Genomic DNA, 143,556 nt, shown 5'->3' with positions numbered 1-143,556 from the left:
TCCATGTGGAATCTCAATTTGCACCACAGCTGGGGTCTGCAGGAGCTGCACTGTCACTCTGCTCTTTTGAGTTCTAAGCCTTCTGATGGTTACATTCTTGTAATGCACTTTCTCATGTGCTTTTCTGTAAATACTTATTATTTTGCATTATTTTATGGAAGAAGAGAAATTTGATGGACTGTTGGTTTGTCCAGTGTCATTGGAAAGGTGGCACTGTCATCCTCCAATCCACTGTCACTTTTGGAAATCTGTAAATGTTGGAGTCAGAATTAAACTACCCCCTCTTTTTACCTTAGAAATTCCAGTGTCTGTGTCGTTTTGTTTCATGTCCTAAAGCGACACTGCACTGACAGAGCAGGGCTCTGAACCTCTCCTGCTTTTCCTTCCCTCCTTTTTCCTCCCAGCTCCAGTGGGTGCGCTGCAGTGGGACTGGCAGCACAGCACTGCGAGCTGCCAACGCTCACCCAGGGCTGCAAATCCTGTCCCACAGCTGAGGCTGGCTCCCACTCCGTGCTAACAGCCTTGGAAAGGCTCACACGGGCCCTGCTCTGCCATGGATTGCTGTCGTTTCCACGTTAATACTCTGCGGTTCAGCAGCCAGTAACCTTTGTCCTTGTGAAATGCTCCCGTGGCTTTGGCACTGCAGAGTGCCCTGGGCTGAGCCAAGCAGAGGCACTGCCCAGCACAAATGGCCATCCCTGGCTTTTCCTTTTTAACCTTCTGGCAAAAAACCCCCCTAAGTTTGGCTGCTCTGAGCCTAAACTCTTCACTCTTGGCTGTGTCCCTGCTCCTTGCAGACGTCTCCAGCACCTCCTTCCCAGGGGATGTGTGCACTCCTGCCCTCCCTGCCATGGCTGAAGATTCTCTGGGGATGGAGGCAGGAATGGGCTCATGGAGATGAGAGCAGACACTGTGGATGGTCTGTGTGCACACTGAGGGTGGGGTTTGGGCAACCTGGCCCGGTGGAATGTGTCCCTGCCCATGGTAGGGGGGTTGGAACGAGATGATCTTTAAGGTCCTTTCCAACCCAAGGAAAGTGTGATTCTGGTTCTGTGATTTGTCTCTTCTTGCTTTCAGCAGCTCAAGCACAGCTCTCCTCAGCCCAGCCAGCTGCCTAAACTCCCACTGGAGCTGGGAAAGAGAAACAACCAATTCCACAGCACAATTCATCTGACTTGTTTTAGACATCTGCCTTAGAAAGAGATGAATTGAACTCTGGAAGTGACAGGTTCTGTGCTTTGATCACAAGGGGAGGCTCCCCAGCCTGCAGGGACACAGGCCTGGGAGCTCCACATACCTGCACAGGGCCAGGTGAACCCCAGAGCACATTCCTGGTGCTGGTGCAGCCCAGGGACCCTCCACTCTGGGCTGTGGAGCAGCACCCACCCTTGTCCCCTCCCCTGGACAGCATCTCTGTGCCCTGAGAAGTGCCAGGTCCCAGCTCACAGTGCCTCATTTCTCTTGGCCACGGAGGTTTGCTGTGACAGATATTCTGATCTGTCCCTGTATAAATCTCTTGTGAAAAGCTGTCAGGCCACGTAAGAAAGAAAGATGGAGCTCCTTCTTGCAAAGTGCTGACAGGGTGTTGCCTGTGCAACAACAGAGCTCAGTGCATGAGCCAGCCACTTCTCTTTCCCCACCTCTCGTCCCCTTCCTCATCCTGTCCTGCCCCCAGCTGAAGTGCAAGGTGGCTTTGTGTTTTGATATTTTCTTTCAGTCCATCAATAAAATGCCTTTTTTTCTTCTTCTTCTTCTTCTTGTCATATTTAAATCAGTGCTTGATTCAGTTCTGTTCCTGGCAGGTGTTTGTTTCATTTTCTCAAATCCCTGACTGCAAAGATGTTGCTGCTCATGGACATAGTTCCAAGCGAGGTTTTGTTCAGTGACAGCAGATGTCTTCCCCTGGAAAATCCTGGTGCAGATATTGAGGGCCAACTCTCCTTGGGTTAGGAGGCATTTTAGACCAGTTCTGTCCACCCTGCTCTTCATAACTGTCCCCAGCAAGTTCCACTCCCAGGTTCTGCTGCAGCTCTTCCCAGGACTCTCATCACCCACTGGTCCCAGCTCGCTGACCCCTTTCCCAGAGCTGTCTGGCATCTGACAACACACTCCTAAAGAAGCAAGAGAAGACCAAGAAGAGAGAAAATATTTTAAAAAATATTCTTCCCTGTGAGGGTGGGCAGGCCCTGGCACAGGGTGCCCAGAGCAGCTGTGGCTGCCCCTGGATCCCTGGAAGTGTCCAAAGCCAGGCTGGACAGGGCTGGGAGCACCTGGGTCGCTGGAAGGTGTCCCTGCCATGGCAGGGGGTGGGCCTGGATGGTCCTTAAGGTCCCTCCCAGCCCAAACCATTCTGTGATTCTATGATTTTTGATTAAATATATGAACATCCACCACAAACACAGAGCCTGGAGACACAGAAGAAGGAGGGAGTCACAAAATAATCACAGAATTATAGAATCATGTACTCGCTAGTACACACACCTACACACACATCTACATATAAATGCAGGGACAGGCACTACATGAGCAACCAGACCATAATTATTTACTGCCAAGTGGTCCTGTAGGGATCCACAGCACCCACAGAGCCTCGTCCCCTGCCCACCTGTGCAGGCACAAACTCCTTCCCCTGGAGCTCTGCGCTGTGCAGTCTCCAGGAGTGAATGTGCCTGCTCTGTCTCCCAGATCTATCACATTCCAGAGCTTTCTCCAGGCCACTTCAATGAGGTTTCAGTGCATGTTTCAATCAGTTCAGGCATGTCAGACAAGTAAGCACTGTGGAGGTACCTGCAAATTGCACCATCTGGCTGCTTCAGTGAGCCAGACAAGAGGCAGACTGCAGGCAAAGGGAGAATCCAGACCTTAACAGAATGAGGGGAACATAAACCCAGCCATTTGCAGAGGAGGAACATTTAAAAATCACTCCAAATAATCTTGCAGTAAAGGTTTACCCGTGTTATTAAGCAAATCTGATAAGCGGGAAAGAATTTTCTTTGGCGTGAACTCAGTTCCCTGGAAGATTGTTCCCAGCTTTGGGTAATGCCAGGAAATGTCCTGTGTGCCAGAATCTGCAGATTCCCAGGTCTGGGCCTCTGGGGGTAAGAAATCCATCATAATGGGATGGCAGTGGGCTCAGTTCAACTGATATAAACAGGTAACTCCACAGGGAGATAACAGGCAACTGAGCCTTTTTCCCCCAGACCCATTTAAAGAGTGTATGGGTTAATTTTTATGCATGAGTCTGCATGAAACAATGACATTTCCAGCTAAAGAATGAGCTGGACAGGCTTTTTGTCTTGTGTACAGCAGTTCTAGTTCTTATTAAAAACAAAATCCCTCACCTTTGCAAGGTGGCTTTAAATCAGATCTGAAGGATTATTATGGGGGGAAAGGGTATTTTAAGGGGAAATAAATGATTTTCAAATAAAGTAGTGTCTTTGTAGGTTTTACTTTCAGATAGTTTAAAAAGAGCAGGGAAAATCAGTTTTCTGGTAGAAAAATAAAGAAAACTGGTTTAGCTGGCTCAGACTGGGTTCTCAGACTGGAATGGATGGATAATGCTTTGACTGGGAGCAGGGATCAGGTTAGGACTGAGGGACAGGAAGAGCTGGTGTCACCATGATGCCAATTGTACCTAATCTGGAGGTAAATCAAAGATGCTCCTCTGTTGAGATGCTGATCCACCCATTCCTGATGCCTATTTGGGACTACCTAAAAACAGAGGCCAGACAAAATTAAGGGAATAAAAAGGAGGTATTTTTATTGAAGGGCATTCAGGTACATTTTGGGGAGGCAAAGCCTCCCAGGGCCTACACCCAAAATGGACCCTGGGTCACAGGTTTACATTTTTATAAGTTTGCTCCATTTGCATATTGGGGTTAATCTGCCAAATCCAGCCTTCAGGTAATGAAGTCATTTACCCCAAGTTTGCTCCCCCAACTCACTTTTGTTTCCATCTCTGGGGGCCTGAGGCAGTGAGGGGTCCTTGATTGCCAGGCCTGGAGAGGAATTGTTGTGTCTGCCCCAAATGGGGAAGCAGCAGCTGCTCACACTGTGTGTGGAGTTTAGAGTTATCCACTAAAGAATTGCAGGATTACAAATACATGGAAAATGTAAAAGCTAAAATCTTAAGGCATCATTTCCCTCAGCAGAAAGCTCCTAGTGGGAAGAGCAAGGAGGGGAATAACAGTGTTTGTTTGTTGAAAGAGAAGCATGTTCCTGTTGACTCAGGCTCCATTAAGTGGCTCTCATTATTGCCCAGGGTGAGCTGCTGGTACTGACACCCCACTGCCAGCTGGAAAAGGAAGGGAAGGGAAGGGAAGGGAAGGGAAGGGAAGGGAAGGGAAGGGAAGGGAAGGGAAGGGAAGGGAAGGGAAGGGAAGGGAAGGGAAGGGAAGGGAAGGGAAGGGAAGGGAAGGGAAGGGAAGGGGAGGAAGGAAGGAAGGAAGGAAGGAAGGAAGGAAGGAAGGAAGGAAGGAAGGGAAGGAAGGAAGGAAGGAAGGAAGGAAGGAAGGAAGGAAGGAAGGAAGGAAGGAAGGAAGGAAGGAAGGAAGGAAGGAAGGAAGGAAGGAAGGAAGGAAGGAAGGAAGGAAGGAAGGAAGGAAGGAAGGAAGGAAGGAAGGAAGGAAGGAAGGAAGGAAGGAAGGAAGGAAGGAAGGAAGGAAGGAAGGAAGGAAGGAAGGAAGGAAGGAAGGAAGGAAGGAAGGAAGGAAGGAAGGAAGGAAGGAAGGAAGGAAGGAAGGAAGGAAGGAAGGAAGGAAGGAAGGAAGGAAGGAAGGAAGGAAGGAAGGAAGGAAGGAAGGAAGGAAGGAAGGAAGGAAGGAAGGAAGGAAGGAAGGAAGGAAGGAAGGAAGGAAGGAAGGAAGGAAGGAAGGAAGGAAGGAAGGAAGGAAGGAAGGAAGGAAGGAAGGAAGGAAGGAAGGAAGGAAGGAAGGAAGGAAGGAAGGAAGGAAGGAAGGAAGGAAGGAAGGAAGGAAGGAAGGAAGGAAGGAAGGAAGGAGAGCCTGGGTGTCCATCCTTCTTCACAGAATCACTGGGTGGGAAGAGACTTTCAAGATCATCGAGTCCAACCCCTGCCCCAACACCTCAACAAAACCACGGCATGCAGTGCCATGCTCTTCCCAAACCTCATCCCTGAGCTTGTGTGGATCTGGAGGAGCCGGGAGCCCCGTGGCTGAGCCATAAATCTCACTCAGTCAGAGGGGAAGATTGATGCTCGCAGCCTGGGAACGCCGCCCGCGGTGTTCGCGCACACACCAGTCCAACACGCACACATTCCCTCCCGGCAAAACCCGGCAGCTCTGCCAGAACTGAGGAGAAGGTGCAGTCCCAGGGACAGCTAAATTGCTTTCATGACTTTCCAGCAGCATTTGGAAGACAAATTGGGGGCTTGTGTTTTAAATGTATCCGAAATTTGCATTTTGATTGGCTAACAGGCCATGCAGATTCCACGGTAAAGTACTGATCTGTCAAAGGCATCTGACAGTTTTCAACAATTGCTGAAATAGCTTTAAAACAGACCTGGGAGAGCTGAGGAGAGAAAAAAAAATCAAAAACTTCTGCCTGATGAGTGAGTTCTTTCATCTGCTAAAAGCTCTCCAAGCCCACAAGCCTGAGGCTGACTTTAAATAGAGTCAATGGAGAAATATCTTCTAGACAGGGAGATGATGAAGCTCTTCAACAGTTGTTCTCCCTTTCGTTGCCTCTACCCCTCTCTCTCTTACACTATTTACCTTTGCTCTCCTCCTCCCTCCAGAAAAAGTCCTATCCAGGCTGGTGCTGGGTGCCCTCACTTCTCATGGAAGTCAAAGATGAGTCTCACACTCAGCATCTCACAGGCTGAACTTCAGGATGGTCCTGAAGTTCATGGCATCTTGTCCAGTTGTGAGTGACATTGATACTTTAAGGTAATTTCTATAATAATAAAGGGATTTGTTCACTTATGGTACCTTTAAATGAGCCACAAGGGGTTTTGTCACTGGGCTGCTGTTCAGACACAACCTGTTTCTGGACTCAACCAAGAACAAGATATTTCCTAAGGACATGTCCTAGGGAGGAATGAACGGCCCTGAAATAGCACTTGGCAGTGAGAGATGGAGTCAGTTGCATTTACAAGAATGATGGATATTGAAAACCAGTTTCAAGCTATCAAGACTCCAAACTGTTTCTGACTCCAGAGATTTAAAGATTTCACCCACCCCTTTTTCATGTGAAAGAAGTGAACTCATCTTTGGGTGCCTTTTAATGGATCAGCCCACTGACCTCTGCAGAGCCTTTGGGCCATCCCCATGCTGGGTGACATAATAATGATGGATAAGCATCATTTACCATTTTGGGGGAAAACAGAGAAAAAACATCAGTGTTTCCCAGGCCTGTCCCAAGCTGTGGAGCCTGGCTCTGCACCAACCTGCCCCCTTTCCCAGAGCAGGGAGCAGCTTCTCAACCCTACAGCACATTCCTGTCCCTGCCCCACAGCTCAGCCCTAATCTCCCAGCACTTCTATCATTTTGACCTCCTCAGCATTGCACAATCAGCTCACGAGCCTGTTCCTCCTTCTGCTTCAGCTCAGCAATGCAGCATCAGCCTTAGGCAAAACTCAGCTGTGAAGAAATGATTTCGCCTTGAGGCTGCAAACCTTTGGAGACAGACATGTAGGCTCTACAGCCTCCAAAAACCAGATTAATCTGCTTGGTTTGGTTCTGTTTCTCCAAGGGGAGCTGACCTTGGCTGGACAACAGGTGCCCACTAAGCCTCTCTACCACTGCTCTTCTCAGCAGGGTGGAGAAGGGGGGAAAATATAGAAAAAAACATGTAGGGTAAGGGTGGTTTAACTAAGTAAAATACTGCCCCAAGCAGTAGCAAAGAAAAAATAATAGATTTGTTCTTTTCTTTCCATCAGGAGGAAGTAGGGGTTCAGTACATGTAGAGGATGCTCTGGAAGACAAATATCATAGCAAATGCTCCCCTGCTTCTCCTTTCTCTAAGCTTTTATTGCAGACATCATATAATGTGGACTATCCATTTGGTCAGTTTGGGTCAGTTGTCCTGGATGTAATCCCTCCCAAAATCTTGCCCATCCCCAGCCTACTGCTGAGGGGGGAATGTTGGAGAGGCTGCCTTGGTGCTGAGCAGAACCAACACACCAGTGTGTAACCAGCACCTTCCCAGTTCCCAACACACAGCCCAGCCCTGTGAGTGCTGCTGTGGGGAAAATGAGCTCCATCCCAGCCAGACTCCACACACTCTTACTGGTTTCAGATGGGTGAGCTCCCTCTGCATGGCTCCTGGCACAAATCCTGCTGGGTGCTGCTGTGTGTCATAAAGCGATGTCTGAAGTCATCATCACGTGGTGGCACGTGGAAAGAAGGTGGGCACTGAACTCCTGTGGGCTGGGAGAGATCAGTGCCACCCCTGGATTAACCATAATGAGGTGGTTGGCTGTGGCGCATCCCAGCGTGTGAATGACAGGCTGAGAGGACAGCACATGGAGGCAGCACATCCCCAAGAGCTTCAGGACTTGGGCCCTCTGTGGTCTGTATGTGTGGTGAATGTTCCTTTTACGCTTGTTCCAGGAGAGATATCACAGGACAAGGAGATAAAGGAGCCTGCTGTGGAGGTGCAGAGGAGGAAGAGCTGCAGCCAAGGGGCTCCATCCCAGAGCAGATATCCCCAAAGCAGCAGATTCCAGCCCAGCTCTGCATGATGATGTGGGGCTTTCCCAGCTTGTGTAGGCCTGGCGTGAGCAATGGCTGGTGAATCTCTGCACTGCTTGTGTTTGCATGCTCTGGATGAGGCCTGGGCAGATCACCCCAATCATCCACTCCTCCTACACACAGCTCTGGCCTCTGCATCTCCCTGGGCAGCTCGGCCCCTCTTCTGCTCCATAAACAGCCCTGTGTTCCCTTATTCACTCCTTCCTCTGGGGTTCTTTACCATCTAACCCAGGCATTATTAGGGACTTGTTCAGCTGTTTAATCCCTAGCTAAGGCCATTGCAGTTGTGTCCTTGAGAGAGGAAGGTATTTTTCTCTCTGCTTTTCCCCTTTCCCCAGGCCTCCCTCCAGAAGGATTTTCCTTTGACCTCAGCTAATGAAATGATCCAGATCAGTGACTGGGGGAAGCAGCCTCAGGACAAAGTTCAAGCCTTTTTCTTCTCAACAGGCTCTCTGTGGCAGTTCCTATTCAGCATTTAGCAGGTATTTATTATTAATTTCCCATCTCTATCAGAGTTGGATGTTCTTGGGAGCAAACTGGACATCTCAGTGGGTTAAACACAAAGATGAAGAGGAGGTTGGCAGGAGAGGACAATGTGACTCCCACGTGCAACTCAGCAATTAAAACCAGATTGTTCTTTGCTTGTTCTTTCCCATTTTCCCCTTGTGCCTTGGTGTGGTCATTGGTAGCAATTTGTGTCATGGCATCCTGGGCTCCCAGGTTCTACAAATCCTTCCATTACCCCCCCCAGAAACAAATCCCATCAAATCACTAGCTTATAAACTGCATTTCAGATATGTTACATGAGCACTGATTGCAAATCTGAAGACATTTCCATTTTGCCTGAGGCCAAGTTTTTTAATTTAAAAAAAAAAAAAGAGCGCTGTCAGGGTCTGTGCAAAGGCTCTTTAGATATTCCAACCAGCAGAGTTTATTTAAAAATTCAATAAGGCAATTTTCATGGCAGCAAGGAAATAGAAACAGTGCTGGTGTCTGTACACCCAGTGAAGAGGAAGAGGCAGCCAGGATTTCATCTCCCAGATCCACTCAAGCCAGACTTTGCTGCTGCCTCATTCTAACAGCCAAAAACTGAGGAACTTGACAATTAAATTTTCTCCAACAGCAGAGCAAGGATTAGGGAGTGACAAGCAGGAATGGCCTTTTTAGAACAATCTGCTGCCCAGGAGCCCCATTAGCTGACACAGAACAAGTGTTATCAGACCTGTTTCTTCATGAGGCTGGAGAGGACACACCTTCCTCTCTCAAGGGTCCTGGGTTTCCTCTGAGGCACCCGAGCAGATGGTGGAACTCCTTTGTTTGGTGGGTGAGGGTGTTAACAAGGTCCCAGTGCAATGGCTGCTCTCAAGAGCAGAGCTCAACTCATGGTAGAAGGTGGCAGAAAACAGAGCCATGGTGGTGGTGGTGAATTCTTGACTGTAGCCTGTGATGGTGTTCACAGGGGTCTGAGGATGAGGGAAGAGATGAGGATCTGACTCCATGTTTCAGAAGGCTGATTTATTATTTTATGATGTATATTATATTAAAACTATACTAAAAGCATAGGAGAAATGATTTCATCAGAAGGCTGGCTAAGAATAGAAAAAGAAAGAATGATAACAAAGGCTTGTGGCTTGGGCTCTCTGTCCGAGCCAGCTGGACTGTGATTGGCCATTAATTAGAAACAACCACATGAGGCCAATCCCAGATGCACCTGTTGCATTCCACAGCAGCAGATAACCATTGGTTACATTTTGTTCCTGAGGCCTCTCAGCTTCTCAGGAGGAAAAACCCTAAGGAAAGGATTTTCCATAAAAGATGTCTGTGACAGTGGCCTCCTTCCCCTGCGAATGCTGAGAGAACAGAAGCAGCCAGCAGCTGCCCCAGCCCCTTTCTTCCCAGCCCAGTTCTCGGGTATCTCTGCCCCTCAGAGAGAACCTTCAGCTAAGAGGAGTGCAGCCAAGAGCCCTCCTCTCCTGAGCTTGGCCACTCCTTCTATCTCTCCCAAACACCTGGTTGTTATTGTCTCCCAGCCACACCCAGGGAGAAAACTCCCTGGGAGGAAGAAACAAAAGGAAGAATCCTAAACCCCAACAGAAAGGGAGGGGTTAACTCTGCACAGACATAGCCCTGGGAAGAGGACAGAAGGTAAGTAGGATGCACATCAAAAGCAGTTGTTCTCTGCTTTCTGTGAGCCATAAGGGCTCCTTGGGAAGCAGAGACAAAACTGAATTGCTGCTTATAGACCAGAGGTGAAAAAACATCCCTGGCTGCTCTAGACCAGCAGCAAAGGCACTTCCTGCTGCCTTATGGCCACTGCTATCTTCCAATCTGTCCTCAGCCAGGCACAGAGACCCATGCCATCCACTCTCCTTGGCATGGCATCAGGACACAGCTAAGTCCAGGCTTTGGAGGTTTGGAAGGTTCCCATTTCATGGAGAAAAGAAGAAATTATAGGTGCTTAGAGGAGAACAGAGACTTCTATCACCCATCCATTCCCTGGAAACCTCAGCCCCAAAACTCCCCCCACCCAGGAGCAGAGGCACCTCTGTGACTCCCCCACCTTAAGCATTCAGGTCCCAGCTCCCTGCCAGAGGAGCCAAAGGACTTTGTGAGCCTGCTGCTAAGGAGATCATTAAAGGAAACACATGAACCTTTCCAGTCAGAAGGATGAGGTGGGGTTTTAATTAAGGTAATTATACTCAGCTGGATGGGCTATTTGCAGAGGCATTTAAAATCTCTAGGAGGGTTTAAAGGCAGTAGTACTGATGGAGCACAGGAAAATCTACTGTTTGTGTGGCCCCCCTGGATTGGGGCTGCCAGCAGTGCTGGTGTCCTGCTTGAGAAACCTGAGGCTGCACTCCAGAGTGAGGTGATGCTTTGCCAGTGGCAAAGTCAAGGATGCCCATTCTAGAGAGGACACGGCTCTCTCAGGTCAGGGGAGGGAGTTCTCAGAGCATCAGCATTTTTTCCTCTCAAAAGAGGACAAAAACTCATAACTTCAGAAATGTGAGGGCGGTAATTTGTGGGGAGTGGCTGGTATCTTTGTCAGGTCAGTTGGCATTTGGTGTTTGAAATTGAGTGATTTGGGTTGGGGATTTTTTCCCCTTAAACTCTTTCAGTGCAGTGATTTACAATTTCTATATGAAAAGTCATTACAACTTGAAATTGGGAACTTGGCACTTGCATAGTGTCACAATTCTGACGATTCAAAACTTGAAGGGTCAGAGCTGACCCTGTAAGAAGCTGGGATTTTGACAAACCAATGCTTTCCTGCACAACCTTCCATGTGAATTTTCTAAACAGCCCTGATTGCATCCACTTAATTCTATTTTTCACTCTTTCTGGCTAAAAGTCACACCTATCACCCCTTGCCAGAAGCCTGTGTTGCTCTTCCTTTGTAGCAGCTTTGGGGAGCTCTGGGGGTCCCCAATGCTCATTCTTTTCATTGTTTCCTCCTCCTCAGTGAGACAGAGCAGATCAATGTGACTTCCACTTCACCCCTTCCCATTGGGTGCTGCCTCTCATTTTGTTCTCCTTTTAATACCATCTTTATTGCCAGGCTGTTCTAATGTTGCTGTTTATTTATGGCTATTACTGAGATGATGCTTTAATTGTCGGATCAGCGCCTCCAGTCCATCAGGCAAAGGAGCAGCTCTTTACAAACATCATTTTTTTCTTTAGCTCTGCCACATGCACACACCACACACACACACAATTAGGAACAACAATGGTGCTATTCCAAATGAACCCCTGTGCAGCTCTTTGTGATTTTACCCCGTCTCAGAAAGGACAGCCTTTGAGTCTGTTTACTGTTCTTTCTGCACTGAGCATTTTGCTTTGTAGATCTGGAAAAAGGAAATTCAATTAGAGGAGTATTCAGGATGGTTTTTATATATATTTTCTACCAATTAGCATTTCATTAAGGCAGTTAAATTGCATTTGCCAGAGACAGACACAACCCATTGCAGAGCATTATTTTAAGATCCCATTTCTTTTTTTTTTTTTTCCATCTTGCAGGCTGAAAATGAAATCAGGGAATGATTGATTAATTATTAATTCATTACTGGTGATTGGGTTGAAGCTGGTCAGAAGGGGAAAGTGCTAAGACACAATCTTGGTTTATGTCTTCAGATAACTTTATAGGAGTTGCCTGTGGTGGATAGATGTCCTGGGGCCAAGTGGAGATGCTGGGGTGCCTTGGATGCTTGGTACCATCTGTTTGTGAGGACTGTAAAGATTATCCATATCCAACCCCCCCTGCCATGGGGGGAGAAACCTTTCACCAACAGCCTGGTCTAGTGGGAGGGGGTCAGAGTTAGGTGATCCTTTAGGTCCTTTTCAACCCAGTCCATTCTATGCTTCTCTGATTTCCCCATCCCGACCTCCCTGCACGGTGGAGGAGGTTGATAGGGAATAGTGATCTCTCATCAGTATCACTCCAAAAATCTTTTTGGGCAAGGACCATCCTACTCCTGGGTTAATTCCCCTCCTCGCTGTGATGCAGCTGACTGGGGGTTGAGCAATTGCTGCTGATGACAGAGGGCACAAGCCCAGGTATGGCAGAGGCTGCTGGCTCTTCCCAGCTGTCCAGGCTGCACCTTTGCCTGCCCCAGCAGGTTAAGCTCAGCTTTCCTTGTCATTCCTGCCTGCTCCAAAGGCTCCTCTCCATCACTGCCCCTGTTTGCAGTGTGGCTTTGTCTCTTCATTGCTCTCAAGGTCACCATTGATCAGATTGTGTGCACTTTACATCTGCAGCCTTGGACGGGCAGGGGGAGGAATTGATTGCAGTCAATTCAGCTGCAGATTGAACTGTATTGACTTGTCCCCTATTCATGCAGACGAGGAGCTTTGCTACCTTTTAATTACCACACCAGCCCTGCCCTGCATCAATGGGATGGCTGGGGGTGTGAATGGGAGTGTGGGGAGATTGTATGGCCTTGAGAAAATCTTTGTGGGGTAGGTGTAGGGGTTTTTTTCAGTCAGGACCACAGGAGGACTAGCTGAGGGAATCCCAGGGACAGTGTCATCCTTCCTCTGTCCACAGTGGCTCTTCTGGAGGAGTCTGGCACTGGAGGTGATTTATTTTCCAGAGTGGGAGCCAAGCATTGCCAAGAGAGGGGCACTGCTGAGGGAACAACAGCCACAGGTGAGGTGAGGGTGCTGCTGGTGCTGCTGCTTTGAACAAGGCACACTTGGCCAGGCAGGCAGATGCTCAGCTGGCAGAGGCCACATTGGGAGAAACGTTTTACCTTCCCTGTCCCTGAGTACAAAGAGGTGCTGCTACAAGCTCCCATTAATCTCTGGATGAGCCCCTCTCCTGTTTAGCCAAGTGCTTTGCCCAAATCCTGAGTCCTCTGTGGAGAGGAAGAGCTGTTTTTATGATCCTTGCTCATATCCAGGGATCAGAGCAGGCTGGGGTGTGTTCAGCTGGCCCCTGTGGCAAACAAGCTGGCAGTGATTGATCTCCATGGAGCAGCCCAGGCTGGATTCTGCTCTGTCCGTGGGCTCCAGGCTCTGCCTGCACCAGCTCAGGAACTCCCTGCTATCACACGAAGTGCACTTGGCACTTCTCAAAGGTGTGGGATTGGCATCTTTAGGAGACTGAAATCCTCTGTTCCTCTACTGAATTGATGCCAGTAGTACCAGCACTGGGAGTGAGGGAAGAGAAGCGATTCCAGCAGGGCTGGTGAATAACAGCTTTCTTAGCAATTTGAAAAGTTAAAAAAAAATTAAAAAAGGCAACCAGAACAACAAAATGACTTCTATTTAGGGTCAGGGAAAGTATTGCACTTATTTTTTTACCATTGGAACTATTTTGAGTAAGACAACAACATTAAAGGAAATGTCAAAAGAGAGTAATTTTCAAACAACAGCCAAAATGAACATTTTAAAGACAATTGGGGGAGAAAAGGGATTTTGTTAATTTTTTTTTTTTTTTTACTTCTTGATTCCCTTTTCTACTGTTTCTACAAAGAGATCAGAAATTCTTTGCAGTGTTCTGATGTGACCAAGTAGTTCATTTACCCTCCCCCCTCAGACTGATGTCCAACACACTTTTTCTATCTCCAGGATTAAGGCCTAGACATGGCTTTTGTTGTAAGGATGCTGACCTCAGGCTGGGTTTGTGCAACTCCTACCCAGTCATGGGAAACTGCACTAAGACAAGCAATTAATTTTTACATGAACTATGAAAACACCATCAGCTGGTGACCAACACAGGCCATGGCTTCCCTCTGAACCCAGACTGACAAATCTGTAGGATCCTTTCCTAGCCTTCACCATGAAATGTGGGGTTTTGGGGTTTTTTTTGACTGACTGGATGGGGAATGGTGAACATTTTGACTTTGTAAGCTCAGATGAAATAGGGAAAGGGGCTTCTCCTTTTCAATTACCTGACAAGAATAATAATACTTTATTTTAACCTTGCAGCAGGCAAAGGTGCTTAGATGAGATATTGAATGTGCATGTGTGTGACTGTGGTTTTAGTCCCTGCTTTCCAAATGGTGTTTATATGTTTTGCCTTAACAAAAATCCCAAATCCTCTGGACAGAACATAAATGTGCTCAGCCTTGCAGCTTCCATGCTGCAGGGATGGGTTTGTCATTGTTTGCAGACCAAGGACATCTCTTGACTATTGCAATCCAAATTTCAAGCTAACAGAGACACCAGCTCTCAATCATAAAGCCCTTCCTCCTGCCCTTGCATAGACCCTTCCTCTCTTCTTTGCAGCATCCCAAAGGCAAGAAGTGAATTCCAGCAGTTTACAGCTCCCAGGGAGGGAATGTGCTGTGCTAATCTCCCCCAGTTTCTCGCTGTTAAAATAAATTCTTCCCATGTTAGTAAGACTCCCCCGAGGCCTCGGCAGAACAGGTGCTCACTTGACCCAAGTGTCACCTGCACCTCATATATCACATCAGCCCCAGGGGTGGAAAATGCAGCCAAGGCTCCCTCCCCACGGCCCAGGGGAGGTCTGGCTCAGCACAACCACAGATGGAGCCCTGGGTGTGTGCTGGGAGCTGCAGGGAGCGTTCCTCTCCCAGGAGATGGGATTTGCTCATTGTGCCACTTGGCCAGCCTGGGTGTGCCTGCCTCCAGGGATGGATGGAGCATGGATGATCCTGGGGGTGCCCCAAGGGATTGCACACAGCTCCTGGCTGTCCAGAGGGATGTTTGAGGTGAGGCATCTGTACCAAATGTCCTCCTACCAGCTGGCTGTGCGCTGATTTTTGGAGAGGACCTCTGGATTCTTATGGCATTAGGCTGCATAACTGCTGCTGCTGGTCTTGGCCATGGAGATGAGCAGCTTCCTCTGGCTTTCGTGAATCAGTGTTTTCTTGTGCAGCTCTCTCAGAAGTGGAAGGAAGTTAAAAATTGAACACTTCTGTCCCAAAAAATGTCCCAGGCCAGGTTGGTCAGGGCCTGGAGTCACCTGGGATAGTGGAAGGTCCTCCTGCCCATGGAAGGGGTGGAATGAGATGAGTTTTCAGGTCCCTTCCAACCCAAACCTTTCTGTGATTTTAGGTTTGAAAAATTTTCTTCAGGGAGTGTGTTCCTTCCTGCAAAAAACTCCCTCTGTCTTGTCCCACAGGAGCCACAAGGTGTAAAAGTAGCCTGAATGATGATGCATCTGAAGAAAAGCAACTCAGTGAGGGAAAGGCAGGACCAAGATGTGACTCTGGAGGTGTAAGGGGGAATATTATGATAAAAACTATGGGGAACATCCTCTGTCCATGAGGTCCTGGCTGCCCACCACTGGCTGCTGGAGCTGGGCTTAAAAGCAAATCCTGCCTCTTCCACAGAAATTCTTGGGGACAGAGATGCCATAAAAAGAAGTTAGGGGAGGTTGTCTCAGTATTAATCAACAGGAGAGGGTAGAAGTGAGAGAGATGTAATTTTATCTGAATAGACACACATTGCATTTTTCCTATTTTTCCCTGCAGTGTTCCCAAAGTCTCCAGCCAGGTTATGCAATGATGGCTGAAAGCTTCGTTGACATTCCAAGCTTGCTCACTACAACCCAAACTCCAGGAGCACATGTACTCTCATTTTTGTCAATACCTAATTATGTCTGCTAATTATTTGGCAGGTTATTAATTATTTTGCTAATTATTTAGACTCTGCATGTGACTGGTCATTCCAAATGATGTACAGCATGGGTTGATTTCACACTTCATGCCAGGTTTATCCCAAAGTCAAAAGGGTTTATTTATATTTTTATTCATGATCAGAGCCACAATTGTGCAACACTTGTTCAACACAAGGATCCTGGGAACTTCAGCTGGAATTTCCAAGGAGCCAGCTCTCATTGTGCTCCCTTCCAGGCTGTGTGAGGCTGAATGCTCCTGTTTTGCTGAATGTAATGTTGCATGAAAACTTGCATTCACTTTTAATGAGCCCCTAATTGCAAGTGTTTGTGAGCCATCATCTAATATGGAAACAGGTTCAACAGGACCTTATGGTCTAAGTGACCAATCCTGCCTGGTATTGATCAGCTCGTGAGCATTCCCCAGCATCTGTGAGGATGGGAGTCTGGATTGCCATACTTGGGGATTTGCACAGCAAAGATGCTTCAGAAAATTAAAATCTATTCATGGAATACTCTGGCAGCAGCAAAAAGAGTTTATATATGGCTTATAAATTCTTCACCAAGCTCTGAGAATAACTGAGTGCTTGCAGGAAAAAGGGTTGGGGATGCTCACATAGGAATGTGAGTGAAGAGGAATTGCTGCATTTATTTGGGGTGAAATGGTGAACATAAGAAGCAGATAAGAAATACACAGGTGCTTTTGAAAGGCTTCAGGATGGTTTTTCCTGCATGGCTGTTGGCAATTTACTTCTCTGCCTCACTTCCCATGTCTTGGCTGATGTGGATACTCAATTCAAGGATGGATGTCCAGTGGGATAGGTGGGAAAAAGAGAAGGACAGAAAAGGGAAGTAGCTTTGTATCTACACCTGAGACACAGGAGAAGGGAGGAGAGCCAGCTCCAGAGCGTGGCTTAAAAAGTTATGGAAAAATGATTTTTCATGATCTTTATTTCACTCCTATCACTAAGCCACAGGAAAAACAACCTCCTCTGTTGTGGAGCTAAAAATCTTTGTGTATTTTTTTTTTTTACCTTGGAGCAGCCTTGCAAACTTTTCCTGAGGGCCACCTGTCAGGCAGAGCCTGGCTCTCTGCAGCCACTGGAGGCAGGCTCAGTATTGATATTATTTATTTCTCCCATTGCTGTAACCAATTAAACAAAAGCTTACTCAGTCCATAAAGAGCAACAGCCTGGGGAGAGTGGGAGGGAGAGGCATTCCAAACAGGCATTTTATCTCTGACACACACTCCTGGGCAGGGGATTGAAGGTCAATGCATACACATCATCCTGGGCTGATTGCAGTGCTGACAGCCGCTCACTTGGTTTTATGAAATTATCAATTGATCTGTGATTGCAGAATCTAATCGAGGCTTGGGAAATCCGGGCGGGTGGAGGAGCCAGTTGGGCTGGTTTGTTCTCCTGCCTCTGCTTCTGTGGGAGGGGCTCTCCAGGAACCCTGGGACAGGGTTTTTGCTATCAGCTGCCTTGTTTGCAGGTCACCCTGGCCTTTTGTGGTGGGGTTTTTTGCTCACTCACTGCTGGGGTACCCGTTGCCAAGTCCCTTATTTCTGGGACTCGGGCTGGGCCCTCTCAGGGGGCTCCTCTGTCCAGGGAGACCCTCCTGGAGTGGTTTGGTGTCAGGAAAGAGAGATGCACTGGATTTTTTTGGTCTTCAGGTTCTTGTTTATTGTTATCTTATCTATAGTTTTGCACACTGTCCACGCCAGGCTCAGCGTGCTGGAAAAGCACAGCAAAAATGGCCAACAATCTCTTGTTCCAAGGTCTTTGAAAGCTAAACTGTCCAATTCAGAGCTGACACCTGGATTATTTCCCTTTTTAACCCAATAACTGATCCCACAGAGCCCGCAATGGGGACTTTTCCACCCAATTACAAAATGCCACCCAAACCCCTGAAGAAGAAGGAAGAAGAAGCATGAAGGAGAAACCCAGGATGACACTCTGTGTCCTCCATCTTGCTTCCATCCACAACACACTAAAAATCCTAAAATCTAAATTTCTCACCTGAGTGACACACCTACACTACTCTCTACAATCTACTTCACACTTTAGTAGATTCTGGTCTGTTCTAGAGTTGAGGAAACTTTCTCCAAGGATGAGGGTCAAAGTCAGTGCTCCCACGGGGGTCAGAGCACCCCAGAGCAGACAGGGAAATATTCCCAGTGCCCTGGGTTTCCACAAGTCACTTCTGAAATGACATAAAGTTGTGACCATATTCACATGATGGAGACGCTCACTGGAGTTTGGCTCTGGCTGAAAGGTTTGGATACCACGAAAGAAGTGTCTGGTGACATTCTGAAGTAATTAATAAAGGTCACTGGATATTGGTAATTCCTATCCCCAAGAAAACAGAGTTTTCTGGAGCCTGGCAAAGGAGTCAGAGAGGAGGAGGGAACATCAGCAAGGGAAAATCTTAAGAATTTGTATTAGTTGAAAAAGGATGAAAAGTGCGAGGTTTATCACAAGTCATCCTTACAAAATATGGAAAGAAGGATTTCATCAGTGATGTGCACGGATATAATTTTAAGTGAGTTATTATAAATCTGATAATATCAATTGCTTTCAGAGAAAGACCCATATCCAGGTGCCATATTATAATTTGGGTCATTCATCTTCCAGCTACCTACTTTAGGAATCAAGTTTTTATGGCAGGAGAAAAAATATAAAATATCTTTTGCGACCATTCCAAACAATGATCAGAAAATAGAAGTCAAAATATCCTTTTCTAAGTTAGTTTTGTATTTTACACAAAATACTTTGCTCAGAATCTAGAGAAAAAAAGCTGCAAGTTTTTAGTGTTTTAACTTAGCAGAACTAAACAATATGTGTGCTATAAATTAATGGATTTTTTTTTCCCTGGAGCTTTCCCTTCTCAAGGCTGGACAGACCTGCTCTATCACCATCCTCTTTTTAGCAGGATATAGTATTTTCTAGCCATCCATACTATTTTCTAATCTAAATGCACAGAATTTTCCTTTCACCTCCTTTGCTCTGCCACTGAAAGTGCAGCAGTCAGGAGTTGGAATCAGCATTGACCAGCCATTAACTAAAAGAATAATGGCAAATATGTTATTTCTACACATTCCTGCATGCCTCAGCCCTCCAAAGCTGGGGAGCTTGACAGGACCCAGTACTCCAGGTGGGGAGATATTGATATTTTTTCCTGCTCTGAATAACCTTCAGAAGGCAGAAAGAATATCCATTAAAGCATTCTCCACTTTCATGTAGCAACCAATGGAATTACTCCATTAGGAAAAAAATTACCATTAACTGCAATAGAAGAGAAATTCAGAATTCTTTCAAAGATCAGGGCTCTGTTGTACCAGAAGATGTTCAGACACATAAGTAAAGACATATTTGGTCTGAGGAGCTTCATGTCTGAAAGGCAAGAAGAGCTTCTAGAATCTAGAATGTCCTAAAATGAAGAGTCTGTTCTTAAAAGCAACATAGTAACAATAATGACTGAAGAGTACAAGACTTTTACAGTCAACAACAAAGGAATTTGGAGCAGTGGAGTGTGCTGTGCTAAATAAGATGTAGATTTATTTTTTTTTCCTGCTGGTGTAAGGAGCTATGAATGGACTATTTCTCTCTCTTTTTTTTTTTTTCCTTTATTTTTTTCTCTCCAAATGAAGGAAGCAAGAAAACAGCTGTACTGTTTAAATCCCACCTCTTCATTTCCAGGACCATGGATCTAGTCAGAAGGCAGCAGAGATGGGAGAGGTTATCCCTGATCTAGCTGAGGTGGCTCCAGCAAGCATTTCCTTTCCATGCACCTTTTAAAATGCTTTAGTCTTTGATAAAACAAAGTCAGACTGCAAGGGAACAAAATGATTTTCATAAACATCGCTGTGGGCACAGGGGCCTTTTGGATAATAGAACTTTTATCTCTGTTTTTGAATCTTCAGGCTGCCCTAAATGCACACAATAACAGTAAGTCATTCCCAACATGCACATTCTCCCAGAATTACTGTATTAAACAACTGTGTTAAACAGGTGGGGAGGGAAGGTATATCTCCTTTTATTAGCCCTGCACAGAGGAGCTGGCTGGCAGGAGCTGGCCTTGCTGTCAGGGATGGAGAAGGTCCGAGCCTGTGGAGGTCAGCTCGGACACTCATCATTTACACTCGAAGGAACTGTGCTGTGCTCACATAAAAATGCAGCTGCAGGGATGGCAATAAGTGGAGATTTTTGGGGAGATATGGTCAGGGAAAGGGCTTTTTATTTTAAGGGTAGAGATTTATGCTAACAGGCTGCAAGAAAAACTGGGGAGTCCCGGGGATGAGGTTTCACTCTTGCTTAGAAATGCTAGAAGAAATCTTCCATCAGCAGTCTCTGCACAACCTGTGCTGTTAATAACTAAGGTCAGGCTTTGGCTAAAGCTGAAATGGGTTTTTATCATCCCAGCTGAGTCACAGAACTGGAGAGCACTGGTGAGGATGGGCTGGGACAATCGTCCTCAGAGCCTCTCCTTGTCCGGGCTCAAGCTCCTCCTGTAAGAGGTGCAGGGGAAGGGGCTGGGCTGCAGATCTGGATGTGCTCCAGGGGTAGAACGTGGACATTCCCTGATGGCAGCCCCTGCTGGGGGAGTGTGCAGAGGGCTGGGGCAGAACCACCCTGCAGTGCCACCCCTGCAGCAAAGAGCCCACAGGGTCACACAGGGACCCAGCTGGAGTCCCAGCCTCTGAACTCCTGCGCATCCCAAGGGGCCAGACTGAAAATTTCTGTGTCTTTGTTTTCAGCCTAAGTAGAATCCTGTGATTGAGAAGTGTTATTGAAACAAAAGCCTTTTCCATGTAAAGTTTGGGGGCAAAATATTGATATTTTTAAACAAAATCCCATTCCATTAGGGAGTATACATCCATCTCTGTCCTGTAGAGATGAGTCTGTGTTTAGAAATGCTGCTGAGGAGGAACATCACTTGCTGGAAATATTTCCTGCCACATTGAGAACTCTTTAGTAAAACTTTGGTGGAAAATAATTTTTAATTCTTCCTTTTCCCTTGCAATGTAAAACTTTTGCTAGCAGACCCTAAAAAAAAGAAAAAAAAAAACCCAAACAAAAAAACAACAACAACAAAAAAATCACTGGCAGAGCTGAGGTGAAGCAAATTGAACAAGCAGTTATCTCCAGGGTCTCTTCCAGACTCCCTTTATACAGAAAGCAATGATAGTAAATTCTTCACTTATTTCTGGTGATATGAAGTCAGGGGTTGGAGGTACTATGGACTGAAAGCTTCCATTAGAAGAAGGTTGATCCAAGGGTTAGGAAACAGGGGTGATATTTTGAAAGCAACAGTTAAATTTGCTGTCTGGACACATCTTTTCTATGTTACTTTACAGATAAGTGCCCTCAGTCAGTCAGGTTCTCATCTATAAAAATGATAAGAATATTTTCACCTTATCCTAAATGTGGTAGGAAGTAAATCTAGAAGATTGAGGCTTTCTGTCTGTGTGAGCACATACATCCACCTGCAGTTCCTCCTCCCTTTCACAGAGACATGACTTCATTCCTACAGCAGATTCCCTGATTGCTGGAGGAAAAAGTGCTGGCTTTTCCCTGAACCTCCTTTTTAATTTGCTGTGCAGAATCATCTTCTAAAGATGACAGAAAATTCTGCCACCAGCCATCAAGTTCATGGTGCTCTCTGTGGCTGAGGCTCTCTCTGCCTGGGTGAATCTGACTGGGAATGAGATCAAAAGAGGAGTTTGTCTGTCCTGTGTTGTCTGGATCACGTGGTGCACGGTGCAACAGTGTGTGTCACACATCCTTTGACTTTATTTATTAGTTATGGTTGTATATAATAGTAATATGCTACATTTAATACATAATTTGATTAAAATGTGAGCATTATCTGTGTACTATTAATTATCAATTATAATTATTATTTGAATCTGAACAATAATGTCTTTTGGCCTAAACATAGGTGCTTTCTTCTTTTATTCTGGAACAAGCTGATATTTATTTCTGCATGGAGAACACAAAGCCTGAGATTGCAGAACTGGGCTGGGAAAGCTAAAATCTATTCCAGTGATCCGTGGGGCAATTCTGATTAATGCTCTGACAGGTTTTGCTTGAGTTTCCCTACCTGCTGAAGTAATTCATATACAGAATCTCATAAGAGTGCAGCTAAATTTATGTTTAATTGCCTCCAGAGCAGAGGTGTTTGGAGGTGCACAAAGAAAACTGTGCATCTCTGCACATTCTGAGAGCCTGGAAGAGGCTGCAATAGGATACTTTGCCCAGTCAGAGGATTTGAAACCCTCTCACCTTCAGCATCAGGGTCAGAACAGCCCCACGTCCTACATGGTGCCCTTGGACAAGGCTTGGGAACACCTCACCCTGTCACCCAAGGGACCCTCAGGGTGCTGTGGAGATATCAGCAGGCTCAGGCCATGCTTGGAGTTATCTTTTGCACAATGTACCCCTTATCATTTTGGTGGTGAATGCACCAATCAGGAATTTCGTCTGTGATTAGAAACCCACTTGAAATCAATGGGAGTCTTCCAGTGAGCAGAATTTGAGTGCAGGAGTTTGTGAGACTGCTCAGACCTCTCTGGATGAAAGGCACAGCTCTGAAATGCAATTCAAAAAAAAAAAGTTCATTCTTCCACACATTCCTATTTACAGGAATATACGTGCCTCCACCTCCTTCAGCACACTGAAAGGAATCTGCTGCAAGAATAAAGCTTATCAAAGCCTGAGCACATCACAATCAGCCTTCTGTGTAGATGCAAAACCTTACTGAGCAGCAGCAACATGAATTAAACCCAACAGAGGAAGACAGAGACTCATTAAAAGGCCTTATAAATCAGTTATCAGACATTTAAACTTGTTAGAATAAACCTGTTAAAGAAATCCTCAGCAAAGCTAATTAGGTCAGTGTTGCAGTGGCACAATGGCTCCCTTCTTCCACACAAGACTTAATGGCAGCATAAGCCTGTTAAAGGCATACACTAAATATACAATAAGCCAGCTATTTATAGGATACCTCACTCACTTCATCCTCTAAACCTGACCTACCTACAAATTGCCCCTGGTGAGAGAGCTCTCTTGGGCTCCAAATGCCTATTGAAAACCCAGGACCATGTGCCTTGTTGTTTGTGAAAGAGACATCCATGGATGTGCCCCTTTTTCCCAAAAAAAGGGACTGATGATGGCTGTGGAAGAGTGACATGATTGAGGGGTTTTTGTTTTCCTTTCTCTCTCTGTTGTACTCAAGGCACAGATTAACCAACAGAACCTATTCTCAGAGCTTTAATGACAATATTGATCAAGTATTGGTGAAGCAGCAAGGAAAGAAAGAGAATAAAAATAATTACTTTGCCCCTATAGAGTGGTTTTTGTCAACACGTGTAGAGATGGATGATTTGGAGATTAAAGACATTTAACTGAGGTCTGGGACTGTGTTTTCTCCAAGTTCTGCCTCTGGTTTTGTGTAGAACAGGTTCTTTCTACACCCCTCTCATGACCAACAGGGTCAGTTCTGCTTCCTTTTGTCTTCACCTGTTGCCATACTGAGGTTTGTGAGGCAAACCTTCGAACTTTCCCTCAGGATGATCCACAGAGCCCAGAGAGGCTTTGGCAGAGGGAGTTAAGAATTCCCCTGGAGGTTGAGTCCTGCTGCTGTGGATAACTGCAGGCCATGGTGCTCTCACTTGTAACATTGCCCATAAATACCTCAATATTTGGCTGCATTTGTGCCTTTATGTCATGTAGGCAAAAAACTGGGTGGGCAACTGCAGTTAGCTCAGTCTGGCTTCCAGGTGGAAGTTACACAAACACAAATAATCCTGGCAAGAGTATTAGATCTGTAATTTATCTCTTGTATTACACGGATGCAAGGAGAAGTGAGGAGGAGTAATGTGATTCCCTTGGGAATATGTGTCTATCAGCAGCAGCAGAGCTAAAAATAGATCCCAGGTGTCCAGGTTGGTCCTGAACATTTTATACAACAGATCACTCCCTCCAGAGGTGAGCTGGGTGATTTTCCTCAGGAAACGTTGGAGGAGTTAAATGCTGACTGGCTGGGAGGGAATTGGTCTATAACAAACAGGGAAAGAAATGTTTATTCCTGGAGAAGGTGTCACAAGCATAAGAAGAGCTTGAAAATAAGAATTGAGCACGACAAAAAGAAACACTTGACAGCCACAGCCCTTTCAGCTGCCTTGAGTGTGCAGAATTCATTGCTGGCAGGGACTGAGCTCAGGGTATGGATCTACTGGGACACAGGGCAGGGCAATGCTCTGAGGGGACATCTGGGCTGGTTCAGAGCTGCCACTGGCAAATCCATACCCAGAGGGGAAAACAGAGGGGAAAAGAACCTCTAGGATTCCCCAGACTTGAATTTCTGCCTGATGTTTAACCCACAGAGAATGAAGTGGTTGGTATGGAAATCTGAAACCTGCTGGTACCAGGGCATGTCAGGGAAGGGAAGGGAAGGGAAGGGAAGGGAAGGGAAGGGAAGGGAAGGGAAGGGAAGGGAAGGGAAGGGAAGGGAAGGGAAGGGAAGGGAAGGGAAGGGAAGGGAAGGGAAGGGAAGGGAAGGGAAGGGAAGGGAAGGGAAGGGAAGGGAAGGGAAGGGAAGGGAAGATGAGGAAGGGAAGATTGAGGAAGGGAAGAAGGATTGAGGCAAAGTTCCTTGTGAGGAATATCCCCATTTCCATGGAAAGGCAGCAGCTGGGTTCAGGACTGCTCAGGGAGAGGTGTTCACACACAGAGTATGTGTAGCAGTCTTTGCTTTGGGAAGCATCCAAATAAAATAAACGAACTGGAGTTTTTATCCTCACTCTTTAACATGCTGCTTGGGGAACAGTGCCATAAAAGCTGCATCTAAACAGCTGTGTTGCACACAAAGATCTTGGTCCTAGGCACCTGGATAGGGCACTCACACCACGGCTCCTTCTTGCTTTACCTGACCATGTTTCTGTAAATAGATTCCTGAATATTTTGATTTGTCCTTTCCTGCTCTGGCCACTAACCAGACTAGCCTGAGGGGCTGCGTTTATGCAGAGTTTTTTGTGAAGCACTTTCAACACAGTTCCTGAAAATCGATGGCATCACTTTGTCTTAACCAGATAAAAAGTCCCTATTGTAGGTGAGAAATAATATTGCTCAAGGCATGTGGTTACTGTGAGGTAACAACAGCTCCACTTCTCAGGGTGCTGGAATGCACCAGCCATCAACCTGGTGACTCACTGCATACCTGAGGCAAAATGCACTTATCTCAGAGCAGCAGCATGCTCTCAGACATGGCATTCCTCACTGATTCAGATTTTCTCCCAAATAAATCACAAATAATACTCAATGGTGAAAAAAAAGAAAGTTACTTTTTATTCCACCCCCTATATTCAATGTTTGCTAGGTGTATTGCTCCAAAGATAATAGTGATGGTCCATTCTGACCTGGACTTGTGTTGTTGAAAAGAGTGCATTTAGGTTGCATGAATCTGTTGGAACATGCTGGACTCCCTGTCCTGGAGATTTGGACCTTAGGCTACAGAATTTCCCTGCTGTGTTTTGTGGCAGAGAGCCAGGTGACTTGGCTGTTATTTACAATCCAGGGAGAAAAAGACAAATCCACCCCTTCCAGAGGCTGAAAACAACAATCCAGGGAGAAAAAGACAAAGCCACCCCTTCCAGAGGCTGAAAACAACAATCCAGGGAGAAAAAGACAAAGCCACCCCTTCCAGAGGCTGAAAACAACGTCCCAGAGAGTTACAATGGATCAGACCAATTGGACAGTCATGAGTGGGATGAGGGTTTGTGGCATGACTTGGATTTCTCCTGGGGGTGGTACCATTATTCCATGCTCACATCCAATGCAGGGCCTTCCCTGCTGGATGGGGAAATCCAGAACAGAAGCACTGACCCTCTCACTCTCATCAGAATTATCTGGGACTCTGGATGACAGTGGCTCTTCTGCACCTCTTTTAATCAAGCTAAACCCTCTTTGTCTCTTGCCTGCTTCATAATAAGCACACCTCTTGCTTTGCCATCTCCTTAGCTGTGAATTTTATGGGTGAGATATGAAACAGTTACAAGAACACAGACATTTTGCAGTGAGGAATAAGAAAAAAAAGAAACCCATTGAACATTCTCGTCCCTGCATTTGACTGCACATGGGTTTCATCTGCCAACTTTTTTTTTTTTTTTTTGAGTGGTCTGAAGTGCTGAGTGATTGCAGATAGAGGCAGAGTGAGGCTTGAAGCCTTCTGTGCAGCTCATGATGGGCTGGGAGTTACAAGTAGTTCCCTTTTGAAAGTCGTTGTCCAAGTTCAGAAGGAAACTAAACTGCAGGTGATGAATACTGATGACTTGTGCTTGGTCCCACACAATGGCAACAATGGGGAATATGAAAGACTGCTAATAAAGAATATGGATTTGTGCCTAAATGGGAAAATCAGCAGATATAAGCTCTAAAGGAAAGTATTCAAATCCTCTGGCTTCATCCTTCTAAAATTTAGGAATTCATCTAAGCACTGATTTGGTTCCCTTTAGAGTCAACAGAGAGAGAAGACAATTTCAGAAGGAAATTCAAGCCATGTCAAAGATACTGTCTAAGATAACAGGAAGATTACACCTGTAGAGTTAAAATTACCACTTTCTGTTAACTGCAGAGAATGTTTAGATGAATACCTGAGACCAAATGTCGGGCCTATTATAATTCCCCATGAATCCAATGGATCAAATCATTAATTTGTGTGATCTACTCTTGGCCAGGAGCTGTCATATCAATGACAGTGGGGAAACAGTCTTTGGAGCTGGGAAACAACCAATTCCCACTGCTCCTTCTGCCCACTCTATTTTCCTAGATTTGACCTCAGAGTGGTCGCTGCCTTATTTTAAATTTCAATGAAAGACAAATCATTATTACTTCTTTCTCACACAGCATCTGCTAAGAAGCAGACCAGCAGGGAAAAATACAAAAAAAGCTAATTAGAAAGCTGAAGCTCATGAAACTGAAAATGTAATTCTGAAACCCAGAAGGTCATGGTGCTCAGAACAAGTGTCCTGAAAGGTGGGTGCCCAGGACAGCTGGAGTTCAATTCTGAAGTTATGGCATTTCTGCCTTTGTTAGTTTGAACCTGAAAGGGATTTTTCTAAATGGATAAATTTGGGATATGTTAATTTAGGAACAATGCAAAGATGGAGAACCTATTTGGAAAGATGAGTGAGTTCTGAATTTTTAAGGTATCTAAGAACTTCACCAAGAAGGTTTATTCAGTTTAATGCAAGGGAACTAGAAACTCCTATTAGAAAAACAAATAAACAAACAAACAAACATTTCCCAACTGCTTCTTCCCACTCTGTTGGAACCTGCCAGCATTTTGTCTTGGCTGGGATTTTCATCATTTCCCCAGCCACTGCAGAAGACTCAACTTAAGCCTTTAATTCTGCATTTGGGGATGATGGAAACAGGCTCTGCATGGTCCTTCTCTCTTGGCCTCACCCTTGAGCCCACTCACAGCCTTCTTCTGCCATCCATTAGAGCAGCCTGGTGGAGCCCTTTGTGTCACCCATCCTGCTTGGGGAACACTGGGACACCCCTCCAGCTGTTCAGGCATGCCAGCAGCAGATGGATCTGGTTGGTGCACAGGATTTCTCTGCAGCCAGCACAAAGCACATTCTGGGTAAGATCACTGCTTGCTGTGATATTGTTTGCAGAGGAAAAAGAGGAAATATATTTCACAAGAGACTGGGAGAGCACCAGAATATCAATACAATGCTCACAAAGCAAGTTTAATCCATTTTTAGCCTGTAATAAACAATGAAGTCTGTGAAACCTTGACAAGAATACATTGTGCATCCTCAAGGAGGACAACACAACAGGATATGTGAGGGAGAAAAGTTTGCCTGTAGCATGAGAAGAACACAGAGTGGAGTCTGAATATCTTCAGCAGCTCATGGGACTCTGGAATGAGCTTTGCTGTAGAATCACAAACAGAGATGAAGAATTCACTGTGTGCAGCTGGCACATACAGCTCCTTTTGCAAGAAATAATAATGGCGCTTTGTGCTGGCCTGTTTGGGGTAGAGTGAATGTCCCCCGTAGCAGCTCAAAGGATCCTGTTGTAGATCTGTGACCAGAACATTTGCTGTTAACACACTGATGATTTCGATAATGAACATCTTGCTCAGCAATGAAAAGGGGGAAAAGAGGATTTTAGTTAGATTAGTCATCTTTTGTTTGAGATCTAGCTGGGTATTGGTCTACCTGTGGGACATGGTGAGTGCTTGCCTTCGTCTCACTTCTTTGTTTTCTTTTAATCATCTTCTACTGCTTCAATTTTGAAACATTTTCTCTTGATCACCAAGTTTTCTTGTTTTTATTTGCCCTTTCCTCTTCCCCCAGGCCCCTGGAGTATGGGCAGGAGGGCAGTGAGGGGATGGCTATGCTGTGTTGAGCCGACCGTTGGGGTTAACCCACACCCACAGCATACCTGGAACTCACCAAGAAAACCTCTTTGTCCATCATTGTGGCAGCTGTTGAGTGATCAACATGGACACTTCTCTCTGCTTTCTAGGTCTCTCAGTTCCATGTGATTAATTCCTCAACTTCTAATAAAGAGTCAAAATTACTGTTTCCCAAATTACTGTTTCCCCATCCTCATCACTACCATAATTTTTTGTTTGCCCAGTGCATGCAAATTGGAGACTCTCTCTTTTAACTCTATGTGTTGTGAATTTCTGTTCTTCTGATAGACTGGCTTCTATTTTCATAATGGGAACAATATTATATTTTGAAGAATTCCAAACATTGCTTTTAAGATATCTGAGGAAAGAAGGGTGGAAAAAAGTGAGGATTGGATGTGCTAAAATTGTTAAAAGCTCAAGAAAAAAAAAATCCTTACTGGAAGAAGAAATAGAAATCCTTGTTCAATGGAGCTTTGCTGATTTGGGGTGAAGATCAAGGCTTTGTTCATTGTAGGGAGAAGGTGAGTTGAAATACTCAAGACTAAAAAGAAGAGACCACTGAAAAGAGAAAGCTACCGAAGTGAAATAATTTTGTTTTTAAAAATGGCATCCAGAAACCTTATCTTTGACACATAAGAACAGACACATAGCCAAATATGCTGTAACCTGCTTAGGTTTCCAAAGCAGCAAATTAAACCAGTGGACTATGCAGTGAGTGTCCATTCAGATGAGCAAAGCTCATTGAACACAACAATACTGTAAGAGAACATGTTGAATACTCAATGCACCAAATAATCCTCTTTTGATACAGAGACAGTCACAGCTTTGGGAGTGAGGCAGCAGCAGTGTATGTGTGACTGGAGGGGGGCAGACAGGGAAAAGCATAAGCAAAATTACTTTTTTTACATTGTTTTATGTTTTCCTCTACTTCTATTTTCATTATATTGATAGAAAATCTTATTTCCAGGCAGGACATCTGCCCCAGGAGTTGGCTGACATGGATTTTGTGGATGGAAGTGTTACTTCCTAGAGAGTTTTTATCACAGAATTACAGAATCATGGAATACCCTGCATTGGAAGGGACCCACCAGGATCATCCAGTGCAGCTCCTGGCCCTGCACAATCACCCCAGAAATCCCACCCTCTCATTGTGAGCGTTGTCCAAGAACTCCTTCAGCTCTGGCAGCCTCCTCGGGGCTGTGCCCATTCCCTGGGGAGCCTGGGCAGTGCCCAGCACCCTCTGGGACAAGAACCTTTCCCTGATATCCAACCTGACCCTCCCCTGACACAGCCCTTGGGTGTTGAAATGTTCCCTTGGTCTGTGAGGCCTTTGGGTGCCTGAAGAGTATCATGCCATTTGTTTTCTCTCTCTCCCTCTTCACAGGAGTATGAAATGTCATTCTGGGCAGTGCCAAACCCTGCTAGACCAAATCACAGAAGCCTTCTCAGGTGTAGTGAGGAAAGACACCCAGAACTGTTGCCTTGGTTGAGTTGGCAAATCCCATGTGGCTGCACTGCAGGTTCATGGAGCCTTTGCTTTTATTTCAAACAGCCTCATGTAGGACACAAGGCTTCTCCTTCCACTTCTGGTAATGCCAACAGCATCAATGAAAAAACACACTGATGATATCCCCACGTGCCATTTCTTTGTTTAAACAAGGGCTTTGGCCTTGTTTGTATGTTCTGTGTAAGACCTAATGCCTGAATTTTCCCTGCTGTGGAGTTTCCTCTGTGGCCTTGCACCAGGGGAATCTGTGAGAATCATTTCAGTCTTTTATTTGAGTCAGTGTGACAGAATCCAAGGTGGCTCACCAGGAAGTGTGCTTTGTGGCTGAACAGTCCCTTGGAAAAAGGCACAACTCAGGGGATTTGGGCACCCTGCCATTGGCATAAGCTGAGCTTCAGCCTGGTCAGAGCAGCTTGGAGTTAACAAAACAGCTTCTAATTCGGCTTAGGAACGACTTGCTGAAGATTTAGCTTAAGACAACATTCTGTAGCCACAAGGGATGGGTGAGAGAAGGACAGAGTGTCCTTGCAGGCCAGAGAAGGGCTTGTCCTTGCAGGAAGGAGGGCATCTCCCATTGCCCTCCTTGGCCCACACACACTGCACGAGGTGGGTGGTTTTTTTCCCACTGTCAGCATCGCCCAGCCCAGCCCAGCCTAGCCCAGCTCAGCCAAGCCTAACCCAGCCCAGCCCCACCACTGCCTAGGGGTAGTGTCTGGAAACCTCAGGCTCCCTGTCTGGAAGCCTCACATCACAGTTTTGTTAAGCTCTGCCCCTACACTTGGCTGCCTTTGCTGGTCTGCTGAGGGTGGGTCAAGCCCCTGAATCAGCCCCATCTCCATTCCTCATCCCAAGCCAATTCCAAATCCAGCAGAAGGACTTTCACTGGGGGGCACAGCCAGGCTGGGAGCGCAGCCAGCTGCATCCATGGTTTGGCCCGGCTCTGGTCCTCTCAGCTCAGCCTGGCTCAGCTCGGCTCAGCTCAGCCAGGCTCAGCTCAGCTGCTCTCAGCTTGGCTTGGCCTGGATCAGCTCGGCCCAGCTCAGCTCAGCTCAGCCCGGCTTAGCTCAGCTCAGCTCAGCTCATCTCGACCCAGCTCAGCTCAGCCCAGCTCGGTTCATCCCGGCTCAGCTCGGCCCGGCTCGGCCCCGCTCTCCCGGCACGGCCGGCGCTGTCCGCGGTGCTGAACCGCGCCCGCCCGGCGGGGCTGGGGAGCGGCTCGGCCCCGGCTCCGCTCCCCATGGAGAGCCGGGATCCCCTCAGCGAGGCCGGCAGCATCCTGCCCATCCTGCCCATCCTGCTCATCCTGCTCATCCTGCCCATCCTGCCCATCCTGCCCATCCTGCCCATCCTGCTCATCCTGCCCATCCTGCCCATCCTGCTCATCCTGCCCATCCTGCCCATCCTGCCCATCCTGCCCATCCTGCCCATCCTGCTCATCCTGCCCATCCTGCCCATCTGCCCATCCTGCCCATCCTGCTCTCGCACCAGCCGGGAGCTCTCCGGGTCCGGGAGGAGAAAACTGAAGGCGTGGGGGTAGAAAAAAATAGAATTAAAATTAAATAGATGAGGTCTATTTAAATGGGCTCTCCAACCGGCCCCGCTGCTGCCTCCTCCCCAAACCCCCTCGGCGGACAAGTTTCGACCCCTCCCGCAGCCCCATCCCGCGGCCCTTCCCGGTCTCATCCTCCCTTCCCACGGCCCAGGCTCCGTCTGGCCGGAGCTTTAGTCCCTCCTTTTTGCCCCCGGCCCCTCCCCTTCTCTAATTATGTACAAAACACTTCTTAGAATAAAATGGCCAAGCTGGGGCTCCGCCTTGCTTTCCTCTTCCCCATTCATCCTCTCTAGCCCGCTCCAAGCCCCTCCCCCGGTGGCAAGCCCAGCCTCTCGCTTCCCTCCTGGAGCTCTTTTCATTTTTATTTCTAACCCCCTCTCCATTCTCCCTGCTGCCTCTGCTCTTTCCCCCGATGGCTACGAACTGAGCAGCAGAAAAGAGGGGGGGGCACAGGAAGGGGGGAAAAAAAAAGCAAGAAAAAGGAAAAGGAAGAAGGGGAGAAGCGGAATTTTTTTTTTTTTTCCTTGCCTCTGCCCTTAATGCCCGCGATCTGGATCAAGGAAGGGGATTTTCTGTCTGAGCATGAAAAGGACTGCTAGAGCCCCAGGATTTTCACGCCTGCAGTCTCAGCCCCGCACCCAGTATGCGAGCTGGACAGAGAAGCTCTCCCACAAGTTCCTACCGAGCCGAATAAAAGCCACGGGCGAGCCGATCTCCGCCACAGAGGGACATTAGCATCAGGTAAGGCGAGCGCTGCTGCGCTGCGGCTGCGGCTCTGCCCGTGCCCGGGGCCGGCTCCCCCGTCCTGCCGCGCGTTGTGTAACGCGGCCCCTCCGCTCCCCCTGCCCGCACCCCCGCCCTGCCTGGCCGGGGGGATGGATGGCCAAGTCCCGCAGCTCCGTTCTGCACGCGTGGTGCCGAGATTCGCGCCCTGGGAGCGCTGGTTTTTACTGGGGCAGCCCCCCCCGGAGCATGGCCGGCGATTGGGGTTCAGCCCCGGCGCGGCTGGGCTGGCGGTGGGGGCGGGAGGCAGCCAGGATCCATCTGTATTCCGGAGTATCGATACATCCCGGAGCAGGGGGGGACCGTCCCCAAGGAGATGGTGTCATCTCCACTTAATCCGCTGCTCCGCTTTCGCAAGTGACAAGCAAATCGCGGAGGAAAAGGAAAGTCTGTCGCCTCGAATCCCACACTGGGCTGATTGCCTCTACTTCCAGCGGGGATGGGAGGCAGCGGCAGAGCCGGGGGAGGGTAGGGGTGGCGGGGAGCTGCACCCCGCGGTGCTGGAGATGGGTTTTCCCCACATTCATTTCCCCGTTCCGCGCTGCTTGCGAGGCTGGTGTGGAGCGTAACTTTGCCTTTTTCCAGTCCTTGTGGAATGGCGGGACGGAGGGCATCTCCATGCCATTGCATCATCCCCGGGGTCCAGCACATGCTGGGTCTAAAGCCCCAGAGACCATCTGGAGAGAGGAGGGGGGTTATAGGTGTGCGTGTTTTGGCTTTGGAGAGTTCCCCCGTGCTGGTACCTGACAGTGGGGAAGGGGAGGAGGTGTCACTTCTTGGATGCAGTCTCCTCTTCATGGAGGGAACCCAGCAGCAGATGAAATGCTGGCAGAATTGGTGTTTGAATTTAGCCGTGTGATTGACATCTGCACTAGGCAGGACAGAAGGGTCCTTCATTCTTTACTCTGGCTGCTCATCTGGCTGCATAATAATAATGTGTTCATAGCAGTAAATCTGCTTTCCCAGGAGTTGTAGAGAAGTATTTGGGAAGACAGTGAGAGGAGGAGGGAGCGAGTGGAGATGTGGCTTTGGTGTAAGGAACATGAAAGGCTTTTGAAAAAGATTCCTTATAAAGGAAAAATATCGATCAGCTCTGCTTGCGAGTAGCAGACAGACAGCCCTGGACTCTCTCCCTCCCACACACCCCAGACAAGCCACCGTGCTCTCCCTGGAGCATGTACAAGCCAAGCACAGCCAGCACATGCTGTGGAGCTCGCAGCCCACCCCAGGCTCAGACACAGCCCCTCAGGCTCGCTCTGTAAACCCCTCTCCAAGCTCTGCAGCCCCGCAGCTCCCGCACGCTCAGCCACACAGGTGGGATCCACACACACTGAACGGGCAGAAATAGCTGCACTGATATTCTTATTATGTAAATCAAACCTTCAGAAGTTCACATGAGCACACACATGCTGTCGTCTTTGCAGGGCTTGCAGTAGGGGGTTTGCTCCTCCAGTGTAGCTTTCTTCTCTTGTAGTTGGCTCCAAGCATTGATTTGGGGTTTGTCTGACTCCAAAGCCCTTTGCAACTCAGCAGAAAACCCTCTACATTTGGTGTGTCTACGCTTGTTTTATGGCTCTTTGCAGATTCCCAGGACTCGGGAATGATTTCACTACTGGAAAGGCAGACGAGCAGCAGACAGGGAAGCAGGGAAATGGCTGGGGCAGCGGTGGCATTTCCATACTCATCATGCCTTCTCTGATCAAGAGCTGGAGTCTGGGAGTATGGGAAGAGCTCTGCTGGAGTTACATAGCTTTAAAATGTGTGTGAGTGTGTGTGAGCAGAACCACACACACATCGATGGCTAAAACACACAATGCAAGGCTCCACTCCAGTCTTACCCTGCTTCAGAGAAAAACCCTCCCATACTCAAGGGACAGATACTCCCTTTGCATGCCCCTTTGATCAGAAATGAGAGTGGGCACAGGGGGATGATGTCACTGCTGTTAGAGGTGCTTAACATCCCCCTCTGACCTTCCTCCTCTTCCCCTCTTTCCATAGGGCCTAGTGAGGGCACAAGCCTCCAAGAGTAGGGGTATAATGAGGCTGACTAAAGTCAGTGTTAAAACTTTGGAGAGGAGGAACATATGGTGAATTGGCTAGTTTTAGGTAAAATGTGTCCCAAAAGAAATGGCATGGGATTTGTCCCTATTCCCTCCTAACCACCACTGTTTACTACATTGAGAGTATGTGTAAGGCGGATGCTAAACACTCCGTGGGAATGGGTCTGCCAGCAGACAATAGTCATTGTTGTCTGTGTGACAGAAATACTTCAAAGCCAAATCCTCCCATCTTTGAGCAGGCAGGAGCCCCACCACCTTCTCCAGGTGCATTGCTCAGGAGAGCATGGCAGGAACTGACTCCAGAACCAGGGATCCGCACCCAGCTCCCAGGAATGGATGGGGATTTCTAGACTTTACCCAGGACTTGGTATTTACAGCAGAGATGTTGAGAAAGCAGGAAAAATTTGATTGGGGAGGGCTGGAAAAAAATAACTGAAGAACATAAATGAGGGTGAAGAACCCCCGAGCACTGCGAGACACGGTGCTGGGAGGTGGGAAATCAGGGAGGGATCCCCCAAAAAAGGGAACACACCCCATGCCCTGCTCAGCCCTGCTCAGCCCCCTTCAGCCCCTCTCAGCCCGGCTCAACCTGGTTCAGCCCCGCTAGCCCAGCTCAGCCCTGTTTAGCCCTGCTCAGCCCCGCTCAGTGCTGTGTGGCCTCGTTCAGCCCAGCTCAGCCCTGTTCAGCTCCGCTAGCCCAGCTCAGCCTTGTTTAGCCCTGCGCAGCCCCGCTCAGCCCGGTTCAGCCTGGCTCAGCCCGGTTCAGCCCGGTTCAGCCCTGCGCAGCCCCGCTCAGCCCCGCTCAGCCCGGTTCAGCCCGGCTCAGCCCGGCTCAGCCCTGTTCAGCCCGGTTCAGCCCGGCTCAGCCCGGCTCAGCCCTGTTCAGCCCGGTTCAGCCCGGCTCAGCCCGGCTCAGCCCTGTTCAGCCCGGCTCAGCCCTGTTCAGCCCGGCTCAGCCCGGCTCAGCCCCGCTCAGCCTGGTTCAGCCTGGCTCAGCCCTGTTCAGCCCGGTTCAGCCCAGCTCAGCCCGGTTCAGCCCGGTTCAGCCCCGCTCAGCCCGGCTCAGCCCTGTTCAGCCTGGTTCAGCCCGGCTCAGCCCTGTTCAGCCCGGCTCAGCCCCGCTCAGCCCCGTTCAGCCCCGTTCAGCCCCGTTCAGCCCCGTTCAGCCCGGCTGCGCCAGCGCGGCGGGCGGGCGGTGCCGCCGGGTCCCAGGAGGGGGCGCTGTGGCTCCACGCAGCTCCGGGCGCGGAGCGGAGCGGGGCTCGCCCGCACCCCCGCCCGCATCAGCATCCAGCCCTGCCCGCCTCAGCATCCATCCCTGCCCGCATCACCGTCCAGCCCTGCCCGCATCACCGTCCATCCCTGCCCGCATCAGCGTCCATCCCTGCCCGCATCAGCATCCAGCCCTGCCCGCATCATCCCTGCCCGCATCAGCGTCCATCCCTGCCCGCATCATCCCTGCCCGCATCACCACCCAGCCCTGCCCGCATTCTCCGGCAGCATCCCCTGCCCGTACCCCCGCCCGCACCCCTGCCTCCATTCCCCGGCAGCATCCCCTGCCCGCACCCCTGTCCGAATCCCTGCCCGCATTCTTCAGCATATAGTCATCCTCGACCGCATCCCTTCCCGCATCCCTTCCCGCATCTCTGCCTGCGTCCCTGCCCTGAGCCCTGCCTGCATCCCTTCCCGCATCCTCGCCCGCATCCCCCGCCCCTATCCCCAGCCGCGGATGAGGCGGAGGGGCCGGGGCTGGGCGCTCGGTGCCGGCGGGGCTCTGCTCCTGGAGCCCCGGTGCGGCTGCACGGGTGCGGGCCGCTCCTCCCGCTCCGGAGCTGCCGGGCGAGCGCAGCCTGCGGGGAGCCGGCCCGGTGCGAGCAGGGATCGTTCACCCGGTGATGAAATGCAGCTACTTCTGGGACAGAGCCCAGCAGCTTTTCCGTGCCAGCAAATACTACAGGGGAAGTGAAAAATCACTTCATGCATTGGAAGTGCAGAGATGAACTTAGTGAGGCAGAATATAAATTACCCAGACCGAGGAAGCTTGTGCCCAGTTGTTTGATTTACACCATCCTGCTTGCAAAAGTATCATGAGATTTTTAACAACTAAAGACCTTGGCCCATTTCCTTCCAGGCCACATAGAGCAGCTTTTCAGCAAGGGAGAATATCCACACACACACACAGAGATCTGGCCTCTAAACAGATCCATGGACTGGGGACTGGTCCTGCTGTTCTCCCTCTCCCATGGAAGATGGCTGCCAGAGCAGGATGCCGAGGTAGGGAATGGTGCTGAGCTGAGTCAGGGCAAAATAAACATCTCCTCCCGGCAATGTGTGTGCTCCAGAGTGTTCTTGGATGCCAGGGAAGGTTCTCCCCTGCCTGCTGTGCCTCTGCATGGCCATGTCCAGCTGATGTGCTGGGCCTGGAGCACGTCTGGCCAGGGCTGCAGCGGGCTGGTGGCTGCAGGTGGTGTGGGAAAGGGAAATGTTATCAAGGAGAGAGAGCTGGGAAAGCAAAGTGGATACATCTACCAGGTACTTTTTTCTGGAGAGAGGATGGGCAGAGCAGGACCAGACAAATGAGGTGACATTCCCAGGGTTTGGAGTAGGCACGGGACAGCTGTTGCTGGCTTGATGAGCTAAGCTGTGCAGTGCCAGGGAAGGAAAAGTCCTGACTAGTGGGAGGGAGGAATGGGAGAAAAAGTAGAAATCAGAGGAGCAGCTGATTTAGAGTGAGCTGAAGGCTATGGAAGGATTTAAGTTTATTTCAGGAATGCTGGATCACATCCCAAGTGGAGGTGGCATAAACTGGGTATATGAACATGTCATTTTGGAAAGAAAACAAGAGTCAGGCCCAGGATTCCCCTGAGCCTGGGCTGGGGAGTTTAACACAACATTTACAGCCTTCTGCTTGGGGAGTTATTTTCCTGCAGCCTTGAGGCAGGACTTGCAAGCAGCTTCACAGGAGAAAGATGCTTATTTGTTTTTGCTATTTGTTCTTCTCAAGTCATGTGTTCTCCATCCATTTTATTGTTACCTGCACGGTGCAGCTGGCAGAGCTCAGCTCTGCACAGAGCTGCTGCTGTGGCTGAGTGGCACCCACGGTGGCACCCGTGGTGGTGGCATTTTTCTGGGTGTTGACATTGCATTCCCCAGTGCTTGAACTCTCACACATGTGATTTCTGGCTCCTGTTCCAGAAAAACAACCAGTTGCACTGCTGATGGATCACCTCTTCCAGTGGCAATAGGAATAGCAGTAAGTCATAGAGGAGTGAATAATCTAGAGAGGGTCACCTGCAGAGGAGGATGGAGTGAATTGTCTTTGCCAGACACATGCTGTTGTTCACTGATGGAAATGCTGGGCAGAGGTGGAAACTGATGTGCCAGAAGCACCAGACCAGCTTTGCAGCCCTAGAACAATTCTGTGTGTGTGTGTGTGTGTGTGTTAGCAGTGGGCACTATTTGGTGGAGTATTTCCATCACAGAGACATCTTCCCTCCCAGACAGTCATGAATTACAGCAAAGTCAGCTCACAGCTGACACACCAAGCTTGCAAACCAAGCTATGGGAGGTTCTCACACAGAAGAGAAGCTCCAGAAAACCAACAAAACCCCAACAATTTGCTCCAGCACTTTTTGTTGGATATCAAAAGGGAATATAGGAGAAGAGGGAGCTCTCCCTCCCATCTGGTCTCCCAATTTCCAGTAGAGTAGCTCTGGATCCTGTAGTCTTTTCATGCCTGGGATCTGTCTCATTGCTGATAGGAAGTACATCCTTTACCCTGGTATTTAGAGAAGATACATCCTGAAGCCTCATGACAGGTCTTCTTACAGCCTGGACTTTAATATCTTTGCATATTACAGCTGGAATATGTTGTACAGCAAGTTCCTGTGAAAAGCTCGCAGCCTCTTGCTGTAAATCACTGCAGCCTGTTGAAGCCAGGGCTGTTAACTGGCTCTGTGGTGAGTTAGGATCTCTTTCTTAGGCTTTGATTTAGAGTGTGATTTAGAACCTGGCCTGTGCTCTGGACTCCACTGTGTCCATCACGGTTTTGGATGCAGTTTTGGCCAGAAGTCCTGAGTCGGCACGACCGATCCCCTTTAGCCATTTCTTTACCCTGCCCTGGCTGTGTGTGTGGCTGTCAGATACATTGCTAACACTGGAGACCCCTGTGGTAATTTATCCTCACAGCTGTAGATGCTGACTTGCTAAGCAGGGTGGAAGACAGGGAGGGTGAGCTTTAAAACCATCCCCTCATGCAGGCAGCACATTCCAGGTGAGGCTGCGGGAGCAGAAAAAATAACTAAAAGGAATTTGTGGAAAATCACAAAGCAGCTCAAACTAACTGGGGGAAGAATGAACAGAAATGAGCTGTGACCCCAGGGAGGAGGCTGGGGATTCAGAGCAGGCAGGAGGAGCAGGATGAGCAGGTGGGAATCCTTAGCTGGACTTCTGGGCTCAGTGGAGCAGACACCAGCAGGGCAGGATGCGGGTGCTGGAGCAGCCGGGCTGCTCTTGGCGCGTGGCTGCTCTTCAGGCAGGTACAGATGGTGAGCGGGTAAGCAGAGCCCTCTGACATATGCTGGGGTACATATGTGGCCCTGGGTCCCTCCTGGCTCAGACCACCTCCCTGCCTGGACCAGGAATGTTATTCCAGCCACTTCCCACACTGCCCTGTGCTGAGCGAGGTTTGCAGCCCGAATCAAAGGCGTGTTTTGAGGGAGCAGCGCGAGCTTAGGAGGTACAAGCTGAGACCAAAGAATGCCTAAGAAATGCTGAGAAAGTCAAAGGGAAGAGCTAACAAAGCACAGTGTTTGTGCTAAGATTGTGAACAGAGAGAAGAAAGCAGCAACAAGGATCCCTGTAACATAGCCTTAAGACGAGCAGCTATTTCTAGAATTGCTTATTGTCATGTCGTCCAAATTCGGAGTCACTTCTGCAAAACAACTCCAGGCTTTGCTGTTTTATGCTGGAGAATGCTGATAATGTGTTCATCTGCCATTTCCACTCTCCTGAAAGAGAACTGTAAAGTATTTGAAAATGATGGACCATGTTTTAGGTCAGTGAATAGATAAATCTGGTCAACCAGGGAAAAGAGACCAATTAGGATTTTCCTGCAATATTTACCTAAAATAACCAAAGAGGAGAAACTTGAGTTTAGAAATATTTAGATAAAACTAAACTAGTCTTTTTGTGCAATTAGAGATACACGTGCATCAACCCTTTTTGCTTTTTGGCAGAAGAGTTAAGGTGAAAAGACGGATTGGAGCTGGAAGTGTTGCTCAGGGAATTTGCTGGAGGATGAGGGATGAAGGAGGGATCTATTTTGCTGATGAAGCTGGCTTGGGCCTTGTTAAGACTGGAAAAAACTGAGAAGTGTTCTAACCACAACAGTAGGACACTAAAGGGATCAGAAAGACATGGATGAGTGCTGTCACTCCTGGGATAACCTTTCAGCTGTGTGGGGACACGCAAAGTCAGTGGTTGTCTGAGGACTGTCATCTGCAGTGCCAGATGGAATATCCTGTGTGTGACTATTTCTTTATTGATTCCTTTCATGCTTGGTGTTTTAATAACATTCTGCAGTAATGAAGTAAGCCACAAGTCATCTATGAAAATATTTTTTTTGGGGGGGTTTAGATCTAGTACCACATAATTTCCTTGGGTGTCTCCCAGCTTTCTATGGGAAAGAGAAGGGGTGAATAACCATATCTCAATTTTCTCCCCTCTTTGTGACTGGATAGATGTCAAAATCACCCCTCTTGTCCCAAAGGCCGTGCTGCTGCAGGATGTGTCACTGAGTGCTCAGATATTGCTCAAAGTTTATCAAACACAGACTTTTTTCACACCTGGGCTCAATTGTCGCCAACCGAGAGCAATCAGAACCACGAAGAGCCCGATCCTGCAATTGGAATCACACAGATAAATTTTTAATTACAGCCCCATGGACATAATGAAACTGATTTCCAAGACCAAAGCCTAAGCAACAACAACAAATCCATGCACATGCCGAGTGCAGAGTGAATCATGTTTATGGTTCATCAGTATGCAGCTTCTTTGTTCCAAAATGCTGGTCAGGAAGGCAGAAGAAATATTCCCCGGGATATTATAAAGACTAACATATCATCAGAGGGAGAATCAATGGAGATTGATGGCAAATTAGATGGACACTTGAGACATTAAAAGGAAGGATGGAAAATAGAAGTGATATTATAATTGAACCATATTAATACATTTTAAATTGCTTTACAAATATTAACAAGTTAAATAAGGGAAGGCTGGAAATTATAGTTCATCTAGTCTGGGAAAGCTGGGAGTGAGGAGGGACATTCAGGTTCCAGTACAAAGGTAAATGAAGGTTAAAATGAAACGTGATCAGAAGTATTTTAACACTTTGATGATAGAAGAACAAGGGGACCACATCAAAATTAAAGGGCACAACTTTTAAAGCAAATTAAAAGGAAATAGTCCTTTCTTCAGTGTATAGTGTAGGCACACAATTCCCTGCTGCAGGATGTGGCTGAGATGAAAGTCCGGATGGATTTGAAGTGTAAAAGGCTACATAACTTTGTAGCAATTAATAGCATTTGCAGCCCTGCAATCTGGGACAATGGTAATCAGGTCTCAGGCTTCAAAGCAAAGGATGACCATCTTCTGGGGTCAGGAAGGACATTTTCTCTCTGCATAAAAAGAACATAATATGGTTGGCCAGGTAATGTGACTGCCCATGGTCGATCCCGCTGGAAGCTAAGTCAGCAAGAGATTAGCAAATTGCTTCTGTGGGTGCTGGATTAAGGTATTATAAAAAGGTTTTCATCAATGCCAGACAGAATATCAATCCAGCAATCTCTTCTTCTGTGTCAACTCCCACAAAAGTAATTTCAGTGATTAGAATAGATATTGAAGTGGGACATGAAGCGGGTGGTTCCAGGCAGCAGCAGTGACCCTGAGCTGCACAGCTCAGTGTCCTCTATCAGCACCAGCATCTGCAGGATGGCACAGAGCTGGGATGAGCCTGGAGTCTCCCAGCCCCAGGTCCTGTAGGGATACAAGCTCCCTGTGCCCAAGGGCCTGCTGCCTGCACAGAGGAGGAGAAACAGGGAATGCTGTCACCTCTGCTCAGTACCAGAGGAAATGCAGCACAAGGCTTGGAGAGCTATTCAAATCCTGTCAGTAGAAGCATTTCAGTTTGCAATCTTGCCTTGACAGATTTTGAAAGTAGTTGGTGGCAAAAGGTAGCAGAACGTTATAGAAAAAAGGACCTGAAATACTGCTATGGGATATGGGGAACATTTGGAAAATCAGCCTCCAAGGTGTTTGCAAGATGTCACCTTAAAAATCTGCCCAAGCTGATGCAGGGAGGCTGTGACAGAGACAAGTGGGTGCATGAAATCCTGAGACTTAACCAAAGCAGCTTGATAGGAGTGACAGGGTGGGCAGAGATCAGCTATAGAGCTGTGTCCTCTCCCCATATTTTCCCCACAGTCCCATCCTCCTGAGGGTCCCAGGGTGACTCTCCCTGTCTGCCTCGTGTTGGACACAGTCCTGCCTGCTGCCCAGGGTCATCCACCATCACTGTGCTGCTGGGATTGAGGAGGAATGTGCCTTTCTCCATAACTTTCCTCTCCTATCAGCCTTTCTGCTCCTGTTGCTGGAGACAGAGGTTGGGTGAAGAGAATCAAGGCTGTTGAAGTTCAGCTTCAGCAGGTGGCACTTGCTGAGGGCCACTTCTGCCCTGGCCATGAGCACCTCTGTGTGGACAGAGATGCTCTCCCGTGGTCAGGTAATAAAGCAGTGCTCCCTTCAGAAGGATGGGCAGCTGATGGCTGTGAGGAAAACACATCAATAGGTGAGGTAATGTTCTGACAGGTGTGTGACTGGGAGGAGGGAGGGGGGAGCTGGTGCTGGGAACACAAAGTTCGCTGCTGGGGCAGGTGTGAACGAGTCCTTTGTTTCCTGGATGGTAAAAAAGAGACAGATGTGAGTGGCAGGTGCAAATCTGCCGGTGAGGTGTTGTGGAAGTGTGATGATTACTGTGCTCATGGCCTGGGCTGGGAAGGATGGATGAAGAAGTTTTTGTTCTGCAAAATTCACCAGAAAGATGCATGCAAAAAAAAATATGGCTGTAAGGTAGGACTGCAATTTACCTGCATTATTGGAAGATTGATTTCTGATGAAACAAGCAGAGAAAGGAGGGGAATAAAATTTTATGGATAGCAAGAATGGGGATCAGAGGTCTAAAATGGCAGCTGTTAGTATTCTTGAAGGATTGGTTCAAATGAAACTGCAGAAACCAGGGCAAGCTTGTGATTTCCAACCATCTGCATTTAGGAAAGAGAGGGAGACCGGCAGGCTGGCCTCAGTGCAATTCTGCTGGATTCCCCCTCAGAATCAGAATTGTCCCTGCATTCTAAGTACCTGAAAGCCTTAAAACACTGCCAAGGCTGAAAGGTGAGGCGAGGGTCGGAAGCGAGAAGGGCTGACAGGAATAAGTAGATTGTAGTCTAGGCTGGATAATTCAGGGATCTGTAATAAAACTGCCCAGTGACAGATAGTGAATAAAAGACTACAGGTATATTATGGTTTACAGAGCACAGGACAGATGTGTCTCTAAGGAGGATGAGATAAGGAGAGGAAGGCGGCAGTGGCTGCTTTGGGATGCAGCAGCACTGTGTGAATAAAGCAGCGCTGTCGTGAGATAGTTCAATCATGGTGCTGTCACTGACATCTTATATACGACCTTGAGCAGGTCACTTAGGCTGGGAGCTTTGCAGAAGAGCTTTTTAAATGTGTTTCCATGCACAGGAGCTGAATCCCTTCAGTGGTGCTGGCTCTGAGCCTCCAGATCACACAGTGGATGGGAACTGCCCAGGGAACTTGGATCCAAGTTTGGCATGAGGGAAAATCTGGATTTTTTAAAGAATTCAGCAACCCCTGTCCTCAGGAAATATAATCCCCCAAAGACTGGTATTCATCTATGCTGACTCTTTGCATTTCCAATGCTGGGTAAAAGCAGTGCTGGTTTTTGCCTCTCTGTCCCCTCCACTCCAATGAAATGGCTCCTTCTTCAGAAATCTGGCCTGAGTTAATCTTCCTTCTCATGGCCTAAGATCACTGGCAGAGCTGGCCTTTTACTGGAATAGATAAGGGAAGAACATGCTAATTGCATTTATTTGCCTCCCTTGCACACAGAAATGAGTATTTTACATCCACAAACCATAAAATGAAGTTTGCAAGTGCACACACAAAGAGACATGTGCATTGTGCTTTGAGAATGCTGAATCAAGGCTGCTGTTTCATATTAATCTTTTTCCCAACTTCAGCATTTGCAGTAAATAGCAATTAATGATAAAGCTGCCTGCATTAAATAAAAGAGCAAAAGAGGCTGATAGGTCCTTCCTACCAGTGGATCCTCCTGCAGTGCTTCTCATTACTTTAAGTTTGAAGGCAGATTTTGTCCATGGCTGCACTTTTTTTTTTCTCACTGCTGCTCCTCTGAGGCAGCTCTTCTGTAAAGCCTTGACACCAGGGAAGTGCAGTCCCCAAACCCTCGTGTGTCACATCACAGGGACACACATTTGATGTTGGGGCATGACCCTCCCTTGGGTGCTGGGGCAGGGGTGGGTGGAAGGGCTGGGGACAAACTCTGCTGCCCTTGCACAGCTCTGGCCTCCAGAGCTCCATCAGCAACGTTTGGACTCGGGAAAAGGAAATCAACAGGAGAGCTGAGACACACTCTGGATTTTATTTTAGGTGTAAGCTTAAAATTCCAGGTGTCGCAGACATCTTTTATGGAAAATCTTTTCCTTAGGATTTTTCCTTCTGAGAAGCTGAGAGGCCTCAGGAACAAAATGTAACCAATGGTTATCTGCTGCTGTGGAATGCAACAGGTGCATCTGGGACAACCAACATTGGCCCATGTTGGTTGTTTCTAATTAATGGCCAATCACAGCCCAGCTGGCTCAGACAGAGAGCCCAAGCCACAAACCTTTGTGATCATTCTTTCTTATTCTAATTCTTAGCCAGCCTTCTGATGAAATCCTTTCTTCTATTCTTTTAGTATAGTTTTAATGTAATATATATCATAAAATAATAAATCAGCCTTCTGAAACATGGAGTCAGATCCTCGTCTCTTCCCTCATCCTCAGACCCCTGTGAACACGGTCACATCCAGGCACTTGGAGGGATATGAGGACTGATTCCCAGCTCAATAATGCAGTATTTTTGTGTTCAGACACCCAGAGTGAATTTTCCATGCCCCACATGCAGAGGGTTGAAGCATGCAGCATGTGCTGGGACAGTGCTGCAGGACTGTGAAGATGGCAATAACCCACTGGAGGGTTTGTGCTTGCTCATATTGTCCAAAACTGATGTTAACAAAGCAAAATGTACCCAGAACTGGGTTACTTCTGAAGGGAAGCTTGTTTCCACCTCCTGGAGAAACTCCAAGAGCAAAATAATACAGGGAGCTGAGATCTTTGGCAATGTGGAAACATCCAGAGATATTTAGATGCTCAGTTCCTACACACACACCTTTTCTTTAAATCCTCTGCCTGCAGGGAGCTGAGCAGGTGCTGCTTCCCTGAGTAGCTCCAGGGCCAGGACTGCTGTGAGCAGGGCCCTGTGCTGGAGAAAGCAGACACAAGAATGGGTGCAGACACTGCCTGAGGAGGAGCAGGGTCCCTGGAACAGGCTGTGCCTGTGTCTCATTCTGAGTGCTCTTCAGGGCTTTCAGTCAGGGATGGCTGATGGAGGGAGCTCTGATGCTTTTTTTTTTTTTTTTGGCTTAATGTCACAGGCACTTGGGCATCACATGTTCCAATTTTCTGTAGGGACTTTGAGCCTGTTTGGGTCTGTGGTGATTAAAAAAAAAAAAAAAGGGAAATCAGGCAAAGTGAAAAGGAAGAATTCAGAGAAATAGAGGGTGAAAAGGGATGGTGTCACTGTCTTAAAATCTTAAAATAAACCAGCAGCATATGGCAATTTCTAATGGAAAAAGTAAATTCACTCTCAGATTATTTCTGGGAACTTTTCACTCATTTTTGACACAGGGCTTTGCTCATCTATTTTGCTGTAAATCTAATTATTTCATTTAAGTTCTCTGTTGAATGCAGGTTTAGACTAGAAGACAGCAAAGGACTCTGAAAGTCACCAGCTTAAGGAACTCAGAGAAACTCAGCCTTGCTGAGACCCCTCATGTTGTTATGAAGATCTGACAGACAGTTATTGGAATTCCTGGTAGGAATAGGTGAATAATAATTTCTCTTTTTTTTTTTTTATCAGTTTAGCGCTGGAAGAAAAAATGAAGGGAAAAAATTACTTTTAGGTATTTAAATATAATTAGTGTAGCAGGGGAAGAATGAAAAAGATTTTATATTTGAGACTAAAAGGAAAAGGGAGTAGAAAATAATTTCAAAACTTGAATTTTGTATAAATGAATAACCTTTTTTTCATAACCATATTATTTCACTTTTGGTCGGTTTTGTGGGTTTTTTTTTTAACATTTCCTTCTGGATCCACTTTATAGACATCTCATCATGAAGAATTTACATTAAGAAATAATGCAGTCATGTACTTTGATTATTTTAATTTTTTCCCATCCCACTTTTTGACAGTAGCTATCTAATGAATTCAATCTGAATTAATAAACATTGGCAGACAATCCCCAAGCACTTTTCCGAGCCTAATTTTAGGATGTGTTAAAAACAATGTCTCGCATCCTTTAGTGCCTATGATTGCAGTTTCCTTTTTGCTGCACACAGTTAAAGACAATTCCTACCTCAAATAGCAGATACTCAAAGGGTCCACAGTGATGGGAGATAAAAGGAGAAAATAAAAAGATCTGTCTGAAGTCAAAGTAAATCAGGAGCAGAGCTATATAGAGATGAGGATGGTCTTGACTTCATTCCCTGCTTTCTCACCAGCCTGGGGATTAATTATAAATCTCTTTCTCACCCATTAGGTTTGTCTCATACTCCTTCTACTCCTGCACTTTCTCATTCACACCTTCAAGTCTTTGCTACTCTTCCTTTAATCCAACTTTCCTGACTCTCCAATTTTTGCAGGCTTTCCTCTCTTCTCCCCTGCTCCTCCTGGAGAGGATTGCTAACAAAGTGGCAAGTGTTAATAACATGTCTTGGCTGTGCCTGCTGTGATGGAGAAAGGAGGAGCAAGGTGGGTGAAGGAAAGCTGCAAAGAAGGAGGAACAGGATGATCTGAGCTGATTCCAGGCTCTGGATGAGGTGCAGGAGGGCAGAGGAAGCTCCTGCACGCTCAGACACCTCCTTGCAATGGGAGCAGAGTGTGAGCTGTGTCTCAGGAGGAGAACATCAACGCATCTGCAAGGTGGGACTTGTCTCCTCAGGGATGCAGGGGCCAAAGCAAAGACTTCCAGGGCTGGGGGATGTGTAAGGGAACCAGCAGAGCCCTGCCCTGTGCTGTGACAGGAGCTCAGACCAGGGCACCCTGCACTTCGTTTGTGTGGCTGGGTTTGTGCACAGGGACTTGTGGCACTGCAGGAACACCAGCTGTGGATGTGCACACCCAGTGAGACAGGCGGGATGGTGCTGGCTGTGCTCCCTGTGCTGGCAGGGGTCCCACAGCCATCTGCTCTGGGCACAGGGTCCCACCTGAGCCTGGGCTGTCAGCACAGCCCTGCCAGCTTCCTGCAGGATCCCCTGCTTGTCACTGCAGCCTCTGGGCAGAACCTGTGGGTTTAGGGGACTGAAGTGTTTAAGGGGGACATAGGAGAGCCCCTGTTTTGGGCTGGCAGCTGCAGCTCCCTGAGGAGCACAGGCTAAGCCCACAGCAGCTGGTGGGGACAAACTGTGTTCCTGTGGGAACAAAGATGTGTCTTGTCTACAGGAGGAGGGGCAAAACAAAAGTATAAATTAGAGGGAAGTTTCCTTGAGCTGCTCTGGTCTGAGAATATTATACCAGGAATAAAATGTCCAAGAATAGCTGTCTGTCATTGTGAACAGTCACATAAGCCATGATAGATAACTTCAGCCTGTGCCTTCATGAGCACAGCAGACTCTAAATACTCTTCTTTCTTTGGAAACTCCTTCCCAACACCTTTGATTTCACAGGGGTAAGCCAGCTGTATTTCTGTTCTGCATTTAATTTAACACTCATACAAAATTATGTATCTAGCCAACTATTTATTATCTAATTTGATGTCTGTAGTTGAGGAAAGACTATTTATCCTTTCCCACAGCAGTGTCTCTTTCTCTGGCAGCTCTGACTAGCTGCTAGGTGCCCTGGGGAATGTCAAGGCAGAATTAATTAATCATGACCAGCCATGGAGGTGCTTTTCAGATTTGGATTTGGCCAGCTGATTGCACAGGGTCTTTCTGGGAGTCAGGCTGTTGAAGACACAAATGTGATGCTCGCTCTGGATTGCTTTCAAAGTCACTTTGGGAAGCTGCAGGGGCATGCAGGATCCATCCAGGGTGAGGAGATCCAGCAGGAGAATGTGTGCAGGCTGGTGGAGGGGTCTGCTGGCTCCCTTTGGCAGGACACCATGCCAGGGAAACTTTAAAGTGCCACTCAGCATGCCCTGTCCTTCCCCCAGCCCACAGAGGCGTGAATCTCTCAGCATTCCCGTGGAAGCCCTGTAGGCATTCATTCTGAATGTCTCCCTTGGAGGAGGAGGAGCTGTGATGGCACCTGACCCTTGCCAAACTGGAAGTCACCCCTGGGCCTGCCCACGAGTGATGGCAACGCCGGCCAACTGCACAGGCTGTGCTGAAGCTGCACTGTTTGTTTTACAAATAGCTCTCAGTTCTTCCAGGCCTTCTTGCCTCCCTTTGTAGAGCCTGGTTGAGCATGTGCTGCTCTTCCTGGTCAGTGATCTCCTCCTGGCACTGAGGAAAGGTCAAGTGTCCATGCCAGTTCTGTTGGATCTGTCAGCAGCCCTCGGGCCCTCAGGCGCTGCGGGCTCGCTGTGATTTGCAGAGTCTGGCACGGATGGGCAATATCTCCCTGCAGGAGCATTCCTCCTTTCCAAAGACACTCCACAGTGCAACTTGGGCTAATGAAGCCTCTCCCTCAAGGACTCTTCCAGGGGCTAACTCCATGCTCAGTTGTGCTTTTGCTGTCAGAGGGATGGGGCTCCAATACTACAGATGTGCTGGTGACAAGAAGGGGTAAGGTCAGCTTTCAAGTGAATTACCCACAGTTTTCAAAATTGATCATCCTCAAACCTCCTTTCCTGCTTTCGACTTGTTCCATTGTTACCTAACACAGAGACAAATTGAGGCACTTTTCTCCTTCCCCACCCCAGAGATGAGGCCACGAGCACAGAAACGTCAGCTGGGATGGGATGGAGCCATTTGTGGGGCGTGGAGGTGGAAACATCAGCTTTTAATGGAAGTCTCAGACTCCAGCAGTGCTCACTATTAGCCAAGAGCTGTAATCCATAGTGACAGGCCAGCTGGAGCACAAGGACACTTCCAGGCAGATCTGCATTCAGAGGTGCACTCCCAGCAGCTGCGTGGGGGAATTCAGATTTCCAACCATGGAGCTTGGCACACCAGGCATGTCCCACTCAGAGGAAAAGCAGACTGAAAAGCCCCTCTTCCACTGTAAATGAATCTCCACAAGTTGGGGATGCTTCTTTTTATTCCCACTGAAATAAAAGGAATGGGTGGAGTTGCCTTGTTTCAGGCTCAGCTCCTCACCCTCCCTTTTGCCTCTTGCTTTGCTCTCTTTTCAACCCACTTTTCCTACCACCTGCACAGACATTCACAGAGTGATTCCCCTCTGCTACGTGCAGGGGAGCAGAAATGTGGTTTCAAATAAGCAAAAAAAAAAAAAAAATCAGGTAGACTTCCAAGAAGGAGGTGGAATACATCTTTTAAAAGTACGTAAGTGGTTTGGAAGACAGAGGTCCCCGGAGGTCAATGGTATTCAGACTTTTAAATCCCTGATGCTCAGGAAAACATTGCATACAAATTCCACTCTGGGAAAATCTGCATTTTCTTCTTCTCTTCTATTTTTATTTTTTTCTTTAACAAGTAGAGAGTTGGTTTTCTGGTGTACAGAAGGGAGAGGAGCTGTACTTTGCTGTCATTGAGCTGACAGAGCTGCTTGGAAAATGGACAATTTCCTTGGGAAATTCTTGCCTTTCGACATGTGGTGGCTTTTTATAAACTTCAGTGTGAAGGAGAACCATGATCCCACAAAGCTCTTATGACCTAAAACTTAAAAGCAATAATAATTTGAGATCATTGATATTTTCTGTTCCTTTGTGCTGAAGCACTTAGATGCTGTGGGAAATATTTGGCATTGTATGATAATCCATAAAATAAACAGCTTTATGCATTGTATAATCTATTCTAAACATATATCAATACAATGCACAATATGTAGAAATGTCAAAACAAATTAATTGAAACAATACAAAAATAATGTGTTTATTTCCTCAAAATTAAACATTTCAATATGACTGAAATGAAGAGAGAAAATCAAACTGATTTGTTTTGACACTTTAAACATGAAAAAAGTTCGTCAAAATTGACGTTCCCATGCAACATTTCGATTTTGAGGGAACTGCGTTTTCCTGCGAAAAACTGTTCTGTCAAAATTTTTTGACCAGCTCCACTTAGAGTCTATCCAAACAGACAAGCATCACAGCCAAGACTCTCAAACGCTCCAGGTGGTCAGGAGATGGATTAGGCACAGAGCAGAACAGTCTCAGAGAAGGAAATAAATAAAGCTCACAGCTAGAGGTGGCCTCAAGTGTGGGTAACAAAGGGCTGCAATGTTGGAGATGCTCAGACCTGGATGGTGTTGAACTTTAATCCCAGAAAGGACTGAATTGCTCCAGTTTTTAATTTTTTTTAGCATATCTGTGTTGCAGAGCTGGTGCACTGATGGGAGAGGGTGCTTGTGATGCCAGTGCAGATCCTCAAGATCCTCTGGGATTTTCTAGTTCTTGGCTTTGGTTGGAGCCTAGCTGGTACCAGCCTTCTGTGCTTGACAGATTAATACTGGCAAGGATGAGATGGCTTTATTTTCCACACATCCTTCTGTCCCAGTGGAAATCCCAGGCTCAGGGCTTGGGGAATAGGTGGGAATGCAGTGCTGCAGGAAGATTGGCTCTGGGATTCAGGGCTGCTGAGAACAGCTTTGGGTAGGAGTTCTCCCACCTTCATGATACACAGCTTTTAAATCTTCTCATTATATAAATGCAGTTCCAGGTTAATGTGAGTTTCTAATTTAATACACTGTTCCAAATTAAGAGTTAATATGGTATTTGATTATCTTTTTGCAATGAGATCCAACCCAAGGCTCATTGACTTCAATAGACTTTGCAGGAGGACCTGCAACGGCAGAGCCTGAGCTCCAGATTTCTGACTTCTGCTGCAGGAGCTGCCCATGAAATGCTGTTATTTGGGGCTAACACTCATTCTAGCTCACTTTCCTAGCCTGAATTGATGTGCAGTGCATCTAAGTTCTCCTCTGTGGGGTGGCTGGGCTGCATGAGGGACTGACCCTGGGTGTTTCCAGCCTCAGAGCAGTGCCCTGCATACCCTGACCAGTGATTTGTGGAACTCACCTCTAAGTCATCCCCCGGGGAGTTGCAGGGACATGGAGCCCCCATCAGGGACCAGCTGTGCTCGCCCTGGCCCTACCTGCAGCTCTGTTCCCCCGCAGCAGCCTGAGCCATGCCATCCCTGGGAGGTGCCACCCTGCTTCCAGAGTGCCCAGGCAGGGCTGAGACCGTGGCTGCAGGAACCAGGGGGACTAAATGCACACTGAGTTTTATGGCAAATTCCTCATCCACTCACGGGGATGAGGAAGGTGGAGCTGCCCAAGGCTGGAATTTGCAAGTGGCAACTCAGAGTCCCTTTTCTCTCCCCTCTTCAGCAGCTTCTCTTGGCTCCATCCAGCTGAGTGGTGGTGAAATGTGGTGCCCAGAGGAAGCTCCAGTGGTGCCTTTCATCCTGGCAGGCAGGCTGGCATTATCCAAGCAGCAGGAGCTGTAGCAGGAGAAGGAATGGCCTGTGGATTTTAACCCCTTCTGCTCCTCCATCCTTAGAACACAATAACCCAACCAAAGGCTAAGCTCCTTTTAGAGGGACAAGACAAATGGGAAGATAAACCGTTTGCAAGGATTAGGTAACCTCAGCTTCTTCTACTGAAAGAAGCAGTGGTGATTTGCATTTCCCAAGGCCTGTGGAGTGGGATCACTCCATGTGAGCTTAGGTGACAAAGTCTCTTCCCAGGAATGAACTTCAGAACAGAAATATTGCACAGACAGTCAGGTGTGGGATGTGAGTTGACTTTCTTGAACTGAATATTATATTATTGCTCTCCAGAGGAGTTTTGGCACCACTTCTTTTTCCTTCAGCCTTTCAGCTTACAGGTCCCAATTGCTGCAATGGAATATGTTAGAAAGACTGGCACCAGGATGGAGCAGTTCTGAAAGCAAAAACCAGGATTTCTGGACTCTGGCACAGGCCTCATGAAACTGAGAATTCAGATCACTCTTTCCTGAGTTTCCAGTAAAAATTGCAGGGAATAGTATGATTTTTGTTCTGTTTATTGTGTCTGGTTTGCAGGTGTTTCTTTTTCCAAATTGTGAGAAAAGTATTAAATGAATTTGGATATTTCCTCTTGTGCATAAATTACAAAATCTATTTCAGCTCAGTCAAAACACACAGCTTAAGAAAACACTTGATTTTGATTTTGAATGTATGTTACTCAACATGTAATGAAAAACAAAACACAATCTTGAACCAATCCCTTCCAAACGGAACACTCAACACATTCTGTTCCAAAGAAAAGCTGACTTTATCAAAACGCCTTTTTTTTTTCTCCCCTTAAATCAACAAATTTCTACAAAGTGTTTTGCCTCTGATGAATTGGCATTTTCCTGACATGAAATGAGCAATCCAAAATAATTCTAAGCAGCTCTGTGGCAAGTCCCAGCTAATTCTGGAATAGTAGCATGAAGGTGCGTAGGAAGGGTACTGCAAGGAGATGTAAGAGGTTTGGGTTGAATTCCTCAAGCAGTTATAAAATGATCTGGGACAAGCCATTAATCTACCCCATGTCTCAATTCCCATCCTACTGAATGGGAAAAAAGCAGCATTTCTCCATCTCTTAAAGCTGCTGCAAGGATAAAAATCTATTAATGCTTGTAAGATTACTGGACTTTGATATGAGGTGTAAAAATACTGAGGAAGACAGAAGATAGAGCTGCATTTTTGTGTAACGTAAAAAGAAATTATGGGGAAGTGGACTAACTAGGACAATACTTTAATAATAGTAGGAATAATTTCAAGTTCAGGGCAGTGCTTAATAGAAATCACTGCTCAACACCCGCCATATTTTTTTTTTTTTAATAAGCAGCTCAGAAAAGTGCAATTTATCATTATTATTATCATCTATATTCATTCTATCTCTGCCACTTCACAAATGAGAGGAGTTCCTCACAAACATCTACAAAAGCGAGCTCATTATCCAGTCTCCCTATTTTTAACTCTCATTTGTGACAATAGCTATCAAACCCTTGCCAACAGTTGGGCTGCTGGTGTGCTGACACCGCTGCTCCGCAGCCCGCTGAGCGGGATTAGCTCACTGTTCCCTTGCCTTCCCCCATCTGTCCCCGGCCATCTGCTGTCCTTGCTCTCCTAAATGGATTCTGAGCTTTTTGGGGCATGCACCAAAGCCTTGCTGCTTGCTGTCTGTGCAGCACCCACTGTTCCAGACTTGGATTCAGCAGGATTGGCTTCAGAGTCGCAGAGTTTTGAGTGGGAAGGGATCCACAGGGATTATCCAGCCCAGCCCCTGTCCCTGCCCAGACACCCCAACAACCCCACCCTGGGCATCCCTGGCGCTGTCCAAAGGCTCCTGGAGCTCTGGCAGCCTCAGGACCATGCCCATTCCCTGGGGAGCCTTTCCCTGATCCCCAGCCTGAGCTGCCCTGGCCCAGCCCCAGCTGCTCCCTCCAATCCCATCACTGGTCACAGACACATCAGTGCCTCCCCTTCCACCTCCCCTTGTGAGGAACCTGAATGCCACAACTTCTCCTGAGTCCCCTCTTCTCCAGTCTGGAGAAACCTCAGCAGCTCCTCCTATGGCTTCTCCTCTAGGTCCTTCACCATCTTCACAACCCTGTGACACTTCACCATAAACCTGTCCCGTGCACCTGTGTGCATGAGCAGAAGTTCATTTTAATTCTTTTCCCAACCTGTGGAAGGATCTCCTTTCCATACAGAGCCCTGACCCCAGTGCCTGTGGAGCCTGGAATTCAGAGCAGTGACTGTGGCACCTTGGCCAGCAGATTTAGGATCAGGACTTTTGGGGTTTGACTCCCTCTGTCTAGCACCACCTGATTTTGTGACTTGGTGGAGTCAGCTGCTACTCTTGCTTGGTTTGAAGGCACCTCTCATCCTCCTCATCATCACACCAGGAGTCTAGAATTAGCTGAAGTGTGGGGACAAACAAGCTGAGAGCAGGTACAGAGCTGTTACCACTACAATTCTTGCCTCCTTAGAGGCAAGGAGTAATAGGAGTTTCTGCACAAAACCTGCTCCCTTTAGGCTGCTGGCTGAACTGCATTAATAAAAGAGGGTTTGTGGGATGGTTTTGGTTCACAGAATATTCTGACAAGTTGTAAGCAAAGTGTTGATAAACTGAAAAGAAGAAAAATCTTTTCTCCTACAAGTCATTTGGGGTAAAAAGTGATATTTTTATCACTGTTCCCTCTGAAGAGCGTGGAAAGACAAATCAAAAGGAGAAAAAAGCTCCAGTAGTTTCAAACTGAGATTTGGAAACCCCCTTGGAGATCTCACAACCCAAACACTGACATATCCCAATCATTATTTTTTTCAGCATGAGCAATTTGGCAAAAGTGAAGTGAATTTGTGGACTCAGTTGGTATTTCTGGAGAGGTATTTCTCATCTTCTCTCCTTGCCTTTCCTCACCCAAAAATATTTCAGCTGATGAATATCCCGCAGGTCTAACCACTCATGCATATTTAAAACTGGAGTGGTGAAAGAATAATGCAAATTTAGACACTGATCAGAGCAGAATTATTGAGATTTGGGGATGGATTAGCCAATCACTGCCTGAAATAGTGAAATCCCACTTCCCTGAAAAAACAGCTTTACAACCATTTGGGATTTGACGGTGTTGTATGCCACAGTCACCCAGGGAGTCAGAGCCACTGCTGAGTTGCAGCTCCAGCCCTGACTCAGTCAGGTATCAGTGTCTGCAGTCTGAGCTATAAAGACATCTAGGTCAGAAGTGCCCAAATTCTGTTTTTCCAGAGCTCAGGTTTATCCACAGCAGTTCATATGACTTAAACTCTGACAGATTGGCTTCCCTTTCCATCCCCATTGCCTGAATTCCTCTGGCCCTGACAGAGGAGAGGTGTCCCCAGCTTGGTTGGGTTGCTGGGCAGGGTTTCCAAAGGACAGGCAGGGCTGCTCCTGATGTTGTCTTTCCAATATTTTCACAGGCCATCTCTCAGTTAGGGGCAGGACAGAAATGTTACTGCTCCACAAGTTAAATCCTAAAGGTGTGGGGCAGCAATCAGCTGTCCAGGAATCTGAGTGCACAAACTCAAAGCAGGCATGGCTGAATAAAAGCTAGAGTAGCACATCCTGTACTTAAAATTAAGGGTACACTTAATCTGTTCTCTGAAATGAGGTCAGACATTCGTCACTTCCCAGGGTTGAGCTCTAAACTAACATAAGCTGTTTCATCTCTCCCCTGACACTTCAGTCTCTTACTAATTTATCAGCATCCTAAAGCCGTGTGTGAAGTTGCTGAAGAGCAGAACTGTTTCAGATACAAATAGCAATTGTTAGCCTCTTCCCTCTGGTACATGGCAGCAGGCAGAAACCTCTCTCAACCTGCCAAGAACCAAATGTGGGACACAAGGAAGAATTATTGGTGCATGAAGCTTAAAGAGATAGGGGACTTATTCCTGTACTGCAAATAATGTGTTCAGTAATTTCTCTTTCCTGAGTCTGCATTTCTGATGGAAATAGTTCACAACAACGAGCATGGGAAAACAGAAGGGATGTGTGTGAGATCAATTTGGATCTAATAGAAGAGATAAATGAAAGGTACAGGGGTTAGGGGAAAGGTAGAAAATCCCAGGGGGCAGAGGAGTGTTCACAGCAAGCGATGGAGAGTCAGAGCACCTGCATCCTGTCTGCCTGTTTGTAGCAGGGATCTGGGGCTGCACAGCCTCCCTTGGATGAAACAGACCTTGCAGTATAATTTTGTGCAAAATCTATCACTCTGAGCTCTCCCACTGTATAAAAATTACCTTTTAAGTGGCTAAGTAGACATCCAGCTCTATTCTTTTCTTCTTATTTCAAGAAACAATGGGAGTAACAGCACTTGCCTGCCTTACTAGAGTGCTGAGAGCTTTAATTAATGTCTCTAATTCAATTTGAACTCCTTGGATAAAAGGCACTGCCTTGTGACAGCGAAGGTATTGCTGAAAATAGAATATAATTAACACACAGATATCAATCACAAAGAAATTAAGTGTACATTCAAATACAACTTGCACTTTACAGAAAATACTTGCCTATTTTTCCTCCATGAATCCTGTAGACTCATAAGATAAGGAACATTTAATGTCCCAGGCTGAATTGGTATTAGAAAAAGGGCACCTTAAGCCACCTAACAAACTCCAAGGGGCTTTAAGAGGGATCTCCATGTGCACTGGGGGAAGAGCTTCCATGCTGGATGGAGCTGGAAAATGATTGCACCATGACTCAGAGTCAGCACATCCACCACTCCCTGCTCCCACTGCTTGTTTGCTGTGAACTGGAGCCGTGTCCTGGCTCACCCACGGATCATGTTTATTAACAGATGTGATGATTGCATGATGGTGTTTGTTGACACGAGCCAGAAGGACCCAGCTCCCTCCCTGCTGTGCTGTGCTTCTCTTTCCTGTGGGGATGGGCTGCAGAGCTGGGTTTTGTTAACTGCTGCTCTTTGCTGAAATGGTTGGCATTCACTGTAGGGCAGAAATACCTTGGGAGCCATGTGGGCAGTGGGTTTGTGTTTTGGGAGGTGCTACAGCCCAATTCTGGCCTCCCCAACAAGTTCTTGGTCTAAAGAGTCGCACAAACCCCATTGTGACTCCGTGCTGACAATTGGAAAGGGAGGCCAAGAGCCACATGTAAGGGCACTGCCCAAGGTCATGGGAGAGTTTGGGGCAGAGTTGAGCCAGACACTGGATTCTTGGATCAAAACCCAGTGTCTGGCTCCCCCAAGCTCACTCTTTAGTCCACAGGTTGCTTCTGTGCCAGATTTAGCTGTTAGTTAGCCTGGGGTCTCCCACCCTGCTTCTTCCCTGGCTCCTTTTGCCAAACCCACAGAACATATTTCACATCAATGGAGCCCCATAAAGACACCTGAAAAATTAATTTCAGATTCAAGCTTGTTAGGAGGTAGATTGAGTGCACCTCACAATATTGTCTTAGACACAAGATAGTCCCACTTTAGTAAGCTTTATAGCTTCCATGGGGACCAGCCCTGTGGAGTGGATTAATCTTTAATGTGAAACAACATCTCTACAGCAGCTACAGGGGGGAAAAAGATACTACTGAAAAATTAAAGCTGATGGTGTGATAGTTGTCTGGACCCAGTTGTGCTCCACCATCCTCCATTGCCTCAGGCACCACTCCCTGCCCTCAGAACTGATCCAGGCAGCTTCCAGGCTGGAGATGTGATCCTTTCTCCAGTGGTCTCAAGGCATGTTCTGCCCATATCTTACCTGCTGGATAAGAACATCACAGCCCCAATCATCCTGGCTCCAGCTGTGCCCCAAAGGAAAGGAAGAGAGGATGAAGAGTTGTGTGTGGAGAATTAGGGACTATCTCCTCTCTTTCACAAGCTGATATTTCCCCAGTGTATGATATTCACATGCAGGAGGACACACTGGGATTTCTCTGAGGCCCATTTTCATTTGGCTCTTCTCATATTTCATTTCTCACTTGCACTGTGCTGGAAGCTGGAGGGGGGCTGTCCCCCACTTGGGTACATAAGAGCTCCCTTCCTCTCTCTGCAACAGAAATCCAATAGACAGTGAAATATTTAAGGGAAAACTGATCCAGGCTGGCAGATGAGGGAAATAGCTTTGGGTGAGTTTAATGAGCAGACAACCAAGGAAGCTGGGACAGCATGTACAGAGCAGCTGATTGTTGTCTGCACACCCAGCTCATGACAAACACGCTGAATTTGAGTTGATGGGACAAGAACAGCCAGGCAGGGAAGGAGCCTGGGTGGAGAAGCAGTAAAAATGCACTTCTGGACTGGAATTTGGAGATGCTGAGGGTGGGATGTAGCTGGGAGCATTCTCCAGAAATCACCTTGGGCTCAGGAGTGGAAGCAGGGGTGTTCTGGGGCCCTCTTGGATTGTGTTCTGCTGCCCTCAGGGTGGGGCTAGAAACTCCCCTGGTTTGTAAGGAAAAGTAGAACCATTCTGTGTGTGATGTGAGGGATTAAGCACTGAAAACCTCCCTGTTCAGGGATGAAATAGTAGTCAGTGGTGAAGGCTGATGTTCAAAACATGTCTCCAGAAAAGGAACAGGAACTGCAGGTACCACCAGGTTTAATAACAGTATTATTCCATCTGCAATTAGAAATAAGTTTATTTGGGACCAACAGAAAAATCAAACATTGGCTGACTTTCCCATTATTAATTTTCCCCCCCCATTTCTTCCTGTAATGCAACAGCTGAGTGTCATCTTTATGACTTGCACATCTCAGTTCTGTGGAGTGCTGCCGAGCCTGCTGCAGCTCCTCGAGCACGTGCTGTGCCCATGTGCAGGCTCCCACTCTCTGGCACACACAGAGGGCTCCTGAGCTGCCCAGCACGCCCAGGGCTCCAGCCCACCTGCACAGCAGCTCACACACTCATTGCCACGGGATGCAGCCCTGCCATGCTCCAGGGAAAGCTCCTGGAGCAGAGGGATGGCCAGGCTGGCCACCAGCACCTCTGCCATGTGCTCTGCTGCTCCCAGCAGCCAGGGCTCACACACAGTGCTGGGAGTGAGGGTGGCACCTCTGGCACACCCCTCCTACACTCTCAGCAAAATCTTTACTTTCTGGGAGTTACAAACTTTTAGAGGACTCAGGCTCAAAACCAGAAAGTTTTCTGGAGATGTACAAAGAAGCCTGACATGAACTCTCACTGTGGCAAAGCACTGAGTAACCTCATTTCTCCTTTTTAAAAAAGTATCTGCAGTCTCTCTGCACTGCATTTTACAGAAACAGGTGGGTATCACCTGTCCTGAGCACAGCTTGTGCTCCCAGATTTAGGGAGCAGCTTTAAGATCACTGCCAGCTCACAGTGCTGGCACTCCCCCCACAAAACCCAGAAGGCAGGAGCAGAACCAGCTGTGAGCATGGAGAGGGCTTTTTCCAAGCAGCTCCCAGGGGCGAGGAGCACAGCCCAAGAGGCTGAGCTGCTGCTGTGGAAGCTGGAGGGGACCATCCTGGGTGGGAGGTGACAGCTAAGCAGGCTCCTCACCTGCCACCTGGGGCACGGTGCCAGCAGTGCCAGGGGGTGACCGTGTTCACAGGGGTTCCAGGATGAGGGAAGAGATGAGGATCTGACTCCATGTTTCAGAAGGCTGATTTATTATTTTATGATATATATTGTATTAAAACTATACTAAAAGAATAGAAGGAAGGATTTAATCAGAAGGCTGGCTAAGAACAGAATGGAAAGGAATGATAACAAAGGTTTGTGTCTCGGACAGAGTCTGAGCCAGCTGGGCTGTGATTGGCCATTAATTAGAAACAACCACATGAGCTCAATCCCAGATGCACCTGTTGCATTCCACAGCAGCAGATAACCATGGGTTACATTTTGTTCCTGAGGCCTCTCAGCTTCTCAGGAGGAAAACTCCTAAGGAAAGGATTTTCCATAAAAGATGTCTGTGACATTGGGGTGCCAGCAGCCTCACTGGGAGGAGGATGAGCCAAGGGCTGAGATGCTGGCAATGGGAGTCAGGAGAGCAGGGCTCTCTTCCAGCTGTACCCATGGCTTGCTGTGTAACCTTTAGCAGGCCACCTTGCCCCCTGATTGCCTTCCCACTCATCATATGTCTTGTCACATGCCTGCAAGCGGAGCTGGCTCGCACAGGGCTGTCCCCAGCCTTGCTTTGCTGCTCTCCCAGCATGGCAGTGAGAGTGTGCCCTGCTCCAGGTGCTGGGAAGGATCTGCCTGGCTCAATGTGCATGCTCAGCCAGTCACCCTGCAGAGCCTTGATCCTGGGGAGAGCCTCCAGGTCCCACCATAACTGAAATAGCAACAGACCCCATCCCCTGCACGAAACACACCTTCCCAGCAGGAAAGCAGGGTGAGGACATTTTTATCTGTCAGACTTTGGCAGGATTTCATAGTTGTGTGTGTCTGTGTGTGTGTGTGTCTGTGTGTCCATGTGTGCCGTCGCCAGACCTGGGTAATTATTTGTTTATTTCTTTTTTTGGCAGCACTTGAAAGTAAGAGCTGGGTCTTTATAGATTGCTCAGGTTGCACAGAGTATGGATTACAGATCATCAGAGAGACATGAAAGCAGAAGACACGTTTCTCTGGCACAGCATTAAAGGGACAATAAAGGGGTAATTGTAGCCTAGGGTGCAGCCACCTCCAGTGCCCGGCCTTCACTCGCCTTTGCAGCACTGTGGAGAACTTCACGAGGGAAATGATGGAAAAGCTGGGCTGAGGATGTCGCAGGTCAGGACCTGGTTATTTCAAAGGTGGTAAATGCTCAGGAGGTTAAAGGTACCACTTAAGTACATGAATAAAACACTGCCAAATACTCTAAGGTGTAACACAGGCAAACTGAAGTCTTTTAGTTCTTGATTTTTCACATCTGTTTTCACCCTGAGAGAAGGTTGTCAAAGGATCAGAGCATTTTTAATCTCTCTCTTTCTCTCCCTCCTCCCCTCCATTTCTCTTTCTCTCTCTCCTTCCTCCTATCCCCTCTCTCTTCCAACAGGACTCCACAGAATGGAGCAAGAATGAGAGGAAAAAGGCAGACAGAAAAGCATGAACTGGAGGCTTGTTGAGTTCCTCTACCTCCTGTTTATATGGGACCATATACTCATACAGCCCTCCCACCAGGACCCAGCTGCTACCAACCAACATGTCTCCAAGGAGTTTGATTGGCTTATTTCAGACAGGGGGCCTTTCCACCACTCACGGAGCTACTTATCCTTTGTGGAAAGACATCGTCAAGGATTTACAACCAGATATAAAATATACAGGTATGTCAGCTTCTGTGGCAGTCACATTCTCTGAACCTGAGAGAAGCAGAGAAAAGAATGATCAAAATGATTCTTGTCTCATTCACTGCTCCTGCGTTGTGCCAAAGCAGAATGCAATGTGGAGGTTGTTTGCCCAAGGTGATGGTGTTTTTTTTCCTTGGCCTGTCAGGGCCAAATATGTGTGCAGGCTGTGGGTCAGCAGACAGTCACGAGATTTTGTTCAGTTGAGTTGAGTTTGGTGCTTGTGCAGATTCAGTTTAGATGCAGTGTAATATAGTATAGAATAATATAGTATAATAAAGTAATTACAGAATCACAGAATAGTGAGGTTGGAAGAGACCTCTACGGTCATCGTGTCCAACCTGTGCCCTAACACCTCAACCAGACTATAGCACCAAGTGCCATGGCCAGTCTTTTTATAAACGCATCCAGAGACGGTGATTCTACCCCCTCCCTGGGAAGAGCATTCCAGTACTTTATTGTCCTTTTGGTGAAGAACTTTTTCCCAATATCCAACATATATACCTTCCCTGACATAGCTGAGACTGTGTCCTCTGGTTCTGTCAGAGACTGACCCCACCTGTCTGTAACCTCCCTTCAGGAAGGTGGAGAGAGCAATAAAGTCACCTCTAAGCCTCCTCTTCTTCAGGCTGAACAGCCCCAGTTCCTTCAAATGTTCCTTAAAGGGCTTGTGTTCCAATTAATGAGCCTTCTGCTATCCATGGAGTCCTCCTTGTCATTTCTCCCTGCCACGGGGGTCACCTTGTGTTTCCAATCTGCCTCCTGTGCCTTGGATGAGTTTTTGGGTGCTGGGAGCTCTGCCTGTTCCCATGGGCTGCAGGCTGGGAGCTGCCCCATTGTCCCCATTCCACCTGGCAATGCTGCTTTGGTTCCCCCTGGCCCCCAGCTGGCAATGCAAATTGCTCCAAAGGCTGGGCTGGAGAGCTCTGATAGTGAGATGAAGGCACTGCAGTGTCATGGCAATGTGCACAGCACAGAGTGAGATGAAAAGGAGCTGAGGGGGTGGGTGTTCTTCATTCGTGGTGACAGACAGTTCACAGGCAGGTTCCCAAGCAGCTTTTTCAAATCAATGGAGCTCTGGACAGCCCAAGCCTCTGTACCAAACTCGTACGTGTGAACTGCCAGTAGCTGCAGGTTCACGTCAAGATGTCACCACGCACGTCAGTGTGACAGCTCTCACACTGCTGTGTAGGAGCCTTGGCTGTGTGCTGCCTGCCACGGATCTTTGAGGATTTATCTCCATGTACAAGTTGGACTTGGCCCAAGAGCTGTGATCTTGATTTAAGAAACTGCAGAGAGTTAAAAAAACCTGCAGAGAATAGGTAGAATTTGGATTTTATTTTGCCTTCTAGGTTTTTAAGCCTTAGTTGTTGCTTGTTTCAAATTCTTCTTGCCAGCTGTGCTATCTAGAACCACCCTTTTTCCTCCTCATTTTAATCTGAAAAGCTGGGGTGCTCACATGAACGCCCTTTTGAAGCAGCAAGCACTTTGGAGTGAAGGGGAATAAGCCAGCAAGTGTCAGGAGATTTGTGCTGAAACCCAAAGAGACTGAAAAACTCTGCCAGCCACGTGTGCATTTACATAATTATATGGTCCTGTTGTGCTTCAGAAAGACTCTTGCAAACACTGCCATGCAAAGTGGTGGGCAGGGAAATGCTGGTGAGCAGCCCATGGCACTGTGCACATGGACATGGACATGGGGAGGAGGGAATTACAGGGAATCACCTGTGTGCAGGGAGTGCTGTCCCATGGGCATGGAGCCAGAGGCAGAGTAACAGAGACTCGTGAGGCAACAGCTCTGTGTGGGGAAGAAAAATGATTTGTTCTTGTCCTGCAGCCTCCAGGGAGTGCAGAACCCCCTCTCCCTGCAGCAGCAAGGGGAAGTTAAAAATTTTGTCCTGGCTTGTCGTCTCCAAAACAGCTCGGGGGAAGACAACCCCAAAAGCTAAAAGCTGTGCTGCCTTGCTTCCACTGGTGAGGTCTCAGTGCCTGTGCACAGGGCAGCAGGGAAAATGCCTTTTCCCAAAAATGCCTTTTTCCCTGGCTGTGCTCTGCCCAGCTCCCCTCCTGCCCTGCCTGCCAACACACACAGTGACCCAGCCCACAGATCCCTGCCCTGCTCCTTGCCTCTGGCACTGGCTGTGCCCTTTGCTAAAGAGCTGTGCAGCCCAGGATGCCAGCACAGAGTCTGCAGGGGCTGGGGGCAGAGAGCCACACGATGGATGTGTTCAGACATAGCTACAAACTGTCACTGTGGGTCAGGCCACAGATCCATCAAGCCTGGGATCCTGTCTCTGAGCATCACTGAGAAACGGGTCTGGAAGGACCTTGAGAGGTCATTTAATCTGAGCCTTTTCCCCAAGGCAGGCTCAGACATACCTGTGTCACGTCTGACAGAGGTTTGTGGGGAACCTGGAAGGTCTCCTGTGATGGAGGATTCACACCCCGAGCAGGCAGCCTGTGCCCTGGCTGTGCCTCCTCCACTTTTATAAAGGAGCCAAAATCTTGTTTGCATGTGAAGCCTGTGATTTGTTGTTTTATCTGTCAGGGAGTAAGGAACAAATTCCCTTTTGGTTTGTAGGAAACTCATATGAATTTGAAGTCTTAGTTCAGTTCAGGATGAACTTCATGTATAGGAAGTGGAAAGGGATCTGTTTTCTCTGTTTCTGCTAAGTGTTGTTAAACCATTTATGAAAGACATGTGGAGCAGGTGGAGAGCACAACACCCTGCTCCCAGCATGGGAGAAAACAGCATCAGCATTGTGTGTGCATGGCAGGTGTCTGAGAGGGGTCTTGCAGATAATGACCACGCTGGAGAAGTCACCATTCCCAAAAAAAACCCCTGGAAATAAGACAAAAATCCAGTGGAAGTAGTTAGGGAGAAGAGTTTAGAGAGGACTGCAAGGGTACCCAGGGCATCTCATGGCCAAACACCACACAGTGAGCTGAAGGAGGGAGCTGAGGGCTTGGCAGTGCCACTCATGTGTGGTGCTTGGAGCTGCTGGGAGCTGAGCACCTTGGAAATCCAGTGTGGGACAAACCTGCTCAGCTGAGGAAGAGGAGAAAGCCCCACGTGCTCCAGCAGAGCAGGTGCAATGAGCAGGTGGGAGTCTGGCTGGATGCTGCAGGGCTGTTTGGTTTTAATATCTGGCCCTGTTGGCAGAACTGGTCACTTAAAAACTGAGCCCATGCATTTTTAAAGGGATATCAGGCTCAGCCTGGCTATGGAGAATTAGTGGAGCCACAGCCAATTCTCACAGTTAAGAGCTAGACTGTGCACACACTCTCCCAGAACATTCCGTTTTACTGAAACCCACAGGGGTAAAATCTCATTTTGTGGCCTCCTTAAATTGACTCCGAGAATCTGTAAAGCTGTTGGGATTTTGTCAACTGTTTAATTCCAACATAGAAGCCTCTTTCCTACCAAAAGATGGCTCTCAATTGCTCTTTGCACTAGACTAGCCCAAGGGAGGCACATATCCTGCATTAAGGATATCAACCCTTTCCTTAGAAAAGCAGCTGATATGGAGCATGGGAATTTTCTGTGCAATCTTCTCCTTCAATGCCCCTTTCCTCCCATCCTTTTTTAGGTTGGCTGGTTTTTAGTTTGTTGCTCTGTCAGGCAGTTCCTGGTGATTTTGCTGAGGGAGGTTTTGGCCTGACCCCTGCTCTTCTCCCAAGGCTGATGGCAGCAGATCCCAAACCAGCCACAGTGACCAAGGGTGTGGAGGGAATGTGAAATCAAGCCAGAGGACTTCACCCAACCCTAACTGAAGCACTGTTGGCTGTTTAGTGGTGATTTCCCTGGTGTCCTGCTGTGTGGGAACATGGACACATCACATCAGGGCTGTGTCATTTACACTGGAAAACCACCAAGGCAAAGCCACTGGTGGTGCTAAGAGCAGCATAAGGCAAAATGCAGAATTTTCTCCTTTTTGCAGGTGATGCTAAAAAGGAAGAAACATAAAATCATGGAGGAGTCTTCCTTCTATCATTACTGAAGTCCAGAGCTAGTCAGCAGCCAGCACAGAGCCTGTTGCAGTGAGCAGGGCTGTTTTATATTCTGCATAAGCAGAATTGCTGTAGAACCTCAGCGCTGATGATATCTTTCATAGGAAGCCTGGATCCAGGTCTAGCATCCTAGAGTGAGCAGACAGTTCACTGTTAAAACCCCTAAAGTCTTGTTACCTCCTTCCATGCATTTCATTTCAGTGGATTTTAGGTCTCTTTCTTGTAAAACGGATCACTGATTTTCCTGGTACCCTCAGTCAAGGCTTACACCTTGCATGTGGCATTAGGAGGAAGGCAGGCAAAGGGGGAGATGTTTCATATTAAATCATGAACAGTAGGAGTGGATACAATTGCATTAGGGAAGCACATTAGTCAGCATTGATTCATACTAATAAGGGTGGTTTAGGGGGGCCTCTGGCAGGAAAATGCTGCTTTGATCATTATCTGTGCACACTGGTGCTAATGCAGATAGGATGGCAGATGCTGAGAGTGGTTTGTGGGATGTCTGAATATTCATTATCACCATCCTTGTTGTTATTCCTAGTCATGAGAGCCTGGGGTACGAGGTACTGCAGGAAGGCTGGAGAACAGATGAATCTCAGCTTGGCTTTGGGACTGGGGTCCTGCTCAGACCAGAAAACATCCCTGTTACCACTGAACAGTTAACAGCTTCAGCCCACTGCTTTGAAGTATGTTGTCATGTTGTCCTTTTTTTTTTTTCTGCTTCTCTCAGAAGTTATTTAGCTATAAGGCAAAGCAAAAAGTGGGCTGAGCACTGGAATGCTCCATGCAAATTGCCAGGCACGGGCACTGACAGGAATTTCCCTGATGATGCTGCTCAGCTGAAGCAAGTTCTAGAAAAAACAAAAAACAAAACAACAAACAAGCAAACAAACCAAACCCAAAACAACAATAAAAACCCAAACAAACAAAAAACCGAACAAAAAAAAAATCTTTCCTTAAAAGAAAAATAAAAGGCTTTGTTCAGTGTCAGAGGGGGGAGGCAAAGACAGACAAGGTGAGATGGGCTCATCCAGCTGAGCAGAGGCTGCCACTGCCAATTCTATGGAAAAAAAGGGACAGGACACAGAGCCTTGGAAAGAGGAGCCCACAGGTAGAGTGGCAGAGAGGTGACACAGGCAGGATCTGGATTTTTGCCCCAGGCTCGTGCTGAGGCTGTGGGTGAGCTCGTTTCTGTGTGCCCCAATTCCCTCCCCACCCCCTGAGAAGGGGAGATGAGGAGATGACAGCACTTGCCTGCTCTGCATTGCTGGGCAGACTTAATTAAAAGCTGCAAGATGTTTGGACATAAGGGACAGCAGTGCTATAGAATGGATGATCACACGGGGCTGCGAGTGGAACGTGCATGTGCGAGGAGAAATGCGTATTTTCCATGCGTGGGAGGTTAATGCCATCTTCTGAAACGACAGTGGGGACAGGGAAGTCTGGCTGTCTGTGCAAGGGAGCAGGGAAACCCTGGGGTACAAAAAGGAGATCTGCTCACCTTGTAACTTCTCCTGCAGTGGGACCAGTTAGAGGCTGCCTAATTTCATGAAACCTGCAAATAGAGAATCCTTCTGAGACCTCTGTCAGGTCTGCCTATAATACACCAGCAGATTCAAAACTTAGTGGGGAAGGTGGCTCCACAGCAGCCAGACCTGCCCATCCCTTCCTCTGCAGAGTGACAGGACAGAGCCAATTGCTCACCAACACTTGGTACAGCAAGGTCCCAGATAATTAAAAAGGAAAAGGAGCTTCTGAGACAGGAAAGGCTGGGAGTAACTGCCTGCACAAGCTGGACAGAAATTAGTTGGGATGCTGCCTGGGGAAAAATGCTGATTTGTTTTTTCCTCCCAGAATGTTGTTTCCTCAGGAGAACAGTGCAGGTCTAGGACATGTCAGCGGAGAGGTGAGAGGTGTCTCCATCCTTGGTGGCTTTCAAGGCTTGGCTGGACAAGGCCTCAGCTGATGTGCTCAAGAGCTGGTCCTGCTTCAAGTGGGAGGCTGGATTAGGGACCCCCATGGTCTCATCTAACCAACATTTGTGTTATTTCCCTGTTTCTCCAATTCAGAGTGGACACTAAACTGTGTGCTCATAAAGGGATTTGCACTGGTGAATGCATTCAGCCACACTAGAGATTTTTATTTAGTCCTAGAAAACCCACAAATCTGAGCAGCTACGTGCTCCCTAAATGTGTCACTCCCTCAGTGAAGAGGAAGAGAAGGATCCTGAAGCCAGCATCTCTGCTGTGCACATAGCACAGGCTACAACAGACTTAGAAATGCATATGCTGTTCTGCTGCTTGAATTTTCCCTTAGAGGAAAAAAAAAATAAAGGAGGAAAAAAGATTGGTCTCACAAAACTGTCTCACAAAACTTTCAAAGTTTTATGGCACCACAAATTAAAAACAATGAGCCAGATTCTCTGTGACATAAAATGTGTGAAACTGTTGACTTCAAGGTAAATTCACCAATTTATTGGCTGGAGAATGTGTTCCAGCACACCCAGCAGTGCCCAGGGCACACACAGCCCCAGGGTTTGTATGACTGCCTGCCCTGGCTGGAGGAAAACGAGCTTTTATAATTTCTGAGCAAAAGCAAAATGCAACTTTGACACCAGGCACTGGGCTTGGCCAAGCTGGTCAGTGATTGTGAGGGTTTTATGGCTGGTTTTATATCAGAGTCACAGATCACAGAATTGTTTTGGCTGGAAAAGTCTTCCAAGATCGAGTCCAACCTGTGCCTGATGCCCACCTTGTCCCCAGCGCAGAGCTCTGAGTGCCACCTCCAGGGATGGGGACTCCAAACCTCCCTGGGCAGCCCCTGCCAATGCCTGAGCACCTTTTCCACAAAAAAAAATTCTTCCTGATGTCCTCCCCTGGCACAGCTTGAGGTCATTTCCTCTTGTCACTTGTCACTCGTAGAGTGTAGAGACCAAGAAGGTCCCCCCCAAGCCTCCTTTTCTCCAGGCTAAAGTTGACTCCAACCTACAGAAGTTTGGCCTTTCCTGACTGGAGCTTTCAGGCAGATTTCATGCAAACCTGTGATTTCCAGAGCTGAGGAGCTCACCTGGCAGAAAAACAGTCAGACAGGTGAAAAAATAATAAAATAAAATAAATAAGAAGTTAATTTTTAACTAGATCACTTTCTGGTCTCATTCATTCTGTGGTCAGGGGATAGCAGAGGGACAGGATTGTGCAGATGGAGGCAGGAGGGTGACAAAGGGGACAGGTGAGGCTGCTCTTTCCTGCAGCAATGTGCATTAAAGTTCTTTTAAAGTGGTTGTGAGGTTGTTTTGGTTGTGCTAAGTTGTGGCACAGACAGATTCTATAAGAGCTGCTTCCATCATCTTTTCTGGCCCTTCTTCTCCCCATTCCTCATTGGCTGTTTTTGCTGTCCCTTTATTGCATTGAATTTAATCTACTGGTCAGTAGAGCAGTACAAAGAATTGATTTTGTGGTTCACTGGTTGTACAGAACAAAAATCATATTAAAAATGGGTTGATATGAAATGGATGTTTGTTCAACTTTTCAGTAAAATGAAAAAATTGAAACATTTCATTTCAGGCTCAGTGAAAGTTTTAAGCCTTGCCGTTTATTTTCCCTTTATTCATCCAGTGATTTTTTTTTTTTTTGCAATTTTTAAGGCACTAAAGTTCATCTCAAGATATGAAGTCAAGTAGTGCCACTTCAAAAATGTCAAAAGAGGAACATTTTGATTTTGAGTGTATTGTGTTTAGCTGGTTGTTCTTCACTTTGAATTTGCAAGGAGTTTTTATAACCTTGAGTTAGGGAAGGACTGAAAACTAAAAAAGACTGACTGTCCTTTTCACTCTGTGAATATGAAATCTTGAAATTCCCTGGGGTCCAGCTTTGATTTTCTCTGGGTTCAGCATCTTAGGATAAAGAAAAAACCCAATAATAATTTCCCCAGCATGGCTGGGCTGGAGTGAGAGCCAGGATGAGCAGCAGGAATGCAGCTGTGCCTGGGAAGGCTCCTGGTGCTTCCCAAAACCAGGCTGGGTGCTGTGACAGTGACAAACTGCACTCACAGATCCTCTCTCACACAGCCTGGCAGGTTTTCAGTCCTGTTCCACTTGACTGGATGTCTGAAGCATCCAAGGAAGCACCGTGAACGTTCTTCTCAAACAGCATTGAGGTGATGCTTGGCTCAGGTATGAATTGATGGGCACTGTTAGGCCTTTTAATCTTTGCTTAGGGTTTTTTAGTCGTGCTGAAGTTCTGCTGACAAGGTTTTCTTATTAGGGTTTTATGCTATGTGTTTAAAGGGGACATCAGCTTTTTTGTTTTCCAGTCACAGGCAAGGGTTCTTTAGGAGAGACAGCACGGCAATTGAAGGACAGAGGGAGCTGAGATGAAAGGAGGTTCTTTTCTCCATGTGGAATGAGCAATGGAAATCCATCCAGGCAAAAATACAGAAACCTCCTAGTTTATATTATGCTTGTAAACGGGTGATGTACATTGGTTTGTAATCAGTACATGCCGTGTAAATAAATGTGTGTAAACCAAAACCTGAAATCCATTTCCATAGAGCATGTAAACAATGAAGCCTCCTAGTGTTGTCTTTGATGTAAATGCTCATCTAAAAATGACATTACTACACGTTTATGCAACTTTACGAAAGCCACAATTTACATTCCTGTCTCTGCATCTCTAAAAAGCAGTTGGCAAACAGGAACCATTCAGTGATGGGCATGAACCAGACAATTCCATCACACAGCATCTCCTTCAGCCCCAGCCTTCATTCTACATGCAGTGCAGGGACTGCTGCTGCTACATCCCCTGCATAATGCAGCTCCCTGCATATGTGCAGCTTTCCATGGATTTGCATAAGCAGAAGAAAGGCAGGAGCAGGGGCTGGCAGGGAATGGCTGGGGCTGAGCTGTGCAGAGTTTTGTGCTGGAGTGTCTGAGCAGGAACAGAGCTTGGCCCTGGCCGGGCTGGAGGAGCAGCTGCTCTGGCTGCCTTTGGATTCGGATGGTGACGGCTTGGGAACATCCCTGGCAGCTGCAAGGCATGACAGAAGGACACACCTCTCCTTCTCTTTGGTATTCTTGAGAACAGAGGGCCAAGAGGGAGGAAAAGTGGCACCAGCCTTTGATATGCCTGGAGATGTTGAAATATGGGAGCAGAAAATCTGCCCAGGCTCGGGAAGGGCAGCCCTGCATCTGAAGGTGGCACAGGGGCAGTGTGGAGGCAGAGCAGTGGATGAATTCACATTCTGATGAGGCTGCCATGGTCAGGCACCATGGCACCAGCCTTTGATATCCCTGAAGGTGCTGAAATAGGGGAGCAGAAAATCTGCCCAGGCTCAGAAGGGCAGCCCTGGATCCGAAGGTGTCAGCGCATGCCCAGCCATGGAGGCAGAGCAGATGATGAGTTCACATTCTGATGAGCAGTTGATGAGTTCACATTCTGATGAGGCTCTCGTGGTCAGGACACGCCAGTTCCTCTGGAGAAAAGCACTCCAGTGAGCTGTGTGCCTGGAAAGGCAGATCAGTGCCCTGCCTGCTGATCCATGGAAGCTCTTAGCTGGATTGGCCGAGCGCTAGCACAGATCTCCAGAGCTGCATCTTCCAGCAGGAAAATTCCCCTTCTCCATCCATAACAAAACATTTTGATCCTCCTCCCAGTGAATCCCAGAAGCAGCACAGAAATATTTTAGTCACTGAACCTTTCCAAAGAGATCTGCATCCTGCTGGGCTTGGACAAGGATGTCCACATCCTGTCCCTTCAGAGACCTCCTGCATGGTGGGGGAGTGCTGCTCTCCACATGTCAAGTGGAGGCTGTGCCCAGCAGGGCTGCTCCCAGCATGCTGTGACAGCAATGACTCTGCACATTCATCTCAGATTCCTCCAGAGCAGCAGACTATGGTCCAGTGGCTTGGGAACATATTTTAAAAGCTAACAAGGCAAAGAGAAGCTTTCACTCTCTTTCTTTTAAAAAAATATTTTTAGCTGTTTTTTAAAATAATTTTTTTAATAATCTTATTAATTCTGTTTTCAAACCAGGCAGATGCTTATTTCAGCAGAGAAGCTGTTACATTAAAATAAAAAGTCATCCTGTTAGATAGACAGAATAATTTTGTTCTGGCACAAGTAGCACTGGTAGAAGGCATTTTGGGTTTTTTTTCTTTTTTATTTCTGGATCCCTCCAATGTTTCCTTTGGGTTCCAGAAAGGATATTTCTTCCCCTTTCTTTTTTGCTGATTGCTACCCACCAGGCTCTGTAAATGGAACACGAAGTGTCCACCAGGACAGCTGGAGCCATCCAGGCAGCTTTCCTGGGCTAAGCCGCTAAGAGCAGGTACAGAACCCAAGGACACAAAGAAAGCCTGGAATCAGCTTTGCCTGCAGCAGGGCTTGGGCCAGCCCTTTGTGGCAGGATCTCCTCTGCAGGCAGTGTGATATCAAATATTCCTGTGCAGAGCCAGCACTTCCTTTGTGCCGCTGCCCACGTGTGCCTGGGAAGGAGCTGACACAGCACCCAGGTGTCCTGGCACAGCCCAGCTTCCCTCAGGAGAGCTCTGGGCAGGTGAGACCTGCTCTGCTCCAAGGCACGGGGCTGATGGAGGCAGCTTTGGCTGCCAGGAGGGTTCACCAGGGCTCTGTTTGCTGGTGGCCAGGCCTGGGAGCTCTTGGGACCAAACCCCTTTCACACCTGCAGCTCTTCACCCTTCCAGCACTGGCATGGTGACCACAAAGTCTTTACAGGAAGCTGCTGTGAGGTTTCCTTCACTGTGGAATTATTTTTTTCCTGGTCAAATCTATGCCATCCAGTGAAAACCATGGAGAGAGGGAGGAGAGGAGATGGGTAGGGATGGTGTTTACACCCACCCAGCTCTGGGCTGAGGCACTGCAGTGCAGGCTGCTGGCAGCTGCTGCCTCCCCCTCCTCCTCCTCCTCCTCTTCCTCCTCCTCCTTCTCCCTCCCTGCCAGACTCCTCACAGCTGCCTGGCTCTGGAGCCACTGTTCCAAGAAGACAGAGGTGCTCCCCATCCCCTCGCTCTGTGGCGTGGGAAAGCCTCTGAGCTGCTCCAGCAGCTGCCTGAGAGGGAGCCTTGGGCTCTGGCCATGGCAGCTGGGCCAGGCTGGGGCTTCCAGAGGGGTGGGATCCTCTAAAGGATCTGTGATGCTTCTAAATCAAAGTCCTGCTGACAACACAGAGCACTAAATGCCTGCCTGGGGATCTGCTCCTGCAGTCATGTGACGACATCAGAATTTAAGCTTTAATTAAGAAATGAGTGCAGGCAGGGAGGGAAGAGTCTCTAGTCCTTATGGCTACAAAAGAAAGCTTGGAAACATGACCTGAGTGCAACCAACATCTGCTTTAATGTGCAGATGGCTCCCAGCAGAGGGGTGAGCAGCGGGGAGAGGAAGCCATTCCATCAAATCCTCAATCAGGTCAAGCCAGCTTGTGCTTCTGCTTGCAATGAAAGAGCTTTTTTGGAGAGAGATTCCAGAAAGCTGTGCTGTGGCAGAATTAAATAGAATTGTGGAAGCCTAGAAAGGCTTGGGATCATCCAGTCCTGACACCCTGCCATGGGCAGGAAAGCCACCCATGAGACTGAGTTGCTCAGGGCTGTCCTGCAGCTTTTCTGGGCCAGGTTTCACACAAGTTTCACAGGAAAAATGTCTGGAGGTGTGAGAATTGCCTGGCTGAACCTGCCAATGGTGCACAGCACTTTTTAGGCAGCAGCATGGAAATCTCTGCTCTGGGGTTGAGGCAGAGGTGTTTTGCTTCCTGGAGTTCCTTAGCCCAGATTGAAGGGACGCCTTTAATGTCCCCTTGTGTCAACACCTGCTGGCCCCAAACCCTGCACTGTGCTTTCTCCTGCCATCAGTTTCAGCAAGGGTAGGGAACAACCAGGCAGTTTAGAGGCCAGCTGAGGAAAAGCCTCTGGATACTCTCCATCTCCCAGGGACACACAGGGCTTGTTGAAGGGGAGCCCCATTTGATGGCTGTGCTCTCACCAGGGTCTGCAGGCTCCAAAATGCCTGATATTGCAACAAGCTCTGCTTCCCCTGAGTGAGTGTCATGGAAAAGCTGCTGGAAGAGTTCCCCTGTTACTTACAGCTGGGACCAGTTCTGCACTCTGACTCAGTGAAGCATCCTGACACTTGGAGCTTGTCATTCCTGCAATAAAAGTGTCTCTTGGCAAGCTGCAAACACAGGTTTCATGGGTTTCATGGGCTGGTGGTGACTGGCAGCTCTGCTGCAGCATGGGCTGGGTTTCAGCGCTGATTTGAGATCTGAACATCACAGAGCACTGGGGGCATTCAGGCTGGGTGAGGATGCTCTGACCAGTGAGGGACACTTGAACCCCATGGCAACCTGCAGGTGGGAGAAGCTGTGTTATCCCAGGAGGGAAAGGTGTTTTATTGCTTGTGCATCCCTGCAAAATTGTTTTCATTATCCATGTACCCTTGAACAGTATTTTCACTATCCATGAACCCCTGAAAGGTGTTTTCACTGTCCATGCACCCCTGAAAGCTGTTTTCACTGTCCATGCACCCCTGAAAGGTATTTTCATTGTCCATGCACCCCTGAAAGATGTTTTCATAGCCCATGCATCCCTGAAAGGTGTTTGCATTATCCATCCACCCCTGAAAGGTGTTTCCATAGCCCATCCACCCCCACCCAACCTCCCTTTGTTTTCCCTCCCCTTTCTCTCATACTGGTTATTTCCTTTTCAGCAAAGGCAAACCCACCCAGTGAGTATTCAGCATTAAAAATGTCAGTGTTACCTTCCAGCTCTTGAGTGAAAACCCCAGAAGGAACATTACTTTTACCTCCCCTCAGATGTCTGGGGCTGTCCCTGGGGAGTGCAGGTGCACAGCCAGGGTTAGGCTAATCAGAGAGCTTGGCACACAGGGAAAAGCATGTGTTGCACAGTTAAGGGCAAGCAGGAAATATCAGAATAAGACAAGAAGTTGGTTTTTTTTTGCTTCATCTCTGATTAAAGCAAAATGAATAGTCCCACACTCCTTGTTCTCCTTGTTTTCCTTCCCCTGTGTTCCTCCCCTTCTCCCCCATTCATGTGCAGACTGTGAAAGTGTCAGATTCCCCCCTCCCACCCATAAAAGACTCCTCTCTGTTCCTTGGGAGTATTTGATATTTGGAGTCTGTGCTGTGCTGTTCAGCAGTGAGTGTTGCCAAGTCACATGATGAACTGTATCTCAAGACTATTTAATGTCTCTTCAAAGCCCACACTTTCAGAGTCCTGTGATTATGTAAATGTCTCAACTCAATTTTTAAAGTAAGTTTACGGCCCTCATAATTGCAGAGGAAAACTTGATAATACGACTCCTACATACTCAGAAAGCAGAAGGCAAAAAAAAAAGAAAGAAAAAAACCCCTGAAGTTTATCAGATTTTAAAAGTCTCATGAATTTTAAAAGCAATCTCTTAATTCTTTTTTTGAGCTTGACTCATGATTTTCAAACTGTCACCAGTGTGGCTGTAGGGATTGTAAGGCTGGGTTGTTATCTTATTAGGTAACTTACATAAAATATCTGAGCCCATGGAGGCTCAGAGATGGAGTATTGCATTTCAGTGCTCATCTGGAGACAATGGTGTCTTTTCTTCTGTGGAGTTGCTGAGGATCTCCTCTTAATCCAGGTCTCCAGTCACTACTGCAGCATAAATATTTCCCCAAATTATATTAATGTTAATCATCTGAATGAGAATAGCCATAATATTGATCTTCATAATACTTAGGTTATTAAATTTGAGTTTGAAGGTAGTTTTGTGGTGCGATTCATAACAGCAAATCTCCTCAGCATGCATAAGCAGGGAGAACAGGCCACAGAGCAATAGCACTGCAAACCCAGGGAGAAATATATTCCACAATCTTCTCTCCTCCCACAGGATTGCACAGGGAACAGACACTTGTGGCTAAGTTAGCAATGCCACAACTGAAGTTTTGCTAATTGTTGGATGACATCAGACAAACTGGATTGATCTGAAAGGAGAAAAAAGCTGAATATTGAAATGAACTGTGCCAACATTTCTATGGGCATATGCACCACTCATGGGCTCTTTATTCATTGCAGAATGCTTTGGGTTGGAAGAGATTTTAAAAAAACCAAACAGTTCCAACCCCTGCAGAGGGCAGGGACACCTTCACTGTCCCAGGCTGCTCCAAGCTCCATCCAGCCTGGCCTGGGAATTTCCAGTCATGTGGCATCCACAGCCATACTCCTGCAGACACAGAAGCAGGGATGCTGGTGTGAGAAGATGGAGAGGGATCTCCTCTTACCTTCCCCACGCAGGTTTGCTCGGGCTGTGTGATTCTGTTTGGGATGCACACACACTGAAGGGTGGGGAGCTGGCAGGGCCAGCAGGGCTCTGTGGTCACTCAGAGATGACTCTGTGCCCACAGAACCGCTGATGTTTGAGGCACACGCAGCTGCTGAGGTGTCTGCAGCATCGTGCACAGCCCACGGTGGATTAAATGAAATCTGAGAATGCTTCCCTGTGAAATGACTCTGGAATAAGGGACAGAAATCACCAGCTCTTCCAGCACATAAAAAAAGAGAGCCAAGAGTGTGCAAGGGGCTGAATGCTGCTATATAATAAGCTTACAGGATAATTGCCAACTGTACTTGGACTTAATTTTCTCCTGCAGAAGAGTCATAAAAATAAGTTTATTGTTGTCTCTCCGGGGAACTGAGATATTTGGATCAGGTCTTTAAAAAAGACAGTATTTTATCTCCCCCTTGAACAGATCAGCTCTGTTGGTGACCATCTCCTGCACAATTGTGAGTGAGCATCCATAGGAAAATATTTTCTGTGCACAGTGGCAGCCTGTGAGCTGGCACAGAAGTATCTCAGCTCCCTGTCAACGTCTCACAAGTGTTTGTAACACTGAAGGAGGATTTTCACTCACAGTCTGAGGGATTGTGCACTGAAAGAGGAGCAGAACTGATGCAATTCCACAAGGGTGGAGGGAAACAAATAACAGAATGGAAAAGTTGTTGTATTTTAGGTGCAATAAAATTGTCTCGGTGAGGCAGAAAAACATTTTTCCCACAGTAAGGTTTTGTCAAAATGCTTTATTTTGTTAGGTGTAGAGTGTTCCAGGCTGATGAATCGGCTTCAACATATTTTTGATATCCTATCTGCCCTGGCCACCAGTGACTATGGTGAGAGCAAGAGATCTAAGGAACGAGCTGTTTTGACAAAATTTTGTCTAGTGAAAACATTACAAGCTGTTCCAGATTCTTCCAACGTGGAACAAAGCCAGATTCTGCAGGCCTGAAAGCAGCTACCAAAAGGAATCCTCTCCTGGGCAGCTCCAGCCGCAGCTAAAGCTGGAGCTCTCCCAAACGTGAGCGATTTAAGCTTTGTCTGGAGACACAGAGCTGGAGCCCTTACCAATTACAGATGAGTTATCCTCAGGTGCCACGGGGAGAGTGCACAGGGACTGAGGAGTAAAGGATTAGCCAGAGCACACAGAAATATTGAGCAACTCACTACTACCTCCTATTGTGCTTGTGCCAGTGGAAATCCTTCTCAGAACGGCATATTTTATTCAATTTTTAAGAGCTCTCGATTTTTCATTGAGGAAGGGAAGCTGGAGCAGCCTCTGATCCGTAATCAATCAGCCCACCCTCACAGGAAAGCTCCGAGGAAGAGCTCTTGCTCTTTGGTCCTTTATCTTCTCTGAGAACTCCCAGAAATTGTATTTCTGAATGGGATTGAGTGAGGGAAAGGGAAAAGCACAGCCAGGGCAATCCTCAGCTAAATCTCACAGACCTCTGTCCTGTAGTAAATATCCTTAGTAAATATCCTGTAGTAACTAACCTTAGGGACAATATCCCAAACAACATATCTCCAGTCAGAATATTTCAGACTTAAAAAGGGGTATTGAAGCACATTGTGTGGGTAAATAACTGCCTAAGTGTACCAAATTCCTGTAGACTTTAGGGGGCATTACAAAAATCAGGAATTTTTAAACAGGATCTGCTGAAATCTGAAATGAGGCTATCCATAACGTAAGCCATGAATTTGTTCTCCCTGGTAATAAATCACTGGAAATGCACAATGATAAAAGGGGCAATAACAGACACGGCTCATCCAGGGATCTCAAGGCTCTTTGCAGCCATTAGAGTTCTTTAGGATGGTGGAGGAAAAGGCTGGGCTTTGTTTGTTTGTTTGGAATGAATAAATTAATCATTAGTAAAATATTATGCAGTTCGTCAGATATATTATTCACTAGCTATTTGTCAAAATAACAGCTCAGTCATATATCATCAGAACTAAACATTTTTAATGTGTGTATATCTAGTCCTGAGGTGATTTATTCAGGCTTTTGGTGTTCTAGTTATTGACCAGTTAAAGCTCCGTTCCCTAGGGAGGCAGGGATGTGGAAGGTTGGGAGCTCTTGGTGAACTTGGACCATCTCTTTTTGCTGTGGTTTTGTTCAGGGCCTGAAAAAAGCAGAATACTGCATCTGGGTTTCCCTTTGGCACTGCTTCAATAGATGAACCCTAATTCTGATTATCTCTAGCCAATGCTAGGTCTACTTCAGGTAAGAAAATCCACCCCCTTATTCAAAATCAAACTGTGATCTGACTTCTCTGCATTCTTGCAGGACCAGTGTCTGACCCCAACACCAAGGTCCTCATCCTTTCTGAGTTATCTCAACTGTGCAGTGTCTCCCCAGCTCACAGCTGCTGCACAAGAGGCTTTAGGGCTCCCAGCTCACTGCTCCATGTGATAAATCACACAATTTCAGAAATACTGGGGGAGAACAGAGCAGTCTTTTACCAGGTCCCTCCCAGCTCCCTCTCCTGTGCCAGCGAGCTGGACTCCTTCCAGAAGTGCCTGAGCAGAGTGAAGCTACGTGACTGACACTCCCCAGCTCCCCATGTCATTCGTGACCAGCATCCCAGAAGGTTGCAGCTCCTTCCAGGCTTTTATTGGAGTCAAACACTGCAGCCTCTCCCCTGGGTTTTATTAGGGAAGCTGGTGCCAAATCACCCAGCTCCCTCCTACTCGATAAAAAATGTTTATAACCCAGTAAATTCTAACATATCAGCAGCTTGTTATGGAGGGAAAAGGTCACTGGGAGAGAAAGGGGCAAAAAAAAAAGAAAAAGTTACCCTTCCATTGGAAATGCTGGCTGGGTACAGACGAAGGAGTCAGCACCAGGAAAATATCTTTTGATATGATAAAGTCTCATAATAGAAAATGTTGCTGCAATACAGGCCTCGTTTCTTCAGATAAATATTTAATATAGATCACTAAAGATTAATCGAGTACAGAAAAGTGTCTCTCCTATGGTTGGTGTAAAGAAAACATCTTCTCGTTAATTTATTATAGAGCCTGAAATGAGAAAAATCCTATGGAGAGAAATGCAGGGTACGGTTTCCATAGAGAAGCAGAGCACCACACCAGAATTTATTTAGTGTGTGGGCAGAAGACTTCCCAGAGCCAGCTGCAGCGTGGCGTCCGCGTGATAAAAAATCCCAGTGTAGGAAGGAGCCTCCCAGAGACACTGGTTGTGTCTTGCTGCCCTGAACCCTGCACATCCTGAAAGGGTGAGACCTGAGCAGCTCTGGGCATTCAGAGCCTGGGTGCAGACTGTGCAATGGCAGGTGGAACATCCTTCTCAGGAAAGGGCATTCAGTGCCTCTGCAGTGAGGAGGTGGCCCCAGCTCACTGTGAGGAGAGCCTTGTTTTAGCCAGGATTCCTGATAACCATGTCCCTCGATGGCACTGTGGCATTTCACAGTGCTGGGCAGTAAGGAATTCAGGTGTTGCTGTGGGATTCCCATCTCCCACAATGCTGGGAAGAGTTCAGTCAGTTCCTCTGTGATGGGTAAAGGACGGGGTCCCTCTGCTTTCTTCCACTGTCCACAGAAACCATCATCCCAACCCCTTTGCAGCATTGAATAGGACAGCAAGAGAGAATAAATCATAAATAGCAGCAGACACTTTGCAATGAGGTGGTGCCCCCAGCTCACTGTGAGGAGAGCCCCTCATCCTGGAGGCTCTTTGCTTTAGCCAGGATTCCTGATAACCACATCCCTCAGTGGCACTGTGGCATTTCACAGTGCTGGGCAGTAAGGAATTCAGGTGCTGCTGTGGGATTCCCATCTCCCACAATGCTGGGATGTGTCCAGTTATCAATACAGGGTAACTCCAATGTAGGGAAATAATGTGCTCTGACTCCATGATTCAGAAGGCTGAACAATTGCTTTATTAAGCTAGGTTATATTACACTGATACTATATTAAAACTACACTAAAAAGATACTAAAGATAAACCCATGACTGTTTGAGACAGTCACGACACAGCTTTGGCCCAACTGGCCAACTAATCTAAACAACCCTCAGCAGAGTCCAATTAACAAATCACTTTGGGTAAACAATCTCTGTAACACATTCCACATGTGCTAAACAACAAGAGCAGCAAGTGAAGATAAGAACTGTTTTCTCTTCTCTCTTTGTTCAGAGCATGTGAATACCACATCCAGTCAGTTCCTCTGTGGTGGGTAAAGGACAGGGTCCCTCTGCTTTCTTCCCCCATCCACAGAAACCATCATCCCAACCATTTTGCAGCATTAAATAGGACAGCGACAGAGAATAAATCATAAATAGCAGCAGATATGGTACGAGGGGGAAAATAAGAGTCACAGGCAAGGGAGGAGAGATAAAAGATCCAATTTCAGCTGAGACTGAAATGGAACAAAGAGTCAATGAGATGGAGAGATGCATGAGGGTTGTTCCAGCTGGCCGGTTCCACTGTTGTGGAGCCTCTGGCACCACCAGCATCTTGTGATGAACTTGTGAACAAGGGAGTACCTCTTGTTATTAGCTGATGAGGGCAGGAAAATCCAGTAGACCTGTTGGTGCTCAGGAAACAGGGAGCTCCCTCCTGAAATGTGTATTCTGGAGAACAGAAACTACTCTGGAGAGAAGGAGGCTGGAACATTTTTCCGCCTCTCCAAGAAGCCCATCACACCATGCCCAGTTGTTTCTCCAGAGGTAAAACTTTCTTTTTCTCCTTGATCTTTCCATGTAGACGCCTTCCTTTCTTAGGGAACATTTTTGCCAGGCAGCTGGCAAAATGTGAGTCTGCATGAGAGAGGAGAGAGGCTGAGGGGAGGAAGGTTGAATGGCACCAGTCAGACCCTCCGTGCAGGCTGGGAGGTGAGCAGGGGATGGAGCTGGGAGGAGCATGGCAAAACCATGGCTGGAAGGGATGGCTGCTTCCATTTCTGTGCCAAATGCAGCTCCAAGGTGTCTTCTGGCTGAACTCACCGTGAAATCCTAAACCTCAGGGACACTGGGGGTGCTCTCTGCAGTCTGCATCTCTCAAGTCTTGACTGCCCCCAGACCCCAAGGAACAACCAAAATCCTAAATAATAATTTTTTCTGGCTCTATCACAGGCTGTTAGACTCTATACAGGTGGAAATGAACAGCAGCTCTAAGCTGGGACTACCTAGAAGAAACACCAACACATTTTTAATAGCAGTGGAGACTCTTGCAGTCGTTTAACATGAAACTATTCTGTGTGTGGAACATTTATTTGTGGCATATGGCACGGATCTGGCCAGAAGAATTGCAACAGCTAATTATTAACAGTTTCCCCACCCATCCCACCCCCAGGATAACCCATGGCTGACCAGGGGCTCCTGTTTTGTCCCCTGCAAGCACCACGACTGCACTGCAGCTCAGTCCCTGTCACCTTGCTCTCTAACTCTGCCTGTCATTCTCAGCAATCCCTCTGCAGTGAGCCACAGATATAATCTATGGAACACAAATATGATTTTATAATAAGTTTTCTATGCAGCCAGGATAAAATGCCAAACAGAATCAGAAAACAATCAGTCAGTGAAACTCAGCCCTGGTGATGAGTGCGCTGCTGGGCATGGTCCAGTGCCCAGGAAGATTGAGGCTTTAAATACAGGCACCACCTGCCCTTCCAGAGACAGGGAAAAGTGGGGCAAGGAGAGACAGGCAGGGGAGGTGGGAATGCCCAGAGTTGCCTCCTGTTGGGGATAAGTTAAACCAGGAACAGCATCAGAGCTGCACTAAGACACTTTAGTGTCTCCCTGTAGGTGGAGATGGGATTTGGCAGCAGCTGGGCTTTGGCAGGGGCAGTGGAAGGAGCAGGGACAGATCTTGGTGAGATAAACGTGCACTTGTTGTGGAGGCCTCTGGGTGCTGCTCTTGCACAGAGCGGGATAATTCATTCCTCCCACAGTTTTAGGAGCCTCCCTGCCCTCCATTAGGTTTCCAGGTTGGGAGAAGTTTATATCAGGTTCTTTGGCAGGACAAAAGTGGTGTGTAGGACCCTGTGTCTGTCCTGCTCTGCACACTGCTGGGGGGGAGAAAAATGGAAAGGAAGGCTGGGAATTATCAGGAGGGGAAGGAACTCCACCAAAAAGGAGGAGAAAGGAGAAAGCTGGATGCCTTGGTGTGGAGAGAAGTGCTGAAATGCATCCCACTGCTGGAGCATCACTCAGCTACTCTGGGGATTTATCCTAGTCCAGAGAGGGCAGAGCTGTGTGCCAAGGTTAATGACCTAGCCCAGGGCAAGGAAGCATCTGTTCTCCTGCCCCCCTTCCTCTTGGCTCTTGCTCAGGCACTGGGGATTGTGAGGTTTCCAGTCAGCAGGAGAAAAGATCAGGACCTGCTCTCTACCAGACTGCAAAGATAGTGCTTTTTATTTTCTGTTCCTCTGGTATTTGTAAGAGTCGGGGAATTCACATTTGCTTTTTTCCCGTCTCCTTTAAGCACTCCATGCTTGAGTCATATAATTGTATAACTCACAACTTCCATTTAAGAAATAAGAATAGGCTGTCTTTTAGGATTGCGGAGGAAAGCCAGAAAATGCAAGTCTTTAAATCTCAAAACACAGAAGGCAAATAAAAAGCATTGCAGATATTGTTGTTTTGCTCAGTAGATAAATATATACGTATGCATGTGCTTCTAAATTCTGGGGTTCAGTTCATTCTTTGGGAGCAGAGGCTCAGATGTGCAATAGCACATAATCCCCAACTCAGGTGTGTGTGTATCTGGAATTAGAATAGGAACTGATAATTTAACCTTGCCCAATCCTCCCCTCCTGAAACAGCCATGAGGGGAGGTTTTCCATGGAATGCCACAATGGTTTGGGTTGGAAGAGCCCTTAAATATCACCCAGTTCCAATCCTCTGCCACAGGAAGGAACACCTTGGGGTCTCTCCTCAGCTTTTCTGCAGCATCTGACGCCCTCAGACTGAATTTTCATCCTCAGAAGGATCCTGTACTTTAACTCAACACAAACCAAGAAGTCTGCCATGAAAGAGAGCAGCACAGGAGAGAGGGGAAGAACCTCCAGGAGGTCCCACCAAGACTCACCAAAGGATTCCCCCACCACTGCATGAGAGATGACAAGTGCCAGGGGTGTGCATCTGATTCCTCTGACTTTTGGAAGGTCCAATACCCTCCCTGTGGCATGACTCCAGCTCACTCCACTGCTTGCACATGGCTTTCGTGTCCTCTCTAAGGGCTGGGATTTGGGAACCTGTGCAGTGGTGATTTTTAATAGCCATATTTTTGACAGGACGTGAGGAAATGGCCTCAAGTTGCACCAGTGGATGTTTTAGGTATTGGGAATTGTGAAACAGCATTGGAGGGCCTGCTCAGGAAAGTGGTGGAGTTACCATCCCTGGAAGTGTTCAGAAATTGTGGGGATATGGCATTTAAGGCCATGGTTAATGGTGAATGTGGTGCCACCCCATTGCTGGGTGATTGTTGGCGTGCATGGTCTTGGAGGTCTTTACCAAGTTTAATGATTTAGTGGTTCTGGCCCTGTTTCTGTTCTCTGTAGCTGATGTGGGGCTGTGTTTGCACATCATCAGCACCCCGAGTGAGGTGTGGAGGCAGAGATGAACTGAGGCCTGGGCAGGCAGAACACAGCAGCAACTTCAGCCATAACCCCACCATCTACTTTAGTCCTTGCTGGTGAAATACTTTGCCCTGTCTCTACACCTGTGTGGATTTTCTTCATGGTTGGGCTATATTCGGGATCTCTTCCTTGGAAAAGTTGTTCATCTCCTGCTGCTTCAGCTTCTCCATCTACAGTGACACATTTGTTTAAAGGTGCTTTGAGATCCACATATCAAAGTCACAAATAACAGCTAAAGAAAACATGACTCATGATGGGGAAATTGCCAAGCATGTGCCTGAATAACCAAGTGCCTCAGAGCTTCACAAACAGATCCCAGGAAACAAAAGCATTTGCATTCACAAGTCCCTGTTCACTAGCTAGGACAGGACAAAAATAAAGCTTTTTCTTTATGAAGTGTTGCATAAAAAGCATGGTTATCTTTTCATTGCAGGCCACTTTGCAGCATGCAAAGAGATTGCCTTTCTTCATGAGTTTGTGAATTTTTATTTTATTGCAGTCTTTTTATTTCCTCCATCAAAACATGCCTGAGTTTGAAATGGCATGACTAGGAATGAAAATTAAATACATCAAAACTGATTTTTGTAGAAATGAGATTTTGGAGCAACCAGGGAATATTCAAGGCTTTCTCACAGCTTGTGTTCAGTTTTTTTGCTAAAGAGGGATGTAGTCTGAGGAAATGGGTCACCTTTTTCCTAGAGAAAATTTCTTCAGTTTTACTGTAATTCTGAAATGTCATAGGCTTTTGGGGACTTTTTTTTTTCTTTTTTAATCTTGAGCAAAGCACAAATGCCTCTGATTATGTATGACTCGAATTTTGCTGCAGCTATACTCTGCAGCCTAATTTTTTTTTAGCCCTTAACCTCTTATGCTATTTGCTAGTAATTTCAAACCCAGCCACCATCTGAATCCTATACTGAGAGGGGACATCCTCTGCATACAGCCACTGTGGATATTCCTGCTTGAATATTGAAAAGCAGCCCTTGGCCAGTGGCCTGAGAGGAACAGCACAGCTTGGAAACCAAAGGGATGTGGAAGCCCAGCTCTGAGGGTGAAGGCACAGAACTGAGGGACCATGAGGAGGAACCACTGTTTTCTCCTAAACCAACTCAGAGAAAATAATGTCCCACCACTACGAAAATTAAGTGGCAAGGATCAAAGCGGGAGGGAAGCGTGGATTTGTTTTACTATTTTAACACAGTTTTTGTTCACTTGCTCTCTCTGGAAGTACATAGCAGTACCAGAAGCTTCCTGCAAGGCCCCTTGCAATGGCTGAGATGATGGAGGGTATGAGGATATGAGATATGAGGGTATGAGGACATGGGGGTATGAGGATATGAGGGTATGAGGATATGGGGGTATGAGGAGTATGAGGATATGAGGATATGGGATAATCCCATCCCCTGTGCCATTCTGAGCCTGGTGGCCATCTGTTGGATCTTTGTGAGCAGGCAGTGCTTAGTCTGCCTGTCCTGTTGCCAGTTCTCTTCCCTGCAGATCCCCTTTGTGCAGCCTGGAGCACACCTTTCCATCTGAAGGGTGGCAGGGCAGGGGCTGGGCCCTCCTCACTGCCCTTCATCTGCACAAAACCCCCCTCAGCTGCCCTGCAGCGAAGGATCCCTGGTGGGAACAGGTGACTTTGCCAACTGGTGGCCTTTAGGCATCCCAGCCACCCACCAGCTCCTGCCTGGAGTGCTCAGTGGTGTCTCCATCAGATGAGGATGACTCAGGGCCCAGGGGTGGGCGACAGGGGACACTTTCCCAGCACTGCCTGCTCTGCCCACAAGCCTGGCAGCTGTGCCCAGGTGGCTCTGCCAGGAGGGCTCAGCTGGGTAGAGGAGGCAGGAGCAGCTTTGTATTTAAACATCATCTTCTGTTCTATTCTTCCCCCTCTCCTAAATCAGTGACTTTGAGCCTTTGCCAAGTGAGCAGCACAACTGACCGGAGGAGGGGTGATAGCTCCATTTTCTAACAACAGCTCGAGTTTTGAAACATAGCTGCATGCTGTGTTGGAGAAAATTTGATGCTTTTTCTTGAGAAAAAGGGCAATCAAGGCTAAATTTCTGATATTACTTTCCCAGTATTGACAAATGCTGTGCTCAAGCTGCAGGCAGTGCAGCAGCCTGGTACCCTCACCTGCAACGTGAGGAATTAAGGTTCAAGGGGACATTTCTCAGGTTTTTCATCTGAGCAAACTGTGAATTATGATAAGCACAGAGCAAACTTTGGGGCTGTGGTGTCACAGGCTGAGGTTATCAGCTTGCTACAGCTAAAATTAGGAAAAAAGCCTGTGCTCCACACACACCTCTATCTTCAGGAAATTAAGCAAGTGCAATTTAATGAAATTATTTGTTCCAAACTGTGTTCTTGTTGCAGCCTTTGATTGGTGCTGTTGTGCTCCTAGGAGCACTGGCAGGCTCTGAACCCACATTTGGTGAATTTTGGGGCAGGCACCACTTGCTGACAGGGTCCATGGGGTCACAAGGACTTCACATGGGCCAGTCACCCCTGGGTGATTTATCTGCTTCATAAATTAAACTCTCCCTGCCTGTCTTCCATTGCAAACTTGGTTACAAAGGATTTAAATATTCTCATGTACTACTTAGCCACAAGAGGAGGGACTTCATTGAGGGTGTAATCCTTTAATCTACTAGAGTCCCAATAAACACATCAATGTGAAAAGGGCTAGTTTGTCAGGTGGTTTTTGTGGATCTATTGCTTGTTTTGGGGGTTGGGAGTTTATGGTTGGGTTATTTTTGTGTGTTGTGTTAGTTTTTTTGGCTTTTCTTTGTTTTGTTGGTGTAATTTGTAGTTTTTTCTTGTTTCCCCCCTGCCCCCCCAACCCAATTGGTACAGCACAAGACCGCATGGTTTGGGACATTTTTTCTGTCTGTGCCACATGCTCCTATACAATCTTATTTGTCTCAGCATCCTGTGTCTTGGCTTCCCTTCCAACCTGTTGTTGGCTGATCTCTGCCCTCATCCCCCTGGATTTGTGTGCAAAGAAGGGAATTGAAAGAAGTGTGAAGAGAACCTACAATCATGGCAGCTGTCCCAGCTTTCCTCAATAATACCTCAAATTCCTTGAATGACTCAGATGTTTCCATCCATTGCTTCAAAAGTGCTGTTCTTTGAAAGCTTCTTCTTGACAGCTCCTTGACATTCCAGGATCAGCTTGATTGTGAATTCTGGGTCAAACTTCTAGAGACAGAAATCCAGGAGACCCTGCTATGAAAAACAATATTTGTGTCATTGTTTTGGCAAGCAGAGAACTCAAAATGCCTGATTCACAGGTGAGTTTCTCTAGGCTATGTCAGGTATTTTAGTGGGAGAACTGCTCCTGCTGCTTGTCCCGTGATTTTTATTCTAATTCACGGTGAAGGACTGGGTGTCCCTGTGCTGTCCATCTCAGAGCACAGCACCCTGCAGCCTGTTGGAACAGCTTCCCCAGCAGCTTGATAAACCATGTGTGGTCTGGGTGAGCTTTCAGGGAGCAAACAGCTCCAGAGCAGAACGTTTGCTGTTATTAATAACGATTGTTAAGCTGTGGTGGTGCGAACAGTGCTGGGAGCTGTTGGAGAGATGTCACTGCTGCTTCCAGCAGCTCCCATCAAGCCCATGGGAACTGCAGGGGCTCAGAGGGGCTGTCAGCCCAGTGTGGAACAGCTGAGATGGTGTCAGCACTCATGGTGTTGGTGTTCAGGAACACATAATCATGGAATGATTGTATGCAGTGCCTTTATTGAGAGCTCTGGGTGTCAGGGGACACAAACCCAAATCTGACCCACCATGGTTGAACATGTTTTATATTCTATCCTTATATAACTTACATATTAATTATTAAACTTACATTCTTCTATTGTGTACATTGATTTCACCCAAGCATGGATTTCTCATGATCCCCCTCAAATCTTTAACATAGTTTCTCATGATTCTTCTCATGACTAAACAATAATTAGATCTAATTACTAAATAATCGTCACATCTAACAATCATATCATTTATCATATACTGATTACACAGGTGCAGTTTCACATGATCTAGCAAACACAAGGCCTAACATCTCCCAAGCCTAACCTTCTTTCTAACTCTCTGAATTTTCCATGATTTTAAATTTTTTTACTATCAATGAGAACCCCCACCAGCACATCTGTGGGGTGGCTGAGGCTGATGGAGGCTGATTTTGGGAAGGGTCTGTGCAGTGCTCGAGGTGTGGGGTTTTTGGAAGGAAACCTGCACAAATAACCACAAATAACAGGGAGAGCTGGGGGATGAATGTCCACGAGCTGCTTGCACTGGAACTGGTGGGTGAGGTGGAAGGAACTGGAAGGAACTGGAACTGGTGGGCATTGCAGCAGCTGGATCTGGTGGGCTTTGGGAGCAGATCCACTGAGCTGTGTTGAAGGAGTTCAGAAGTTACTGTGTGTTAGTGAGGATGCAGAAATCCATGGCCTGGAGGTGATCCCAAGCAGCTGGAAGGGTAGAAACCTACTCCACCATGTTTTCATGTGTTTGGATTTGAAGTCAGGATTAAGAATTACAGCCACATCCTGGCCATGATCACATTTAATAATAAACAAATTTAATAATGATCAAATTTAATGACCTATCTTTTAACTTGTTCTTGCCTATGCTGAATCACTCTGCTTTGAGTCTCTAATCATTAATTTATTTCAGTTTTTTTCTAAACAAATCAATCTTTTGGGCACCCAACAATTCCATATTGCTTCCTAAGAGACCCAAATGCAGTCCTATCCTAAGAGCAAGCACAACATTTGCAATCATGTTTGTATGACTGGATTTTAATTCAGTGCTGGCACAACCTGTTTACCAAGGGCTTTCAAGGTCACATGAAATTCCTCTAACTTTGAAGTAATTTTATTTCATTTTGATTCTTGCAACTGTCATATTGTTCTGGACCCCATTTTTACCTCCCACATCCCCTCTCTCCAAAAAAAAAACCTCAGAGCTTTCAACTCTGTAACAATTTACTATCTTTAAGAAAATGATTAGAGAGATGAAAACAAAACTCTGGAGCAGGCTGAACTGCTTGCCAAAAAAAGGGGGAATATTTGAGGTTTCAGACCCCTCAGCCAACACCAAGCACGTGGCCAAAGGACAGACCAAGGGGAGAAGCAACAGGAAATTCTTCCTTTGTCCTGTGGAGCCAGGTGGAGGAGGAAGCAGTCCCACAGCATTGCTTAATTTCTGCCATAGGACTCTGCTGAATGATTCAAACTCTGATTGTCCTCCCCTTGGTTCAGTCCCACCCAGGTAAATGCCCTTAGAGCAATAAAGCTGCTGCAGGCAGCACAGCATTTATCAATAGATCAATAGTCAATTTATTTATCTCATTCACCTGCCAGCTGTCATAAGTGAGCCTGTCTACTTGCCTGGTTGTTATGCAAAATGCTGTTGGACTTTCAGCTTAAGTGATTTCTTTTTCATACTTCTCTGGAATTAAATTTTTAGGGTTTTTTTTTTTTGTTGTTGTTGTTTTTTTTCTCTATTTCATGGCAGAGTTTCAGCCTCTGTCTAATTTGGATCTAGTTTAAATCTACAGACTGGAGGTTTTTTAAATAGATTAGGGGGGATGAGTGCCAAACCCTCACAGGAAACTAATTCTTGCAGGTCCTTTGAAAAGCTCAGCTTTGAAGAGTGACTTCTTCATGCTGGCCTAGATAGGGAAGAGGCCAAGCTGCAGAGGGAAGTGCTGAAGGAATTTTGCACTGCTCAGCCTGGGGCTGTCTGGCATTTTGAGGGCACAGACTGGAAATGAAATATCACTGACCCCACCATAATCCCAGATACCCCGCACAGGCTCCTCTAAAGCCTGATCTGGCAGAACAAGATAAGCATTATGGTGCTGTTGTCATGCTCAGGCCCTGTCCCTTGGCTTTGTTTGCAGCATCCAGGGCTCACAGGGACCTGGAAGAGCCATCATCCTGAGGACTGGAGATAATCAGGTCTCTGTGCAGCCAGGGGCTGGGACAACTGGGCTGGAAAAAGGAAAGGCAGAGCAAAACAAAAGCCCCAAACCAAGAGCTCTGTTGTAGGAGTATCTGGAAGGGTTCTGGAAGATTTAGAGCTAACACAGCACTTGTTTCTTACCCAGACAAGGCTTAAATCTGTCTGGTTTGGTTCACACTCATTCTGACAGCTACTAATATTTGTCTGCAGCACACACAGACATGTCCAAAAATGTCTCTCTTAATGATGGTGAAGTGCTTGAAAGAAAACAGGGGCAGAGACACCAAAATCCCAGGGAACATCTCTCTGACATCAGGGAGTCCTGGTGACATCACAGTCAATTATGTGGGCAATATGCCAAGGGGAGGGCATGAAATAATGTTTGTGTCCTGCTGTTAGTGCAGAGCGTGCTGCCTTCAGGAAGGCCCATCACCTTTGGGAGCAGTGGGTGACTTTCAAGACAAATTTTATTAAAAAAGCAAAGAGCCATGGAGCAGAATGGAGCTGCTGCCTTGTCCTTGCCCAGTTCCCAGGGAGGGCTGGGGCTGCTCCTGTTTGAGTGTGCACTTGGTGGGATAATCTGAAGGATGCACATCCAGCACCTGGAGGGGCTGGGCTCTTCTGCTTAGATTTGTTCAGTGCCTCTGCTATTTTTTTTTTCCTTTTTAAAACTGTCCTGATCATTTAACACATTTAACTCCTTTTTTTTTCTTCTTTTGTTTCAAGCACCAGCCCCCAAGGTCTGTGCTGAATATTTGTTTCCTCACTTACATGCTTTGGTTGTCTTGGCCATGTGGAGCTGGAATTTAATCTGCTCTGATGTCCCCTCTCCCTCAGACTTCCCTCCCTGGGTAGAGATGCTCCTGCCCTTGGATCCTGCTGTCCTTTCTGATGATGGGGGTGCATGATGTACCTATTCCAGCCTCTTGACTTTTCCTCCCTCTTCTGTAGTTTTTTCCCTGTTTTTCTGTTTCCCTTGAGGGTCATAGTGCTAATGAGCACTGAGACATTCCTAGTGGCTCCTTCTGCCCCTGACGTGCTGGCCTTGATGGAAGCTCATTAATGCAGCTTGAAGGGGCAGTGTTTTCTCATCCTCAGCCCTATTCAAATAAAGTGTGTCCCTCAATCTGTGCATGTGTCTCCTTGAGGCAGTACTGCACCCCTCATCCCTCTTCCCTCTCACCCCCCTTCCCCTTTCAGCATCTCCTGCCCCTTTCAGCCCTTACAGAAGCTCCTCTGTGTTTCTCTCGAGGGCCTGGAGAGCATTTCCTGGCACAGCCCAAACTCCCTTGGGCTCTCAGCCCTGTGGAGACAGAGCCCAAACAAGTGCCTCACCCCACTACGCAGACCTTGGGTCAGAGTTTCTCTTATCCCATCTCCCTCAGGGATACCGACCCTTCTCCTCCTTGCTGAGAGGTTTCTCCTCTTTCCAAAGCCATTCAAAGCTCCCCTGCTGGCAGAAATTCAGGTCTTTGCTTGGGATTTCCCCTGAGGGTCAGAAGACTCTGTACTGATCCCAGCTATACCAATCCCAGCTGTACCATGGTGTGCCCCCTAATCCCAGTCCAGTCTTTGCAACTTCTTCACCTGGAAAACAAGTGATGCACAGGGCAATATTTCTCTTTTTAAAATGCCTCAGGGGCTGTAGAGGCCTCAGCTCTGTGTCCCAGGTGGTGCCGCTGGTGGCTCAGAGAGGAGTGAAAGGCAGCCCAGGATGGTTCTGTGAGGAAAGGTTTCAGCACCTTTTCCACACATTATCCACAAATGCAAGGCCTTGGTAAATCCTCCCAAGAGCCACAGGTGGAAGGAACCAGTGGTGACAAACAGACAAGAGTATTGCTTACCTAACCCAGCACTCAGAATTCATTTTGGTTGATTTTCTGCTTCTGCAGAAAATGCAATTAAATCTAGAGTTGAAAGCTAATAGAAAACCTGTTCTTGGAGGTGTTTCTTCAGAGACTTCAGGAGTTTCAGGCTGGAACATTCCCTAAGGCCAGATCTATGCTGTTCCCTGCAAATATAATTTTTTTTTATGACCTCAATAATTCTAAATTATTTCAGTAGCCATATCTATTAATGTTAAGTCTATTTTCCAAAACTGTACCATAATCTTGGCCTCAGGTGCATCTTGCAGCAGAGGCTTCTGTAGGTTGCATGGAAGATTGCTGGAATTAGAAGTTTGCTTTCCATGTAAAATATTGGAATTCAGTGAGCCAAGTTTAAAATGTATTTTTTGGACATTAAAAAGGAAGCTTAACAAGGCCATATCATTTGTTTGACTACTGAAGTTGGAGCAGATGACCCTACTGGTGTTCCCTTCCTTTGTTTCCAATCCCAATGAATCAACAGCACACAAAGAAATAAAACAGCCAAATGCTATGTAAAACCTATAAAAAAAGCTTGAAAAATGCCACTAAGTAAATTCAAATAATGCATAACTTAGAGGGAATTGCAACTGGTTCATGGATATTCTATGAGCAGAAGATAAACATCTAACTTAGTTGCATAAATTATTCATCATAACATATTTGCTCAGCTTTTCTTGTCAGCTGGGAAAGCCACACATCCAAGCACAGGGAGAGCAGAGCAGAACTGGGCTTTCACCTGCTGATGTGCCCTGGGAGCAGGGAGCCCTGGGGAGGGATGGCATCAATAACAGTTGGGTGGAAAAGGCTCCTTCAGTGTCATGCTTTAGAGGTGGATTCTGCTCAGGGTTCTTCTACTGCAAGAATGGGGCTGCGATTGTCCCTTGGCAGCAGGAAAGGCTGGAGATGTGACAGTGATTCCCTTTAAACTCCTGCTTTTGTCTCCTGCCAGAGGTGTCAAAGGGTGATGTTGGACCTGATGTAAGAAATGACCCCACTTTTCCTTTGGACACATTGTTTATCCAAATGTCATTCTCCTTTCCTGCCTTCATTGCCCATCACTCCCCAGTCTGCCCTGAATGGAGGCACTCCCAGGCTCTGGGTGCTGATATACCATGGAATCCTGGAGTGCTTTGAGTCAGAAGGGACCTTAAAGCTCATCCCATTCCACCCCCTGCCATGGCAGGGACACCTTCCACTGTCCCAGGCTGCTCCAAGCCCTGTCCATGGACACTTCCAGGGATCCAGGGGCAGCCACAGCTTCCCTGAAGGAGAACAGGGATCAATACCTGACCAGCTGCACATGTCAACTCTTTGTTGCTAAATTATCTATTGCAAGCAGCAAAACCAAACTCTCTGAACTCTATTGGGAACATGGAACATTCCCTCAGCCCTGTCTGAAAACGTGCTGGCTCTGGGGTGCTCTGGTCCCTCCTGACTTTATGGATACTGCAGGGAGCAGGAATCTGAATGTGTGCTTGAGTTTTACAGGAAGCAATGATTGTCTCTTTGGAGAGGAAGCACAGGTGGCATTCTTCCCATGCTTGCTAGTTGTGATCTTTCTGATGGAACACGGGTGTGTCTATTTATTTATTATAAAACTTGCCTGTCTTTGAGCATCCAGCTCTGCCTCTTCCCATCAAGTGCAACTGCTGAAGGGGCCATTCCTTCCTCAAAGGGGATTTCAAGGTCTGGGATTAGAACTCTAATCTGGGATGATTGGTGGTGTCAGAGAGAAACTTTGTCTTTCCTTTAAAGTTTTATCTATCATTAAAATCAACTTCTACACAATTCTGGGACAGCAGAGAACACCCTCTGCTCCATGAAGGGAATGCATTGGTGATGTATTTGTTATCTGCAGACAACCTGTGAGCAAATGATCTGTTTCATCACTCCTTGTGTTAAGAACTCGTTGTATGAAGGGGGTTTTTGCCTTTTGACTGAGGTTTTTCTAGGAAGGATGGATGTTTCTTCAGATTGCAAGGTTTGGCACTAATGACTCTTGTAATGTAGTAGGAGGTGTGTTTTGTTTTGGCATTTTCACTTGGCTTGTGAAAGCAAAGAACTACAGAGGGAGCATTAGCTCAGGTGTAAGGAGATATTTTGATGTAAATATCTGGCACTTTGCTATTTTGATGAATGTAACTGCTGTCAGGCAGCGTGGAGTGTTGTGAAGGGGCACAATCAAAATAAATACCTGCATAATTACATTAAGTCAAATAACCCAACACACGCAGAGTGGACTGAGTATAGAATCAACTTGGGCAGAAAACATCTGGTTTGTGCTCCTGGCTTTGCAGCTGAGTCTCTGAATGTGCCTGTGTGTCAGGGTCTCTGCCAGCCAGGTGGGGTTGGTGTGCTGGGAGGACACTCCCTGATGGGAAGTGCTGCCTCAGGGCCAGGGGTTGTCGTTCCTGCTTTGGACTGGGTGTTATGGATTACTCCAAACTAGCCACAGTGACAGATTTTAACCCAGGATCCTGCTGGGAGTGCCAAGTCTGCCTGAGAAGGTTTCCAGTTAGTCTTTGCTGGGTTACAGTGTGAGCTGGCTGCCTGCAGAGGGGACCCTGGCCCAGTTCATGCCTCAGAATCATACCTGTGCCATCTGGTCACCCAATCCTCAAATCCAACCCCAAATCCTTAATTCTGACCAGTGGTACCTTAACTTCTTATTGTTTTTACTGGGGCTGGCCTTCTTCTGAAGTGACTTCATTCTCTTGGAAGAGTCTCCTTGGGCCTCATCTTCATTCCACTTGTTTCTGCTGAATTCAGCTCATTCCTTGTTAGCAGCACTAATTTTCTCAAAGTTTACTCTTTGAGTAAATTTCTTTCTGCTTTAGCTGCTACTGCTGAGCCACACTAATGCAAAACAAGATTATTCCCAGAGAACACTGTTATTAAATTTCTTCTGTAACGCTGGGATAAAGTTAAATTTTTTTTCCATAGAGGTTGGTATGGGGCTGTGCTTTGGATTTTGCTGGGAACAGTGCTGATAGCACAGGTGTGCTGCTGAGCAGAGTTTACACAGGTCAGGGCTCTGCTGCCTCTCATCCCACCCCACCGGGGATGAGGTTGGGATGCACAAGGAACTGTGAGGGGACAAAGCCTGGACAGCTGACCCCAGCTGACCCCAGGGATATCCCACACCACAGGACATCCTGCTCAGCTTGTAGGGCTGAGGAAGGAGGAGGAAAGGGGCATGTGCAGTGTGAGTTAGTTTATCTTCCCCAGTCACTCTGATTGAGCCCTGGAGATGGCTGAACTCCAGACTGGGATGGGCAATGGGGAATGAACTCCTTGATTGGCTTTGATTACCTGTGCAGCTTTTGCTTTATCTGCTGAACCGTTTATCTCAAGTCATGAGTTCTCTCACTTTCACCCTGCTGACTCTCCTCCTCTCTAGGAGGAGTGAGTGGCTCTGTGGGGCTGAGCTGCCAGCTGGGATTAAACCACAACACCTACAATTTAAATAAAATATTTGTTTAAACCCAAGTTACAGGAATGGGTGGATTAAAAGTGACAGAGGAGCCTGTGAGCTGATGATCTGGGAGATAGCTGAAGATAGAGCAGGTGCATTGTAGGAGAATGGGTATAAATAATATCCTCTCCTTTAAGGAAGGCTTTGCTCAATATTTTTTGAAAGACATTAATAGGTTTCTCATTTTTCAGGTGCTCAGCTGGTGATGTTTCAGAGGCCTGATTTTTAGATTGCAGGTGTGCAAGCTTTTCTCTAGGCATTTCCCTCTGTGTTGTTTTAAAATGGATACCTGCAATAAAGAACTGCTTTTGCAAACATTAACTTTATTTTTTCCCAGTTGCTCTCAGTTTAAAAGCATGGATTTGAGAATCACTTTAGGTTTTTTTTCCTAAAACATGAACAAAACCTCCACTTTCATCCTGGACTCTGCTTGTATCTGAATCCATCCTTTTACATTGTTTATCTCAAAAATTGTTTTCCAAAATTCTCTTTTGCCATACTTACGGTGCTGAAAGATGAAGATGTTTGGAGAAAATGTATTTTCTTCAGCTTTGCTTTGCAAAAGCGTGCTAGGAAGGCTTGTGGGCATTAGAGATTTGGCAATGATCAGTTTGGGCTAGATCTGTGGTTGAGACCATTTGCTGACAGAGACCAGACTTTGCTGCTTTATGGAGAAATGAAAGACCCCAAAGTGTGGGAAGGTGAAGGAACCAGCTTGCTTTTATTTTAGGGCAGTCCAGCTCTCTGACAGACACCTCTGATGTCTCCAAGGGCGCCTCCTCACCAGCCTGATCCTTGTAGCATATGGTTATTGTGCAGTAATGTCTCACTTTTCCTCTTCTCCTCCCCATCCCCTCTGTCCAGCCTCGTGACCTCATGTGTGAATCCACATGGGGGGTGTCCAACAGCACTGGCCCCTTCTCCATCCTCCTCTCCTACCCCTGCTGACTCCCCCTGCCCCTCCAGACTGGAAGCCTCACCCCTGTTGTGTTTTCCTGTGTTGTGGCACAGGGAGTTTGCCCGTTGGAAGGTGAGGAACACAGCCATCGAGAGGAGGGACCTGCTCCACAACCCGCTGCCCCTGATGCCCGAGTTCCAGAGGAGCATCCGCCTGCTGGGCAGGAGACCCACCACGCAGCAGTTCATTGACACCATCATCAAAAAGTACGGCACCCACCTCCTCATCTCTGCCACCCTGGGAGGTAGGTGGCACCTGGGCTGGCTCTGGGGGTGGTATTGGAATATTTACCAATATAGCTGGATGGGACCTGGCTGAGCTTGTCTGGCCCTTGCTCCTGAACCAAATAGTGGTGTTTCACCCCACAGACACTTTTGGCTGGCTGGGTGTGTGGTGTTTCACCCCACAGACACTTTTGGCTGGCTGGGTGTGTCGTGTTTCACCCCACAGGCACTTTAGGCCGGCTGGTGTGTGGTGTTTCACCCACAGACACTTTTGGCCGGCTGGGTGTGTGGTCTTTCACCCCACAGACACTTTTGGCTGCTGGGTGTGTGGTGTTTCACCCCACAGACACTCTTGGCTGGCTGGGTGTGTGGTGTTTCACCCCACAGACACTTTTGGCTGGCTGGGTGTGTGGTGTTTCACCCACAGACACTTTTGCCTGGCTGGGTGTGTGGTGTTTCACCCACAGACACTTTTGGCCGGCTGGGTGTGTGGTGTTTCACCCCACAGACACTTTAGGCCGGCTGGGTGTGTGGTGTTTCACCCACAGACACTTTTGGCTGCTGGGTGTGTGGTGTTTCACCCCACAGACACTTTTGGCTGCTGGGTGTGTGGTGTTTCACCCCACAGACACTTTTGCCTGGCTGGGTGTGTGGTGTTTCACCCACAGACACTTTTGCCTGGCTGGGTGTGTGGTGTTTCACCCCACAGACACTTTTGGCTGGCTGGGTGTGTGGTGTTTCACCCACAGACACTTTTGCCTGCCTGGATGCTGCAGCTGGGCACGTGCGGACAAGTCCAGGCCTGCAGGAGCTCTGGTGGTGCTGGGATGGAGCTTCCCCCCATAACAGGGGCTGCTCCTCAGGTTTCCCTCTGTGGAGAAGCTTTAAGGCGATGCTGAAGGAAAGGAGTCGGTTCTGATGGAGGGTTTGGATCCAGAGCTTTATTGTGGCCCTCAGGCCTCTGAATGCAGCACCAGCTCCAACAGAACTCCCTGAGCCCGTGGCTGCTGCTCCTTTAACCCCGGGGAGAGGGGCAGGGAAGGGGCAGGGAGGCCCCAAGCAGGGACAGGAGGGGAGGGACAAAGGGACAAAGGACACCTGGATGGCCCAATGCCCCCTAGGGGTAGGAGGGCATCCTTTGGATCTGCCAATCACTCGAGGCCCTTCTGGAATGCCAGGACTGACAGACAGTGCTGGGAGGGGAAAGGAGAGGTGACTGACACACATGGGAGGGAATTATCAGGGGAGGGATCTGAGGTTTTGGGGTTAACCATGAAATCACAACACAGCAGGGTGGTGAAGGCACTGGGCAGTGCTGGAAGTGTGTCCAGTTTGGCAGAGCAGGGGCTGTGGCAGAGGTGAGGGGAGCAGGGCATCTGTTGCTCCAGGACATGAAATAACGCGGACACTGGACTCTCTGAGGTAAAAAAGAGGGAAATTTAATTTCTGACTCCAACGTTTATAGATTTCCAAAAGTGACAGTGGGTTGGAGGGTGACAGTGCCACCTCTCCAATGACACTGGACAAACCAACAGCCCATCAAATTTCTCCTCCTCCATAAAAGAATGCAAAACAATAAGTTATTTACAGAAAGTGCGTGAGAAAGTTCATTGCAAGAATGTCAACATCAGAAGGCTTAGAAAATCTTAAAAAACCCAGGGTGACAGGCTGGTTTTCCCTGTTGTGAGGAAAAGCAGAGGGAGCTGGGCTATTCAGTCTCCAGAAGAGATGACTGAGTGGACACCTCATTAATAATTATCTAAAGGGGGGTGCCTTGAGCATGGATCAGGCTCATCTTGGTGGTGCCAGCCACAAGGACAAAAGGAACAGGCAGAAAGTGATACCCTGGAAGTTCCAACTGAACGTGAGGAAGAATTTCTTGGGAACATTGGAACAAATTGCCCAGAGAGGGTGTGGAGTCTCCTCACAGAAGAAATTCCAGAACCAGCTGGATGCAGTCCTGTGCCATGTGCTCTGGGATGACCCTGTAGAGCAGGGAGGCTGGACCAAATACCCCAGTGTGGTCCTTTCCAGTCTGAACCACCCTGTGACTCTGAAAGCAGTGGGGGCACAGGCCAGGCTGCAGCTCCCCCTCCTGTCACAGACATCTTTTATGAAAATCCTTTCCTTAGGAGTTTTCCTCCTAAGAAGCTGAGAGACCTCAGGAACAAAATGTAACCAATGGTTATCTGCTGCTGTGGAATGCAACAGGTGCATCTGGGATTGGTCTCATGTGGTTGTTTCTAATTAATGGCCAATCACAGTCAGCTGGCTTGGACTCTCTGTCTGAGACAGAAGCTTTTTTTATCATTCTTTTTCTCTTCTATTCTTAGCTAGCCTTGTGATGAAATCCTTTCTTCTATTCTTTTAGTATAGTTTTAGTATAATATATATCATAAAATAATAAATCAGCCTTCTGAAACATGGAGTCAGATCCTCATCTCTTCCCTCATCCTCAGACCCCTGTGAACTCCATCACACCCTCCCAAAGAGCCTTTGCCAATGAATTCAGAGTGTGAGGTGGGAGCTGCCCCTGTGCTGCTCTGACCCTGTGTGTGTCAGGAGAAACCCATCCCTCAGCTGGGCCACTGTCCTGCCAGCCCTGCACCACTGCCCTCAGCTTCACAACAGAACCTGCTCATCCCTCGTTTTCACAGGATGAAAACAAATGCAGGGGTGGGGGAAAAACATCCTTTCTTGCTGGAACTGGAGGAATTTTAAAGAGCTCCAGGAAAAGGGAGTTCAAGGAGTTGGGCAGGGAGCGTGAACAGAGGGGAAGAGATGGCCGGAAGGCTGAATGCATTAACATGGAGCAGACTTCTGGAAAAACAGCAGTTCAGTAAAATTCAAAATGTGTATGCAAGGGCTGCAGAGAGGTCTGTGTGTGCACAGAATGTGTCAGGGATGACATCAGAGAGAGCCCTGTAGGGCCATGAACTCCTGAGCAGGCGCTGCTGGTGGTGCTTCAGGAGCATTTGAGAGGGTGAAAATCAGCAGCTCCTATTGATGTTTACTCCTGGTTCTTTTTTCCTCTCTATTATTTTCATGGCTCTCTTCCCCCTTTGGGGTGTGCCTTTCTTTCATTTAAATGCTTTTCTTCCAAGAACAACTACCTGTGAGAAGGATTCTGCAGTGGTAAAGGCTCAATTTTACTTCAAAATTTGTTGTTGTTGCTTTTTCTAATGTGCCTCACCTCCAGCCTTGCCACATTGCTGTGTTTGTAGTGAACTTTGAGGAATTTCTGGCCATCTGTCTGTTCCCAGAGCATTGTGCAGACACTGGGATGAGATTAGATGTGAGCATATGATTCATGCACAAATTAGGTAGGTAGCTAAATTGGCACAGTTCCCCAGAAGTCCAGTGGCCTCTGGTGTGGTGATGTCCTTCAAAGATCCTTGGGCTGCTCTTCCAGTCCAGGCACCCAAACAAGTCCATTCCATCAGCAAGAGATGTGAGACAAAGGAGGTTTCCAAGCATTGAAGAGCATAAGTGACTGCTTTCTTCAGGCCTTAATGAAGTCTAGGTAAGATAACTGCTTTTTATTGAGGAATTCACTTTTCAAGACCGTGTTTTACAGAGCCCAAGACAGCCAAGTAGAGATTTTTATATCTTCTTTTTTGCTGGTTTACTTTTTTCCCATTGACATTCCTCTTTTTCTTGCCACTCACATCCATGAAAATTCAAAATAAGAAAGACCTTTGATGGTAAAATATATTTTTAATTTTGCCTGGCTGAGGTTGTAAATTATTCACAGGGGCTTGTTTCTTCCCCTGATTTTACAACACAACAACTTTAAATATGCAGAGACTCATAATGAGAACTGGTGTTGGAGGGGAGCACTAAACACCCCACCAGCCCTGAGCATGGTGGGGAGAAAACGAGGATTTATCTTGGCAATGGCAGGGAAAATGCAGACGGAGCTGGGCATGCATTATGCACGGAGGACACGTTCCAATCTCAGTCTGGGGGCTAAACAAGAGCTCTGGGACATTAAAGCAGCCATGACCTGGCTCTCCCAGGAGCTGGTGTCTCTCCAGCAGAGCTGCAGGCAGTTCTGCCCTGGGTTATGGCTGTTTGTGGCTCAGCCTGGTGTCTCAGGAGGTGGCAGAGAGTGACAAACACACAGGAAATGGGCTGGCTTTGAAATGCCAGCTGCTGCTCAGCCCCCAGGAGGGTGGGACATGGAGCAGCACCTGAACGCTGCAGTTTTCACACCTGGACACAGGAGGAACAGCTCTGGTGCCTTTCAAACCTGCAGGGCAGCCAGTGAAAACCCAGCTCTGCTCCAGCCTGCTTGTGACAAAGGCACTGGTGAAGGGTCACTTTGAGGGCATCCATGCTCTGGGATGGAGCACACAGAGCTGAGAGCCAATTTTCAGGAAAATCCCTCAAGGAAAAACAACTTTGAACATATCATTCACTTAATTAAAGGAGAAATTAAGACTTAATAATGCAGGAAAATTCTGTTAACCTCTCTTGATCCAAGAGTTGCTTTCCCATGTGACCCCTCCATGGGGATGCTGTGCTTTTCCAGCTCTGCACAGAGCTGCACAGAATAGGTTTCCAGCAGCAGTGTCCCTGCTCAGCACCCCTCAGTCCTAGGGACAGCACTGCTCCTTCAGGAAAAAGCATCATCACTCATGGACTTCTCTGTTTTCTTCCTTTGGAGGAAAAAAATGACAACTTTTGTAGGGAAATCACTAATCCTCACTGCTCCAGAGAACAGATTCTTCTCTTCTCTTCTCCTTCTCCTTCTCCTTCTCCTTCTCCTTCTCCTTCTCCTTCTCCTTCTCCTTCTCCTTCTCCTTCTCCTTCTCCTTCTCCTTCTCCTTCTCCTTCTCCTTCTCCTTCTCCTTCTCCTTCTCCGTGCCTGGTTCATGTTGTGTAGGGACCAAATCCAAGAGGAGATCTGCTGGTGATGTGACAGCAGTGCTGCTGCCTGATGTGATTCCACCCAGGCTTCCTGCCTGCCCCCTGGCCAAGGATTCCAGCCTCAGCATTCCTCTAGTGAAAATGAGCCAGGCTGGAATGAAAAAATCCTGATTTTTGTGCCTTGGCTGTTAATATAAAGCATGTTTTTTTCCCAGGAAAGTTGTTTTTTTCCCCAGTTATTGGTGCAATTGATGAAGAGTTGATGGCTGTGCATCACTGCTGAGGGGAGAATTATCCCAGATCTTCCTTCTCCTGCCACAGCCTCACAAAATGGTGGCGAAACAACATTTCTCATTTCTCTCTGCTGCATCTCCTTGCAGTGAAATGCTTTTGTTACATGAGAGATCCAGAACTTCTGGCTCAAAATACACTTTCCCACTGATCCAGCCTCTTCAGCGGCAAACGAGTTGCTTCATAAAAATGACAAAATTCCTTCAAATCCCCCTGAAAAACACAAAGGGACGAAACTCAAAAATGCATTGAGTGGTCAGTGCAGTGACCACTGCTCCTCACATTAATCACAGACATTTTATTTATCCCCTGTGCCTCGCTGGCTGTTTGCTGTGTTCACCTGTTGTGTCTCATCAGATCCAGGGGGTTCAATCCTCTGGAAGATGGATTGACTTTGTTTGTGTGGACAGAGCCTGATGTGGCAGAGCCTTGATCCCTGCCAAGGTCTCCTCACAAGCTCAACACATGAAAATGGTAATGGTGATAAAGGAAATCAAAGCTGGTCATTTTCCAGGGAAAGTGCTTTTGTAAGAGGTAACAATGCCATCATTGTTGCCACCACAGCTTTGATAGTAGTCGAAGGCTAGTCTGTTATTTTAAACAAAATATTAAAGACAAAGTTTTACATGCCTAACTTCTCCACTTAGGTCCTGCAAAACTAATTAAAAGATTTCAACTGATCAATTATTTTGATGAAAAGTACCTTCTTTCCACAAAAAAAGAAAAAAAAAAAGTGAATTTTTCATCTCAAAGCCAAAGGCTGAATACTCAACACAACTATTGCTTGAAAAACTGAAATCTAATAAAAATATTTTGATTTTCCACCAGAATATTTTTGGTTTGTTTTCAGGCATTTGGCTTTCAGATAAAAGCTGGAAAATTTCCAGGGAAAGTGAGAGGGAGGGCTTACTGGGATTTGGGGTTATTTTTTCATATATGAAATAAAAGAAATAATTTGGATGAATCAAATTGTTTTACCTTGTAAGAATTTTAAAGAAAAGTAAGTCCTTGTTCTCGTAAAAAAATATGCAAAGATGATGAAAAGTGAAATATTTTTTGGCCTTGAAAGCAGTGGTACATATTTTTTGGACCATGCTATCACTGCCAGAGGCAGTGTATTCATCAGTGGTTCATCTATCAAATCAGAACAAGCACCGTTCTTCTCATTAAGAGAGTTATGTAGAAATGGCACATTCCTCCCCTAATTGTGTCTTCTCTTCATTTATTAAAATCCATGTTTCACATGTTAAGGATGCAGGATGGCATTCCACCTTTTAAGACTTCTCACAATGCCAGCCTTTTGTTAAGAATGGACTGGATTTTAATGTGTCTCACCCAGCACAAATTGAATTATTAGGTAAATCGTCCTTCTCAGCTGCATGTCCTTTTCAGACCTGTTTTGTTACATTCAGGTCTCTGCTGATGTTTATCAGTTCTTAACTGCTTCTCTCCCAGATTCTCTGAGCTTACAATTTCAAAATCACCTGCTTTTGTCCCTTATCTTGTATGGTATTTTCACTCTTTACTTATATTCCCTGGATGAGACTCTGGGAGAGGAAAGAAGGCAGCAAGGGTGGTTAGTTCAAAGTAACTTTATTTGCTTTTCCTCTGATTAATTCTCTTTACTCATCCCCTTTCCTCTCCCCTTTTGCAATGCCACTGGGAGCTGAAGAGGTCCAAGTAACGTTTGTTTGTCCACTGTACCTACCTGCACACTGTGTTCTGCTTGCAGTCATCATCCATCCCCTCCAGAAGTCAGGTCAGACAGAGACTTGCACAAAGTGAGATCTTCTCCTCTCAGGTGTGCATCATTCTAGAGGCACTGCCTACAGGGAGAACGTGCTTCAGGTGGGACAGATGGGCTGAATCCTTTGTGGCAAAGCTCTGCTGGTTAAAAAATGTCCAAAATGTTGTCTACTCAATTCAGTGGAGCTGCTTTCTTGTCTGGTGGACTCGGCCTTGCTGTCTGAATAGAGGAGGAGGTTTCTCTATGTCCTCCTATGATGCTGGTGAGGAAGGGTGGATTCCTCCAAGAGTGCTCTAGGTGTGGGACTTTTCCTTCTTTAGGTGCAGTAGATGACACCATTTTCTCCCTGCTTGCAGCCTGAAATCTCCTTTTCTCTCTGCTGCAGGAGAGGAGGCCTTGACCATGTACATGGACAAAAGCCGCCTCGACAGAAAGTCAGGAAACGCCACCCAGAGCGTTGAAGCTTTGCACCAGCTCGCCTCCTCCTACTTTGTAGATCGTGATGGCACCATGAGGAGACTCCATGAGATCCAGATCTCTACAGGAGCAATCAAGGTACCACATCCTGCCTTAGGAAGAAGGAAAAGATTGTCTGCCTTGTATGGATTCTCTAGGGATTTGGGGCAGGGCTTTGCCAGTCTGGTGTCTTCTTTGAGCACAAGTTGTTTTATTCCCAGGGTTAGGTTGTTGGCTCTTATTCAATTGAAGAATTGATTTCCCCAGGGTCACCAATGTCTGGAAAGAGGTGAGCATTCAGTGTGGTGATTGTGTAGGACAGGAGGCTTTCACTAAATGTGACAGTGACTTCTGGAAGGGAGAGAGGGACAGAGGACCCAGATCAGTGATGGAGGTTGGAAGGGAAAGGCAGGTCTGTGAAATGAACAGCCCTGTGCCACCTAGGAGTGTTTGTCTCCTGGGGGTGTAAGGCTGCAAAACATCTCTCAGCTGAATTTACAAGAAATGGTGAAAAACTCAGCGTGGCATTGCTGAGGTTTCTGGAATGAAACGGACTAAGAGACAGCTTGGGGGTTGCAGCAGGAAGGAAGGGAAGCTGCTCAGAGAATACAAAACAGGGAAAATGGCTCTGCAAAGGCTGCCTTCTCTGAAAGCAATCATCCTACACTGGGCAGGGATTTTATTGTTGCTGAGTTCACTCCAGGGAAGGTGATGTGGATGGAGTCGTCATTGTTAGCCATTTCTGAAAGGTTTCAGCTCTCGTTATTGTTCTGTGCTGTCTCATGGCTGAGGCTGTTCCCTTCTGGATGGGAAATTGTATTGAGATATTGAAACAGTGACAGCAGATAATCACCCGTGGTGAATTCCAGGAGGGCAGGAAACCAACAGCAACAGCACTGCAGGTCATCTGTGCCTCCATCCATCCTCAGCACAGGGCTGCTGTTCACATCTGTTGTGGGAGCACCAGGCACCACTGTGGGCTGGCAATCCATCTCTGTTTCTTGCTTTCCAATAAGAGAAGCCAGGGAATAATTCCTCTACAGGCTTCTGATGTTCTCCAGTGGAGATCCTCTGTGAGAAACATCAGTCTGCAGGATCCCATTGCCAAGCCCAGAATAACCTGAGGTACCCTAAAGAAAGCAGCCGCAATTCCTTCTGATTTTTCAGCTTGAGAGTGCACCAAACATTAGCAGTGTCTTGCAGGGTGGGGCATTTTTCCCCAATTAGGGAGGATGTGTTTTGGCTTATACCAGCCCGTGACAAGGAGTCCTTGAATTAAAAGATTTAAAAAGCCTGGGGAAGGTGTGGTGCTGCAGTCAAAGGGAACATTCTCTCTTTTCTGCATCCTCTGTAGGTAACAGAAACTCGGACCGGCCCCCTGGGCTGTAACAGCTACGACAATCTGGACTCTGTGAGTTCTGTCCTTCTGCAAAGCACTGAGAGCAAACTCCACCTGCAAGGTAGGGCCCAGGGACCAGGGAGTGGGGTGGAAATGGGACAGGAGTGCCCTTTTTCTGAGCCTTTCCCCCTCTTCTCTTTGCTGTGATTCTGCTGTGTCTGGAAGTTCCCTGCAGCTTCACACGAGGTTCAGCTGAGCAGAGCTAGGGCTGACCCCAATGAAGTGTCTCTCTCTGCTGCTGAATTTTGATGGACTTCTGTGTATGATACACACACCAACATTAAAAAAAAAGTGACCTCTTCCATCAGTGTAGAAGGAGAATTCTGCCCACGTCTCTCCATCCCTCCCAAACTGCTGATTTGTGTAAGAGGTTTGCAGATCAGCTTTCGGGGCTCTCTAATGACCATAATCTTTGGGAAAAGTCACTGAGGTTTTATTTGGATGCTAGAAGCCATGGCTTCAGTCCCAGATGGGGAGCTAGTCCAAAAGTCAACAGATAGAGGTCATGGCTGAATTAATAAATAAATACATGCTGGTTAGCAAGAAGTCAACTTCAGTAGAAGGAGGAAATTCACTGGGCATGTAATTCATGAAGGTTATTCCCAAGTTTTTGACAAAATAAGGAAATGTGGGATTTAATTGCTCATTTGCCCAGATGGTTTTATTTCTCAAATCCTTGTACTTGCACAAATTTTAATTTTTCAGATGAATGGGCTACATTACATCTTCTGCTTTGAGTATAATTTGGCAAGTGCTGTTTTAATCTTTGGTTTCACAGAAACTGGGTTTCATTTACCAAGTAATGTTGTGGATATAATATTATTGTTGTTATTATTTGCCTTTAAAAATAATATGCAGGTTGTTTTCACTATGGCAGTGATTATCCAAATCACTGAGTTCTGGTTCTTAGCTAATTAACAATAAGCAGTTTGAGAGGGTTTTACACTGTGATGATAGCTGCTGGTAATGAAAACCCAAGGATGACACATGAGATAAGGGGGGAAGCAGCTAAATCAGCAGGCAGCTCGGGTTATAGGCAGACAAGTGGGTAAATCAATAGGCTGCTATTGGTTATCTGATCCTACAAGAGAGGAGATAAACCAAGGGAGGGGGACGGAGGTGGAGGAAGAGGGAAAAATTAGGAGACAGAGGGGATGAGGCTGTGGTCTTTGATGGGAGCAGACAGAGAACCTTGGGGGCCAACCACACGTGGGTTTCATGGAGCTCCATGGCTGAACCCAGGCAAAGGAGACAGCGAGGGAAGGGAGGAAGGCAGGAGCTCTTCCTAATGGAACAAAGTGACCTTTACAGCTCCACCTGAGTTTTCTACCTAATCTGGAGTGTGGTTCTTGGGATAATTACCCAGGATCCTTCCTCTGCTCTGAGAGGCCTCATTACAAATTAGTCACAGGGCTGCAGCAGGTAATGGATCGTGACCAAGTCTCCTCTGATCTGATTAGCAGCCGAGCATGAGCTGCTGACAGAAATCCATGTTCCTGCCTTTGTGTCACTCCAGCTCTCAGCCTGGCTCAATAAAAGAGCAGCTTCTTTGTGACAGGGAGAATTTCTCTGTCTGAACTTGCTGCTGCCCAGCCCTGGGACTTGGGCTTTCAAAGCTGTGCCTTTCAGGAGAGACAGGGTGGAATGTGGCACTGATTGCCCTGCTCTGGTTGGCAAGGTGGTGATTAGCCAAAGGCTGACTCAGTGCTCATGGTGGTCTTTTCCAACCTAAATGATTCCATGAACCCATGTTGGGTAGGGTTTGGGCAGGTTGATTTTGGGGGAGGATAGTGCAGGGTGTCTGGTGCTGCACTTGGTGTTACTGGGACAAAAAATAATCACTAATTTATAAACCAGTATCCTTGTGGGCCCAGCATGCATGACATGTTCTGGAGTACCTATATACATATATATACACAGTGATTGTCACAGAATGTCCCCCTTTTTCCAGCACTCCCTGGAGCAGGATCCCTGTGGTGATGCAGGGCAGGGTACCAGCAGCTCTACAGCAACCTGTTGGGAAAGGGGGATTTGTGTTCTCTGGCCAGAAATTGGAAAATTTGACTTAAAAAAAAGGCAACATTTTGAAGAATTTCAGGAACTCCAAATTTCAGAGGCATGGTTTGTTGTATCAATACTCTTACTGACAGTATATGTCAATATTGGAGCATAGCACTATCTCAGTGAGGTACAATCCTTCTATGCTGTTCCAAACTGTGCAACAATAAACAGGAAATGTTGCATATCAGGTCATTTTCTACATCAAATATGGTCATATATTATTATACTATTCATAATGCCTGTTGTATGCAACACTTATATAGTATTAAATATATTAAATATATTAAATTTCAATATTTAATATTATATTGTCATATATGTGTAAATACCCTTATATATTATACATCTATAACTACATAAAGAGATGTATTATATACCTGCATAGCATATATGATAACATAACATTAGAATTTACATTAAAATTACTATTAAAGCTTTTTCCAAGATGGAAAGAACAGTAATGGCAACACAAAACATTTCAAATTTTCACTGCAGTGAAATGAGGGAGTATGAAAAAATACATTTAGAAAGTGAAAAGTGCTTTTGGAGTCAACATGCTTTCACAAAATGCTTCAATGGAACTGCATTTTCAACAGAGAACTCTTCTGTGGAAAATGTTTCAAATAGCTCTAATTTAGAGCTGGGAAAATTTACCTCTTTTAATGCAGGAAGCCTTTTATATACAGTCTAAAGCCAAACATCTATCTCTAATAGTTTTTCTGGGTGAATTAAGGACATGTTCCCTTGTCAGATACTTCATATTCTGCCTGTAGTTATCTAAGATAAACCTATACCAAATCTGTGCTGCCCTTCATTTTTAAAGAGGAACTTCATGCTTTACAAAGTGGCAGAATTCCTCCTCTGATCAATAAATTCCCTAAAAAACTAAGATATCCAAGTCAGCAGCAAACTTTCCTTGTGCATCTGTTATCAGCTCCTGAGGCTGCTCTTGGGGATGAGCCCATTCCTTGTGCCCCCTGGCTTGGATTGAGGGATTCTCCCCATGGGGATGGTCCAAAATCCCAATTTTTAAGACTAGATTGCTTTTCTTCTTGGCTGCTGACTTGAGATTGTTTCATCAGTAGACAGTAGTGAAAGATTGAATATATATATATATTTTTTTTTAATGTTTGCAATAAATAATAAATAAATAAATCCAAATAACTTTCTTAGAGAACAGCACAGCGTTTGGGATATTTTATTATTTTATTAGGGTTGTGGCTGGCAGCAGGGCTTTCCCTGCTAGCACAAGCTGCTCAGTGGTGCTGTTATATTCCTTGGGATTACAGCTTTCCTGCTTTACAGGTAGCAACAGAAGCACCCAGGGCAGTGGTCTCAAAAGATTGATGCTACTTGTGCTTTCCTGACAACCATAACCCACTGAATTCCAGCAATATTGAGTCCCTGGGCATGGGATAGAGCTACACATGAAAGAGAGGATGCCAGGATCATCTGGATGAGGTGTTGCTGCTGGCACAGAGCTTGTAAAATCTCTTGTTGATATCCAATCACAGAGGTGCTCAGAACTAAAGCAAAAAAATTCAAATGAATAAATTGATATGTATATAATTGATATGAAAAAAATTGATATGCCCTTGTCTGGGGATGATGAGGAATCTGTGAATATTTTCATGTATATATATATAAAATACTTCTGTGGAAAGAGGCACAGCTGTATTTCAGCTGTGAAATTTCTGGTTGAGCACCAGAAATTTCAGCTGTAAAGTTTCTGGTTTCTTCTGGAAGAAACCAGAACCAGAACCAGAAGCACTGGTTTCTTCCACAAGGAAATTCCAGGCTGGAGGATGTGAGTCACCTGCAATCCCAGCAGCCTGTTTAGAGTCAGGGGTTGTGTTTGGAGTGTGCACACTGGTGCTCCATGAGTGGCTGGGTTTGGGTGTCACTCGTGCAAACACAGCCCTGAGTGTGGGCTTCTGTCAAATGCTTCAGGCAACGGGTGGGTTCCAGCAAAACTGCTTTTCTGATGAAATTAAGTATTTATATCAGTGTTCTGTTGAGTTGGTGCTAAGTGTACAGAAGTCTGATTGCCCCTTAAACATTATATTATTTCTTACAAGAGGATATTTTCCTGGAAATGTTATTTTTTTTCAGAAATCGTGAGTCTTATGGGCAAAAAGAGAGGATCCATGTGAAACACTGCAGTGTTAAAGCATGTTGTGTTTTGGAGATTACAGGGTATTCACACCTCTGCATGTGCTGGAATGCACAGTGGATCTCCCTTGCAATGGGAGGTGCTTTCCTCGAAACTTCAGTTGCTTTTTTCACCCCTATTCCCCGCAGAAAAAAAAATAATTAAAATCTCCAAAGCCAGGATCATTTGTAGCTGGGACCAAACACCTTGTTGTGCTTTATCCAAGTTCAAATTCAAAGAGAAACTATGGAGAGCTTAAGAGCCTGGGGTAATTTGATCATATTCAAAGAGCCAGAGCAGGTTGCTCCTCCATGAAGCAGAGTGGAAAATGTGTTCATGGGACTTGGACCATGAATGAAGAGTCAGTGCACATCAAGAAGTCCAGCTCTGCTCTCATGTGAGCTTGAAAGCTCAGTGAGTACAGCTGCCTTCAGGCTCTCTGGTCCCTTTTGTGGATCAGTTCTCCAACAGCACTGCACTTTCATTCCACCCTGAAAGAAAGTTTGGGATCCTGGCAGGTGGGTCACTAATATCAGTGTGAGGATTTGGCAAGGGACCATCCCTCTGTAGTGGTTGTTTCAGATAAATCATAGAATTCCAGAATGGGATTGGAAGGGACCTTAAAGCTCATCCCATCCCACCCCTGCCATGGGCAGGGACACCTCCCACTGTCCCAGGCTGCTCCAAACCCTGTCCAGCCTGGCCTTGGGCACTGCCAGGGGGATCCAGGGGCAGCCACAGCTGCTCTGGGAACCTCTACCAGGGCCTCACTCCCTCACAGGGGAGAATTTCTTCCTAATGTCAAATCTAAACCTACTCTCTTTCAGTTTAAAGTCACTCCCCTTTGTCCTATCATTACAATCCCTGGAAGAGGCTGAGCTTCAGGACTTCCTGAAGACAGCAGGAAGAAATCTGAGCTTCTTGTTGAGACACACCTCAGAAAAGACCAAAGGCACCTCAAAATAATGATCCTCTGCAGGCCAGTTTTGAGGTGTTTGCAGGGATGCTGTCCTGGTCAGCTCTTTGTGTGCTCCTTCCAGTCCACAACAGCAATGCAGAAAAGGCAGCAGGATCTATGCAGAAGTGTCCCTGGGCTGGAAATCCTTCCCTGTGCAAGTGTCACAAACACATTCCCAGCTGGAGGGTGCTCCAAGCTCACCCTGCCTGGAGGCTGCCAGCGGGGTCAGGCAGAGGGGCAGCTTGGTGCCACCAGGGCAGGGGCAGCAGGGGAACCAGGGCTCCCTGTGCCCTCCACAGCCTCCTGAGCCCCCAAACCTGCTCTTCCAGAGGGACCTCATTAAGGCTGAGGTGCTTCTATGGATCCAAATGCAAAAGGGTAATGGGGGTCCCAGGGTCACCGCCTGCTGTTTTCCTCTTGTCTGAGGTGAGCACAACCCATCAGAGACGGGCCTGCACTCCTGAAAGGGGTCACAACCCTTTTTGCCATTCCTGCACGCTCTCATCCTCTGAATTATTGTCTGATTTTCATTCCACTCCAGTGAGCTGTCAGGCATGGCTCTGGTAATGCAGCACAGCAGAAGCACAAACAGATGGGGGATTGACCTGCGTGCCTCCATTGCACCGCAGCTCAGCACTGCCACAAACTCCTCACACTGCCACTCCAGACCTGCCCTCTTCCAAGGGGGTCCCTGTCAGGACCAAGGACATTCCTCTGGCTGCCCTGGGGGATTTGAGACCCTGGCAGGGGGCTCAGAGACCTTGGCACAGAGTCAAAACCACCTGTGCCTTCGATTTTAGCCCATGGAAACAATTACCAACTTCATGTGAGGAGTTACAAGCCACAAGAGTTTGAGTAGAATGATAGTTAATATGTCACAGGGTGAAAAAGTAGAATTTTGGGGATTTAGAATGGGGGTTCAAGAGGCAAGATGGAGGAATCTGGGCATGTCCTGTCCTTCTTCTTCTTCTTCTTCTTGTCCTTCATCTCCTGCTGTGATGGTGGCACTTTTGGATTGGTTTAGAGCAGAGACAGACTGTCTAACATAGGTGATAGGTATCAGAAAATTATTGTAAATAAAGCACACTTAGTTCTTAGTATAAAAAGTTAACACCACCCTGAGGGCAGGGACTGTGCCACAACCTGACCTGCTGGACAGATCTCAGCAGGTCAGAGAAAGACTGTGATAGATAAGGAAAAATAAACAACCTTGAAAAGCAGAACCGAGGAATCTCAACTTCTTCTTCGGTCATGGGGCTGGGAAAAAAGAGACTCTTTAGTACCTTGGGGGTCATCTCAACCACAGAAACCTGAGAGGTCCCTGGAAGGTTTGGGGTTATTGTCCCCTGCCTCGTGCTCCACAGACACTGACAGGGGCTGACAGGCAGCACTGGCCAGGTAGAAGCAAACAGCTGGGAATCCTCAGGGAGATCTGCAGGGAGTCTGGAGGAGGACGGGATGGAAAACCACACACACTGTGCACAGGGCAAACATTGAAACTGTTATTGCATCTCTGGTACCTGAGCAAAGGGGCACTTACACTGCTGCCTGCACAGATGGATGCATACACAAACACTTGCCATGCAGGAAGGGACAAGGGGATAGATCTCCCTGCTAATGTAAGTCTGCCAAGCAACACTGAAATCATCGGCACTAAATCCATTTGCACTTTTATAGGATTTGGCAAGTAGCCTTCCTAGCAGGGAGCAAGCTGTGAAGGCTCAGGTACCCAACTCCTGTATTTATGCTGTGGGAGCTGGGCACTTAACTCTGCAAGGGGCTTTTATAAATCCCCTCTTGTGGTATTTTCCTTTCTTCTGTTTTCTGTTCCTTCTTATTTTCCCTTTCAGTGTGTATTTCCCTTTTTTTCTGTGGAACTAAACCCATTTAGAATCTCTCTAAACAGGTCAGAGCAGCAGAATGCTCACTGCTTCTGAACTAGCACTTAGTTTCAGGACACAAAAAACACCACACCTGGGAATAAGGGAGGCTTTGCAATCAGGGCCTTGTACTGTACTGGGATCTGGGAATGGGATGAAAGGGTTTTGGGGAAGGAGAAGTTTCTTGTCACCCTTCTCCTGCCCATAGGAGATGGGCTCTGTTCTCAGCTAAATCACTACTGTTCCTTCCTTATTCATGACAGCTTTTAATTCTTCACCATAACTTTCTCAAACTGTTAAAGAAACGTGTTTTGAAAAGAGCAACAAATGCCTGAAATTACTTTTTTATTTACTTTTATTTTCCTTCCATAACCCTGTTGTTCTCTCTCCAGGCCTCCAGATCATCTTCCCTCAGTATTTGCAAGAGAAGTTTGTCCAGTCTGCCTTGAGTTACATCATGTGCAATGGGGAGGGCGAGTACATCTGCAGGGACAGCCAGTGTGGCTGCCAGTGCTCCGAGGAGTTCCCGCAGTGCAACTGCCCCATCACCGACATCCAGATCATGGAGTACACCCTGGCAAACATGGCCAAGACCTGGACAGAAGCCTATAAAGATCTGGAGAATTCAGGTAACTGACCAAAGCTTGCTTTTTCAATTCGTGGCAGGTTACAACCTGGTGAAAACCTTTTATTCCCTCAGTATAATGCTCTAGTTTGGCTAAAAAAATAGAAGATTTGAACCCAAACTCAGGATCTCAGTCTTGAAAGTCTTACCCAGACAGGAACACACACCACAGACAGGAACACACACCACACATGGAATTATGTGTACAGGGATATTTTCTGTGGAAGTATATGTTTGGTTAAAAATCTGATTTTTCAGACCAAACCATCTCCAAATCTCCCTTTTAATAGTTTTACAGAGAAAATTCCACAGTATGAATGATGCAGAAATTGCTTTTCAGATTTGAATGAATACTTTATTTTGCTTTGGTGAAAGCAATTCAGAGGGAGAAGAGCACACAGGCCAGATGACACCTCCTTTGAGGCAGGGAGAAGAAGGGAAAATGATTCCTCTGTCCTGCAGGGCAATGTTCCCTGCTGCTGGGAACCTTTATCTTTCCCACTTTCTGCCCAGGTGAGGCTGGGGGTGTCAGTGCAGTTTGTTCGGTGTTGGTGATGGTAGTGGGAGTAGTTTACCCACAGTAGGTGTGTTGTACTCACAAGATACACACTCCTGAGGGCTTGAGGTAGGAAAGAGCAAGACTTTCAGTGAATTATCTCCTTTAGCAAGTGGCCTGTCTGCCCTGAAACCACAGAGGCACCAAGCAGAACTTCATCAGGAGCCTGTCCTTGTGCTGACTCTCATCTTTCAGTCTTCACCAGCCACTTTCAGACACATTTTCTTTAATGATTATTGTCACAACTGCCCAGATCTCCATGTCAGGAAGAAAACTGTGAGAAAATGACCATCTAGCTCAATTCAAGAGGAATCCTTCATAAGTTTTATTTCTTTCTTCATGTTGAATGCCACCTTAATCCCTTTAAAGGCTGAAATGCAGTAGCCTGTGTGACTGTGTTCACAGGGGTCCAAGGATGAGGGAAGAGATGAGGATCTGACTCCATGTTTCAGAAGGCTGATTTATTATTTTATATTATATTAAAACTATACTAAAAGAATAGAAGAAAGGATTTCATCAGAAGGCTGGCTAAGAATAGAAAAAGAAAGAATGATAACAAAGGTTTGTGGCTTGGACAGAGAGTCCGAGCCAGCTGGGCTGTGATTGGCCATTAATGAGAAACAACCACATGAGGCCAATCCCAGATGCACCTGTTGCATTCCACAGCAGCAGATAACCATTGGTTACATTTTGTTCCTGAGGCCTCTCAGCTTCTCAGAAGGAAAAATCCTGAGGAAGGATTTTCCATAAAAGATGTCTGTGACAAGCCTGTGACGTTTCCTCAAAGGTCTGTGGAGGATTTGCTTCACACTTCAACACGTGGCCCCTGCTGGTGTTTGTGCTGCTGCACAGGTCCTTATGTCCCACTCATGCTGTCACCCTGGTGCTCAAGAGCCAGAGCAGCCAGGGTGGGAGTCAATGGCCCAAGGTTAATGCCCACCTTGACCAGATCCCCCCAGGTACCCTGGGGAGCCACAGGGCTGGGCAGTTCCAGGGGCAGGTCACCAGCTAGCAAGGTCAGATGTGTTCTGTGAGTTTCTGTGGGTTCATGGACGGGCTGGGTGTGGTGTTGGGAGGGTCGCCAGGATGAGGTGAGAGATGAGAATTTGACTCCATGTTCTGAGAAGGCTGATTTATTATTTTATGATATATTATATTAAAAGAATGCTATACTAAACTATACTAAAGAAAGAGAAAGGACACATCAGAAGGCTTAACAAGAACGATAATGAAAGCTCATGACTGACTCCTCAGAGTCCAACACAGCTGGCTGTGATTGGTTATTAATTAAAAACAATTCACATGTTTGGATAAACAATCTCCAGACCACATTCCAGAGCAGCAAAACAGGGAGAAGCTGAGGCTTCTTATCTTGCCAGGAGAAAAAATCCTGGTGAAGGGATTTTTCAGAAAATATCATGGTAGCAGGATGGATAACCCCAGGGCAAACCAGAAATGTGGATTTCAGGAGCTTTTGCCAGCTCAGTACTACACAAGTTTACAAGGATTACTGGCAGTGCCTGCCAGCACAGCTCTGCCACTGGTTATGTGTTAGCAGTTGTTAGCTCTGGCACAGCATCTTCACAAAAGGTGCTCAAGAGCCACAGATTGGTCTCACCAAACCCCTTCCCATCCCAGGGGATCTCACCCAGCACTGAGAAGGTGGGAGCCCTGTGGGGAGGGGAGTTCCAGCCCCACATCCTGTCCTTGCTGCACTCAATCCAAGCACAGGCCAGGGTAGATAATTATATCCAGGCTCCCTCCCCTTGAGATTTGAATGGGGGAAGGTGTTTTTCATTTGCCACGTTCAAGTGACATATTGCAGTGCAATTTCTGCCATATTCCACCCAGGGCTGGAGGCTTTTCAGGGCTAGATGGAGTGATTATCTTTATGTCTAAAGCTGCTGCATCTGATTCATCACTTTGATGCATCATGCGTGAACTTATCCTTTGAGATAGAAGTTGCTATCACAAAAGACTGCAGTATTAGTGTTTTGCTTCTTTGTTTTAATAAATATTCCCAATAACTAGAGGATTTTCTTCATTATGAACAGCAGAGGAGAAATCTCTGATGACACCTGAAGGCTTTTCCAATAAAGTGGACTGAAAGGCACAGGAGTGCTCTGAAAGCAAAATACCATTTTGCACAGGAAGCCACTGAAAGCCCAAAACATTTGTATTCTGCTTCTGGTCTGTGTTGGATCCTCTGTTAATTTGAAAAAAGTTGTGCAGGGTGAATCAAGAGTTGCTGTGATTTGGAATAGTATCTTCAAAGTCAAGGAGGCTGCAGTGAACTGAAGCTGCTTTGAATCAGCTCAGGAAATTTTTTACCCTGTGCTTCACTGCTTGTGGTAAATTGAGAAAAATAACGCTGCCTTATTCTTGACATCTTAGAATGGCTGGTCAAAAACTTCAGTGATTGTGGATTAAAAAAAAAGCCAACTTTTAATTAAGTCATTTGGTGGAGTTAATTTGTTTGTTTATTCAAGACTATTGCTGTCTGATGTAAATGGGATTTATTTTTTTTTTTAACATTGGCAAAAAGAAAATTTCATCTGTGAAAGAGATGTCTGACCTGCCAATTCCCTGTGGTGCCACTTGTGATGCTGAGTCACTGCCATGGGACTGCCTTAGGGGTGGGGTGACTCAGCAGAAAGAGGGGCCAGGCTGCATCACGGGAGGTGTAGTTCCAGCCATCAGCAAGGTTTGCTGTGCAGAGGAATCAAATAACCACAAATGCAAACAGACTTGTTAATTAATTGGAAATTCTCAGGGTTGACTATGAACTATTCCCAGAAACAGGGAATATCCCCATCCATCCCCACCACTGGCTTTCAGGCAGAGTTATAAATAAATATAAATAATGAAGAAACTATGTTGGTTTTAAAGTACTTTTCTTTTTCTTCATCACCCTAATTTTAAACAATCCCATCCAGCTTTTATTTTGCCAGATTTGCTGCTCATTTGTTTTTCCCCCAGCGTTGCACTGCGGTAGCAAAATGTGCACACTGCACCGAAATTCCTGCCTCGCCCGTCTTGATGAAAAATGTTCCACATTCATCATCAGAGGGAAAAGAGCCTGGGCTCCTGCACAAAAAGGCTTTTGAGGAAATTGATTTATAAGGGGCGGGAAGCAAATGCAAGGCTTTTACTGCTGAAAGGTACCCGGAGTAATCAGCATGGTCAACAGAAGCAATTACACCTGATGGTGGTTCCAGAGGCCCACGGAAAAGCACAGTCAGGGCTGAGGAGGAGAAGGGCACTTGCAGCAGCATTAAAAACACAGTGAAAACCTGAGAGATTACTAAAAAAAAAAAAATCTCTTGGTTGTCTTTGGGGGAGAAAGGAGACAAGCAGATGTCCCAGGGATGTTGGTAGTGCAGTGATGATGATTATTTGTATGAGGAGGATGTGAACATCCACTTACCATCCATGGCAGGATGGGACTGCCTGATGTACAAATATCCTTTGTTGGGCAGTTAAGCATGAACTGCAAGTAGGAAATTTCCTGCATAGGAAATCTGTTATGCAAATATCTTTAACTTTGTACTATAGGATTTAAATTATCTGATTTTTTTTCCCACTAATTCTATGGATTATTTCTTTTTCTTATTTGAAAAGATGTCAGCCTTTACAAGCTCTCCTTTTCCTTCTGAAAATAGGATGAAGGAATTAAAAAAATATTGGGAAAGGATCAGAAATAATGTAGATGATGTAGAGGAAATACTTCTTGTTGGCTTGTTTGGGAAGTTTATGGCAGGGTCCTAGTCCAGCTTCCTTCTAGAAGCAGGACCAAAGCCAGCACCAGGTCAGGATGGCCTTGGTTTTGCCTAGCAGAGTGTAAAATGAGAGATTTTTATACATCTCTGATCATGTTCCAGCACTGCATTACCTCCAAGTGATGAAGTTTTTCAGTAAATCATTTTAATTTCTCAAGCTGCAAACTGTGTATTGCTCCTTGTTACAGCAAGCGTCTCTCAAAAGAGGAGTTTTGTTCATATCTGTGAGTACCTTTTGCTGTAATTAAATATCCCTTGGCCTCCTCTTTACCAAGTGAGACCAGTGCAGCTCCCACACCTGACTTTGCAGAGCTCAGAGCACCTCAATGTCCCTCAGCTCTGCCCTCCCAGCCTCTGTCCATCCCTTTTAGGTGGGTGCCCCAGGTGTAGCAGTGCCAAGAAAAGGTGAATATCAACTTCCCCAAGCAGGATTCAGCTCAGTATGAAGTTTTTTTTCCAGTGAGAGCAGGATGTGGACCCACCTCAGCCCCAGGACCTTCCTCAGCTGATTGTGCCCAAGCCTGTGCTGACACTTGGGGTTTTTCTCTCCTGGTACAAAACATTGCTCTTGTTGTTATTGCATTTGATGGAGTTCTTATTGTCCCACTCATTGCATTTCTCAAGGTCTCACTGTGTCAAATGTGGTTTTCTAGCATCAAAAATTGAGTTATTTTCCCCTGAGAAAGTTGGAACCATCTGGTTTTTCCTCATCTGAGGTTGTCCCAGCCTGGTAATCAGAATCTGAGCAAACCACCCTTCTCAGGTAGGAAGGAGGGGCTGATCAGAAACAGAAACAGTATCAGAATTGATGATTGTGATGAAAAAAACGAAACAACCTCAAACAAACCCTGCAGAACAGTGGTTTTTTTTCATTATCAAGCAAAATAAAATGGAAATAAAGTGATCAAAAAAACAACAAACACAACAAACAGCAATACCGCACAATATATTCTTCGATCAATTGGATTTGTTCCTTTGGCTAAAATTGACACCTTTTGTTCTCACTCGAGCCCTGCAAACTATTTCATTTTATTTTCCTCATTACAAAATGCAACTCATTTATCTTCAAATGGAGTTAAATAAGAGGTAAGAATCAGAATGCTCATTTTAAAAAATGCAAAAGCAGGACATTTTAACAGCATCCAAACCTTTCCTCTGGGGAATTTTTAAAGCTTTGTTTCTCTCCCTTTTTTTTTAATTACACAGCAAAATGCTTTGCCTTCAACAACAAACAGCATTTCAGGAGCAGCTGAAAAACGATGTAAATGAGAACACTTTAACTGAAAATGATTACAACTCCCAGCTTTTTGTTTATAACCCTTACACTATAACCTCATGTTCCAGGGAATTTCTGTTGTTGGTTTTTTTTTTTTCCTCCACCGTGTACATTTTAACTGTGCAGTTACACCTTGATATTCACTGTAGGGGTTTTTTTCCTATATGGGAGCAGCAACAGCCATGGGATTAGTAGCTTAACTCAGAGCAGTGAGTTAATGGGCATCACCTTCCCCTGGCAGAGCTGATGGCCTCATCACCACCGCTCTTTCTCCACCCTGCCAACAAAACCTTTGTCACAGCTCAGAAACCTCCGCATTTCTCCCCATTTCTTGTGTGTGTGCGTGTGTTCCAGATGAGTTCAAATCCTTCATGAAAAGGCTACCTAGCAACCACTTCCTGACCATTGGGAGCATCCACCAGCACTGGGGGAACGACTGGGACCTGCAGAACCGCTACAAGCTGCTGCAGAGCTCGCTGGAAGCCCAGCGCCAGAAGATCCAGCGCACCGCCCGCAAACTCTTTGGCCTCAGCGTCCGGTGTCGGCACAATCCTAACCACCAGCTGCCTAGGGAAAGGTACCTCCATCCTTCCTCGGGCATGGGGGAGCTGGGCCCAGGGCCTGGTGGAGCTGGGCTTGGGTTTGGGATTAATCCCAGCAGGCTGTGTTTGGATGTAGGGGGTGTTGGCGTGGATGTTTGGGGAAAACGGTAAAATCTGGAAATTCCTGGAGGTGTAGGTAACTTTTGTCACATTCCTGATTACATTCACATCCCTTCTGTGTGGTTTTAGCTACCCAGGGGAAGGGCATCACTTATTCTTTAAGTTCTGCAAGAATATCTTCAGTCTGTTCTGCTTTTTTTGTGGTTTTCCCCTCAAGATCCACAGCTGAGCTTTCAGCCTCCTCTTGCTGTTCAAAGAGACATGTGGAGCACAAGGTGCTTCAGTCCATTCTTGGATTGTGCTCCTCAATATCTCCAGAGTGAAAGGAGAAGCTTTAGTTTCACTTGCAATACATCACATTTTTGCTGTGAGATGCAGTGTGAACCTGTAAAACCTCACTGAGCAGAAGCCTGGCAGGGTTATTATAGGTGGAGAGAGCAGATTTTCCATTTATTATATGTGGAGGAGAGCATTTTCCACTGCTACAGCAATTATTGATATCTGATAATCCCCTCCTGCTGGCTCCTTTCAGCCCTAACCTGTAGCTGAGTTGCTTCAATTCCTTTTTTGGAGACTTGCATTTCTGGATTTTCATAAACATCTCTTGCTGTGTCTTTCTACATTGTCTGGACTGAAGCAATATGGAAAATCTTGGGGGAAAAAAAATGAGTCTGAGTGCCTTTTCTTGCATGCTTCTCTTGGAAGGGTCAGGCCAAGTTAATATTTGAAGAGAAACTGTTTGTTCACTTCCTTCATTACCTAAATATTCTGTTTCAAGACAAAATTGACAGATTGACTGCTGTCTACAGCTCTCATCCAGCTCCCTGGCTGCTGAACATGCTGACTTTTCATTTCATCACTGTGCAGCTCAGAAAACCCCTTCCAGGGCTTAACACCTCTTTAATTACCAAGAAATCTCATGTTTCTAGACAAAAATTTGATGGACTTACTAGGGATGAGGAGAAATATCTATTAAATGTAAGAGATTATGAAATAAAGTCTTTGGAGAGCTTCCTAAACCTGGCCCATCCCTGCCAAGTGGCTGAGCTGCTCTGACCAGGCTGAGTGCTGGAGGAGCCAAAGGCATGTCCAAGGTGGAATTTTTAGTTGTTTTTGAATTTTTAACAACAACAACAACAACAACAAAGTGAAGCAGCAGTGAGTAAATCTCCATCCAACCATGTTACTCCAAAAGATTCAGACAAATACGTCTTCAGCATTTATCATCTATTTTAAAAACCCAGCCAAGCAGAAAGGGAGCCTCCAAGTACTACAATGAAATGTGGGGGAAGGAGGGTGGAATGGATGATGGCAGATGGGTTTTTAACTGACTGATGTGCTTGATTTGTTTAAGTCAACATGAGCAGGCATATTATAATTTCTTTTCTTGTTTGTCATTCTGCATCTGCAGCTAGGCAGGGGAGCAGTGTGGTAGGAGCTCTATAGTGGAAGAGGTGCAGCCCATCTTTCTCCTCACAGAGCTGGGAAATACTCTCATTTTCTAATTGCTGCTGTACAGAATGACAGAGGCTTATCAAGCATGCCAGTGGCTTTGAAAGGATGGCTTGGTTCTATTAAGAGCAAGCCTCTCTCTCTCTAATACATGTAATTGTAAGCCTGCATTATACATTCAAAGGCAATGTTAAAAAAAAAAATAGATTGCAGCTGATTGTCCTCAGGGAAAGGAATAGGTGGTGCTTCCAAAAGGAAGATAAGAAAAGAAGAGTAGAGATTCTGGCAATTAGGCTGATTCTTCATGACCTTTGCAATGGCTAAAGAGATAGAAATATCTGTATCTATATCTCTATATCTCTATATATCTATATATCTGTATATCTATATCTCTATATCTCTATATATCTATATCTCTATATCTCTATATCTCTATATCTCTATATATCTATATTTTATCTATAGAAGTATAGATAAATGTATAGATATATCAATATATATAGATATAGAGATGATATAGATAAATATAGATATAGATGATATAGATATAGATATAGATATATTTGGTCTGTACTTCTTTTGTCAAAACCCAGGAAAGTTTACAGGTTTAAAACAGAGGCAAGTCAGCTGGTTTAAAAAGGAGACCACTCCTCAGTTAATAAAACTTTGATGTCGAATGATCACCTGTAGTTTTATTTTAAAGCACTGGATGTAAAATAGAAATAACGTCCAATGGAGAGAAGGGTTATACATGTTCTGGCCTGCAGCCAAAATACATCTCACAGCTGCTGAGGAAAAAAATAGCATTTTTTACTTCACTCTCCTGTACAGAAAACCCAAAAGTACCCCCAGAGCAGCTAGTGATGGTTGGAAAGTGAAAGGTGAGTTTACAAAGGAAATTATTTAAGTCCCTGCCTTTTTTCCTGCAAATAAAAACCAAAATCTGTCTGGCTGCCTGTTCCCAGCATTGCCAGGGAGCCACATGTCCAGTGAGCAACAGTCAGAGAACACTGCAAAGTAATTCTCACTCAGAGCTTGGCCTGCAGGTCATATTTATTTTCACTTTAGAATCATGGAATCATTGAGGTTGGGAAAGACCTCCAAGATCGGTGAGTCCAACCTGGGCTTGATCCCCATTTTGTCACCCCAACCAGAGCAGTGAGTGCCACATCCAGGCGTTCCTTGGGCACCTCCAGGGGTGGGGATTCCCAGCACCTCCCTGGGAATATTTTAAATGAGGATCAGGGGCTACTCTGGTACTGGTTTCCAGCTGTTCAGCAGTGGATTTTTCCAGCATCCTCCTGCTCTGACACCTCTTGGGTACAACGCCATGAGCCTGAGCCGTCAGAGGGGTGTGTTTTAAAACGTTACCTCCTGTCAGCTGAAGGGCTTTGGCTGGTCATGTGTATATTCTTAACCTGTCCCAGTCGCAAGAAAAAATGGGGTAATTTATACCACTTTACTTCTCTCTCACTCTCTCACACTTCCCATTGTCGTGTTTGTAGCTGATGCCCAGCTCTGCCCTGGATTCTGCATTTTTATTTAATTACATCCTTTATTTCTGCCATCAGGAGATGGTGGGTAGTCTCCTGTTTCATTTTCTTCATGGTTTTTTTAGTCTTCCTTGTATCTTTGCTGAAAGCTAACACACACCAACAAACAACCTCCCATCCATCCTCCACAAAGTTCATCTGGGGAGCAGGAAATTTACTGGTATCCATTTCAAGATATCAGCTGAGGTTCTTTCCCATTTTGTTCTGCTGGCTGTTAGTATAAAGAAGAAGATTACTATCCAGTGATTTTTTTCCTAACACAGAAAATACCCAAAATGGACAGAATGTGGTCATCTGACTCTAATTTATTTCATTCCTATGGCCTGGCAGTCCATGGCCCAGCAACTCAGGGGCATTATCAACACATAAAACCTGTGTAAAGCATCAATCCAGCACTGCACAAATTCAGGTGCATTTGACTGGCTTTCCAAACAGGAAGCACAAAGATTCAGATGGGTGAAAATATATTTGTATTGCTGAAAAGTGAGCAAAATTTCACCTGTGAGCAGAAGACAGCCTCAGTCCCTGGGATGGTTTGGAAATGCTTGTTGCTGTCAGCTTGTGGCTGTGTTTTACAGGCACACTGTACTGTGCTGTCCCCTCCCCTCCGGGGCAGAGCTGTCCCAGGAATTAAGAGGAGCCCTGTGCTCATTTTGAGGGACTAGGGCTGTGATTGTTCTCCCTCTACAGCAGATATTTATGGGGGTCACTGCCTTGCTCCCAAGCTCCCCAGCCAGCCTTGTCCTTTCCACCAGCAGAAGAGCTCCTCTTGGCTGGGAATAGGGGGAAGAGTCCCTGTCAGCCCTGTACCAGGGGTAGAAGAATATGAAAAATTGTCTGTTCCCATATCCAACACTTCAGAATTTTTCTTCTCATGTCCTTCCTTTTTTCCTTGCCCTTCTTTTTACTCCTTTTCTTCCTGCTTTTCATTCCTGCCTGCTCTCTTTCAGTGGTTGCTGTTGCAGTTTTTCCCTTTCTCCACCTGTTACTCCTGCCCACTGTGTTTCTCTCTCATTTTTCCTTTTACCTGCACATTTTCCTCTTTTTCTTTCCCAATCTTTCTGTTTCTGCTCCTTGATTATTTCTTTCCTTCCAGTGCTTTCCTCTCTTTTACACTCTCATCCCTCCACTGGCTCCCTCCCCCTAATCATCTTGCTGTTCTTTGCTGCTGTATCATTTAATGCCTTCTTTGATACAGCCCACAGCTTAATGATTATTCGGAGGTCAGGCGATGCAGGTGCCATGAATTTCACTAATCCAGCTCTGAGAGCCTCTGTCCATAATCACTCCTCCTGTTCTACAGGGGCTGAATCCTAATTTGTCATTAGCCAGTCCTCTCACTGCAGCACTACCAAGAACTTTTTGCCCAGAGGAGACAATGAAGTATTCATTAGCCAGGGGGGAGGTGGAGGGGAGGGAGCAGCGGCTGCACACAGGGCTCTGCTGAGGGCTGCTGAGAAAGGAGCCGCTGTACCCAGCTTTCCTGGGGCAGTGGGAAGGGGGAAAAAGGGGGAACAAGGCAACGTGGCAAGTGGGTTGTGCAGAAAAAGTGAACGTGGGCTGCAGTGTCATTTTCTAGGAGTCGTTCCAGGGCTGCAGGATGTGGGGTTGAAAGTGCTGATCCAGCAGCTGTGGGAGTGGTGGGGCTCAGGGGTGGGTGAGCCGGGCTGATTTTAAGGAAGAGACTTCAAGAAGTGATTAATTAGCAGAAGACTTTTGGGTTTTTTTTTTTTAAGGAGGAATAGTTTTAGCAGCTTTGTCTCTATGCATCCTGGCTTCCACCTTCTTTTCTACTGTTCTGAGCTCATAAGCAGAGGTTGCTGCTTGCTTTGCTTGTCCTGTTATGGGTCTGTGTTTTAGAGGGTGGAGCCAATTGCCAATGACCTGAAGAGCAGTTTTCTCCTGCTAGCCTGGGAGTTCTGCTGCCCTTGTGATGTCCTGATAGCCCCACAGACTCTGGCATGGCTTTATCAGCTCCATTCCCATGTCAATATAGCCCTGCTGGGATCCTTGGCAGGACACAGTGCCTGTCTTGGCTCCTGGCGCAGAGTGAAGATAGAGAGCTCAGGTGAGCATTTCCAACTGGTGGCAATTTCTTAGAAGGATTTTGCTCATCACCAGAGGAGTAAACAGCAGATGAAAGATTCAGTCTAGAAATAGACTGGAATAGCTCCCAGATGCCACGGCAGGGTATTGATGTTCCGAGAGCTCTGCCTCAGACATATCCCTGAAAACACTGTAGCTCCAGCAAGATGCCAACACTGAATCCCTGTGAGGCCTTACAGCGCTAATTCTTCCTCCTCCTCACCTGCAGGACGATACAGGAATGGCTTACCCGAGTCCAGTCCCTGCTCTACTGCAACGAGAACGGGTTCTGGGGGACGTTTCTGGAAAGCCAGCGGAGCTGCGTTTGCCACGGTGGCACCAGTCTGTGCCAGCGCCCCATCCCCTGCATCATCGGGGGCAACAACAGCTGTGCCATGTGCAGCCTTGCCAACATCTCCCTCTGCGGCTCGTGCAACAAGGGCTACAAGCTTTACCGAGGCCGCTGCGAGCCCCAGAACGTGGACTCGGAGCGGAGCGAGCAGTTCATCAGCTTTGAGACGGACTTGGACTTCCAGGACCTGGAGCTGAAGTACCTGCTGCAGAAGATGGACTCCCGCCTGTACGTGCACACCACTTTCATCAGCAACGAGATCCGCCTGGACACCTTCTTCGACCCGCGGTGGCGCAAGCGCATGTCCCTCACCTTGAAGAGCAACAAGAACCGGATGGACTTCATCCACATGGTGATCGGGATCTCCATGCGCATCTGCCAGATGCGCAACAGCAGCCTGGACCCCATGTTCTTTGTCTACGTCAACCCGTTCAGCGGGAGCCACTCGGAGGGCTGGAACATGCCCTTCGGGGAGTACGGCTACCCGCGCTGGGAGAAAATCCGCCTCCAAAACAGCCAGTGCTACAACTGGACCCTGCTGCTGGGCAACCGGTGGAAAACCTTTTTTGAGACCGTCCACATCTACCTACGCAGCCGGACTCGGCTGCCCTCCCTCCTGCGCAACGAGACTGGCCAAGGGCCCGTGGACCTTTCCGACCCCACCAAGCGCCAGTTCTACATCAAGATCTCAGACGTACAGGTCTACGGCTACAGCCTGCGCTTCAACGCGGACCTCCTGCGCAGCGCGGTGCAGCAGGTCAACCAGTCCTACACGCAGGGCGGGCAGTTCTACTCCTCCTCCTCCGTCATGCTCTTGCTGCTGGATATTCGGGACCGAATCAACCGCCTGGCGCCTCCGGTGGCCCCGGGGAAGCCGCAGCTGGATCTGTTCTCGTGTATGCTCAAGCACCGCCTGAAGCTCACCAACAGCGAGATCATCCGAGTGAACCACGCCCTGGACCTGTACAACACCGAGATCCTCAAACAGTCCGACCAGATGACAGCCAAACTCTGCTAACCCCTGGACTTAGCAATGGACACTTTGGTGATTGATCCTTTTGCTGTATAAAAAAAAAAAAAAAAAAAGAAAAATAAAACAAACAAAAGAACGAACAAAAAAAAAAACCCACAAAAAAAAAAGAAAAAAAAAGAAAAAAGAGAAAGGAAAAAAAAGTAAAAAAGGAAGAAGTAAAAGTGGGGGGAAAGAAAAGGGGAAAAATAAGATTTGTAAAATGTAATTAATATACAAAAGAGAAAAAAAAAAGAGGAAATTCTTCATTTGTTGAAAACTAAACCCGTTCTAGCCGCTGTATAAGACTGTCAGGCATGTTTGTTATTTCTATAATCCGTCATAAAAGGGTAACACCGTACTCTCTCTTGACCTTGGGGGTGTTGCTTGTGAGTCCTCAGGGGCAGCAGAGGAAATAAAGGGAGGAGCAGGGAGAGGGGCAAACTTCTGTACTGAACTGTCAAGTTTTCTGCTATGCAGGTGCCAAGACAAAGAGACATACAGAAAAAAAAAATCAAAGCAAACAAACAAACAAACAAGAGTTATATGTAAATGTAAAAGAGCTACCATTATTCCTATAGTGGGAGTAAATGGTTAAAGATAAAAGATATTTCTTCTGTTGAGATTTATGCCAGCTTTATGTTGAGTTATTCCTGCAGCCTGTGCTGAGCTTTGCTGGAGGACAGGAGGGAATGGCAGCCCTTGGGGGCTACAGCTGATGAGTTTTCTCACCTCCTTGGTGAGACCACACAGAAAAGGTGGAGGGAGGGTGCAGGGCTCAGGTGTCCTCCCTTTGGGATTTCCATCTTGGAAGACATTTCACCAGAGGTAGAGACTCAGCAGATGCTGGAAAATGGGATGTGTTGGGTTTCTTAGCTTGACCTGCAGTTTGTGCTCTGCCCTGGGCTGGTGCTGCCTTCAGAGGTGCCAGAGGAGGAGCAGCACCTGTAAATCTTCCCTCACTCATCTTTCAGACCCTTCTAGATAGTCCCTAAATCAGAGAAAGCCAAAATCATAAAGGCAAAGCTGAGTTTGTCTTTCTGCCTCAGGTGCTGGGTTTTCCAATAGCACGGGGTAACCCTCATCAACACAAAAACTAAAGCACAATGCAAGGGAATACATTTCCAAGGAAACCTGGAGACACTGAAGGGTACGTAGGTCATCTCTGTTCACTGGGAAAGGAAAAAAATCCTTTTTACTTTCTTATGTTTCTGTGGCTGTGAATAATATCCTTGTCTCACTTACACTTTGTCCACAAAAAAAAAAAAATATATATAGCAAATATATGAGAACATTTTATTAAAATATATGCAAAATTAGTAAAAGGGAGGGGTGGGAGGGAAGAGCACAACAACCAAACATATCCTGAGTTTGCAAGGATAAAGCCAAATTAAAAAAAATGAGTTATCAAAAAAATACTAAAATAACCAAAAGGTGGGTAAAATTTTTTTGAATGTGTGGGGACATGTGTTTGGATTAAAACAAAAAAGTAGGATGTTGAATGGACTGTGTGAATGAAGGATCATCTGAGCTGGGTGATGAAGTCTGAACACTGTGGGAGGTGAGTAGTGAGGTGTTTCTCTTAATTTCACTGGTTTTTTTAGTTGAAGTTGATTGAGAAGTGCTAGTGAGAGACTGGAATTCCTGCCCGCTCAGAAAGGGAGAAATAAATCTCTGATCCTGATGGCTTCCAGAGGTGGAGGAGCATCCTGGGGTAAACGGGTCTGAGCAAGGGGCACAGTCCTGATCCAAAGACCAAGATTCAGGTCTGGCTCAAGATTTAACGTGTTGGTTCAACAGAGTTCAAAACAGTCTTGTAGGAATTTTGACTTTATTTGAAGACTTTGGCTGAGATTCTGAGAGTAACATCAGTTCATGCATTGTGGTATTGGTCATGTGGTGCCAGGGGCTTGAGCTATTAAGGCTGGTTTCAGATTTAATTTATATGATTTAGGTTGTTCTCATCCAAATTTCCTGAGAAGAAACTGGATAGCTTAAGGAAAATATACATTCACTGAACTCTCCTGCTGAGCTACCAATTGAGGGCACAAGAAAAGCAATTTGGATAATCAGAAAAACCCCAAAAAGGGGGATTAGTCACCAAAGTCTGACATCAGAAGAAGAACTGGGTGAATTAAACAGCAAGGATGTTTTTAGGGATATTTCCTTTAGTGGGAGCTTTTTTTCCCTACCTTGTCATCAAGATCTCTCTCTCACCTGGGCAGTCCACACAAGAGGCCTTGGGCTGCCCATTTTTCCCAGTGTTTGTTTTTCATTTGCTTGGTCTTTGCTTTGTGTAGCAGAAAATCATATTAGACCTCACCATTCCAAGAGTGTTCTTTATAGATGTGACATTTCTGCCTCAGCTTTCTGATAAGAGAACATTTGGCAGCAATCGTATGCATGGAGGTGAGTTTTAAGCAAATAGTAGAGAGTATTCATGGGAAATGAATGTCAAATTTGTAATTATCAGTAGAAATAATGTTCCTGACAGTTACATCCATCTAAGCAGGGAATAGAAATGTACTGTTTAAATTACATGTATGACCCAAAGAGCTGACACTTGAAAGAACTATGGTTATAGCTCTAAAAATACTGACTGCTGCCTGAGCTGCAGCCTGCATGCAATGATGGGATTTGCTCGTGGCTGGGAATAGTGGCTGTGCCAACACAGAGTGAAATTAATTCGATAAATTCTTTCCTTTGAGATAAGAATCCAGGTCTAGTGAGTGGAAGCCAAAGAAGCTGCAATTAAATCTCAGATCTCGTGGGTAACTAGCAGCACATTACCTAAATCTTGCCTGGTGTTTGTGGCACTGGTAGGGATCAAATCAATTGCCCTCATGTATCTTTAATGATGCCTTGGGATGAGCAGCCCCCAGCATTTACTGCCTTCAGCAATGGGGGCAGCTCCATAAACCTTAAGAAAGGTTTTGGGTGCCAAGACAACATTAAATCCTGGCTGGATTTAACAGCAAGTGCGTGCTGAGAGAGGCACGTGAGTTAACATTCCCATCGTGGCTGGGGAGCAGTGCAGGGAGAGCGAAGGAGTTTTGGCACAGCCGTGCTGTCAGCATATGGAACTCACCTTGGGAGTACCTGATGGTGCACCTGGAAATGATGGCACATCAACACCATAAAGTGGAGCCACGTTCCAACGTGGCTACATCAAATTTTGTGAAGGAATGCAGCAAAAATGTCAAGAAGAAACTCCCATGTCCTTCAAGGCAGGGAAAGTGAAGTTATTTGGCAGCTCAACCACCGTTTTGGGCTCACTGAGAAAATGGAAAATAACCCCAAACAAGCCAATCAAATGTGGATGATTGCTTTTGATACTAGGAAATAAATTAAACAGGGCACATGCTGTGCTTCCACTGCTCAGTCCCAAAACCCTTCCCCAGGCAAGGGGCAGTCTGTGACAGCCAGATCCAGAAACATCCCCTGGGTTTGGTTTGGGGGATTTGTTCTGCAGGCAATAGGAGATGTGGAGGCATCTGACATCTGCTTCAGCAAGAGAAAGCAGTTCAGACCCCCAGAGAGGCCACACCAGTGCTCCAGTGGGGTTAATGGGCTCCTGAGGAAATGATGGCCATAAAAACGTGTTTGACAGGACAATGACTGGAATGGAGGGCAACTAACAGAGCAGAATTAGGTGGGACCCAGAGAACCCCTTCACCATAAAGCTCAACCCACTAACCTGTGTGCTCAGTGGGCATTGCTGCAGAGTTTCATGATAAAAGGGATGTTCAGACTCTCAAGTCAGAGTAACCATCCTCTGACTGTATGAGAACAAAACCCAGCTTCCTTCCTTGGCATGAGAAGGAGTTAGGGAGCAATCCATCAGACTGTCCAGCTCAGCTAATAGAGATGCTCCTACCAATTCAGGACAGATACTTGTCCCTTGATGTCGTTAAATTCGGCACTACATGAAAGCTGGAGCTCCCAAATAACCTAGGAAAAAAAAAAAAAAAGAAAAGTCAATTCCAGGTGTCCCAAAGCCAAAGCAAGGAAAAAGCAGCAGGTAGGGCAGAATCCTGCTTCCCTTCAGATGCAGAAGACTTCTGGGACCATTTTCCTCCAGTCACACGACAGAAATTCATTGGGAGCTTCCTAAGAAATCTGCTCTTTTCAAATTATTCAAATTTAGACTCACCAGCCGGTGTGGCAGAAAGCAAGAGACGTCAGCAAGTCTTATTAACATGCTGATGCCATGGCTTCAGGAGTGTGCAGAATGTCCATTTGGATCAGGGCTAAGAGCACAGCATGAAGTTGCCATGGAAACGTAGGGAGGCCATTAATTAGCTATCACATGGAATCATCAGGAAGAATCTGGACCTCAGCAGCTTTGGCCTCCTCAGAGGCAAAGGGCACAGCCCCAGACACCCCCCCCCCAGTCAGGCCCAGTGACCACTGCACAGCTGCAGGAGCAGCCTCATGCTGGAGCAGAACTCTCCTCTTGAAGGGATGAGAAGTAGGTGGACAAGAAATGGGAGGGGGCAACAAGCAGAGAAATAGATAAAGCATGGAGATAATCCCCCTTTTTCTTGCCCCTTCCCTTCCCTTCCCTTCCCTTCCCTTCCCTTCCCTTCCCTTCCCTTCCCTTCCCTTCCCTTCCCTTCCCTTCCCTTCCCTTCCCTTCCCTTCCCTTCCCTTCCCTTCCCTTCCCTTCCCTTCCCTTCCCTTCCCTTCCCTTCCCTTCCCTTCCCTTCCCTTCCCTTCCCTTCCCTTCCCTTCCCTTCCCTTCCCTTCCCTTCCCTTCCCTTCCCTTCCCTGGAAGCCTGGCTGCTCTTGCATAGAAGAAGAGATCTGCTGCTTTTTGAGCTGACAAGGCTCATGCCAGTGCTCCCTTGAAGACATCAAGAGCAGCCCCAAGGCCCTGGCAAATCCAATTAAGGGAGTTTGCATCCTCTTGGGTGGGCTGCGCCTGGGATGAGGGAACTCCAGTGCTCCCTAAAGCCATCCTGCTCCCTAAAGCCAGCTCAGGCCATGCTAAACCAGGAATCCCTTTCCCCAAAGAGAAGCATGGGCAAGTAAGAGAAACTTCTTGGCCACTTGCCCAGCCTCCCTTCAGAGCCAGAATCCTGTAAGCAAGCTGTGATGGACTTCAGCTGCCATGGATGGGATGTTCTTTTCAGCTCTTTAGCCCACTTGCTAAAACAGGGCTCAGGAGGACACTTGGCAGATGGTGCCTCCTGCACAGGGGTGTAGCAAGGTCCCCAGCCTGGCTGCTCAGTCCCAGTGCTGCAGGAGACACGCTGGGTGCCAGTCCCAGCTCTGTGCTCCTACAACACTCCCCTTGAGGAATTCACCCTCGTTGAAGGGAGGAAATGGCACAAGGGGGAGGTGCTGCAAGCCTGAGAACAGAGACACAGGGGGATGATCTGTGGTGTGTGTGTTTTGGGGAGAGGATGAAGGGAGACACAGCAGACAAGGCATAAGGAGGCCATGGGGGAGGCACTTCCATGTTCTTTCTGCCTTGGAACATTTGAAATTGTAGATTAACAATATACAATTTGGAGCCAGCCAGATTATAGACTTCTTCTCCAAGAATGCACATATCAACTATCTCACCCTCACAATTTCTTCACCTTAATCTAAATCTTCTCCTAATGTCACCAGAACTATCATTCATCCATGAATTAAATAAATGTGGAAATCAGTGAGGACTTAAATACTATATAAAAGCCTTGTTGGACACTTCAGTCCTTCCTCCTGAATGTTTAACTGGAACAAGATGGGTGCTTTGTACAAATGCATTGTTCAACCAAACCTTCCTTCAGTGTAACTAGGAAAAAAGGCAAATTTTCCAAGTCTCTGCCCCTTGGATATTAAGGGCATCCCCAGGTGCTGTTACCCATCTTTGTGTCCCCATCCTGAGCAGTGCAATCTCCAGGTGGCTCCTGTCCACCTCCAGCACTTGCTTGTAAGCCAAGAAGAAAATCTGACCTTGTGTAGAGCCCTTAAACAAACAGGCCATGGGTTCCTCCCCAGGAGAACTACAAAGGGTATAGCTGGAAAAAATCACCACAGCAGCAGAATCTGTGGAGGAGGAGTGAGATCTGGTGAGGTGACCCTGAAGAGATACAGGCAGGCACAAAAGAAATTGGAACACTGACCTCAGTGCTCAGGGAGGGCTCCTTCCACTCCCCCAGCCCATCTTGTCTCTCATCACCTCCTCATTTCAGTTTTGGCTCAGTGATGAACAAAGCCAGCCCATTATATATATATATATAAAAAACATACATCATGCAAGCAGAGCTTAAAGTAATATTTTAATGCTGAAAAAGTCAAATAAATCAAACTGAAAAAAAGAAAGCAAAATGAAATGGGAAAAGCACAGCAGCTCATTTTGTTTATTAGGGATGTTTTTGCCAGTGATAAATCTCTGTGAGATATCTTAATTTTTAACTACACAAGAGCTTCCAGTAAAAAAATGTCCAACTGAATCATTTTGGCTGAAATTTTAGGTAAAGATTTCTTGACTGACAAATGTGGGAGGGGTATTACTTTTTGAGAATCTGAGTTAGCCCTGTGTTTTAATACTGTCAGTCATGTTGTCTAGAACATAGATTTGAACAGGAAAGAGAAGTTCAGCTGGGGTGATTTTCCAAGATGCTCACACATCTCCTCAAACAGGGCGTGCCAAGGGGAGCTGAAGGTCAGGAGTTCTCAAAGCTGCTGCCAGGAACAGAGGATTGGATTTTGGTGCTGCTGAATTCAAGTGAGGGAGCCAGGGGTCTGACTGTGACATCAGAAACACAATTACACCTTCTGTGTTTCCAGATGCAGGTTTTTGTTAAGTTTTGAGAGGTGTATATTATTGATCTGTTAATTGTTCTATTAATTTTTCTATTAATCCACACTTTGAGGGCTCTGTGACAATCCAAGTCTCATTTTGCTTATTCCTGGGCATACACTGAATTAATACCAGGTTGCCACAGACATGGTCAGTTTAGGACTGCTCTGACTTTAGAGGTGGGAACAAGAAGTCCAAAAAGGACAGAGAGTGGCTTGCTATGGCAAAGCCTGCGCAGAACTGCAGGGAGTCCCTCTGGAGTCTCAGGCCCAAGCCTGACCTTTGTGTGAAGATGAGCAGAATGTCAGTGTGGGAATGGTTATTCCAGGTGGGCTTCATTTCCATAGCCAGTCCCTGACTGCCCACTCACACAGGCAGTGACAGTGACCTTGAGAAAGGTGTACACTGATGTGCTGCCACAATGTGGGTTTTGTTTCAGACTTCTGGCATCTCAAATGCTCAGGTCCAGCCTAAAAGACAGTCTTCACCTGATTTTGGGTGACAAAATTTTAAAGTGACCTCCATGATAGAAATTTCCTGGAGATGAAGCAATCCTTATTTCAGCCTGTTTTCTGGAGCAGACTCCTTGAGCTCATTCAGCATCTCCCTCTTTGTGGGATTGTGCCATAGTTTAGGACTGAATCTCATTCTGCCATGTGGTGACAGGATCCTATTCTACAAATGTCAGCCATCTAAGTAAGGGCTGAGATCTGGCTCTCAAACTTCCCTAAGACATTTAGACTCAGGGTTCTGTTAAGATTCATTCCAGGGTGAGAAAGAAAAACCTGGATATTGCCTGAGTTGGATTTAGACACTAATTCTGACCTTTTGTGTTTTTACAAGCTACTCAATTAAGGTAGATCACTCCTGCCTCACTCCAAGATACTTGTGAACTATCTCCAGACTTTCATTCCCTCTTGATATGAAAATCTAATCATGTTCATTGCTCAAAATCAAGTCTGGTTGAAGACTAATGCAAAAAGGCTCAGCTTAAGCAAGCAGCCTGTTCAGGATATGTAGATAAGAAACCCTGGCGGGTTGCTTTGAAAGTCAGTAGACTTGGATTTAGGAGGATTAGTGAGGGGCTCAGTCCTGCAAGGTGCTGAGCAGGAGTTGCAACACTGAGGGTCTGAATGTGTGTGGCAGATGCGTGAAAGTCAAAGGGACTGCTCAAACCCCTCAGAGTTAAGATAATGCCCATCCATTATTTTGGCTGGAATTCAGAGTTCTCAATAACTGCTAACAGGGAGAATCCCGGATCTCAGGGCTGTAAAGGCCCAGGAGTCCCAAGATCACAAACCCATCTTGCCAGCCTGGATTAGTTTGCTCATCTCAGCAGCTGGTTGGGTGAGCTGAGCCTGGGCAGCTGTGATGGAAGGAAGGAGCACAGAGCCTTCCATCCCCAGGTGAACCATCACTGTGCACCCAGCAGCCAGAGAGGGGCACAGCACGTGTCCAAATGAGCACTGATTGCATAATTTCTTAATGAGAATTAATATCTCTGATGTAGCACCGAGGCACCTCAGTCGCACACCAAGACCCCAGAGGAACTGGCATTTTACTGAGCTGGAGGAGAAAGGAGCTCTGGTGTCACAAAGTCTCTCAGAAGAGCACTAATTAAGAGGAAGATGCATGTGGCACCATCTGAAGTTCCCAGTGGGTTTTCAAGGGTCAGTCCCATAAAGGTGGACCAGTCCTTCATCTGGTTTTTGCTGCCCCTGGAAATGTTGGACACGAGCCATTGCTTTTACCATTTCAATACAGTTCCATTCAGAAAGTGTTTTTATACCTCTCTGATATCTTTATAGAGAGAGCAGCATTTCCCTCAGGTCAGCATTACTTGTGCATTTATTACAGGATCCAGTTAATACAAATAAAGGCCAACAAATTCAGAACAAGAAATACCATAAAAACCAATCAGATGACACAGACAGGACAAACTCATGCTCTAAAAAGGATTTGTTTAAAACAAGAAAGAGGACAGAAGTAGGTATTGAAAGAGTTGCCCATGGTCACAGGGTTAGGCAGTGACAGAGGGAAAGGAAGGAAAATCTAAAATTGACCTCTTGCAGACAGCTGTGGTTGTACCCATCCCATGTCTGTGATTTTCAAAGCCTGTACCTAAAGGAGCAACAGTTAACTGGGAAATTCAGGCTTTGTTGCCAGGGTGAAGGGAGCTAAGGAACCAAAACCACACCTACTGTGTGACTAGCTGTGGAAGAGCTCACCAGTTGTGGAATACCTCCAATTTATTTGAAATATCAGGCATTGGCCAGAGGCAAGGTATTTCAGACCAGGGTACCCAGCTGTTCTAATGGCCCTGGCATATTCCAACTCTCTGTGCTCTCCTGTGAAACAATAATGCCATTTCTGCCATCGTTATGCATCACAGATCAATCTGGCTGCTCATGAACAGCTCTGACCTGAATCTGTCACTTTACAGCAACCTCCTGTAGGATTCCAGGTTTACAGCCATATAAGTGCTTTATTAGACAGGGAAGGCTGTAATAAGATGATTAAGAAACCTTTCCCTTTTTTTTTTCTTTAAAATACTTAACATATACTTTTCTGCCATCAGATCAGTACAAAATAAACCTGAAGCTTCACCCAAAATACATTATGCAAAGAAATCTGTCACTATAAAAAGCCTGAACCACGCAGGACTCCCTGTACCAACTCCTCTCTGCACTGCCTTGGCTGCATAAGAGGGAGTCCTGTTGTGGCAACTGTTAATTCTTTAAAAGCCTTGAGTCAAACCATCCTTGCTGTGATTCAGCTGCTGCAAGGCACATTTTTCTCCCTAGAAATGCAGATTTCTGGAGCAATAGTTTCATTCCAAGAAGGAAAGTTCTAAAGTTAAATGGAAAGCAGTGTTCTCAAAGTTTTGGGTAAAAAGGCAACCTTCCATTTTATTTCATCTCAGGGATCTCAGGACAGGCTTCTTGAAGGGAAAATCTGGTGAATGATTTAAGAGGCAAGGGCTTCTCTGCTGGGTTTTGATTACTTCACGCCAGATGAGACAGAACCAGCCAAATGCTAAACTGGAAATGAAGTGTTTCAATAATTTCCCATTACAAATGTCAACAAAAATGATATTTTGCTGAATTTGCATTTCTGTAAGAGAAAACTGTTCAGCTGGGGAAAAATGAATTGGTCAGCTCTGTCAGCAGAGAGTGAGTTGACAAGTGAAGTTCATCCCATCTGGGCTAATGGGGTGTGAAAACTTGGCCTTGCTGAGTACATGTAGACCTTTCTTAGTGCTCCTGAGAGGCTTGGGGGGAAGGAGTGATCCTTGATTGCTCTGTCTCCTGTCCACACAGCTGGAATGTGCAGCTCCAGACAGGCACAGGGGGTGAAAAACCCCACGGGGTTGCTTTCTGTATTTCCAATTCCTGTGACCGTGTTCACAGGGGTTCTTGGAATGAGGGAAGAGACGAGGATCTGACTCCATGTTTCAGAAGGTTGATTTATTATTTTATGATATATATTACATTAAAACTATACTAAAAGAATGAAAGAAAACGTTTCATCAGAAGGCCAGCTAAGAATAGAATAGGAAGGAATGATAACAAAGGCTCTGTGTCAGACTCTCTGTCCGAGCCAGCTGACTGTGATTGGCCATTAATTAGAAACAACCACATGAGCCCAATCCCAGATGCACCTGTTGCATTGCACAGCAGCAGATAACCATCTGGTTACATTTTGTTCCTGAGGCCTCTCAGCTTCTCAGGAGGAAAAATCCTAAGGAAAGGATTTTCCATAAAAGATGTCTGTGACAAACTCCCACCCTGATCATCAGCAGTCTGCAGAAGCTGCCCTCCATCACACATCTCCAGTGGCTAATGCTCCAGAAAGGGAATTAGCCATCAGGGCAATACATCACACCTCACCCAAACTGACTCTTGTCACTGCTCTAAAAATTGATTTTATGTGTGTATTTTTCACCTCAGTGGATGTAGCAGGGTTGTGTCCCAGCCCTGCTGGCACAGCACAGAGGACACATCCCAGGGACGGCTGGGTGTGGTGGGAAGGAAGGAGCACAGTCTGTTCTGACAGTGGGGAAAGAACTGTCCTGGATTGAGAGAACCAAACCTGGCAGACATATGGGCATCCAAAATAGACCTAGCAGCAAAATTTCCTGCAAACTCCAGCAGTGTGCAACATGGAAGGAACAAAGTGGCTGCTCCAAAAGGAGCTGGCTACTGTGTGGGATGTGATGGCTCTGGATATAGGACCTGGGAGCAGGATGGTGGCACATATGGCCAAGCAGAACAGTGTTTTTTGCAAAACAGAAGACAGCATTGTGAGGATCATCTACAATATTTTAAAGCCCCACTCGACGAGTTGGAGCCCAACTTAAAAGGTAGAGAAGGTATTTTGAGTGTCACATTAGAGCCATTGATGGTGGCAGGGTTTTGCAGTGTGTGCTCTGCAATCAGGGGACAAAAGCCCCAGATATTTCTGGTAATCAAAGCCCATCTTTTAAATCAGTTATTGAGTTTTTTGCTCTTGTCGCAATCACTGCCCAGCACAAGCTGAATTACAGTGTTCTTTATTAACCAGCACTGCTTGCTTCACCTTAATTAGTGCAGACCACTGGAGTTAAGGTGAATGAGGTGAACATTAGATGCAATTTTATCACTGATGTTGAAAAGACAACCAAACCTCAACTCCTCTCTCTGTGAGTACCTGCCTTGCCTTTGTGAGATGATCAATAGCCCTTCCACGGGAGGGGGTGGGCAAAGCACCTTTCAGAACTGATAATTGTGCAGGATCCAAGTGTTTTCTAATAAAATCTTTCAAAACCTTCACAAAATTTCTACTGAAGGCCAGATTTCCTGGGAAACCTATAATTATTCAGAGCATAAGAGAGAAGAGATGAGAGTTATAGGCCTGTTTCACCTAAAGAGGCCAAATTCAAACAAGGGATCAGAAAGACCAGGACATGGATAATCAAAGGAGAGTGAAAGAAAAGAAATGATAATAATAAATAATAATAAAAGAACAAGGATCAATATCTTGAAGGAAAAAAAATAAAAGCATTTAATTTTACACAAACCATAATGTGTACACACATTCTGTGATTTCCCAGAGGTCTCCTAACTGATTCTATTTTCTTGTAAAACCCACATCTTTACACACCACATCCCCAGCTCCTGTCTTTGCAATACAAATGTACATCCAGACTGCAGGACACCCCAAGAGATTTATTCCCATGATGCTGCTCTTCCTCTTCTCTTTTTTTTCATGTTCCAAAGTCAAATATTTATCTTTTGACATCTTCTATGCTTTACTTTCACCCCTGAAAGAGAGAAAATTCCTTTTCCTTGCCCTCACTCTGGCAAAGCATGAAGGCAGAGGCACCATGGCTCTCAGTGAAGTGGCCAGCAGGATGCAGGAAGAAACCAAATTCACACAGCAGATGGGAAGATGGCTCTAAAAAATTATTATTTTCCCCAAACTATGGCAACATGTCAGCATATTGACACATTCAAAAGCTTGGCATCCTGGCAGGAAAAATGCTAATTCAGGTTGAGGAAGATGCTGGGACATCTTACCTTACCTTTGAAGAGATCTGTTTTCAATTCACAGCTTACACGTTATGGCACAGCGTGGTTTGTGCTGAATTACTTTGAAGGTCTGGCCCTTTCTAGAAGAGAAGAGAGCCAAAAAAAGTGTTTTATACACAGTATAGTTAGTGCATCCATGCCTTTGTCTGCAGCTTTAGAGAGGGATGTCTGTGTGAGGCCTGTCCTAAGTTTATCCTGATCCAAAGCTCCTTTCCTGCACCTACATTTGCCTGCACTGTTGTCCAGACTGTGAAAATGAAGGTATTGATCCCATCTCCTGCTGACAAGGTGTGACATGGATAATTGGTGACGCTGTATGGCAGAGTGTGCAAAAAGAAAATTAAAAATCCAGCGATGTCCCCCTCTCCCACCACTGGCAAACACACCCAGGCCCCTCAGGCAGCTCTGCCTGGGTCTTCTGCCTCTGACGGAGCCACAGCTCCTGCCCCACATGTGACACCCCTGTCTGTGATGTTCCAGCCACGGCTGTGTCCTCCTGGCCCCCCTGGTTTCTTTTCCAGCTTGCTGGCCTGGGGAAGCTCAGCTTGTCATCCTTCCACCTCCTGTGAAGGGGAGAGGAGACCAAAAAAAGAGAAAAAAAAAAAAAAAAGAAAAGGATGAAAAGCAAATCAAAGAGGAGGAAAAATATCCATTTAGCAATGCCTGGAGATCTCAAATGTCCATACAAGCACCAGACTTTCTGAGGTGCCTCAGTGAGAGCAGGAAGGACTGGAGACGGGAGAAAAAGGCAAAGAAAAAAGTTCTTACACTGAAAACTCACTTTAAAGAAGCCAGGGAAGGTGGGTCTGAGCCAGGCTGCAGTGCCAGTTTGAGCTGTGCTTATCACTCTGTGTAGTTCAGGGAGCTTTCAGGTGATTGCTCTAAAAATACCTTATCTGCAAAGGTTAAAAATAATTTCTTCCTTTCTATTTATTGACCTCCCTCTTTACTTTTATGACCTCCCATTCCCAAACATCTTCCAAGGATTTAAAAATAACAATCTGTCTTTCTTCCTCCTCACCTAATTTGATTAATGTACACAGCTCTGTTTAATTGGGTGTGTGTGGAAAATGAAGACCTGAAAGAGGAGCATTGCATCACTGGTCTGCCCTCCCAGAGGAGTGAACAACACTCCCTGCACACTGTCCCTGGGCAATTCAGTGAATTCAGTGAGTTTTAGGTGATCCAAATATCTGAATCACCCTGCACACTGTCCCTGGGCAATTCAGTGAATTCAGTGAGTTTTGGGTGATCCAAGTATCTAAATAACCCTGCACACTGTCCCTGGGTAATTCAGTGGATTCAGTGAGTTTTGGGTGATTCTAATATCTGAATAACCCTGCACACTGTCCCTGGGTAATTCAGTGGATTCAGTGAGTTTTGGGTGATTCTAATATCTGAATAACCCTGCACACTGTCCCTGGGTAATTCAGTGGATTCAGTGAGTTTTGGGTGATTCTAATATCTGAATAACCCTGCACACTGTCCCTGGGTAATTCAGTGGATTCAGTGAGTTTTTGGGTGACCACCTGTCCTCTGAGCTGCTGCTTGGCTGAGGAAGAGGGTGCTGAGGGAAAGGGAGACACTCCAGATGGAGGGCAGAGCAGACAGAGCAGCAAACCACAATCACTGCCTTTGTACATGGATTTGTGGCTGTACTTTATCCCAGGGGCAGCTTTTCCTGGCTGTGCCTTCTCTTGCTCTGTGCACAGCCCAGTGTCTTCACAGAATGGGCCAGGCTGGAAGGGATCACAGTGGAGTCACCTGGCCCAACCTCCCTGCTCAATCAGGGTCGTCCCAGAGGTCCTCTCAGACCTTGTTTAATTGTTGTCTCTCACACTGTGAAGTGGCATTTGCTTCTTCGTGTTGATCTTCTGGCAGCAACAGGAAGAAATCTTCAGCTCCTCGGAGAGGGTGAGTTTCACAATGCTGCCACTTCAGACTGAATCATTTCTTTAAGGCACCAGAGAGCCTCTTTAGACATGGAGTTACATAAGGGAGAAGGCTGTGCCTGTGGGAGCCCTCAGGTGCAGGCATGGAAGGAAGGGCTGTGCAGGATGTCTGTCCTGGTTGCATTTGGAAGGACAATTCAGAGTTACACCGTTCAGCCTTTGCTAGAGATGGGGTATTATTTAGCAAGAAATATTATCAAACACAGGGGGAAAAGAGTCCAGCAGAATGGATGCAGATGCACTTCATTTAATTTAGTACTTTGCTGCTCCTCACTCTGTGATTGGGGACACAGAGAGCAGCAGCCACTTCGTGCTGCAAGCACAGCTTTTTATAAGGACTTTGCAGTACCTTCTGCCCTATTAACACTTGCTGTATTCTACTCCCAGGCTTAATTATTCATCTTATACCCAAAAGTGCAGCAATGATTAAACTGAAGAGCAGTTAGGCATTTTCAAATTGAAGGAATGCTGCAGTGGTGGAGAGACGTGTGTTTCAAGGGTATGAGTTTGTCCCTCTCTCCGTGCCCAGATCTCCTCTCCACTGAGCTCTGCCTCTGTGCTCCTCCTCTGCTCAGCCTTTAAAGCACCTCTCTCTGTTCCCCTTTCTCCCCTCATCTCACAATTACGTCTTTTAGCTCTCTCATGCCATTACCTTTCCCCTCTGTTGATTTGCCTCTGCAGCTGAATTTCCTCTATTGCTCTCTCTGCAGGCTTGGATCAAAGCCCATTGAAAACAACTGAAATTTTCCTACTGACTGTTGAGAGATATTGTTGAAAGAAGAAAACATTAAGAATAACAAAACTGATCTGCAGTCTTCTGTCTGTGAATTAGGGATGGGTCAAGTGACTTTCTGTTTCCAACAGCCTTTAATTTCTCTGACTCCATAAAACTTGAGCAAACCGTTTCAGCACCATTTCTGAAGGGCAAAGATGTGCAGATTCCAGGAGAAAGCACAAAACAGTCTTTTGAAGTGCTATTAACTGAGAAGGAAGCCACCTCACCTCGCCCTAATTGTGCAAATAACTTGAGACAAATGCTGGTGACACTAAGGATGGCTAACTTCTGCCACCACAAAGTCAGGCTTTCAGTTTAACCAGTCATTTAAGCCAGAAAGAGACTGTTACCTTTGGAGAGTGACTCATCCCACCCACTTCAGACACTGTACATTACAAGAGGTGACTCATGCTCTGGAGATTCCTCCTGTTCTCCTCACAGCCTGTACAAGAGGGCTGGATCGCTTGCTTAGACATTTCAACTTTTACAGGACTAAAACTGGGTAAAATTAATCCTGCTTTGGCTGAAGAAACCCAAATCTTTCTGTGCTTCACAATAAGCGCTGGGATGGACAGCAGAGCACTGCTGCTCTGTGACCCTGCACGTGGAGCTGCAGGAGGGACCTCTTGTCTTGTCCTAACCAGGTCTGAAGGACTTGATGCCCAACAGGCAGGTTGAAGCTAAGTCCTGCAGGGAGACAGCAGGAATTTCTGTGCTTCCTCCTACAAAGCAGTAAATGGATGCTCAAGTGTCCAGCCTCATTTTGAAAACCTCTTTCTCCTCTTTTGCTGCCCCACTGGGACACTGTGCCCCTTGGTGCCTTCCTTTCATTGAGCTTCTCATCCTTTGTCGCCTCATTCTATGTTGATGGCTCTAACAGGTTTGGCTTAGTGTCCCTGACTAAACCAGGACATCCCAAGATCCTGGGGCAGGTGGGAACAGGGTGCAAGACCTGGTTTTGTTTTCCAATGTCCCTCCAGCTGGGCTGTGCTCACACTCCAGGTCTCTGAGTGGAAGGACCCAGTCCAGCACTTCACATAAATACTGGAGCACAGCCAGTCCTCTGGTGAAAGAGCATGAGAGCAGTGCCCAGCCTTTTCATTTCCAGAAAACCACATGATGGGAACAAAGTTAGGACTTGCCCCTGCTCTCTCTTCCTCATAGCTTCTCCCGAGCATTTTTGTTGAGGGCTGCATCAGTAAATTCCTTTGTAGAACTGACCTGAAGACAAATGCACACAAGCTTTTCTTGCCTTCCCGCTGCTATCTTGGAGGCAAGGCTCCAGTTTTTAACCATATGACACAGCAAGATAAGCCTTAGAATAAAAAGCAAACAATGCAAGGCCAGCCCTGGGCGCCCAAGCTGCGATCTCTGTTTGCTCAGCATTTTCCCAGGAGGTTGTGGGAGACACCTGTGAGTGAGGCTGAATGCAGAGAGTCAACTTTGCTGAAGCAAAGAGCACAGCATTCTGGGTTATTAAACCATTTGTCTTCCAGCCCTGGGGAAAAGGAGTTTGCCACAGGAAGTCACAAATGGGCTGAGTTTGTGTCAAGGCTGTTCCCCATTCTGCTGCATCCCCCAGTGTGGCTCTGTTGTGGCATGAGCACCAACTTCTGCTGAGAAGGGAGCAGGGACTGATAAAGGCAAAAGAAGGATGTGCCTGACAGCTTTTGAAACTGTGTCTGGCTTTTGTCTGTCTCATCTCCAGATCTCCCCTCAACAGCGTTTTTCGGTTGTTCATGATAAGTTGAGGTGTTTTTTTTTTTCAACACAGACTTATAAGAAGAGTTAATACTGTCAAAAATTTCACTTTTGGAGTAAACTATATTCTCCATGGCATGATAATACAATATGCTGTTAAATTCTTTCACTCAAGAGGGAATAAAGGATATTTGAGCATAAATGCATTATCCACAATCCACAATAGCACAGCCTATACCCCTGTGGATAATGCTATTAGTGCTACATTTCAAATTAAAAAGCATATGCTCTTCTTTCAAAAACAAGGGAGTGCTGCCCACTGCCTTCACTTGACTAAGAACAAAAGCTTTTAAAGTGATAAAACAGCATTCATTTGATAAAAACAACCATCTGTATCTGATTTAGATAAGTGCTCATATTTAAAGACAAATTTCTGTTTTGGGAAAATTAAATACAAGTGGGAAGGTTGACTTAATATGACCACAAATTGGTCTGCTGTCCCCAGCAGCACTAATCCAAATCCTGACAATAAACTCTGACCTTGAACAGCAAGTCTTGTGCAAGGGCTCTTTAAATCATTTTCTTAAAACCCTTCAAATAAACACGTTCCCAAACTCACCCTCTGCCTTCCCAACTTATTAGTCTGTATTAGTTAAAGTGGGCTGCTTATTAAGGCTTTTTTTATATCTTCAGAATAATTTGGAAAGACACCAAGCTCTTAATGTACCAGATTCTCATAATGCAATGTGATATTAACAAACATCAAACTCCATCAATGATCTGTGCAGCAGGCACCCTTAAAGCATGTAATTAAGATAACAGGAGATAACATCAGCCACGGGAAAAAAGAGAGCGGAGGAGGGAACACAAATGGGGTTTTTCTGAGGAGGCTGCATTGAGCCCGACCCTTTGAGATCAGGACACAGCAGCAACATGGGACACTGCAAATGGTGTGGTGACAGTGCACCAAGCTGAGCTGGGCACTGTGAGCATCCTCAGAACCACAGCAAGGAGCCCAGCCAGGGCAGAAAATGAATATTCACATTCACATGTGTCCTCTTGGAAATGGTTGTGCAGGCTCTTGAGGAAAAGACCTCAACTGTTGTAACCTTTCCTTGATTTTTACATTGGTGATGAGTATAACAAAGACAACAGGAGCCACCTGTTAGTGCTTTTATCAGCAGGCCTTACAGGCTGTGCAAAGAGGGTCAGTATCTTGAATTCCACACAAATTCTCTCCACTGCTTTATTTCCTCTGCCACTCTGCTGGCCACTCTCAAAGGTGGATGTGTCCAAGGAAGGGGTTGAGCTGCAGGGCAGGGCAGTGCTGGCAAAACACAGTGAAACCAAATTCAACGCTATTATCACTTTGTGCTGCCAAGAATCACCCAGAATCCCCCAGCTACTGGGCTATTTCTGCTTGCTCTAGAAGGAGAGAAGTGGGAACAGTACTTTCTTTCCAAAATGTTCCCCTGGGCTTGGAGAAATGTTTGTGGCTGTGCACACCTCCTAATCTCTTTTCTCTGGTAAATGGCTGGATATTTTTGTGCTGGAAAGTGTGGATGTATGTGCTGTTCCTTTCCCTAACATAACATCCATACACAACTGAACATTTATATTTAGCTGTTAAATTAAAAAAAAAAAAATTAAATCCCAGCATATCATGATAACAAGTTTATTTCCAACCAGAAGCTTCCATCCATTTGAGCAAAACTCACTGCATGTCAAGGCTGTAGGAGACAAGGCCAAATACATATTTTAAACAACATCAGAGAAGATGGTTTACACAGCATATTTCAGATGCACAAGTCCAGGCTAATAAACCCCCTTTCCCTACACAGAACCCCCAGTGTCAGGCAGGAAAGCAAACCAATTTGTCACTGCTGCTGCCTGGTGCCAGGATAAAAGTGTGTGCTATTCCCATCCCTTTGCCAGAGGTCACTGGATGCAGTGCCTTGAAGCCTGCCTGACGGAAAACAAGCAAGTGCAAATGTTCCAAATGGAACAGAAGGAGCTCTGTCGTGACTGGGGGAAAGGCAGGGGGATGAGATCTTTGGGGGGAGCAGGAGGAAAAGAGCTGTGCATGGTTCATGTGGCACAGGAGTGCTGTAATCCTGCTTCCAAGGACAAATGGATAATATGTGTGCAGCTGGGGCGATGGTGAGATAGTGAGGAGCTCTGAATGCACTGATACAGCAATTAAGGGAACTCCTGTCCTTGGGCAGCTGCTGAGGTTTCTTAAAAGTGCAGTTTTAGACAGCACTTCCAAGGCTTTCCTCAGCAGCAGCACAGAAACTGTGCTCCTGTGTGTGCTGGCAGGAGCAGGACATCTGCCCAGGGACACCATTCCCTCTCCAGGGATACAGTCAGGGACCACAGAGCCCTGACCTGACACGTTCCCCATTCTAACCTGCCTCTTCAGAGGGTTTGATTGGATAATAAGAATAAATTCTTCCCTGTGAGGGTGGTCCCAGAACAGATTTCCCAGAGAAGCTGTGGCTGCCCCATCCCTAGCAGTGTCCAAGACCAGGTTGGACAGGGCTTGGAGCAACCTGGGCTAGTGGGATGTGTCCCTGCCCATTGTAAGGGCTGGGAATGAGGTGATCTCCAAGGTTTCTTCCAACCCAAACCATTGTGTGATTCTGGGATTCACAGGGGAAGGTGGAGGGACACCTCAATGCTGATCCCATGTCAGATACAGAGGTGCTTTTCAGTGTTATGGGCAGCAAAACAAACCATGAATGTTTCTGTTG

At 46.6% G+C, this 143,556-nt stretch overlaps 1 protein-coding gene across 1 annotated transcript; it reads left to right on the top strand.

Moving 5' to 3' along the window:
• Positions 1-31,652: 31,652 nt before the first annotated feature.
• BRINP1 (BMP/retinoic acid inducible neural specific 1) lies at positions 31,653-124,638 on the top strand. The gene is made up of 8 exons (XM_036393827.2): positions 31,653-32,030; positions 60,122-60,389; positions 94,674-94,864; positions 102,140-102,309; positions 103,565-103,670; positions 111,053-111,289; positions 117,251-117,473; positions 122,878-124,638. The coding sequence occupies exons 2-8, from the start codon at positions 60,172-60,174 to the stop codon at positions 124,016-124,018; spliced, it is 2,286 nt and encodes a 761-aa protein (XP_036249720.1). The 5' UTR covers positions 31,653-32,030; positions 60,122-60,171; the 3' UTR covers positions 124,019-124,638.
• Positions 124,639-143,556: the final 18,918 nt, after the last annotated feature.

Source organism: Molothrus ater, chromosome 20 (assembly GCF_012460135.2).
Source record: "Molothrus ater isolate BHLD 08-10-18 breed brown headed cowbird chromosome 20, BPBGC_Mater_1.1, whole genome shotgun sequence".
Taxonomy (NCBI): domain Eukaryota; kingdom Metazoa; phylum Chordata; class Aves; order Passeriformes; family Icteridae; genus Molothrus; species Molothrus ater.
The sequence above is the reverse complement of the archived record's forward strand: the minus strand, read 5'-3'. Positions and strand labels throughout refer to the sequence as shown.

What these genes read in the sequence shown, in the direction of transcription:
- BRINP1 (XM_036393827.2), top strand. Translation starts at nt 60,172, where the DNA reads ATGAACTGGAGGCTTGTTGAGTTCCTCTACCTCCTGTTTATATGGGAC. An exon ending in CATCTCTGCCACCCTGGGAG is followed by an intron (nt 94,865 to 102,139) that starts GTAGGTGGCACC and finishes TCTCTGCTGCAG; the next exon opens with GAGAGGAGGCCTTGACCATG. An exon ending in CACCAGCTGCCTAGGGAAAG is followed by an intron (nt 117,474 to 122,877) that starts GTACCTCCATCC and finishes CCTCACCTGCAG; the next exon opens with GACGATACAGGAATGGCTTA.